The sequence below is a fragment of the Euleptes europaea genome, chromosome 12 (genome assembly GCF_029931775.1).
Source record: "Euleptes europaea isolate rEulEur1 chromosome 12, rEulEur1.hap1, whole genome shotgun sequence".
NCBI classification, from domain to species: domain Eukaryota; kingdom Metazoa; phylum Chordata; class Lepidosauria; order Squamata; family Sphaerodactylidae; genus Euleptes; species Euleptes europaea.
This window is the reverse complement of record NC_079323.1, coordinates 61623571-61767749: the sequence shown is the minus strand read 5'-3', so window position 1 is coordinate 61767749 and position 144179 is coordinate 61623571. Positions and strand designations below refer to the sequence as shown.

General features: G+C 41.2%; 1 protein-coding gene across 5 annotated transcripts; it reads left to right on the top strand.

Annotated features, from left to right (window-relative positions):
• Nucleotides 1-44655: 44655 nt before the first annotated feature.
• Nucleotides 44656-136526, top strand: ERG (ETS transcription factor ERG). 5 transcript variants are annotated; one of them, XM_056858542.1, is made up of 10 exons: nt 44656-44734; nt 104651-104868; nt 112544-112695; nt 116143-116346; nt 117041-117121; nt 120699-120770; nt 128520-128588; nt 131315-131371; nt 134796-134843; nt 135944-136526. In XM_056858542.1, the coding sequence occupies exons 1-10, from the start codon at nt 44696-44698 to the stop codon at nt 136462-136464; spliced, it is 1461 nt and encodes a 486-aa protein (XP_056714520.1). In that variant the 5' UTR covers nt 44656-44695; the 3' UTR covers nt 136465-136526. The 5 variants fall into 5 exon arrangements, with proteins under 5 accessions (XP_056714520.1, XP_056714523.1, XP_056714522.1 ...); XM_056858543.1 differs by lacking the exon at nt 44656-44734 and adding an exon at nt 81002-81137; XM_056858545.1 differs by lacking the exon at nt 117041-117121.
• Nucleotides 136527-144179: the final 7653 nt, after the last annotated feature.

The following is a 144179-nucleotide window of genomic DNA, read 5'->3' as shown; positions in this document are numbered from 1 at the left end:
AACCTCTGCTTAAAGACAGGGACTACACACACACACACACACACTCGAGGCAGCGCATTCCACCACTGAACCGCCCTCACTGTCAGAAAGTTCTTCCTAATGTTTAGGTGGAATCGCTTTTCTCTTAGTTTAAACCCATTACTATGTGTCCTAGTCTCTGGAGCAACAGAGAACAAGCTAGTTCCCTCATCAACATGGCATCCCTTCAAATAATTAAACATGGCTATCATGTCACCCATTAACCTTCTCTTCTCCAGACCAAACAATCCCAGCTCCTTAAGTCTCTCCTCAGAGGGCATAGATTCCAGACCTTTGACCATTGTGGTCGCTCTCCTCTGGGCACTCTCCAACTTGTCAACATCCTTCTTAAACTGTGGAGCCCAAAACTAGACACAGTATTCCAAGTGAGGTCTGACCAATGCAGAATACAGTGGTAGTATTACTTCCCTTGATCTAGACACAATACTCCTGTTGATGCAGCCCAGAATTGCATAGGCCTTCTTAGCCTCCATATCACACTGTTGACTCATATTCAGTTTGTGGTCCACTAAGACTCCCAGATCTCTTTCACATGTACTGTTGTCAAGCCAACTATCTCCCATCCTGTACCTGTGCCTCCATCTCATTAGAGCAAGAACTGCATCTCATTAGAGCAAGAACTGCAGTACTTACTATTTTTCAGTAAGAGGAAGAACAGTATCTGGTTATTGTAAACATAAGTGTTGTCTGTTAGAGAGTCATGACCTGTTTCTGCTATGAAACACTTCACACATGTGCTCATTGATCTGATGATGCCAACATCTGAGCAAGTATAATTGCAGGTAATATTTACGGTGGGTACGTGTACCTTTGGTTTTCTTTCTGGAGATACAGTAGTTTTTGTGGCATTCAGGAAGGGAGTGTTTTGCTTCTTTTATCTACTGCAGATTTTTTTTATACAGATAAATTAATTTTAGAGCAATTTTGTCAATCTTAAATGGATTCTAAATTTCAAAATGTTATTTATGAAGTAGACAAGGATGGTACATTTGATGTAGAATGTTCAGGGAATGTAATGCAGTATGCTTCTTAAAATGGACACTCCATCAGCAGGATTTCATAACTGCAATCGTTGATTTTAAAATAAAGCTGTGTTTCTCCACAAGATTTATTGCCATAGGCCCATCAATAACTCACTGTACTTTGTGGAATTTCTTATAGTTTGTAGCTACATAAGCAGGTAAATGGAAACGATATTTCTTAAATTAATCTTAATCTTTTTATGTGTGTGTAAAGTGCCGTAAAGTTGCAGCCAACTTATGGCAACCCAGTAGGGTTTTCAAGGCAAGAGACTAACAGAGGTGGTTTGCCATTGCCTTCCTCCACATAGTGACCCTGGTATTCCTTAGTGGTTTCCCATCGAAGTGCTAACCAGGGCCAATCCTGCTTAACAGCTGATATCTGATGAGATCAGGGTAGCCTGGGCTGTCCAGGTCAGGTCAATCTCTTTTATACCTATGGAGAAATGCATAGGTGTATATTCTATAGCTAGATTGAAATGAGCATGCAGATGGGACTTGAATGTGCTTCAGGATAAACATCTTCACTGTGGCGTGCTTTGAAACTAAGGCATCTCATACAATCAATTCCTCGAACATTATCTTGGGCTGTATGCATGTTTTGCACATTTGTATCAAGATCAGCTATTGAATTCAGTGGATTTATATATGGTGGAGGTGCGTGACTTAGTGCCTATAATCTTATAACTGTTCCTGTGTATTACATAAAAAGTAAATGTCTATGGAATCTAGCCTTATAATCTCCAGCATTGTTGCAAATAAATACGAAATTAACATTTTGAATAAAAACTCCATCCAGCAGATGTCCTTAGGTCTGATTTTAGTTCCCTGTTCTGAAAAACATTCAAATGCATGCCCAGTTATAAATATAGGTGTAACTGTTTTCATTGAATTGGAGCAAAGATGCACATGCTTGAATGGCAGAATATTCCAGTGATAACTGGCAAAGTGCAGTATTCTTTTTTATTTTCAGTACCTTATGTTTGTCTAAACGTGCTACTATATCTGTAGGGCCATTCTTATTTTAGCAACTATGTCATATTACATTTTTAAAAAACCCTTGTTATGAAACACGTCGTGTTGGTCAGTTACGAAGAAAAGTAAGGTAGCAATTGCCCTGCTTCACTGGTGGACAATATCCTCATTTCTTCCTGCTTTCTCTTCTTGATCTCAAATTAATGAAGTGAAAGCTAAAAGATAACAGAAATGGAAAGAACACATCCCGTTTGCTGAGGTGTGAGCAAACGGAGTAGTCTCTCAGTGATCTCCGTATAATAAAACCTTTGTCCAGCACACTCTCATAAAAAGGTGATTTATTTAGTTAGCTATGGGAACTGGGCATCAAATGCTGAGTTGTGTGGTCTGGCTCCCACAGTGTTACCAGGAGTAATGATTCTGCAGCAGAAACCTAGCTAACTAGTCTTGTGATGATGCATGAGGGTGAATGGAGTCCACCTACTTCTCTCACTCCTACTTCTGTTCTACAGGACTAAACTAGAATGAAAAATGATAAAAAATTTGTTTTGAGCACTAAAATAATCAGATGTGACTCAGAATGTTTGTAGTGAATAGAATGGTAAAGTTAAAAAAAGAGTGCCATTGTTACACAATCATTTTTCTGGCTATAATGGCATTTTAAACATTTACTAAAATAATATACTTGCTCAGAAATGTTTCTTGGAACACAAAGCTGAGACGAGGAAAATGGAACTTTGTAGGATTGGAACATCTCATTTTTAAAACAGACACAACTTGTGAAATCAGACCTTTGAAACCACTTTGAAAAGAATAATTTAAATAATTTCAACATTTGTTCAGAACAGGCTTTTCCAGTTTGGATATATGGTAGAAAGTTAACACACTGATTTGGAATGTATTTGGAATTCAGTGAATGATTCCATCCCCCTTGCTAAAAAAGACTGTCGATATTCATGAGATACTTTATAAAGACCTTGATATGAAACAAAAAAAGTTCATAGTGACTAGTCTAAACTCCGTGTTATTTTGAAACTGCAGAGATATTAGCCGTATGTTCTTACAAACATTGAAGAAATTGCATCATCATTGTCCATGTGGCCTGGAAGTTCTGTAGCTGCTGTCTCAGGGTGATGGTGAAATCCTAAGCAGAGTTACTCCAGTCTAAGCCTGTTGATTTCAATAAACATCTTGCTTTGCATAGGATTGCACTGTTGCTCACTGAGCTTATTCACTTGTCATGATTTCACTTTGGCATTTTCAGTGGCACTGTACTGATGAATAAGAGCTACCTGTTAACTACTGGTATGTTGTGTGTCACTAGTCTCAACAGCATTGCTGAACCAAAGGAAATGTGGTCACCTAGATTTATACTTGTGATTCCATCAATTAATCACTAAGCCATTTCAGTGGTCTGCTTGATGGTCTATCTTGATATCCTGTCTCCTTATGTATGTCAGATATTGTTTGAAATGTGTAACAATGGTTTGGATCCTGTGTATTACCCATGGTTTGGTAAAGAATTGATTCCAATAGGCAAGTGTTGGGGGAAACAAAGTATGCAGTTTTATTAAACAAAAAATACACCCTTTTACCCAAGCTAAGTAAACTTTTAACAAAAATACCCTTTTATCCAGGCTGAATATGGAGATGGGAAGTTGTCTCCTGGGAGGCAAGCAAGCCGCTTCTTCTCTGGCAGCCGTCCTGATGCTCCAGACGCCCTCCTGCTGGCTGGCTGGCTGGCCCATCTGAAGCCCTCCCCTTCTTTTAACAGAGTGAAAACTAACCGTTTCCCCCATCACCAGGTGCTCATCATTTACAGTGCTGTGTGCAAGTTAATGACCTGAGATTGCTCTCACATGGGGAAGGGCTGCATTGACCACCATCTACCTCCTCGTAGTACAATGGTCTTCCGCAGTTTCCACTACATTCCACCCCTTGGTGATCAATACACCCTTCATCCATGTGTTCCTGAGAGCAACTCAGGGTTCAACTATTTACAGTCATCTTGGGTTTTTCCTTAGTTTTGTCATATCCAGGCATATTGGAGAAGGAGCATTCGCCACTATGACCCAATACGTCGCTCCTGGTCCTTTACAAATTATTTCTCCTGGCTGATTTGGTTTATCTGGATATACAACCCAGACTTTCTGCCCTGGGATGTAGTCAACATCTGTGGAGTCTTGCTTTGGGTTCACCACTTCTTGTATAGCAGGCAGGCGTATTCGCTCACATAATAACTGGGCAATTCGTTGACCTGCCCCACAGGTTAGATCATATGGGCTGGTATTATGCAGAATAATACTTAATTCCTCTTGATCATCATGATTCACTACCCCACCTAGTATCTGAAGGCCTTTGAGGGCTAGGCTGGATTGTGGTGCAATCCGTCCATAAGTGTCAGAAGGGACTGTGACTCCAATTCCCAGGGGTACATTTGTTTGTCCTCCTGCAGGAATAGTCACCTCTTTTGGAGTTATCAAATCCATCCCCGCACTGTTGGGGGTGGTTCGAATAGGTAACACACCATATGGATGAACTTTCCAAACCTTCAGGTGTGGCACTGGGGTAGGTACTTTTAAACCCACCATCCTCTGGAGGGGTGTCTGGCCTGCTCCTAGAGGCCGACTATTTAACTCAAATTCTGCTAGTTCCCAAACAGTTCCCCATTTCTTTAGGGTGTGGTCAGGAGTTAGTTGTCGTATTTTTTGTTTTAATAGCCCATTCATCCTCTCTACTAACCCTGCTGCCCTTGGGTGATAGGGGATATGAAACACCCAATGGATGTCCCACTCACGAGCCCAATCTTGTACCTGTGCTCCTCGGAAGTGGCTAGCATTATCTGTCTGGATTGCCATGGGTACTCCATATCTTCTGATAAGAAGTTCCAGACCCCGGATGGTGTTCTGCTGGGTGGCTCTGGCACATGGATAAGTTAGGAGGTAACCTGAGCAGGTATCAACCATGGTTAGTAGATATTGCCATCTGCCATGCTGAGGTAGAGGACCAATATAATCTACTTGCCATATTTGCCCAGGTGCCTTGCCTCGGTGTAGCTGTCCCATTGGTACCTTTGAAAGAGGAACCTGCTTTAAAGCAGAACACAGGTCACATCTAGCAGTTGCCGTAGTAGCTGCATCTATAGAACAAGGAATACCTCGCTGCAATGCCCATTCCCTGGTAGCCTTGGCACCCAAATGCCCAGACTTTTCATGGGCCCATCGAGCAAGGATCAACAATTCATCTTCCTGGTTCTGCGTGGGTCCCACAGCTCGCACACGGGCCAACTGATCTACTGCTTGGTTGTACAATGCTTCAGGAGTGCCAGAAACATGTCCATCAACATGTCCTACATACACAGATATATATGATAGCACATTATCAAGACGTTGCCATAGCTCCTGTCCCCATAATGGGCGCTTATGGATGGTAAACCCTTCCCGTTTCCACTTGGGAAACCACGTGGTCAATCCTTTATATACTGCCCAGGAATCTGTGTAAACATATACAACATCTTCCTGCTGTTCTACAGCTTGTTTTATGGCCATTACCACAGCCATTAACTCTGCATATTGGCTGGATTTTCCTTTCCCAGCTCTGGTTAGCGTGAACTGTCGTTTGGGGTTTAGGGCAGCTGCACGCCAGATTCGTTCTCCCCCCTTATATTTAGCTGAACCATCAGTAAACCACACAGCCTCACAATCTACTTCCAGGTATGGGGGAGCTTCTTTTATAGGAGATGCTTCTAGAGTTGTAACATCTTCGGGTATTTCTGTATTCACTGGAGTGAGAGCCAATACCTGTTCCTGCAGGGCACTCACTCCCTGAGGGCCAGGATGAGCCCTCTCTGAAATATACCACTTCCATTTGATAATGGATGATTGCTGCGCCCTGCCATGACGAGGACTAGCTGACTCATCCTTCACCCAGTTCATAATGGCTATACTGGGTCTCATTACTACTAACTCATGGCCGGTGAGTCTTTCAGTCTCAACTAGAGCCCAGTAACATGCCAACAGCTGACGTTCAAATGGGGAGTAGTTTGCCGCAGCGTCTGGCAGCCTTCGCGACCAGAAACCTAAAGGCACACGTTTCCCTCCTTTCCCTTTTTGCCATAAGCTCCATACAGCTATGTCTTGGTTAGCGGAGACTTGTAGCTCAAAAGGGAGCCCTTTTACATAAGGACCTAGAGGCATTGCTGTTTCTATAGCAGCCTTTGCCTCTGATAGTGCAGTCTGTTGACGTTCCCCCCATTCAAACTGAGCTTTCTTCCTAGTCACTTGATAAATGGGGCGCAAGATCTGAGCCAGATGTGGTATGTGTTGCCTCCAGAAACCCATAAGACCTACGATGCGCTGGGCCTCATTCTTAGAGGTAGGGGGCTGCAAGGCTGCTATTACATGTAGCACTTTTTCCGGTATGTGTCTCACCGGTCCGGCCCAAACCACCCCTAAGAACTGTACCTGTTGAGCTGGGCCCTGTATCTTCTTTGGGTTGATTTCCCAACCTCGAGATCGCAAATGGTCCACTACAGTGGTCAGTCCTTGCTGCACCTCCTGTTCTGTAGGGCCTGAAATCATGATATCATCAATATAATGGGCTATGAACAAAACAGGACTCAGGACCACTTGACTCAAATCTCTTGCTATGAGTCCATGGCATAGGGTGGGACTATGCAAATACCCTTGTGGCAAAACTTGGAAGGTATATTGCTGTCCCTCCCATGTGAATGCAAATTGGTCCTGCGAGGCCTTATCAATGCTTATGCTGAAAAATGCATTGGCCAGATCAATCACAACATGCCACGCCCCAGCATTCTTTTCTATCTTTTCTAGTAATGTAACCATATCTGGTACTGCTACAGCCAAAGGTGGAGCCTGTTTGTTTAACCCACGATAGTCTACAGTCATTCTCCAGCTTCCATCTGGCTTTTTTACAGGCCACACGGGGGAATTAAAGGCAGACATTGCAGGCCTGAGGATTCCTACCTCCAAGAGTCCTTTTATAGTCTCTGAAATTTCCTTATGCCCACCTGGCAAGCGATATTGCTTTATGTTCACTAGCTGCTTCGGTGGGGGAATATGCAAAGGAGTCCACTTTGCTCTCCCCACTATGATGGAGCGAATGCCAAAAGCAAACCTGCCCACAGGGGTCCAGAATTCCTTTCCCTTAAGTCAATACCAATTATGTATTCTGGGACTCGAGAGACCAAAACTGTAGCCCAAAAGGGTGCAGATTTTCCCAGAGCAAGACGTACTCGCACTTGCTTTGTGCTTTCCTCCCCATCCCCATATGCATTAATGTGCACAATAGGTCCTACATGCTTGTCTGGGTTTCCATGTAAGAGAGTGGCCTCTGCCCCTGTATCCAATAAGGCCAGTACCCGCTGTATGTTGCCTTTAGACCAATATATTGTGAGGGGTATATGTGGGCGTGGGTCTCCAGGAACGGCTGTCTTTATTAGCCTTGTCACTGGAGCCTTGCCACACCCCTAATCTAATGGTATAGGTACCTCCCACCCCTTTGACATATTGGGTGCGGGTGAATACCAGAAGTCCTCCGCCTCCTCAGGTGGAGCAGTTGGTGTTACTCCTCTCACCTCGACTTCTTTGGTCTGCGGTACCTTCCCTTTCTGCTCCTGAGGAGCACATTTGCGTCGCCACAGCTGGAACAGGTCAGGTGTTGGAAGGCCATCAATCTTCTCCTTTTCCACTCCTTGCCTAAGGAGCTCAAGAAACATCTGTTTTCGGGTTATTTTTGGCCCTTTTGTTTTATCCTTGGACCTCTCTACTGCAGTTCGTGCTCTGGGCTTATTTTCCCTGGGAACATCCCCCAGCTGTCCCAGAAGGATTACCACATCCCCCACTGCTCGCCCTTGAGCAGGTCCCAGCAGGGCTAATAGAGCACCATGCAAACCGGGCGGGGCTCCCCTAATTAGCCGTGCTCTCATACCTGCTGTTAGGGGCATAGGGTCAGGACCTGGGAATCCCTGGATATATATCCCAGTCTGCATTGCCATCCCCCTAAGCTGTGCTGTTGCCTCAGCAATGGTGTTCCAGGGTGGCAGATGTTCTTCCCAGTCCATGGGGGCAGGGTACCGTTGTCTGATGCCCAGGCAAACCCAATCAAAGAGGGTCTGTGTTTGACCAGTAGCCCCCCTCAAATACCCATTAATGAGCACGTCATTGGATAACGCACCTAATTTCAATAGCTCCTGGGGGCTCATATGCACACCTGTATAGCCTTGGTCCCAAAGCCGTACCAACCAGTGGCTTAAATACTCCCCCGGCTGCTGCTTAGTATTTTTGGTGATTTCAGTCAGCTCCTGCTGGCTGAAATCCCTCACAGTGCGAGTAACCTGTGCTTGCCCTCCAGGTGGCCCTTTGGCCTTGTTGGTAACCAGAGGTCTTACTTTCACTTTCTCCTCGCTACTACCTTCCCCCTCAGTCCACTCTGCCTCACTGGAATCCCCTGAACCTGTGGAACTCCAGTCTTTAGGGATGTTGAGTGCTCTGATTTTGTAGGGGTCTTTCTTCTGCTGCCGGTTCCTTTTAATCTTCATGACACGAACAGCTATAGCCCCTGCCTGTTCCTCAGCAGCATTCCTGCCTTCTCTTGCCTTCTTCAAGGCTTCCTGCAGAATTAGTTGCTGTTCTTTTAAGGCATGTATTTCTGCAGCCTGCTCTTCCACCTGCTTCCAAGAAGCTTCCAACAACTCCCAGACCATTCTTAGTGCAGTAAGAAGTAACCAACCCACTTTGCCACATTCCTCTATACCTGCACCTTCCCTTATTCCTATTTTTTTTAAGCATTTACTTATTGCCCTGGGTGTGGGACCTCCTGCTTTTTCCAGCTCTGTATCCCATTTGGTAGGTGGGGTTATTGAGTTTAACATATGCGCAGCTGGAGCCCATGCACTGGTACACGACCATCCTGGGATGCAGCTTTGCACATTCCCTGCATTCCTTTGACCCCATATTGCCTCTGGAATCCTGCTCACAGCGCCAATTGTATTACCCATGGTTTGGTAAAGAATTGATTCCAATAGGCAAGTGTTGGGGGAAACAAAGTATGCAGTTTTATTAAACAAAAAATACACCCTTTTACCCAAGCTAAGTAAACTTTTAACAAAAATACCCTTTTATCCAGGCTGAATATGGAGATGGGAAGTTGTCTCCTGGGAGGCAAGCAAGCCGCTTCTTCTCTGGCAGCCGTCCTGATGCTCCAGACGCCCTCCTGCTGGCTGGCCCATCTGAAGCCCTCCCCTTCTTTTAACAGAGTGAAAACTAACCGTTTCCCCCATCACCAGGTGCTCATCATTTACAGTGCTGTGTGCAAGTTAATGACCTGAGATTGCTCTCACATGGGGAAGGGCTGCATTGACCACCATCTACCTCCTCGTAGTACAATGGTCTTCCGCAGTTTCCACTACAATCCTGTGAATCTGTTCCACTGCTGCAAGAGCCTTCTATGTCAGGGGAAAGCTCCTTCTTCTTGAGATGGCACCACTGCTAATGGAACAGATCTGCTGGGTCCAAACCAGTGGCCTCCTTTTAAGGTAGTTAAATATTGTTACCTTAGACTCAGCACTAAAAGAGCAGAAGAATTCAAAACATTGGCAACACACTATTAGTCTGAACGAAATGCATGTATGACAACAAGCCTTTTTTAGTTAAAATGGTTATTAAAAAATAATGCAACACTTTTCATTAATTGGTCCTACCATAACAATTGATTTTTTTTTAACAAAACGCTTACATTGTTATATCAGAAATGCTTTGAGATTAGCAAGATGATAATACTTAGTATTTTAGAGTTTTCATAATACTTATTATAATTTATCATAGTAATCCTTACAACAATTATATAGAGTAGGCCAGTATTATTATTCCAGTACTATGGACAGAATGGTGGGTGAGATTGGTAATAGCTTATCGCTAGGTGAGATCTGAATTACAGACTTCCCAGTCCACACTCTTAGTCATTTATTGAAATACATACAGCTTTAAATTATTTGCAGAAATAAAATTTGTTTCATAAACTGACAAAATTACTAGAATTTGTGGTTTACCACTGTAGTTCACAAAGAATGAAAATAATCTTAGATGATAATAATTGGATTTAGCAAAAACCATTACATTACTGATTCACAGTATATAGGTAGGAGAAACAGAAGAAAAATGTTGGGAAGAACCTTTCTTTTAAAAGTATATTTAAAAAGACATTCTTAACACACTTTCAACTATTTGATATATCCGTGGTCTGGACCTAGCTGAGTCAACTGATGCCCGTAGTAAGCTAGTATTTATATTTTGTCAGTAGTCCAAAATAATAACATATTAGATTTCTTATTATGATTGGCTCAAAATTCTAATTGTCCCAATGTGTGTTGGAATTAATTTAAATGTGTATATTTGGTTGCAGTGAAGTTAAGAAAACTGCGGTGGACGGGTTAGATTCCTAAGAGCGACCAGTGACAACTGACAGCATGTTGGAGAGAGAGTTGGATAAGAACAGAAGTTGGAGTTGGCAGTTGGGGAGTTGAGAGGGAAAAGGAGGATGTCTCACCAAGTGAAACTGTGGGGAAGAGCTGCATATAGTGGGCTGAAATTAGGAACCCAGTTGCAGGAATAGGACCTTAGTTCAAAAGTTCAATGAAAGCAAAATGTTACTTATACATTGTTTTTCAGTGTTACGCTAATGCCATAAATAAAAGTTAATTTCTTGATGGGCTGCATGGCGTGCGGAGTTGGTGGGGAAGAGGCTCAGTGGGGCCTCTTCCTAAGCGGAATCGCTCACGCCGCTAAACCAAAAAAAGCCGTTTCACAGCTTTTTTTTTGTTTAACTGGGGACTTTCGTCCCATAGGGAACAGCGAGGCTGCACCTGCTAAAAAGCAGGCGCAGCACCGCTGTTCCCGCCGCCGGCATAACTGGCTGAACGGGGATAGGAGGCCACCTAATCAGTGACCACCCCCCTGCGCCAGCTTGGCCTCTCTACGTTGTGGCCTGCGCCACGGAGAGGCCGTGCCAGTGGAGGGTGCTTGGGCGCCGGCAGAGCCACCCTCCCCGCCAGCATAAGTGTGTGTAATCACGCGATTACACGCACTTACGCTGGCGGCGAAGTCACGCCGCCTCCTAAGGACTTTCGGCCCATTTTTTCAGGAATGGGCTGTAAGGGAAAGAAACACATGCAATTTAATATCTCGGTCTATATTGATATGAGGAAAGGGTAGCAGCATGTGAATGGAATACTGTTTTAGTCCCAACCCAATAACTCTGTGGGAGTGAGGGACTATTGATGAAGGGGGCTGAGTTACCCTGTGTGTGAATGTATCTGTGAGTAAGAGAGAGGACCTGAGGTGTGAAATGGTCACAGCTCTCTCTATATTTTAAGAGAAACAAGGGCGGCCTGTCGCGATGCTGCACATCTGGGTGTAAACCGGAAGTGGCGTAATTGCGTTGTGCATAGCTGCGTGCGTGATCCCCGCCCCAGCTCTACACCAAAAACTTCCCACCGGAGGAGAGGAGGGACCTGGCAACCCTATGTCTATGTTGGATTTGAATTCAGCTTCATCTTTAGTTCCATATTGTTTGCTCTGTGGCACATTGCAAACCAGATCGTAACCAATGATTTATTAGTGTGTGTACATCCTTCCCCAATGCAGTAGTTACTTTCTAGTGAAGGAAGTCTAAGACTAATACAACTTGCATTCTATAAGTATGGTTATGTTCCTGGCTACTATCAAACATCTCCCCATTTCTTTTCTAAGGATTGCTAAAGTGTATGGAGTGTATGGAGAAAGAATTCTCATACTCTTCTTTATTGTTGCATTTATGGCTTGGCTTTGTGTCTGCTGGATAGGTATTCACTATTATAAAGTCAACGTCATTTCCTGTTTTTAGACTTTATTGTCAATGTGTTTTGTGCTATATGTATTTCAGATTTCTACTTCTGTTATGGAAGGAACTGTTGTGAGAGAGAGTATCATCTGAATACCCCATAGTAAATATAACTTTCATGCTATAAGCATACATATGAGTTAAGCCACTGATGCAAATCCCATCTCCTTAAATATGTTACTGGTTAAAATAAGTGAAGTCTCACAAAGCTACATTCTGTTATGAGTGTAATTTGACTTTTTTCCGGCTGGACTTCTTTCCACTATTATGAGGAAGATCTTGCATTGCATGAAATTATGAGCATTTGAAGATTTTTTTAAATGGTCAAGGCCTAAATTTCTTGTAAATGCCTTGTAAATAACAATTTTGATATGCCCATAGGCAAGAGCTGAAAGTTGCAATAGGCAGGCTCATGTTTTGTATCTCCTCCTTGCTGTCCCATTGCACGTGGAAGTATAATGTTTGAATGCTCTCTTCATCCACATCCTTCCATTGGTTTCAAGTGCTGTAATTTTACTCTAGAGTGGGTATTGACGGGTCAAAAAAAGAGGTTTGATCAGTTGACCAGTCAAATATTTGAAAGTAACGGTGAACCAAGAATAGAACACGTTAATGGAATGGCTCTCCTCCTATGGCCACCCAGGCACTCCTGCGAAGCCTGAGTGCTTCAGACAGCCTAACTGGAGGAAAATAAGGCTGTGCTGACAGGGACATGGAGATGCTGTTGGGGGGGCATTTATCAGGAGGCTGCACAGCTAAAAAGTGGCAGTGATCCAAGCTGGGAGAATCAGCCAGGAGCTCCAGTTTTGGGAGATGGAGCCCGGGATCAGAGGTGAACTCATGTATTTGCAGCATTGGCATGCCATCTTGATCACAGAGGACTGTCTTGCTAACACTAAATATACATGAACTTGGACATAGTGCAATCTAACAAGATGGCAGTCAGGCGGAATACTCATATGGTTAGATGTTTGCTTGTAGCCAGTGTCATGTTTCTGTTGAGCTAGAGGAAGAGTGGTGGAGATACACTTCCTGTAGCTATTTCCATATTTCTTTTCTGAATGCACAGAGATTTTGCTGTACTACCAGAGCTGTGGAGGTTCTTCACAAGAGAAAGGGAGTGGAAATTGTAAAGTTTGAGCTTCGGGTACTTAGTACATAGGTTGTGCTGGGTTTCAGAAATTATTGGATGAATCTCATGGAAACGTCTGCCAATTTCTTTATTTTAATAAAAGATTTGGAGTCCATAAAGCTAAAAAGTGTGGAATGCATACACCACGATAAGATCAATAGAAAATATGAAAGGGCAATCCTATAACTTCATCAACAGTTGTGGATTATATGGGGATACTTGTCTGGGGCAATTACTGTGTGCTGTTTTTATAGTATTTTTTCATGAGAGCAGATGTGAAGTGAAGTGTTTTCTTAGGATGTCTTTCCATAGAATGCATACACAGCATGTATTATTGATGGTTTTATGCAGCTGTGTTAAACTGAATATGATATTTTCTCTTTTGTAAAAATAGACACCCCCAACGCCCAATTACTATTGTGCCTCTTATTCAAAATGAAAATCAGTCCAAGAAAAAACACATTTGGGTAAATGACAAGAGAAACAGAACAGTACCAGGGTGAATTATTGCTCTCTGAAAAGTACTTCCATGAAAGGGAAGCATGGATGCTTACAGATGGAGGCTTTTTCATAAAGTGCAACTTATGGTTGAAAATAGAAGGATCATAATAAAGAGCTGCTTGCTTAGAGCAGCATGCTGTGCAGATACTGTTGTGTGTGGGGATCTCTCTGTTGAAGTGCTGATCAGCTGTATCATCTTTGTTGCAGGAAGATGGGAGAAAGTGACCATCAGTTTGCTCTTTCCCTAACAACTAATTGGTGCCTTACAGTGCAGTACTAAGCAGAGTTATACCCTTCTAAGCTCAGAGACTTCAATGGATTTAGAAGAGTATAACCCTGTTTAGAATTTCATGGTTAGGTCCTTATAGCAACAGCCATGTTATCATTCTAGTAGTACACAGTGCTTGCTTTTTTGTTTTAAAATGCCAGTACTCATGTAAGATTGCACTGATTTCTACTAATTAACTCCACAGGACTTTGGAGAGCACTGAAAATGGTGCCTGTATTCAGTGAGTACCATCACACACACAAAGCCCTGCTAAACCCCCCAAAAATATGACCCTGGGTTGGTGCATGTGGCTATTTCCCCTTTCATTTCTTATGCAGTACACTGTTACATGGTTGGGGCCAGTCTGGAAAGGATACTGCATGTGGTAGCATGCTTTGTGCACTGGTTGCCCTTGTTGAACTGTAGCAATTATCTGCACATTTTTACAATTTAAAAATAGGAAACAAATAGCCAATATGAATATACTTTAGATATTTTTTCATTGTTTGTGACATGAGTTTTCCAAGATCAGCTCTGAGAAAGAAAGAACAATAGACAAACAGAGATGTCGGGGGGGAAAACCTGGTAATTACCTTATTATTTTATCTGTTATACTACTTTCCCATAAGCTCAAAGTGGTTCAGTAATAAATGATATTAATAAAACCACAAAACAAGAAGTTGCAAACCCAAAAAACAAAAATCCAAAGAAAAGGAAGAGACCCATGCAGGAAAGTAATCATACAAATAACCTCTGAAAAATGAATGTTTTACATCATTTCTAGAAGCTAAGAAAATGCTTTCCAAACAGTTCCTGGAAAGAGATTCCATAGTTTATGCACCGTTATAGTAAATTATGTGCTTCTGACCTTCATTGTCCACACTTGGTAGCACTTGATGGTGCAATAAGTGTGTTGCTCGGATCTTGATTGGTGAAGAAATTAATACAGAAAGTGGCAGTCATTTGGGCAGTGAAAGGATTTAAAAGTTAAAATGAGCCCCTTTAATTGAACCTGGTGTTACGGGAATCTGCATTTTACAGGAAATTTGCTCATTCAAAATCCATATAAACAGCCTGTGACAAGGATTTTAGCAGCCTGTCTCTCATGACAGCCTGTCTCTCAGCCTCTCAGCTATTTTCACTTTTGGAAAGATACTTCAAAGATATAGAGCAGTGATGGCGAACCTTTTAGAGACCGAGTGCCCAAACTGCAACCCAAAACCCACTTATTTATCGCCGAGTGCCAATGCGGCAATTTAATCTGAATACTGAGGTTTTAGTTTAGAAAAAACAACACATACATTATTAACATCTTTTGCCTTAAAAGAAAAACACATTTTAAAAAAAAAATGAAGCACCCAATACAAATCTATCTCTAAAAATAACAAACATTTATTAGTTAACACTAAAGACATTGATATTCCCTTCTTGGGGAATTTGCATAAATAAGAGGCTTAAAGCACATGAAGCAGCCTTATACTGAACCAGACCCTTGGTCCACCCAAGTCAGAATTGTCTACTCTACTCAGACTGGCAGCGGCTCTCCAGGGTCTCAGGCAGGGGTCTTTCACCTCCTTGCCTAGTCCCTTTAGCCGGAGATGCTGGGATTGAACCTGGGACCTTCTGCATGCCAAGCAGATGCTCTACCACGGCCCCTCCCCAGGCAAGTTGCCAATAACTATAATACGGAGCTCCAATGTAACAAATGGTAAGGCCCCCCCACCCCCAGTGACCCCTGCTCCACGCCCAGAACATGGCTAACCCCCGCAGGACCTCCTGCACTTCTTGCTACTTCCAATACAATTCTCCCTGTACCTTCTGAACCCACCCCTCCCCCTTGCTCTGATATCAGCTCCCTATTTCCAGGACAGCAAGGAGGGGGACCAAAATCCAACCACTTCACCCGACCCCCTGCCCCAGGGGGCAGCTCCCACCCTAGCGACGCCTGCTCCCCACCCCAACCCCTCCCGCTGAAGCAGACCCTTCCCTCTCCCACCTGCAAACTCCACTGGCAAACGACACCTCCCCAAAAAAAATCCAGACTCTGCAAACGGAGGCTGATTCCCCCCCCACAAGCCATTTGAGCTTTACTACTGAAACTTGAGCCGCTGCTCTCCACTCGCCCACCAACCCGGCAGCTCTCGCGTGCGCGGCGGGCGGACGCCCTGGTGGGAGGGCTCGGGGAGACGCATGCACGCTCCACGGGGGCAGGCGACTCACGAGTAGGGAGCCGACTTCATCCTCCTTCCCCCCACCGCTCCTCCGTCCGCTGCCCCCAAGCAGCCAGCATGGTCCCTTTAACTGGAGAGGCTGGGCATTGAACCTGGGGCCTTCTGCATGCCGAGCAAACGCAAACGTTGCAACGGCCCCAGTTCTGCTGTCCCAGATTCCCCCCCCCGCTACCCAATTCTCCCTGTCCTCCCCGGCCGCCCAATCCTAGTTCCGTTGCACCAGCCCATGGAACCGGCCCCATCGCCGCTCCTTCTTCTCAGTCCTGGTGCCCTGTTCTCCGCCACCCAGCCTCCGCTTCCTCCACCGGCCTGGCCCCAAACTGGCACCGAGGCTCCCCCACCCCCCGCGGACCCGGCCTCCCTCGAAGCACTACCGGTTCAGTTGGGCCGGTTCTGCTCGCCGGGGCAGCACTCCACGAAGCTGCAGTAGAAGCCGGGGTTGGAGAGATAGCCGGTGAGCGCCCAGTTGAAAGTTCAGCCAAGCTGCTGCTGCCGGGCGTGGGAGGGCCTCTGGGGGCAGCAGGCAGACAGGCAGCTCCTGCCTCGGACTGCTGGGAACCACGAGGCACCCGGGAGGTGGGCGGGGCAAAGCCGGAAAGGCCAGCGACTTGGAGGAAGCTGAGAGGGAGGGGTGAGGAACAGCTGAGCCGCGGCGAGCCGGGCGTGCCGGCGGAAAGGGCGACGCGTGCCGGAAGTGGCACGCGTGCCATAGGTTCGCCAACACGGATATAGAGTGACTCTAATGAGATAGAGATACAGAATGACTTCCAAAGACAGAAACCAAATGTAGCTGACTTTCCTTTGTATAATAGTATGAACTGATAAGACTGTACTCTGATACTGATAATAGTAAACAATGATGTAATATAATACTTCCTGTAATGTAATGTTATGTTTATGTCTTTTTTAAAGTTAAGAAAGTCTTATAAAGGCAAGAAATGTATTGAATTAACTGTATTCTTAACACAATATGAATACTGAAAATGTTATATTTTAAGAATCATCATAAAGCCATAAACTGACTATCTAGTTTCAGTGTTTCATAGCCTGCTGAAGGCAGGAACTCCTTATAAGGAAATAGCTGCAGGTTTCTCAAAGGTAATGGGACAATCTCAAGAATCAGATCCTGCCAAAGTGACAAGGACAAGAAATGGATTCTGATCTTGACTAGTATAAAAGGAAGAGCTTCCCAGCCAGAAGCAGAGTTCCTAACAGGTTGATATCCATTGACTTGAAATGGCTCTCTCCATCCCTTACCCGGTCTGTAAAAGACTTGGGGCTTTGATTCTTGCATGAGTTAAGGCTCTCAGTCCTTCTATGGACTTTTATGTCTGATTTCTCTAAGTGGCTTGGAACATGCTAGGTACCTACAGACTTCTACAAACATTTACAAATCTACCTGTGAAACTGGAGAACTCCCAAAGGGGATTCTTAGCCAGACAGACAGCCCTAGCTAGGACTGGATGTTTGATATGAATGCCTGCAGACTACTCCATCTTATAAGATGGAGACTCTTAGAGACCATTAACCTTAGTATGGGTTCTAAGGGTTTGGATCTTTCCATATTTGGATATGGTAACACTGAGATCTCATTGATGCTAACAGCTATAAATGAGTTCTCACAAGATCTATCTTTGTACAGGCTTCCCAGTCCTCACAGACATGGAGATTGTAAAGCCTATAGCTCCCTTTACACAGGTCCTTCAAACAGTTGAAGAGACCAGGAGCTTATATTCAGAGCATGCGTCAGAGGTTTCTTTAACTGACAGAGGTAACTCTGAACATTCTCTGCACTCAGTTCTCACACAGAACTCTACATAGAATACATGGATTAAGATCCATAGAGCTTTAAGCTCTAACATTGAACTGAAGGTTCACACACGGAAGTCTCTAAGATTGGCACAGAGACATCAGAACAGAGTCTTACACTACACTCTTAAACATTTTACAGCTTTAAGCTTACACATAGCTTACACAACTGACTTCAGTTTAGCATAGCTTCAGCTTTGCACATACACATAGACTCCCTGATCCTAACATAGATCAGAGGCCTTTACATAGGCTAGTAACATATAGAGAGTTCTCTATGGTTTCATGACCTCAGTCCTAGCACGGACAGCTTTAAGGGCTCTTAACTTCAGCTCTGACCTGAATTCATGTAACCAGAGATTTCTCTTACCTTGGCATACACCAAAGACATTTAAATACTAAAACAACACATAAAGGACCAAAAAGGTTGAAACCTCCTCAACATGCATTGGGAACCTGACAGATCTCTCTAAGCTCTGCTGGGGAGGTTTACAAATGACATTAGGTAAAGTATGTCAGTATGTCTTAAATTCTAGGTATTCTGAAATAAGATGCTTTTAACTATTTTATATTTTATCCAATGCACTAACCATATTTTACATGATTTCTGTAACTGTTTTATTTCCTGAATGAAATAATATTACTCTCATATAGAGGCATAGAGATTGTTAAAGATAGCTTGCAACATGAATATGTTCAAGACTTATGTCTGAACTGATGTAACACATTTAAACCATTTACACGCATATATAACATTATGTAGAATAAATCACATATACGTTTATGGTCTATCTCATAAATTTATTGCCGCATTTCACAAGAAAGCTTACTCCGGTAAGAAGTAGTGATTCCTGCTTAGTAAGTGTCTACCTGCATAAGATAACATATTCCTTCTCAGGAAGGGGTTCATTCTAAGAGCATAGGCACTGAAACGCATGAACCTCAACACTGGAAACAAACTAGTAACTGGTGGAAGTAACTGGTAAGATATGGTCACACCTTTCAGTTCTGAATAGGTAGCATGCAGGTACAGTGTATTGCAGTAATCAAGAGTAAGACTTTCTGAAGAACAGCTATATGACCTGTCTTCCAAAATCAGGACTTGATCCGGGAGTACTCATAGGTTCTTACTCTATTTGAGCAGATCAAAAGACCTCCACCCTTTATTCTTGACAAATCCATCCTCTTGAGATCATAAATATTCTTTACAATATCACCTTTCATTTTGTCTGGTTTCACTTTCAGCCTGTTCTTCCTAATCCATTTGACCACAGCTTCTAGAGATAGCTGTTATTGGGTGGTTAGGGCCAAACTATACATGAAACTGGAGTTTCATTATTGGCTTGTAATTAGGCCCTAAAAAGCAGCCTAAGCAATTAAGTGGAAGCAATATGGATTAGGCCATGGCACCAGCAAAGAGAGTCCTTCCAGTTTGTTTCCCTGATGGGAAGTTTCCCACTAGACTGCTTCAGGAAGAATCTATGTTGTGCTTGTATTTTGATTATGTGGGGCCAAATCATACATCTGGAGTTCCAGTCATGGGATTTCAATGTCATGTGTAGCGTGGTACTTAGTCAATGAAATATAGTTTGGTGTCATCAGCATAATGGTGATAACCTATTCTAAATCTTCAGATGGTTCTACAAAGCAGCTTCATATAAAAGCTTATCAGCAAAAGTGTTCGCACTGAGCTGTGTGGTACTCCAGGCAATATGTTTCTGGCAGTTGATGAGGTATCTCAATGACAAGCCTCAGAGTTCTACAGGATAGAAACTAGAAAAACAACTGGAGGGTTGTTCTCCCCAGGTTATCTCCCTAGGTTTTCTACTAGTTATTTCTATTAGTTTTCTACTAGTTATCCAAAAGAATGCTGTAATCTGTTGTGCCAAGAACTGCAGAGAGGTCTAGTGATGCAGATCATCTACAAGGGCCATCTCCAGTGATGTCATAATTAGCCTTGAAGACAAATTCTACAGAGAAGGATGTTTCATCCAAGAATAACTAAATTTGCTATTGGGTTTTTGGAAAAGGGTTATCAGTGCCTCCTTGATCCATGTTGTGTTTGTCTTTAAAAAAATTTTTTTTTAATAATAAGGGTGTTTGTTTTTTGATTATTTAATCAATTCATTATTTAATGAATTATAAAATAAATATTTTAAATAATTGTGTTAAAGTGTGTGTAAAGTGCCGTTGAGTCGCAGTTGACTTATGGCTACCCCTTATGGGGTTTTCAAGGCAAGAGACTAACAGAGGTGGTTGGTCATTGCCTTCCTCTGCATAGCAACTCTGGTATCCCTTGGTGGTCTCCCATCCAAATACTAACTGACCCTGCTTAGCTTCCAAGATCTGACGAGATTGGGCTATACAGTGCTGCCTTTTCTCTCAATTATGTTAATTATTAAATATTGAATATTTAAAATATTTATTTTATAATCTATTAAATAATGTTATATACAATAGTTCCATAATACATTCGTGAAGGAAATACTTATTCAGGTTAATGATTCAGTGTCACAGAAATGAGTAGTACAGAACAGGTGTTCATGTTATCAGGCCCATCTTCGTGTCAAGCAATTCTTGACACTATCTAGGATTTGATTTGCCTCTCATGATAACAGAAACCATTGTTGCCAACAACATATATACTTCAAGGAAATCAACAGGATGTTTTATTTTGGGACTAGTCAATTGCCTTAACAAACTACTCATCAGTGTATCCTGTCCTGGGTGGTAAGGCATGTAGCATACATTGGCTTCAAGCCTTGACTACTGAAGCCTTGGCTGGATAAGAAAACACAATTAATGGCAAAACCCATCTAAATCTGATAAAAATTATTTTCTACCCTTTCTTCTTATCCCCTTCTAGTAAGTTTGTTTATTTGTTAAATTTATATCCTACATTTGTCCATCATAGAATGCAAGGTGGAGTTCATAAGGTTGCCATATAATTTCCTAATCAGGTACTATGTCCTGCACCTGCTTTTATTTAGGCATTTTCTGTATTTATTTACTTAATTTATTAATTAATTTATACCCTGCTTTTTCCCTCAGTGGGGACCCAAAGTGGCTTACATCATTCTCCTCTCCTCCATTTAATCCTCACAACAACCCTGTGAGGTAGGTTAGAATGAGAGGGGGGAAAGTTCCAGGGGGACCCAGGAAATTACAGGCCAATTAGCTTAACGTCGGTTCCAGGTAAACTGATGGAAAACATTATTAAATATAGAATTGTCAAGCATATCGAAGGGCAAGTCCTGCTGAGCAAAACCCAACATGGCTTCTGTAAAGATAGGTTCTATCTCACTAACCTTTTAGAGTTTTTTGAAACCGTCAATAAACATGTGTACAGGAATGAGCCTGTGGACACTGTGTATTTGGATTTCCAAAAGGCTTTTGACAAAGTCCCCAACCAAAGACTGCAAAGCAAACTTCATAGTCATGGAATAAGAGGACTTATGGATTGAGAGCTTGCTGAAAATAGGAAGCAGAGAGTAGGAAACAATGGTCAGTTCTCACATGGAGGGATGTGAGCAGTGGGGTCCCTCAGGGGTCTTTTGGGACCAGTGCTTTTCAACCTGTTCATCAGTGACCTGGAGTTGGAGGTGAATAGTGAGGTGGCCAAGTTTGCAGATGACACTAAATTATTTAGGGTGGTTAAAACAAAATCGGACTGCGCGAAGAGCTCCAAAAGGATCTCTACAAACTGGAAGAATGGGCATTAAAATGGCAAATGAGATTCAATGTGAGCAAGTGTAAAGAGATGCATATTGGGGCATAAAATCCGAACTTCACATATACACTAATGGGATCTGTGCTGGCAGCAACAGACCATTCAGTGATATCATAAGAACAGTCTCTTTAACTCCTGTGCTACCATTATAATTCTTGTGTAAATTTACAGAATAACAGCTCATTCCTGAGCCTTGCAGTGGCTGGGGACAGGGTGGCTAAGGTGCCATGTGGCGCCAACACTGAGGTTTCCCGGCTGCCACAAGGCTAAAAAAGGCCTTTTAAAAAACAAAAAATGAAAAATGTGGGGGGGCGGGGGGGAGCCGCACTGAAAACAGTGATGCTGCGCCAAGAAAAACCTGGTGCAGCAATGCTGTTGCTAGAGGGGGCATTCCTGGGCTGGAAGGGCTTATGAATCTGACTACACTCAGTGCCTCCACTGGGAACCCCCCCACCCCCACCCCAGCGCCACATTTCTCTTCTGGGCTTTAAGTCCCGGAGAGGCTGTGGTGTCAAAGGAGCACCATGCAGCTGAGTAGTTCTTCCTGTGTGATGATGTCAGGAAAGCACTGGACTGAATTACAACCTGTTTACTCAATAGTTATTATACAAGGTGCTAAAGAACTGATTGCAAAAGAAAAAAGAATTAACATAATGGTTCTTTTTTAGAGAAAGGGGAAGGAAAGCTCAGCATTCATCAGTGCTTCTGTTCCTATTTCATACCCTGTATTACAGAGGAGAATAGTGCAAATGCACTACAGGAAAGGTTCATAGAGTACATTGAGAAATATGTTTTTGCCCCCCCCCCCACTCAGCCTTGGTTTCTGTCCCAAGATTGCCAATTAAATTATCCCATAAATCCTCCATTATAGGTAGTAAAACCTAATTTTAGATTTCCTGCCCTCTGCAGTGTCTTGCTTGATTGCTACCAGTTGGCTAAAAGTGCAACCTGTTAAATGGACAATCGTAGATTTTTTTTTGTTTGACACATGTTTGATTTTTTTTGTTTGACCTCTTAATGCTGTGGATTTGTTTGTAGCTTTCACTGGTAAGTTTTAACTATGCACCTCTGAAACGTTTTGTATGTTTTCAGCAAACTATAGTTCTTATTTTAATAGAAAATATTTGGAAGAGAAAGTTATTCAAACTTGGATTGCTAGAATACATTTGCTAGTCATCCCAAGATATTTCAGGGCCCTTTTTTTAGTTTTAGAGCAGTAGACTAATAAAGCAACCCCCCTATAGTAATAATCACATCTAGCATGTTATTAATTTTTTTTGCTGGTTATCTAGGGCAGGCCTTCTTAAACTTTTTCCGCTCGTGACCCCTTTTCGGCCAAGATAGTTTTATGTGACCCTGAGTATATAGGTATATAAAATAGGTATACAAATCAAACATTTACTAAAATACAAAAATAAATGTATTTTAAAACAATTCTTTGGTATGCATATCATTTTACCATTTACTGTTGCCAAATTTTTCGTGCCCCCCACATTCAGTTACGCGACCCCATATGGGGGTTGCGACCCACAGTTTAATACGGGGACATGACCCACAGTTTAAGCTTTGATCTAGGGCACTACCCAGGACCTCACAAAATTCTTCTCCTTCATGCAGCTACTTCTCCTCCTTGTGGGCTTTTCTCCAGTAAGCCTTGTAAAAGAAATTGTATCTATATTGAAAAGTGTATTGCCCTGTTTCACTTGCAAAGTTACGGAACACTAGCCTGGAAACAGCGCCCTCTAGAGGGAGGTGCCCTGTTACAGGGGGAATGGGAAAAAGGATTTTTGGGCCGGACAAGAGGAAGAAAAGGAGGGAAGAGGACTCCAAGGTGGAGTCTCAGCTAGAGGGGAAGCTGGGTTTTTTCCCTCCTGATGTTGTGGGGAATCAAGAGAAGAATCTCCAGAGAAGAAACATCTGGGGACAGTAGTATTGTGAACATAGGACACATCAGCTTTGCTTAACTTACTCTCTTTCTACTTGGCCTTCTCTCAGGCAGCCTCTCCATCAGTTGCCTCAGCCATCAACTGCCTACAGGAGCCCTCCAGGGCCGAAACTAACAAACATGCAAAGCAGAATCTTGTCGAAGGCTTTCATGGTCAGAGTTCATCGGTTCTCGCAGGTTATCCGGGCTGTGTGACCGTGGTCTTGGTATTTTCTTTCCTGACGTTTCGCCAGCAGCTGTGGCCGGCATCTTCAGAGGAGTAACACTGAAGGACACACTTGATGCTGAGAGACACTGTCCTTCAGTGTTGCTCCTCTGAAGATGCCTGCCACAGCTGCTGGCGAAACGTCAGGAAAGAAGACCATGGTGTCTGTCTGTCTGTCTGTCTGTCTCTCCCTCCCTCCCTCCCTCCCTCCCTCCCTCCCTCCCTCCATCCATCCATCCATCCATCCAAGGTTTTATTATTATATTACAAAGGTGAGTCAATGATTACACAATGGAACTAAAACAAGGCATACCAAGATTAATGATTCATGAGATCAAAAGGGAAGAAAGACAATGAAACATTCCATCTTAAAGTCAGCATCCTTAGAGCAAACACTGGCTGTCTGTTACATAGAATGATTGGATTACCCGAAGCTAATCCCTTTAAGGTTGTTACACTGAGGTCATTAGGTCACTATACAGTCAGTAGACTTTGGCCAGGAGCATTTCCATAGACCCAGAATTTATTATAATCAATGTTTCAATATGGCAAGAATCAGGGTTCTGTGGAACCAATATTAAAATGGCGAGGGTGTGCCCTGCCACCAATTAATTAAGTTTCAAAAATTCCCTACAGGCATCTACAATCCTGTGGTCACTAACCTGGCCCTTTTACTGCCAAAAGGGTTACACTCCCATTCACATGTGTCCAGCAATGTAAGATGGGCAGAAATTGGATTGTGGCCATATGAGTTAGGGAAAAAAAAGTATTTATGTATGTATATTTGCAGGAGTATTGAGAACTTTGCAAAAATTACTGTCAGTTCAAACTCGCCTTGTTCAAAATGCTCAGTTTCCGTGGAGGAAAGTCTCTCTTTTTACTGCATTAATGAGTTGTTTTCAAACAGAATTGTATGCAGTTTTTGAATCTGCACCGTGCCTGCATTCTGCATGACATCCGTGAAGCTGCTGATTATGAATGCTTGATTACTATGCACTGATAATCAGGAGATGACTCTCTTAATAGCAGCTAAGTTAAGTTACAATTGCTGCTTTTCCACCTGCACAGATGGTGGTGTTTCTCTTCTTTCTTTGCATGTATGTGTTGTGCAATTTTTGTGGGTAAGAAAGCATCTGTCAATTTCATTTCAGGTTCCTAGGCAGGGAGCTATTTTCCTCTAAACTAATACACCAGAAGTGCTTACCCATTGTATTAAATATTAAATTAAGTAAGGCTTTCTTAGCCCATGGAGGTCTGCTCTTTTGGAAAATATAGACCTCCCCCTCAAAGAAAGAGGAAACTTACCATACTGTGGGGAACTTGTTCCTAATGCAGAGACAAGGTGTTTTGTGAGATGATTTTTTTTTGTGGGCAGAAAATGGTTTTGGGGAGGTGATAGATGTGGCAAAGAGTTGCGAGAACACACATGCCCAAATGATTTCTGGTCTGGAAAGCTTGCCTGCCTTTCCGGTTAACCACTAGATCAGGGAGACACCTCACATTTGTAAATCACTCGTTATGAAATGTAAATGTTTCAAACCATGGACAGGGAGCCAAGGTAGATGGAGGGAGGCTGTGGGAAATTACTCTGAGAGGGATATCTACAGTCAGCTGATATGTCCAATTGAGAACATGTGCACACTGTTCAAATACAAATGGTTTCTCAGAAATTTGACTGTGCTGATTGCAATTTGCAGAGCCATTGCAAACCAAAGCGTCTCAGTGGTTGAGACTCTGTGATGCGTGGACATAATGGTAAACTTTGAGATCCACATATCAGAACTGGGACCTTTCCACAATGAAAGGATAGAGGGATATAGGGAACAATATGGTTTACTATAAGAAAAGTATATCACAATCAATCAATCTATATATCTATCTATATCTATATCTATCTATCTATCTATCTATCTATCTATCTATCTATCTATCTATCTATCTATCTATCTATCTAATCACAAAATCACACAAGGTTGGAAGAGACCGCAAGGGCCATCCAGTCCAACTCCCTAATATGCAGTATTCCACAATCAAAGCTCTCCTGACAGATGGCCATCCAACCTCTGCTTAAAGACCTTCAAAGACAGGGACTCCACCCACCCCCAAGGCAGCGCATTCCACCGTCGAACCGCCCTCACCGTCAGAAAGTTCTTCCTAATGTTTAGGTGGAATCGTTTTTCTCTTAGTTTAAATCCATTACTCCGTGTCCTAGTCTCTGAAGCAACCTCCCCTGTTAATAATTCACCATCCTCTCCACCAGTGACCCCATCGTTACCTTGATCTTCCTTTTGCTATGGACATAACCAAAAAACCCCTTTTTGTTGTTTTTAACTTCCCTGGCAAGCCGGAGCTCATTCGGCACTTTAGCTTTCCTGTCTTTTTCCCTGCATACGTTGGCTACTTGTTTGATTAGCAAGAAGTGGTGGAGAATAATCTGAATTCTTATGGTTTTTCAGAAGCAATTATCAGTTTTTGCTACAGATTGGCTATATAGAATTAGAACATAAGAAGTGCTCTACTGGATCAGCCCAGTGGTCCATCTAGTCTAGCATCCTGTTTCACAATGACCACCTGCTGCCCTGGAGGGCCAATAAACAGGTCACAGAGGCAAAGACCTTCCTCAGTACTGCCTCCCAGCACTGGTATTCAGAGATTTAGTCCCTGTGGATATGGACATTCTCTTTACTTTCCATTGCTAGTAAGTAGCCATCACTACATCCTCTGGTGGTGATTCCTCAATTTAATTGCTTGTTCAGTGAAGAAATACTTTTTGAATTTCCTGAACTGATTACCAATCAACTTAATGCCCACACGTTCTACCATTGTAGGAGAGGGAGGGAAAGTTCTATCTACTTTTAGTAGTTCATGATTAATTTTATAAACCATTATCATGGCCTTTAGTTGTCTTTTCTAAACTGGACAGTCCACAACTATTTAACTTTTTCTTATACAAAAGGTTCTGCAACCCCTTTATTGTCTTGGTCACCCTCTTCTTGCAATTCTGCAGTATCTCTTTTGAGATTCAGTTATCAGAACTGCACTTAGAATTACTTCTGAAACCTACCCTCCTAGGAGGACTGGAACCACTACAAAATGATGCCTCCCAATCCCAGCCCAGAAAGGCGTTCCAGAAGGATACCATGATTGATGGTATAGAAAGCTGACGAGAGGTTCAGGAGAATTGACAGTCACATTCCCTCTGTCCATTTCCCAGTGCAGGTCATCAACCAGGGTGACCAAAGCTGTTTCAGTCTGTAACCAGGTCTAAAACCAGATTGGAAAGGATTTAAGCAATTTGCTTCGTCCAGGAAAGTCTAATAGTTCAGCCTTATAACTGGGATAAGGCAACAAATCTAGAGGAATAAATAATACAGCGAAATTGCAACATCAGATCATAAATAGCGTTGCCAGTCCTAGCTGGCATCCTGGCAGGAGAAATTGGAGGGTGGGGACAAGCATAAACTGGAAGTGATGTCAGCACATGATGATGTTACTCTAGGATTCATTAAAAGCTCTATGGTTAAACTATAGAGTTTTGGATGAAACCTAGAGTCATGCCAATGTGATGGTAACACTTCTGGTTTTGTGCTGGAAGTGATGCACATTGCCATGATGTCGAGTACCCCCCCCCCATTTCCCCCATTGCCCTGTTGAGCAGCATTGGGGAACTGGGGTCCAGGTCTTCCTAAGGTGCTGGAAGTAAAATTGCTGCTGGGAAAATTGGGCCCTCTGTGCTGCATGGAATCACCTCAAGTCTGTTTTGTATAACATGGTTTACTACATAGTAATTGGGTCTGCTATTGTTGCATGAAAATATTCTGTCTCTAAGGTGCTTTAAAAAGTGAAGGAGCTTTTATAAGTTTTAGTACTGCTGGCTCTTTATTACAAATAGATTAGTGGGATTTCCCCCCAAAAGGCACTTATGAGACACAAGAGTCTATATTACTAAGTGTTACATATTCATTTATTTATATAATGCTACACTTCCACCTAGAATGCAGATACATAGGTACGTCATGTTCATTTTTAAAGGTCAAAACAGATTTCCTGTGGGATCTGATTCACTGAAAATTAAAGAACTACAAAGTCAAAAATGAGGGAGTATACACTATACACTGATAATTAAACTCTTTGTGGGAACCTAACAGAGTTAACTTGCATCACTGTCAAACAGTTATTCCTTTAACAAACCTCAAGTTATATGACTTATATATTCTGTAAGTACATGATCCAGCTTGAGCAAACTTTTTTGCATTCCACTGATTTCAGTGGGGATCTCATAAATGCAGCAATTTTTTGTTTTGGTTTGATTGTGCCTGTATTGTGTCATGTCCCCCGCTCTATTTAATGAAATTAATTGCAAGTTCCACTCAGCTTCACTGAGGATGATTTGATATTTGTAAATAATAATGATTTGAGGCGGAAATATTTAGGTCAACTTTTACTTTATAAATTTTATCTCTCTTTGCAAAGCTTAACTTAATGGTTGCTGTTTGGCACAGATAAAAGAATCACATTATTAGTGGCTAAATTTTTGAGGGCAGTAATTAAATGTAAAAAGGGTTAATTTTGGGGATTATATTAGTGTGAGGCTGCTTGTGGACTTCCGGCTTTTTAAGCAATATCATTTAAGTCAGTAAGTAACAAATGCCATTGATTCAAAATCTTATGTATTTTCTCCTTAAATAGGGTAAAACATTTGAAATGCATAATTGCCTTGTTTGCAAAGCCCCCTTTCTATCAAAGTAAACCCCGGTTCTTGCAGGTTATCCAGGCTGTGTAACCGTGGTCTTGGTATTTTCTTTCCTGACGTTTCGCCAGCAGCTCTGGCAAGCATCTTCAGAGGAGTAACACTGAAGGACAGTGTCTACTGAGACACTGTCCTTCAGTGTTACTCCTCTGAAGATGCCTGCCACAGCTGCTGGCGAAATGTCAGGAAAGAAAATACCAAGGCCACGGTTACACAGCCCGAATAACCTACAAGAACCAATGAACTCTTGACTGTGAAAGCCTTCGACAATGTAAACCCCCTCATATAATCACCTTAATGATCTGCTTGTAATTCAAAGTGAACAGTATTTTTGCATGTGTGCATTGGCAGTATTCAGCATGATTGGTTGGGTAGCTGCTGTTACACATGTTCAGGATTATTAGCTTGCTTGGACTGTGTATGCTCCATCATGGGCAGATTGTATATAATTTAAAATTACATTCGAGTTTATTACTTTTTTTGTGCCTATGCAGTTGGTAGCATTCATCAGGCTGCTATATGTTCATAACATTCTGGATTGAGCTAAAGTTCCTAGCATGTGACCATGTAAATCCAGCTAATATAAATGAATTACCATGCTTGGCTTTGGGAGTTGGACAAGGAAGCAAGCTAGAGGCTAGACAAGAGCTGGACAAGGAGGATAGACAAGGGAGTTGGACAAGGAGGATAGAACACTAAAGTGATAAGCCGTGTGGGTTCCTCCATCCCCTAGCCCAGCTGGAATGAGACATTAAAGTAAGCAACCTTTTTTGGAAGTTAAATTTTTTCTGTCAGGTACATTGAGAAAATGATGAGGAAGAGGAGGGGGCAGCCACAGAAAGGCTCCGTGAGGATACAATTGACCAAGTGTTTGTGATCCAGAAATGGGCAAGCCTAGAGTGGAACATTAGAGTGACAAGCCATGCAGCCGCCAGTACAACTGAAGCACATCTTTTTATTTTATTATTTTTTTTACATGAAGATGAGAGATGGGGGAAGTAGTATGAATGTACATGTGGAAAGCATTTGTGATCAAATTTCAGAAGATCTAAAAATTGAACAACTTTTCTAGTGTGGTGTTTTCAATTCAATTGTGATGTACACATAAGATGATCAAGCACCCTAGACTTAGCTGGTACATTCTCAGGATCATTGAACCTTCAAAGATCTCATAACTGCAGGCTGGACTTGGGTACTCTTTGTATTGGTGAACTTTTTAAATAAAACCAATCCGAATGTATCTCAACAAAGATGGACTTGCCCAATGAAAGCTATTGGTATTCTTTGCAATATGACTATTGGTAAAAAGGGCTTTGCAGATGCTTTAATTTAAGCACATGTTTAAAACTAATGATTACAGCATTGTAATATAATGAACTTGATCCTGTACCTATTAAACTATTGATTCATCTAGTGCAGTAATAACTGCTGACTTGCAAGTGGTCTTTCCATGCCCTATTCAATCATGTAGATAGTGATGATGATAGGAACTGAACCTTGAACAAAGCATTTCCTCTGTCACAGTATTACTGGCTGTCCAAAGGAAGCTGCTAACCTGATTAAAGGAACAAAAAACCACATGCTGCTGTTGTTGAGTTGACTTCATACCAATGTAAAAAGAATTCACATGCCATAAAGGTGCCTATCATTTTAAAGTAGATGTGGAGAGTGTGTGTTGCAAAACTTTAATACAAACATTTCCAGCTGCCCTTAGGAAATACATTTGCAGTTATGAAAATAATTATCCTAAAGCTTTTGTTAGATTTTAGAGATCCTTAGTTTATGGAAGAAACTACGGCAGTCTTCGGGCACTGGCAAGCAGAAGTAGGGAGAGGCCAAAATTATGCATTCAATCGGTGCAAAGCTATTTATAGAAATAATTAAGATGTACTTGACATAAAATCAGAAAACACTGTGAAGGCAAGAAATCAGTTTATTTATTGGCAATGACATATTCAGCAGACATAGTTTAGGTGTGGGCATACCATATTTCAGATTTCTGTGATACATATTAACATTTTCATTAATAAGGCTGGTTTAAAATGGCAATGGAAAAACCAGCCTTTGCGATAAACTCCTTACCAGAATTTTTGTAATAAAATGAATACTTATTGAAAATGGCTTTCCTTTTAAAATGTCTGATGTTTGTACAGCTGTTATTTTTTCCCTTTTAAAGTTCATACATTTTAAACAGAGGTGCCAACATAAAAAAATGAATAGAACTAAGGAATTTATGCCAAAGAATAACATGGATGAAAAGCATAAAGTAGTATAAATAAAAAAAGATTCCAAGAATGTCAGGACTAGTGCCTTTCTACAAATATTACATGTATGCTTCACAAAATGATAGCAGTTGAAAAAAATCATTTTTATTTTTAAAAAATTGTGGTGCTTCAGTGGCTTAGAGAAGAAGGTTGATATCTTTATTCATTTAATTAATGAATATGAAACAATAGATCACAATAGTCCATTCTTGTTGTGTGATCTTTTTGAGTAAGCTGCTATTTTTTAACTTCTCTGCAACTCTAGGGAAGTTGAAGGAAGGAGTGACCTCCTCCAATAGAGAAAGGGAATCAAAGAATTGTCTATTTCCAAATCCTGATGGATCACTTATTGTCCGGGAACCAGCCTGCTCCCGGACACTCCCAGGAGTGTCCTGATTCCAGACACCCTGCTCTCGGATACTCGCTCTGCTGATACCCTGAAGAAGGCCAGCTTACTAGTTGTGGAGTCATTGGAGAGAGAGAGAGAGAGAGAGAGAGAGAGAGAGAGAGAGAGAGAGAGAGAGAGAGAGAGAGAGAGAGAGAGAGAGAGAGAGACAGGTCACCAGGAGAACAAGGCAGCAGATTTGACACTATGACCAGGACAGGCTGCTCCTGGCTCAGTACCACTGCTGAGTTTGAAAGCTTGACTAGTGGCGCAAAGCCTGGCAATGCAGTTGCCAGTGAGTCAGGAGCATCGGGAGGTGGGGAGAAGGTCGAGGGAGAGCTCCAAGATGGAGAGGAACCTCTTGCCAAATCACAGATTAAAGAATCACCTGCAGTCAGCATGGAGGAAAAGGCTGAAGGAAAACACCTACCGTCTAAAGAATGGCTAGGGCAGGATAGAGCCAGGGGCAAGGGTAGGTGGGTGGCTGAAAGAGGCTTGGTGATTGGCTGAGAGAAAGGTATGGAGAAGGAGTCTAGAATAAGGGGGGGAATAAAAGAAGGACCTTGCAGTCAGCCCGGGAAGGATACTCGGGCAGGGCTCAGAGGCACTGCTGAAAGAGAGCATGTGCCAGAGATGGTCTAGGGGAAGAGGGAGGAGCAAGGTGGTTTCATCCCCTTCCCTTCCCATTTCTGAGGATTGAGAAGGGGGGAAATCACGTTAGGGAGGCAACATCTGAGAGAGCTGAACATGTGCCCGGAGAGGAGAGCGCTTACACCTATCAATCAGGATGCCCTTCTTGCCTCTGAGTAGAAGGAAACTTACATCAAGGCCAGTGTTCCAATCTCATTGGAATAGCCATAGAAAAATTATGCTACTGAACTGAAAGGGAAGGGTAGCAAACACGTTTGATTTGATACAGCAGATTTGAGTTATGCATGTGTGAGGGTCCTCCCTTGCTGGCACTGCCCCCTTTTCCTCTGCCATTATATCCCTCCTCTTTGAGGCTCCCCAAGCCTCAGAACAAGGGCAAAGCGGATAGGAACAAGGGTTACAGCACCCAAGTCAGACCTTCCCCAGGAAGTTGCTCCTTTAGCTAAGGCAAGCATTTCCTCTTTCCTCCTTGACCTGATATTGGAGCCTCCTTAAATACATTCTCCTAATCCTTCCGTTAGTACAGCCCCACTTCCCTGGCCTCACCACCTGTGCTACCACCTGTGCTAGGGACTGGAGTACTACCCCTTTAAATTGTGTTCCCCAATCTTACGGGCCATCTTCCTTCCCTTTCTGGGGCCCTCCCTGTAGGAACCTCTGCCAAAGTATTGCCTACCAGCCTCCTTGGCTGTCCCAGCTGGGCTATTGTTGGTGGTAGTGAGGGCTGGTGAACTAACACCTGGCCTCTGTTGAAGTTTTTCTTCCTCCTGCTGCCCTGAACCTGCTGTGTCGCCGGGTGATGACCTCATCACCGTCTCCGGGTGATGACAGCCCTGCAGCTTCTGAGAGCGACATTGGGGCTTGCTTTTGCTGGGGAGCCTGGGGTGCTCTGCAGCATTTGCACAGCATCTTCCTCCCTGGCTGGGATCTTTACTGGGTGAGTGGGGAGGGAGGGCTCATGCAGTGCCAAACCTGGTGGCAGTGGTGTCCTACTCATCTGTAAGGCCACTGAGTGTGGTGTGGAAGCCACAGGGAGGGAGGGAGAGGCCGGACTAGGTGCTGTTGACCTCAGACTATACGGGCTTACACACACACACACACACACACACACACACACACACACACAAATGTTATTCTCCAAAGGTTTTGTGGTTTTCCACAAGGAATGTACAAACTTCTGTACCCTGTCCTTGGTATCTTGTTCATATGTATATGTATCCTGTAACAGGATAAGCACTGGAGACTAATCATTATCCAAAACTTCCGCACAGTGCTCAGATAGACAGTCATACCCCTGAAATATGGAAACCAGTCATTGCAGATAAATGTGTCAGATGTGACTCAAAGATCTCCTTTCCTCTCTCCTTCTTTAAATTTCATTCTAACCACATTTGTAAGTGGCTAGAATTGAAGAGATGTTGCCTGGGGAATTCCAGATCTGCCTTGAGAAACTCAGAGATCCAGAAATAACTGTATTGCATTCCACACTGATGCATTATCCAAGTTATACAACTTTGCATAATAATGTGGTCTTTAAGGGAAAAAAAACAGAAGAGGCATCAGAGTCTAATAGTAACCTTTACAGGTTGCTGCCTAAAGTTCCTATAGTAGAAAAAACTATTTCAGTATAATTTCCTCCCATAAGATGTGAGGGTTAGAGTTTAAATAGGCCAACAGATTTATCTAGCTTGCTGTTTGGAAATGTGATTTCCCCACACACATCCACATTCTAGACATGGATTTAGAGAGCATCTGCTACACAGATGTATCCCCCCAGTAAAATTCTAGGAATAAAGCAGGAGTGGAAAAAGTTCCTGCATGACTGCATTCATTCATACACATAGTTGGGAAGAGAATAAAGTATTGATAAACAATACTTAATCATTCATAGAAGACAGAACTGAAGATTTCTGTAGGAGAATCCCAGGGATCACTTTTTACAGATATTGGAATATTCTTTATCTTATCTTTAAGGTAGTTCCATACTTATACTGCTGTTTATTTAGATTGGTGAAATGTAGTTAGAAGACTGAATGGGTAGAAATCAGAATAGCCGCTGTACTGGGAATAATCATTCCAATAGAGAAAAAATAATTCACAGGAGTTTCTTTCAGTGCTCCCCCTCAGAAGGGGGAATAATTTTTCCTGAAGTTTTGCTCCCCCACTCCAGGCCTTCACCTGTCTAAGACTCAGGACTGCCAGTCTCCAGATGGTGCCTGGAGATCTCCCAGAATTACAGTGCATTCGGGGGAGACTTCTCTGGGGGGGTGGCATGAATCCTATGCCAGTGTCGGTGCCACTTGTACCATGCAAACTGGCACGGATGCTGGTGTGGGGCCACTTACAGTGCGCAGCCTCCCACCAGCATTCTCCTGGTGCAATCCCCTGTGCCGGTGTCCCGAAATGCGTTCCTAGGATGTTCTGGAGGGCGAAGCTGATGTTAGGCAGCTTCCTAACCCCTTTCATGCTGGGAACACCCCCTAATACAACGGTGTTGCTGTGGCACCATTTTTGGTGGTGCAGCATCGCTGTTTGCAATGGGGCCTTTCCCCCCACTTTTGGTTTTAAAATAAAAACAAAAACCCCTATCTTCCCACTGTGGGGGCCGCGAAACCTCATTGGAGGCACCACAGCAGTGCTGCGCCCACTCCATCTCCGGCCACTGTGGCTCTCAGGAATGGGCTGTAACAACTGATATCTAGATCTGTTCCTCTGGAGAAAATGGCTGCTTTGGACAGTGGAGTCTATGGCATTACATAGGTCCCTTTCCTCCCCAAACCGTGCCTTCCCCAGGCGTCACTCTTGAAATCTCCAGGAATTTTCCAGTCCAGAGTTGGAAGCCCTGCAAGGTCTCATGGACAGCCTTCACACATGGTCTGTCCATTCACAATTGCTAAGCCCTCCAAAAGTGTTACACAGTACTTGTAACTTTGGGTAACAAGCATGCACACACAGGCGGGGAACGTGCAAAACTCTTGGGGGGAATCTCATCTGTCCACCCAGCTGCAGGGCCACCTCCTCCATCTGTCTGGCTCATTCAGGTGCTGCGGTGGCAAGCGGACTATGGTGGCTCCTGCTCCCCTCCCCCATCCACTTCTAGGGCAGCCACCTTCACTTTCCTGCCTTCCATGAAGGCGGGGGCCAGCAACTCCTGCTCCTCCTCCTCCTTTGCTTCTTTCCCCCTGCCCAGCTAACTCATGTTCAATTAACTGTGAAACAACACTGAGTCTGATGAAATTTTACCTTACTGTCTTAAGGGTTAAGGGTTTGCCTGCAATATTCTCACTGCACATCTAATATAGATCCATATTAGAAAGGGGGGGAAGCAAGCCAGAAGAGATAAGTTATCACTCTCAAGTCTAACCAGGTCCAAGATTCTATCCCAGTGGAACACCTAGCTCATCATATAAGATACACAGTTTTCTAAAGGTTACTGAATAATAAATTTGCAGCAAAACCTCCTGGAAAGTATTTGTTTAGGGTGTTGATTGCTGAAAAATCTGCCTAAGCTTGAGGCCTGAAAACTTGCAAAACATATCAGTCAAGGCTCTGGATGGAATGTTAATTCTCAAAAAATGTTTTATATCCTCCAAAGAAAAAATGGAAAACAGTAGTTTTCCGAGCACAGAGATTTTCTGCCATAAACACTATAACTTCTGGATCATCATAATTTGTTATATTGTGAAAAAAAAGAGAGCTAAATTTGACCATAGGGAGTCTTTGTCCAATGGGGAGATTTAGACATGAGTGGAGATTATAAAATTTTGCCAAAGATACTGTATATAGAACAAGATCATTGCCACTCTCACACACATGTGTGCACACACTTCTATCCTACTGAAATACAATGGGCAACTTGCTGGAATTTCCAACAAGTGTGCAAGTGTGTATGCGAACAGGAGATGCATATCCCTCCTGGAGACTAGCATTGAGGATTGATTTGTAATGGTAAGGATTGTTGCTTTCATTCCTTTTTTCTTTTTTCCCGTCTGAAGATATTGGTGCAAGTGCCAAAGATCTTTTCCACGTCTCCCTGTGACCTCACTGTCAGTACAGCAATAGACCTTCTTCTTCCCCACCATGGTGGCCAGATGACATGCTCAGAAAGTGGAATAGGTAGGTGAAGGAGGTCTCTGTCTTCTTCCAGGGAATATTTTAGTCAGCAGAACTAAAAATGGATAGAGATGTTCTCTTGATGCCTGTTTCTAATTGCTCAGCTGAAGTTTCCAACAACTCTGCTTTTCCCTCTTACTGAGACTCTGAAGATTTCTGGCAGCTCAGAGTAAAAGAGATGTTCAACCATTCGAAGATTTCCCTTCAGTCAGCCAGTCCCCCAGTTCCACAGCGGGCTGCCTCGTTTTCATGCGGTTCACTCCATTTGGACATGGTCACTAGAGTCCAAAGTCCAGGGTTGATATTGTACTGCTGGCAAGTCTGTCAGTTTTGGGGAGAGGGGCTCTTAGTGGGTGTATTCTTCCCCCACTTTTTTCCCCTAAAAGAGCAGTTGTTTATCTGGAGGCCTGCCTTTTAAAACATTTTTGTGTTTAAGAGAGGTATTATTCCATGTGAAGATCCCAGATTGAGATTTATATGCCAAGTTGTAACAACCTAGCAGTGATATCTGCTAAATTAAGAAAGCCAATCTCACCCACTGATTTAACAAGATGATATACAGCATAACTGAGCTCCACTGTGTTTGTAGTGGCAAAATGAATCAGAAAAGAGTGCTGGTTTTAGTGGCACCTTAGGTACAAACCACAGAGCAGTTGAGTTAAAGGGCTTTCATTCACTTTAGTAGAGTCTCTTTAAGGCATTACATCTACATTCAAATATAGTTTATATCCTTTAACATATCACATATAGCAGCTGTGATTGTAATGAACTCTGTATCAGGGAAATATGTTGAGGGCAAAAGTTACACATGTGGTACAGAGAACCAGTGTGGTGTAGTGGTTAAGAGTGGTGGTTTGGAGCGGTGGACTCTGATCTGGAGAACCGGGTTTGATTCCCCACTCCTCCACATGAGCGGCAGAGGCTAATCTGGTGAATTGGATTTGTTTCCTCACTCCTACCCACGAAGCCAGCTGGGTGACCTTGGGCAAGTTAAAGCTCTGTTAGAGCTCTCTCAGCCCCACCTACCTCACAGGATGTCCGTTGTGGGAAGGGGAAGGGAAGGTGTTTGTAAGCCGGTTTGAGTCTCCCTTAAGTGGTAGAGAAAGTTGGCATATAAAAACCAACTCTTCTTCTTCTCTTCTAGTTATTTTTGGAGTGTAAGCACTGTATCTGCAAGTAGGAGGTTCAGGATTTGAGTGGTTCCCAATATAACCCTCCTCACTCAACTACTGAGCATAGTAGTAAATTAAACAGTGAAAAGCTTAAAATAATTGGGACTAACCAAGTCAGAGCAATTCGACGTAAAGCTGTTGATTTGGTAAAAATCGAACTGAAAAAATACCGAATAAATGCCAATTTGGTACATTTCTGGTTTGGGTTTACCGAATCAACAAAATCCGGGAGGTTGGCAAAGCCAAATTTGCCATTCTCGAATATCCGGCTTTTTTAGCAATGACTTTCCGCAGGCAGAGGTCCCAAATTTTTAGGGTAGCTAGAAGGGACTCTCCTTGCAAGAACCCCTATGTTTGGTAAAGTTTGGGTCATGGGGCCCAGAGTTATGGGGTCTAGAAGGGGTCACCTCCATCTTCCTCCATTTAAAAGCAATGAGTGGCTGTAGGCAGATTCTTTAGAGCCATCTATGCTTCACAATGGAGCAGCCGAGCTTTAAATGGGGGGAGGGATTTGCCTGGCTCCTACATAGAGATACAATGTATCTTTAATGGAGGAAGCTATTTCCTGTGTTTTTGCAAGGAGAAAGCGCTCCTTTGTGCAACCTAACTTGCCTGGACAGCTGAACAATGGGGAGGGAGGGGGGAATTTAACTCCCAGATAGTGGCTAGCCCTGAGAGAAGAGTGTTCTTTGGCCAGTCACAGAAGCTGGATTCTTTTCTGTGTTTTGGCCAAAGGCTATACTACCTGGTCTGGCTGTTGCTCACAGAGAGAGTTTGTTCTGGCGCAAAAATCTTGGCTTTTGTTACTGCTGCCTCATCCTGAGTGGACCTGGTAGATTACTGCGTGCTTCCATAGGATTATTTCCTGCCTTCTACCTGGAGAAGAGAAGACATCTAACAGTTTGAGACTTTATCATTTTGAATAACTGAACGATATTTTGCAATTATTTTTAACGCAGAAAATGTTTTATAATATATCGCAAATGACCAATAATTTTTTGTTGTTTACAACTGAGTTTATTTTATAATGTTGAATTGTTTTTATAAATATAACGTTTTACCCCTCCCTTTTTTCCCCTGTACCCCTCCAACTATATAAATAAAAATCTTATATAAAAAAAGAGACCCTATCATTTTATTTCATTTGGGGCTTTCCCCCACTAAACGTGGCTGCATGCAAGCAAGGGGAGGGGTTTCTGGGACTGAATTAACATTGGTTTCAACACTTTGTAGTTGTTATTGCTCATAACTGCTTAAATTCCTGTTTAATTCCTTTTTTATTCCTCTTTAAAAGTGTTAAAGGTTGGTTTGTTTTGTTTAAGTGTTACCTGTTTCTTTCTCTCTGTGTGTGTGGGGAGTCATTTTACGTGGTTGCTGGTGGGATTGTGTATCCTTATTGCATGCCTGGTTGTTGTTGTTGTTGAGTTTGGCACTGTGCCTCAGATTGGCTTGGTTGGCACCACATCTGGGCTGGCAGCAGTGCCCCCAGACTTCCAGCTACCTGGCATCATGTGGCTAGACATGGGTTTTGTGGGGAGTGTGCTGCCAGAGCGTGCCCCCTGACCCAGTCTTTACCAAACAAGGAAGTTCTTGCAAGGAGAGTCCCTTCAAGCTACACTGAAAATTTGGGACCTCATAAATGCCCTTTTCAGAGCTGTGGAAAGCCGTGAATGGGTTTAAATGAGTTTAAATGGCCGAATTATTTGGGAATGCCGAATTTAAAGCCGAATTCCCACCTATACCTGGTATAGGGGAATTTGGCATTCGGGTTTTCCTGAATAAAAAAAGGCCATTTAAACCTGAACCTGAACCAGGATTTTTTTTCAGCAGCCCTAGTTAGATACTATTAGCCATAATTGCCAGATGTTCAGAGATAGTATATCTCTAAGCATGCAGACACTGAGCATAAATTACAGACATAGCCATTCCCATTTTGCCTTGTTTGCAAACTGTAAGAGTTATTTGGCTGTTCACTGTTGAAAAGAGAATGCTTGACAAGATGGAACTTAGTCTAATTCATCCGGAAAACTATGGCATCTTTTTTTTTTTGAAGGCAGAAATGGGCTAGAATATTTAAATAAATAAAAAAATCTTACTTTTAATTGATGTGACACCCATCTGTGCTAGGAGGTGTTAATGACTCTTTCCTTTCCTTAATGAAGGTCACATCATTGCAGAGAGGTGGTGGAGAAGCCTCAAAAGTATACTGCTGGCGCTGTCTCAGTTGAGCTCTTCATCTATTCCCAATAATAGCCCTTGTGTGTGAACTAGTAGGCCGAAGAGCTCATTTAATCAGCATAGAGTATATCTTTCAGGATGCTGCGTGCTTTAATATCCAAGAATCTAAATTGCATTTCAGCATGGTTGGAAAATGGTCAGTAAAGTCAGTAAAAGTCAGTTTTTTCATCTTGGTCGGTAATTTGTCAGGTTTTTAAAAATTGGTTAATAAAGTCAGTAAATTGGTTAATAAAGTCTGTTACTGCAATTCATGTTTTTTTGTTTTTGTTTTTGTTACTGCATTTTGGGGGAACATGACAACTTCCCAGCGAGATGACAGATTTTTTTCAGCTCAATCCAAGGTGAGACATTATTTTTCTCGTAAACATAAGGATGAGTGCAGGAATCAACTGGTTTCATCTCAGCTACATCTGTCAGAGGTTCATCCTGATGCCCCGGAGGAAACTAGTTGTCGTAGCCATGCTGCAGCTAAAATTTGCAAAGGAACTATTCCACTTTACAGTGTCACAGAGCAGAACTTATCTGGTTATTGAAAACTATTTCATCTTAGGACAAGCCTATCCCCAGAAATCTTCAATGTTTAGCTCCAGTACAGTGAGTCAAAGAAGGAACCCACAAGGATATAATGAAAGTAGCAGCACTCCCAATGGATATTCTACTGAACTTGATTGCGAATGAATGGAAACTTCCTAGACTCGAAGATGAAACTGCCAGTGAAACTTGCCGCATAAATAAGTACTGGAATCAGTTGTTTGAAAAGACAAAATCGTCTGGAGATCCAAAATACCCTCTGGTTACCAAGGTGGTGAAAGCAGCATTATTGTTATTGCTTGGTAGTGTGGACATAGAACGAGGGTTTTCAAAATTTGGACACTTTTTGACCAATGACAGGGCCAGCATGTCTGAATGTCCCCCTGCTGGTCAAAGAAACTTGATATCATGTATACGAAAACAAGATATACCATGTTAATACCACACAGGAGTTTTTACAGATGATAGGAGCAACTCATGTTCATGACAAGCAATATTGTGATGAACAGTGTGCCATTAAAGAGAAGGAGCAAACAGAAAAAGAAAAGAATGAAAGGGAAAAGGCAGAGGAGTTAGGAAGGTTTAAGAAGATAGTGAAAAGGATAGTATACAAGAGAAGGAAGCAAAACTCATAAAGCTGAGACAAGAACAGAACAAGAAGAGGGTGATTGCTCAAACGTTGCTGGCCAAGGAAAAAATGCACACGGGTACAATGCGGAAAACTGTTGAGAAATGAAAGAGTTCATTAATCACTTCTTTTTTCAGAAAAAAACAAAGATAAAGTAAAAGTAAAAACAAGTCTTACCTTACAGTAATTATGTTTTGTTCTCATAATGATTATTTTATGTATTTTTAATATGTTTGCTATTTTATTATCTGCAGTATGCTATATTTTTTAAAAGGGAATCCTTTTTTGCCTCAATTGTTTTAGTATAATAATGAAAATTGTCCTATCTTCATTAAAAAAGTCAATAAAAAATGTGTGACGACTGGCTATGGGGATGGTGAAGGCCTAATAATTATATATTTTTAAATGAAGTCCAGTTTTACTTTTAAAATTCTAATTTATCAATAGGCTAAAATTAAATTTGTTAGTAATTTATCAGTATTTGATCAGGGTTTTTTTGGTATTTTTTCCAGTAAAGTCAGTAATTTTGACCCTTTGACTAGTTTCCACCCCTGTTTCAGGAACTTCATTGTGTTTCATATGATTAAAGACAACATTATTTTGCTTTTTACCATTACAGAATTGCTAGGAATATCTCTATGATGACACACACAAAACTCTCTAAATATTTACAAAATAAAGTACTTGGACCTAATAATAGTATTTATCATTTATCTACTACAATGTTTAGACATAGTAATGACAGAAATAAGCAAGGATGCAGAATCTCTTTAAGATTTTCTTTGTCACGTTTTCCCCAATGTCTGTAAAAACATTCCATATGATGACTGAGAAAATGAAATAAAAACCAGTTAAAAGTTTGTCTAGCTCCTGTTTCAGATCATGCTTTGGCAGCCTCAGTCATGTTTGCCATTTTCCAATTCATAGAGTTCTAATATTTTAATGTATGACATTCATGGAGTGAAAAAAATCATTCTACAAAATACAGTGGATAGTGTTGTTTAAATACAGAAAAGATTTTGTAGCTATAAAACTATTTTGGTTAATTTGCAGACCAGTCAATATTTATTGCAAAAGCAAGATGATAACTTGTTTTTGTACCCAAACGTGTGACACCAATGGACTGTAACTGGGAGTTTTGCATGAGTAATGGTTGTTGATCTAGTTCTTAAAATGTGAGGTTTTCCATTGATTTTATTCAAGTATAGAAATAGCTTTTATAAAGTATAGAAATAGTTTTAGAAAATTCATTAAGTGAATAGCCTTTTAAGAGTCATCAAACTACTGTGCCGATGCAATCCATTCCATTTTTATTAATAAATAGCGATTGGCAAACTTCCATTGTCTTGGTATTTGAGCTTTCTTCATGAGCACTAAGACAGCCAGTGTGGTATAGTGGTTGAGAGTGTTGGACTAGTTTCTGGGAAACTTGGGTTTGAATCTCCACTCATGCCATGGAAGCGAGCCGGGTGACCTTGGGCCAGTCACACTCTCTGAGCTTAACTTACCTCACAGGGTTGTTGTGAGGATAAAATGGAACAGAGGAAAATGGCGTAAGCTGCCTAGAGTCCTCCTTGTGGAGAAAGGTGGTGTTTTTCTGGTGCAAGTGCTCACGCCAGCATCCAGGGAGGCATTCCTGGGGGAGGAGCTGCCTTGAGGCAGTTTCCAAAGCCCTTTTGCCCTGGGAACGCACCATTTTGCTGGCGTAGTTACACCTGCAAAACAGCTGGCGTAGCCCCATGAAATGCAATGTGCCTTCCCCCAAGGTCAACTAACTCCCCCACCCTTCAAAAAAAGACTGCCAGTGTAGAAGATTCTTGCCAACTGAAGGTTGGGTGATCTGTTCATAAAATTCAGAACAATTTATGACTGGAGAGTTAAAATACAGGACTTTTGTGTATGCAGAAAGCTTTGGATACCTGATTAGTGACTGCTCCTGCCCAGAAGCTCATTTCACATCCTTGAAATAGGGAGAAAATCCTGGGACAGTTGGTTTTGATCTGTAATTTAAGCAAGCAATATGAGCTGAACAAACTCATATACCAAATCAGGCAATGAGAAATTTTAGCAACAAGATCAACGACAAGGAGTTCAACCAACATGGCAGTTCTTCTGCTCAAGCCCTGCTAAACACAGTGGGAGCTGCATGATGGTATCAGACAGTTCAGTGTGCTTCCTAAACAGGCTGGCAGTAGAATTCTTGGCATCCTCACTTCCATGCCTAGCTCAAGGTATTTCTATTAGCTGGAGTGGGGGGTGGGTCAATGATGGTTTGCTTCATGGCTCAGGATAAAGTTTCACTGAGATACAGATACTGTGAGTAAACTATGTACTTCTCATCTCCCTCCTTTCACGTTCCATCCTTTTACCTTCTCAGCTTACTATCTGTATTAGTAATCCAACAGCTCTTTCTTGCTGTACAGAGAACCAACATTCTGCTTCCCCTTCAGTTATCTCATTATTCTTTGAAAATCTCCCCATTATCACTGGTCCAAACACCTTAGCTGTATGTTTTGCACTCCTAATAGTACATCTTTAGCAGTTTGGGAGGAAATTCACTAACAGGTTTTTGTGTTTATTTTTTACAGCTGGGCGAATAGTGTTTGTTGGATACTTTATTTCAGCTACAATAAGGTGTTAAAGGTTTTATTTTACCATTACAATCCATAGTAATGTAGCCACTTTTACAGGGCACTGTGGGGTAACAAATATTGGAGTTAAAATTAAAGCACCTAAGGACCTGCCTAGAGCTTTTGGTGTAGAGATGTATGGCTGCTATTGACCCACATCTCCTTTTTGTATCTATTGTGTATGCTGTGAGACTCCAGTTCACCATTTGTTTGTTGCAGGGACATATGCTTGTGCTAGCCATCATGGAGGAAATGTGGGTTGGCAGTGTCCTTTAAACACACTTCTTTGATTTTCATGCAGTTGGACTCTTCTGATTGTGTCTTTACCAATGACTGCATGAAGAGCTCTTGTCATGCTGGCATTATTATTTTATAGAAGTTGTTTTTAAGTAGTACAGCATCTAGTGAAACAGTAGGCACTTTATAAATGACTGAAATTCAGGAGTGAAATAGGAGGGCCGGTGTTGCATGTTTGACTACAACCAATGAAGCCTTGGTTTTAAATCCCTAATCAGCCATAAAGCTCACTGGGTGTCCTTGTGCCAGTTTTCCTCTTTCAGCCTAACCTCACAGGCTTTTTGTAAGGATAAATGGTGGAGGAGAAAATCTTCTATGCCACACTGAGCTCTTTGGAGGATTAGTAGAGATTATCCAAAATACAAATTTTTCATATCCTTTAAAAATATTTTATTAAGATTTTTGCAGATAAAGACAACAAATATAAAAACAAATATGGAATGATTAAGAGAGTTCCCTCCACCCAAAAATCTTTTACCTCTCAGTTTACCAGCTTCACATGTTATAATGCAGGCTTGCCAAATTTCCTTAGTTGCTTAAAGCACTAGTACTTATAGTATGGATTGGCTTATTAGCTTCAGATGAGACCTATGGAGAATAGAGTATTGTTATTGATCTAATCGGTCAATATGGTGTTTCAGAAGGGTGGAGCAATTTACAGTGCATTCCTGACCTTTAAGGGCGAAAGCCCTTAGGAGGCCAGGAAGGCGCTGCACCGGCATTGGGCCCCTCCATGCAGGTGTCCAGGATACGTATGCCACCGTAAGTGGCCCCAACACCGGCGGGGAGGGCTGGATGCCGGTCAGCGGTTGCCACCACAGCAGCGCCTCCCCGGGACACTGGCAGGGCCTTCCACCAGCGTCCCACCGGTGTAAAGACCCGCACCAGCATCCCGGGGGCGTCCCGGTGTCCTGGGAGGCATTCCGGGGCATTCTGGGGGGAAGATCTGCCGTTAGGCAGCCTCCTGTCCCCGTACGTCCCAGGTACGGCTGCGGCGAGAGGAGTGAGGCTGTGCCAGATTTTTGCTGTGGTGAAAAAGCCCTATTTGACAAAAAAAAGCCTCTAAAAGGCTTTTTCTGGATCTTCGGCAGCCATGGAACAGCGTGGTGGCACCTCCATTTCGTCATCCCCAGCCACCGCCAGGTCAGGAGTGGGCTGTTAGTTAGGAAATGTTTACAAAATGTCATTTAAAAAAATACTGTACTCATATTATTCTGTTTCCTTGAGTCTACAGTTGCCTTTTGGGCTGATCTTCTGGTACATATGTTGGCTGTTGAAGGACATGATTCAAATTGTCCCAGATCCAGCAGTTTATATCAAGGTAAATTTCATGTTTCTATTCATAGCTAATGATTTCATTACATACAATTATACTAATCAATCAATCAATCATCATTTATTGTGGTCAAAAGACCAATTCAGCACAGACTTTAAAACTCTAGAAAAGTATACTAATCCAATCCAAAGACAGTTCAGCTTCACACAGGTTGTGGAGAGCGAAGGAGGGAAGAAGCTGCAGAGCTTTTTCCTCCTTTAGTTGTGGTTCCACCTGTATCTTTAGTGGCTCAGGGAGCTCTTTGTCTTGGAACATGAAGCACACTATGGACATGTGGTAGAAAGAGAGAGATCAGGAAAGGAAACTAGTGGTCTGCGCTTTAACTCCAGTGGTACTTGGAAAAAGGACAAACAATGTGAGCCAGCTCTCCTCAAATCCACCCCTACTCCCCATTCCTCAGCTATTTCATTGCTTTAGCCATGCTTTCAGCCACATGGGAAAAAAAGACAGAAGTTAGGGGACTGGCTTTTAAAAATAAATAAGTATGTTCTTGTCTTTTCAACTGTTCGATGACATTAAGACATTTTTGGAGTTGTTTCAGATGCCTGTTATTTGTTCACTAAACCTCAAGCAACTTTATTTTTTCTTGTTGATATTTTTGAATAGATTTTAAGTGGGGAACTTTGGCAGAGTCCAGTAGCTGGATTATTGAATAGTCACAGAGTTAAAATGAGCAGCAGATCAATTTTAGTGACAAGCATTTTGGATTGGCAGGGTGTGTGTTTTATGTGTCATGGAAGTGTACTGTTTTATTTTATTACTGAGAATGTGCATTTGGGTGTCATTTTGGAGAGGTGTCATAAGTTATGGGTAATATTCCACAACAGACAACTGTTCTGTACTGTTGATTCACTGACTAATTTAAAACTATCACAGTACAATTCTTTAATTGGCCCATTTGTCTCTAAAAATAAACTCCATTAAATGTATATGTGGCCATGTGAACTGGTCTTGGATGTACTCTTATATTCAGTTTCATTGTACATGTGGGGGAAAGCTCAATTTCAGAACCATAAGCAGGAAATTTAGAAGCTTATTTATTTTAGTTTATTTATTTTAAACAAATGTAACACCATAAAGATAAAAACACTAAAAACACCATAAACAACAGATCAAATAGTATCAAGCAGAAAATACTATATATGTATGCTAACTTTACTTGGATACTATATACTGATTAAATTTTTAGTGAAAATTCAAAAGAATAGTCTTGAACACCATTCCTTCTGCTGACCCAGTTTATGCATATAATTTTTTTTTGATAAAAAGAAACTGTAAAGAATGGTTTCTTTGTTTTATAACTCTCAGGATTTCTGAGCAAACCCAATTTTTTTTGCCAACGGCCAGATGGAAAACAGTGCTAATGATGTGTTCAAAGAGCAGCATGTTACTTTAATATTTTCTGTGAATATGATAGGAGTCGGTTTATAGATTTTAACAATTCCTATTAAACATCTGCCCTTACCTGGATAGCCCAGGCTAACCTGGTCTTGTTAGATCTCAGAAGCTAAGCAGGCTCGACCCTGGCAAGTATTTGGATGGAAGATCTCCAAGGAATACTAGGGTTGTGGTGTGGAGGCAGGCAATGGGAAACCACCACTGGACATCTCTCATTTTGAAAACTCCACCAGGGGTCGCCATAAGTCAGATGCTATTTGACGGCAAAAAAATAAACATCTAGGGCTGCTGAACATCTCTGTATCCCATCTCCTGGCCTCCTCCACTGTTGGTAGTGGACTGGAGGAGTTGCTGAATCATCCCTAGGATGTAATACTGCTGTGCGCTACCAGGGTTATTGACTCTCTGGCCGTTTATGCATGGGAGGTTGTGCCTTGGATTTGCTGCTCTCTGGATGCACATTTCCCCCATCCGAATTCTCAAAACTCAACCCAATATAAACTGGTTTGGAAGGCATTCATGGCTGCTTGGCATGAACTGAACAAACCGAGTGATTGGCTCACAGCTGATGGGTGCCCTTATCCATTTAAAAGTTCATTAAACTAGTATGTGAAACTACCTGCTGAAATAATACAGTGTTTTGTCTCATGTGAAAAGAACTGTGAATACTGATTAGTTTTAATTTTGAGCATCCATAGATTGGGTAGAATAGTCATTTAAGTATGCTTTAGCCAGATGTTTGGTAGAAATGCTACAGTGTATCACAGACTGGTCAGATTCAAAGCAGATAGTAAGAAACACATGTACAGTCTTACAAATAAAAAAGGGAAGAAGGTACACAGACAAACAGAAATGCAGACAGAGACAACGTGTCTTTCCTGAGGACCAGCAAAATCATGGGAGCGTTCTCTTCCACATGTGCATTGGTTTGTGTAGATTGTGTTAGCCAGATGTTTGGATGAATCCTATATCAAGAACTGTGAAGCCAAATTCCTTCTGGCAAAATCAAATTCCAGTGTTGAAATTAAAGTCTTATCATACTAGTGTGAAAAGAATTTCAAAAACCTTTCTCATTGTAATAATTAAGAATCACACTGTTTTCTCATTCTCACAGTGCAAATTAATTTTCTTATTACCAATTCATTTTGCACTTCCTAGGAAAGTAAGTCTCTTATCATTTACTTACAGTCGTTGTAAGTGCTTACAGTAAAATATCTTAGGGTAAGCAGAGGCACACATTTCTACATAAATTAAAATTTTGATATAATAAATCGATAAATTCATTTCTAAATTAATCTAATAAAATGCAGACACGGAGAGATACAAGCCTATATTGGACCTCCTTAATAGTGATGATAAAAATTAGTTTGGAGTTGATAATCAGAGTAAGTCAACATCTCTGTAATACTTGCCAGCAAAAAAAAAAAAAATCCTGATTAAATTTGTAAATACATCATATTATGCATATGTAAACAGAAGTGTTCTAGTAGACAAATTATCTCAGTTATATTTTACATTTCTGATTCTGCAATTTCTGAGCAAAGTTTGATATTTGCATGATTTCACAAAGGGTAAAAGCAGTTGCCACAGTTTGTCCATAAATATGTGTTGCAAGACAAATGTTACAGTCAGAAATTAGAAAATAAGAGCTGTACCACATGTTCATGTTCTTATTGATGTGTGTGGTTGGAGGGATTGTGTACCCCAAACATATGTCAGCATAAGGTGGCCCACTTTGTAATCCAAGCCCAAATGCACATTCAAATAATCTGAGGGAAAGAAAGAAACCCCTTTTGCCACCTCTTACTGCTAAGAGTTTCAGGATTAGGTTTTACACCCAGTTCTTAACACCCAGTTGAAGTAATGCCCCACATTGGGACAGTGATCCAGTGCATAACTAGAATTGCCAGGTCCCTCTTCGCCACCGGCGGGAGATTTTTGGGGCAGAGCCTAAGGAGGGAGGGGTTTGGGGAGGGGAAGGACTTAAATGCCATAGAGTTCAATGGCCAAAGCGGCCATTTTTCTCCAGGTGATCTGATCTCTATCGGCTGCAGATCAGTTGTATTAGCAGGAGATCTCCTGCTACTACCTGGCAGTTGGCAACCCTATGCATAAGCAATATTTTACAACGTGGTGAGGTACATTAAAAAGAATACTAATAACTAGGGTTGCCAACTGCCAGGTAGTAGCAGGAGATCTCCTGATAATACAACTGATCTCCAGCCGATAGAAATCAGATCACCTGGAGAAAAATGGCTGCTTTGGCATTTGAACTCTATGGCATTGAAGTCCCTCCCCTCCCCAAACCCTGTCCTCCTCAGGCTCCTTCCCAAAAAACCTCCTGCCGGTGGCGAAGAGGGACCTGGCAACCCTACTAATAACCTGGATAGAGTAAAAACATTAATAAAGCAGAACAATATCAATAAGTAAACTCAAGCAAACAAAATAATGTTAACTATTTCAGTATAGTACCCAATAGTAGAAAGCCCAGTAAAAGGTGTTGGGGGTTTTCTGCCTTGGCCCCTGCCTGGTGGAATAGCCTCCCAAATGAGATAAGGGCCCTGTGGGACCTGAGGGAATTCTGCAGGGCCTGCAAGATGGAGCTATTCCACCAGGCTTACGGTTGTGGACAGCTACAGTTTTTTTCAATCAATGCTGGCCTCCCTGTTTCCCCACCACCACCTTTAACACCTTTATTAGCTTGATTATTAGATGGGGGGGGTACCTTGCTCAATGACTTGCTTTTCGTTGGCTCCTGCATCCCGATTACCCCACCAAGGAGCACCATTTTTATACATTATATATTGATACTGATTTTAGATACTTAGGGCTGTTTTAAGTTTATTTCATACAAATGGTTTTAATGTATTTTAATGTATTTGTGGAATCTAATTTGTTCTGTTTGCGTAAGCTGCTCTGAGCTTTGCTTTGCTGGGGAGAGTGAGATATAAGAATGATAAATACATAAATAAATTATGCATACACACACATTGTGCAACATATTCCATTCAAGAAAAGGAGGCAAAAAAAGTCAAAAAGAACAAGAGGATAAAGTAAAGGCTATAGCTATCCATCTGTGCAGTTTTGGGCAAGAGACTTGGCACTTAAGGCAGGTGTCCAGGTGTCCGGGCAGCAAGTACTTAAAGCATTTCTGGCTGCGATGGATAGTTTGGATCCTTTCCAGTCTGGTTTCAGACCTGTTATTGGACTGGTGATGACAGATGTACAAAGGGAGTGGGATTCTGTTGATTCTCCTGGACCTCTCAGTGACTTTCAGTCTCATTGATTATTGTATCTTTCTGGTCTGCCTTCCTGGCTTGGACTGGGAAGCACTGTTTTTCAGTGGAGGGTAGATTTCAGAAGGTGAAAAAACAAAATGAAGAAACAAAATGAAATCTCCAGGCAAGTAAAGGGTGTGGTTGGGGTAGTTTTGGGCTGATCAGTGACATGTGATCTCATCAGACTATTCCAAAATGGTCGTAATTACTTTATTAGGGTTGTAGGAGAATGCAAATATGCATATAGTTGTTGTTTTGGCAGAATTCTAACATGTTAGGGTTGTTTTGAGGCTCATTACTGTGAGGCTCGAGTAAGAGTCTAATAGACCAATACTGTGTGATGCTTAGCTTTTTTCTCCCAAAATGGCCATTTCCCTCAGTAAGTATGATGAGTTAGGTGTGGCCCCATTACTCTGCTGGCCTTTCTGTCTATGTTGTGGTGAATGGTCAAAACTTGTTCTGGGACAAGGCCAATCAGGGGATCCTGAGGTCTGGTTCCACCCCACAGACACACACCCAGGAAGACCTAGCCCTCCAGAGCCCTTGAACCCCAAACCAATACGAGCACAAGGTAAACATTACATAGAATACAACACTAGCATAGATGGATTGAAACAGCATTAGGCATTGGCAAGCATGGAGGCAGAATCCTGACATCAGGTGACCCAAATGCCGGCTGATGTACCCTGCACCCTGCTGGGCGCAGCCTGAGATGGCAGTATCCTGGACCCATTTGGATGGCAGCCACTGTGTGGTCCCTGCCACGTGGAAGGAGGCCAACCTTACAGCCCCTGACTGGGCATGTCTAAATACAACCCTCCCCCCAAACCCCTTATTGGGGTCTCCAGCCTGGGAAAAGGGGGCTCGCAGGCCAGCTTTTTCCCCATACAGGATCTGGCCCCATGCCAAAACCACCACAAGAGGAGGCCGGAAAGGGGGTGCCCATCCGGATGACTCCTGCCAAAGCCTAATGCTGTAACCATACCCTGAGTCCATGCCGGACGTCCTGCAACCAAACGTCCATGCCCCACAAGGACAGGTGCACACCAATAAGCAGGAGCCGCTGCTTTAGTGCCCATGAAAAGACAGGGAGAAGAGAGCTGGTCTGCATCTATCAAAATGGAGGGTAACAGAGAAATGTCTGCTCTTTTAAATTTCTCAGGGTTCAATGAACAACAAAACAGGGGCTTCTCAGCAACAATATTTGAAGCATTTTTAAAGATATAATTATCAAGCAGATGCTCAATAATGCTCTGTCACATAGCAATATAGTAGTCTCCAATGTCTTCTCTTTCGTTTTAGTTCTCATGTAGAAAATATATGGGTGACTGCATATGTGCAGTCTTCAGAAACTCATGCAGTAGCTAATCTTTTGGTATCAGAACTTAGTTCTAGCCATTTGCCTGTTTTGCAAATGGGGGATAATATGTAGTTCTACAGTGGGTACCAAATTGTTTAAAAGTACAACTTTTCAAAATAAATGTTAATAAGGTATTCCTTAGTAGATCTTTTTTGCATCTGGCTCTCTCTACTCTTTTAAGTGGCACGAATAGTGACATCATACAAATATGCTAGTATCTCATTATGATGAGAGATAGTAAACAGAATTATAGTTATGATTGTTTTGAAAGATTACTGAAAAGAATATTGATCAACTATTTGATTATGATATTTTTAGCATAGACATAAAAATTCAGATGTAAATATAAATAATGAAAAATAATTGGTTCTTCCTCAGAACCAACATGGTAGAGTGTTGAAGCATGATCTGGGAGACCCAGGTTCGAATCCTGACTCTGCCATGGAAGCTTGCCAGGTGACCGGATCATAGACTTTCAGACTAACCTACCGAACTGGGTGGTTGCGGGGATAAAATGGAGGAGAAGGAGAACTGTGCAAGTTGCTTTGGGTCCCCACTGGACAGAAAGGTAGGGTATAAATGAAGTAAAAAAAAAAAAAAAGAATGATTTGGGGATATGACCTGGGTATTGCAACCAAAATATGAACCAGGGTAAATTTTCAGTTCTGTTCAGTATAATTAAGCCTTCAGAATTTCAGTATTAGACTTTCCACCAAAAGGAATGTTCTACCCAGGTAATGTGGTCATCATCTGAGGTCCTTCTTCATATTCCACCACTTTAGACAGGTGCCCATGCAAGAGCGAGGGACTTAACAGCACAATCCGTAGCTGCAGGAGCTGTGCCGCAGCTGGGGACAATGCATCCGCGGCACAGCTGAACCGCCTCCTAAGCGACTTGCTGAGCTGTGGCCAGCTCCATGATGGGGTTTTCTTAACACAGTTCTCACCAGGAATGCTGGGGCTTGTACTTTTGGTTTCATAAGGGTTGTCTTGATACGTTATATCACTGAGAACACTCTCAGGTATTTGTGGAGAAAATGTAAAACAATTTAAAATACGTACATAACCCATTTCCTCCACAAATACCTGAGAGTGTTCTCGGTGATATAATGAATCAAGACAACATGCGTTAAAGAAGAGAAAGGAAGAGAACATGGAGTAGCGGAAGCTTGACATTTCTTGTATTATCAAGTTCTTCCCTGAGAGGTTTGCCCACAGATACAGAGTAAAGACAGCTGATACCATAAGCTGAGATAATAAAAGGGCCAATTTTATTTTACACTGCTCAGAGGGGATCTACAGCATACCCAGGCCAAAACCCAATTCTAAGCCTAATTGCAGTGTGAGCAATGAGTGAGATGAAGAAGAGTCAGGCCTCCTCTGCTTGTGCATCCCTGAACTTAAAGGGGAGCCCACCTGTGACTCACAGGTGGGCTCACCTTTCCTGCCCCTCAGCTGTTTCATCCCTGAGCCTATGGGAGTGCTGCTTCAGCATCCAAGGACCTTTCAAAGGGGGGTGGAACGTGGGAGGGAAGCACAGCGTCACTGTACTAGTTCAGGTCTGCCATTGGAGTTCAGGTCTGCCACGGTAAAAGAGCAGAGAGTTTGAAGCTTTGCCTGGTAGCGCTGCAGAGTGGCTTAGCTCTGCCTCTGGGAGAGGATAGAGTACTCAGTCCTGTCTCTGGCGATGAGCAGTCCTTATAGCATTTAGTCCACTGGTTCCCAACCGGGGGTCCATGACCCCAGGGGTCCGTGAGAACTAAATTAAGGTCCCCGAAGCAAATTTATAAATTCATAATAAATTAATCTTTTCAATTAAAAGTTTTCTATTATAAAAACATATTCAAATGTTATTCTAAGTTTAATGTTTCACTAACCGTTAGGATTAAAGTTTATTTTCAAATTCTCGGAATTTTTATTTTGACCCTTGGGGTCCCTGCACCGAACAAAAAAGTCCTAGTGGTCCCTGGTCAAAAAAATGTTGGGAACCACTGATTTAGTCTGACTCTTGGGAAAGGGAAGGCTGGGGTGGGTGGAATCCTGTGTGTGTGAAAGGATCCAGCCTCGGGTTGCCAGCTCTGGATTGGGAAATACCTGGAGATTTGGGGAGTGGAGCCTGAGGAGGGCAGGTTTTGGGAAAAGGCAGGGACTTCAGTGGGATCAAATGCCACGGAGTCCACCTTCCAAAGCAGCCATTTTCTCCAGGTGAGCGGATCTCTGTCACCTGGAGATCAGTTGTAACCCCAGGAGATCGTTGGCCACCGCCTGGAGGTTGGCAACCCTAACCCAACCTAATGACTGGCCAGTGAAAGCTTATTTGTACTTGAAAGCATTCAAGATAATTTAAACCACACTCTGAAGCCATAACTCGCTCAAACTTCTATGCCTCAGCCAGGTTTCTCCTTTGCCTGTCTGAAGACCTGTGCTGCTGATCTGTTCTTTAGAAACAACCTGCAAATAAATACATAAAGCTGCTGCCTCAGTGACCTCTGGGTTCTAATTGTTGCCATAAAACTTACCTCACAGCAGCAAAACCAAAGCATTTACACTTACTACCCTAACTGAGGGGAAGGTTTACAGTTTGAAGCAAACCTGGTCCCCCAAAATCATACGCTGCTGTGTGGGGCCCCTCAGTTGGTAGAAAAGGCCTGTCACATGACCCTGGCTCCAGGTTTTGAGCCATCTCATGGGTATATCTCATGTTCCTCCTTGCCAAGCCTTCTTTAGTGCTTGAGTGAGGTGTCACGTCTTATCCCCCTACCCGTGAGGTAGATGGGTCAAGGAGAAGGTCATCCCTCAAAGGGTTCCTGTTCCAAGGTCCATAAAGGCCCCGAGGCCCCAGACTTGTGGTCTGAGAAGTCCCCTTTTATCCTGCAAAATGCTGCCCTGGGGTTCTCAGCTATGCTGTACTGTGTACCACTCAAGCAACATTTCCCCACACTGCTACCACCACGGGGCGGGGGGGGGATCAGTTCACTGCTTGGTCTACCCATGGATGGGAGGCTGTTTCAGTCTGAAGGAAGCCAGGTGGACTAGAAGCTACCAAAGTCCCTAGGGAGGCTTCCCCTCAGTACTTATTCATCCTCTACATGGCTGTTCATGCTCTTTCCTTCTCCCATGCTGCCTTCTCTGGTTGCTGGAACACGAAAGTGTGGGTGGAGCAGAGGCTGGTCCCCATATGACCTTCCTTGGGCCACCCTTTACACTGTGCATAAGGCATGCAGGGTCAGTTCAGCTGGCTCTCACCTTCCCACCAAGCCGTGGCCAAACCCGGCCACTTCTCCCAGCTTTGTCTGAATGGGGGTTGTTGGAACAGCTGTTTAAACTAATAATTTTTTCCGGGTGCTGATATTCCCTATCAAGAACAGGGTTAGGAGAACTATCTACTTAGACATTTCCTTCTTATGCTCTTGTGCCTTTTTTAATGCCTGCACGCTCTGGCATGTAAATCGGAATGGGTTTGCTGCCACTTTGATAAGCTGAAAGACAGCGCAAAAAGGAAGCAGATACTCTGTGAAACTATGAACACATAAATTTTAGATGCATTGTTTATGCATTGGCTGTTAGTCACAATCATAGTCCTGTATTTGTTTGGAATTAAGTACTGTTTTTCAAAAATCAGAAAAATCCTATTTTGGAATTTCTGGCTTAATTCTAGTTTGTCCAGGTACTTGGATTTGAGCCAATGTAATAAATGATATTAAGTCAGTTTTAACTCAAGGACTGTGGCTTAGTTGTGTTGTGCATCAGGCCATATAATGGCAAGACTGTTGGTTTGAGTGCTTTTGGCTCTGGAAACACAGAAAGATTGTTCTGTAGCCAAAAGTGTGACTGACTTGGCTGGGCAACGAGTTTCCTCTGTCGTTGTCTTTTTTAAAAAATCACAACAACAACATATGGTTGTGGTTTAAAATCATTATTTTATTTGAGAGGCAAGAACTTTTCAGAAAGTATCAGAATAGTTGCATGGACAGGAGATTAGGATATGATATTTACATGCTTCCATCTAAGAAAGATAAACCCTCTATGTTCTGTGTCAGGTAAAGAAAACTGTATTCAAGACAGAAAATTGTTCATAGAAATAACTAGATAAAACAGGAATATGAAAGAAATCTGTTGTGGAATACATAGAGTATGTAAATCGATCACCATGTCATCTAATGCAATGATATCCTATTGCAACTAGTGCCTTTAGATTTGGGATTAGAACTACTTATTGATAACATTTTATTACTGTGGATGTGCTCCAGACACCATACAACCAATCATATGTACGAATGTACTGAAATAATATAATATTTTAGGATCATTGCATTGTCATTTTTAATTAATTGCTATTTAAATTGAATTAATGAAAGTGAAGGTAAATATTGCTAATCTTTTAATATCACTGGAACATATTAAATTACAGTACAAGATCTGTAAAAAAGCCTTTCTACATCATTCTTCATTAATATTTTTCTTTTGTTTTCATTTTGCAGTGGCTTTAAAATATTTTTATAAGAAAGAATCTGGGCTTTGTTAAGTTAACGTGCATAATTTATTGCCAGTTTGATTTCACTTCCAGAAAGATTAAAAAGGAACATTGGCAAGTGTTAAAACCTTCAAATCAGTGCAAATATGAGTGTGATTCCCTTCATTAATCGTATATTTTGACACTTAATGAGCATCTGTAGCAACACTGGAAATGTGCTGAACAAATTTAAAGATCATAGTAATTCTCTGGCATTTCACAACCTTCCAAAATGTGGTCGATGTAAATATTTATTAAGCCTAGAGTAATAATGATGTAATTTGTCCTATAAACATCTTTAGAACCCCCAGTGAAACATATTAATCTTAGTACTAGCATTTATAAACAAGTTCCTCTCAAACTTGTGTTTAGAAACATCTTCAAAATCTGGCACTTATATTTCTTAGGAATTTTGAATAAAGTATTCAAAGAGGCTTGAATAACCATTAAAAAGTTGATTATTTTAATGGGTAGGTACTGAACTTCATTACATTTATCAATGTTGATGAAAAGGTTCATGATGTTCCTTGCAGTCTTACTAACTCCTTTTAAGGCAGGAGAAATAAACAGTGCAGTGAAGATGGACAGGGTGAGGAAACTCCTTTAAGCAATGGGCAGAAGATGGTGTGTTGTAATAAACAAGAGTTTTGCCACTGCTACAGTCCCAGGAATTAGTTGATGATGTGTAATAGTTGTTTGTTGGCTTGTGCAGGTATAACCCACTATGATTTCAATATTGGCAAGAAGTATGGGTAAGTTCAGTTTTGTTTGGCCTTTATTCCTACAGAAGTCTATTCGGAAGTTCCAGTTGTGCACATGAATCTTAGAATCATAGGGTTGGAAGGGACCACCAGGGTCATTTAGTCCAACCCTCTGCACAATGCAGGAAATTCACAACTACCTCACCCCCCCACACACACACACAGTGCCCAGAAGATGGCCAAGATGCCCTCCCTCTCATAAACTGCCTAAGTTAATAGAATCAGCATTGCTGACAGATGTCCATCTAGCCTCTGCTTAAAAACCTCCAGGGAAGGAGAGCTGACCACCTCCCGAGGAAGCCTGTTCCACTGAGGAAAGTTACTACCTTTCTGGATCAGGGGAATGCTGTAGGCATAGTTTATCTAGATTTCAGTAAGGCTTTTGATAAGGTTCCCCATAATATTCTTGTTGACAAATTGGGAAAATGTGATTTAGATCCTGTTACTGTTAGGTGGATCTGTAATTGATTGACAGATCGCACCCAAAGAGTTCCTCAGTGACTAGTGGAGTGCCTCAGGGATCTGTCCTGGGCCCTGTGTTGTTCAATATCTTTATAAATTATTTGGATGAAGGGATAGAGGGGATGCTTATTTGCAGATGATACTAAATTGGGAGGGGTAGCAAATACAGTAGAAGACAGAGCCAGGATACAGGATGATCTTGACAGGCTGGAGAATTGGGCTAAAACCAATAAAATGCATTTCAGCAGAGATAAATGTAAAGTTCTGCATTTAGGTAGGAAAAAATCAAATGCACAGTTATAGGATGGGGGAGACTTGTCTTAGCAGTAATGCTGAGTTTGTGACCTTAGGCAGATGATGAGAGGGAGGGCATCTTTGCCGTCTTCTGGTCACTAGGGGTGTGTGTGGGGGGGAGGTAGTTGTGAATTTCCTGCATTGTGCAGGGGGTTGGACTTGGTGACCCTGGTGGTCCCTTCCAACTCCATGATTCTATGATTCTATGATTCTATCCATCCAACACAGGAGTCTGTCCTGTAAGAGAATGAGTTGAAGTATAGTTGGCAAGCTACTCTGCTTAGAACAACAAAGTGCCCTGTCTGGAGGGGAGCCTGCCAAAAGAAAAAGCTTACAACCCAGTGCAGAGTGGAAAACTTGGGTCCTCTCCCCCAGCAGCACTCCCCATGCACCAATCCACCTTCTGTGCTGAGGGGCCATGAGCTCCTGGCCATGAACAAGGGGAATGGGGAAGCAGGTTTGGGAACAAGGGCCATGCTTACCTGTCGATGTGCGGCTGCCCCTTTGGGTCCTGGCTCCGGAGATGGGATAGTGGTTAGGGTTCTGAAAGGGGAGAGGTCAGCCACAGAGTATGGACTTTTCTCTCCCCTTTGGCTGTTGGTACAAAGTACTTGGCCGGTAGTGCTGAGTGCCCTTTCTGTGCTTTTCCCACCACCAAAGGGTCTCGCCACTTACTCTAAGTTCACCTGGCAGGGAGCTCTGAGACAGAGTCCCGTGCAGCATGCCTCCTCGTGAGCTGTGTGGCATCCTTGAGAAATCTGTGGGAGGTATGAATATATGTCTGCTGTGTGAAAAAGAAACATAATTAATTTATAAACGACATAGTGATAATTGGCACATAAAATTATGTCCCTGCTCAGCAACTGGCCTCACAAAATTGGAGCGCTGTCTAGAAGGAAAAAGTGTAAATGCAGAAATTCACAGGGCAGTGAAGTTAAATTGATTTAAACCTATGAGGGGTTCCTCCAACTTTATTTAGTTTCCCCTTGCTTCCTCTGTAATTGCCATTGTTGCTCTAATTAATTTATAATCTTAATCCCAGTTGGCCAGTCTACAGGTACTGAGTGCAGTGATAGGTGCTTGATATTCTTCTTTGCAACAATGCCATCTTCACAAAGTTGACAAATACACATCCTTTTATTTTGCATAAGTGTTTCTTTTAATGAGGTAGTGCTTTGCAGCTTATTAAAATCAAAAACATGTGATACACCCTAGGCAAAATAGACCCAGTAACAGAACAGATTTTTGAAGAGGATGAGTCATACCACAGGCTACCATTATAACAGAAAAAACAACAAGAATTCTAATATAGCTGTCTGCCCAAATATATTAATTTAAATCAAGTGGATTTATGATATTATAGCTATGAGGCACAATGTCCTATTGGCAAGCATCTTCAAAAAACCCTTTTTGGAAAGTTCAAATAATTTTGTACAGAAGATTTTGATGGCATATGTATTTGAGATTTCTCCCCAGGGAACAGCTTTTTATCATTTAGGTGGCCTTTCCTAGGGTTAGGCCCACAAGTGAGTATAAGTGGTTTAAGTAACGACATTGTTCTCTCTTACTGGAAATCTAGAATGTTAGTTTTACTTTGCAGAGAGTTAAAACGGTCCGTGTTTTTAAAATGTTGTCATAAACAAAACAACCCTCTGAAAAAATATTTCCTGAACCACCTTAATCCCACCTTGTTTTCATCTCTGTTCCTCATTTTACGGCTTTGCATTTTACTGCCTCTCCCCAGCCTTTCTGCGAAATCCCTGATTTCTCCATCCACCCCTTCCTGCCCATTGATGAGCTTTGCAGAGATATGGCAGTGACACTGAAGGATAGCCAAGAAAGATCTCATACATTTCTGTGCCATTTCTTGTTCCTCCTTAGTGAAGCCTGCCACACATTTACAAAAGAATAATGGGGGCGGAGGAAGGCATGGGAAATTGCAGGCCTATTATCTTAACAAGTTTGTCTTCCCCTTTCTGTTGCCATCTTTTGCTAGTGGGTGAAGAGTTTTCTGTTTCATTTGACATTCCCTCCATGATCTCTATTTTTATGTTTTTGTATTTATTTTAGCTCTGGTTTTAAATGTTTCAATTATGTGTTTGGGTTTTTTTTTTTAGTTTTAATGGTTTTAAAATATGATTTTATTACATATATTTTAATTTGCTAGCTACCTTGGTAACCCTAGTGAGGACAGAAAGGTGGGGTAGAAATTTTGTAACATAAAAAAAGTCCATCCTGGGTAAATTGGTGGAAAACATTATTAAAACATTCAGAATGTTTAAGCAAAAACCAACGTGGGTACTTTAAGGGGAAACGTGCCTCATAAACAATTTATTCATAGATGGTTTGAAGTCAAATTAGGTTTGCCAGCTATAGTTTTGGGAATTCCTGAATATTTGGGGGTGGTGCCTAGTTGAGGACAGAGCTTGGGGAAGGAAGGGAGCTCAGCAGGCAGGTGATGCCATACAGTCTGAAGTTGCCACTTTCTCCAGGGAAATTGTTATACTCTGGAAATCAATTGTAATCCCAAAAGAACTCCAAGCCCCACCTTAAGGTTGGATGCTGTAGTCAAGAGCAAAGAGTGAGGTAGTCGGGTTTGTGGAGGACACCAGATTATTCAATAGGGTTGCCAGGTCCCTCTTCGCCACCAGTGGGAGGCTTTTTGGGAGGAGCCTGAGGAGGGTGGGGTTTGGGGAGGGGAGGGACTTCAGTGCCATAGAGTTCAATTGCCAAAGCAGCCATTTTTCTCCAGGTGATCTGATTTCTATCGGTTTGAGATCAGTTGTATTAGCAGGAGATCTCCTGCTACTACCTGGCAGTTGGCAACCCTTGTTATTAGGATTCTTTTTAATGTACCTCACCACGTTGTAAAATATTGCTTATGCATAGGGTTGCCAACTGCCAGGTAGTAGCAGGAGATCTTCTGCTAATTCAACTGATCTCCAGCCGATAGAGATCAGATCACCTGGAGAAAAATGGCCGCTTTGGCCATTGAACTCTATGGCATTTAAGTCCTGTGTGTGTGTGTGTGTGTGTGTATGTGAAGTGCCTTCAAGTCGCAGCTGACTTATGGCGACCCCTTTTTGGGGTTTTCATGGCAAGAGATTAACAGAGGTGGTTTGCCAGTGCCTTCCTCTGCACAGCAACCCTGGCCTTCCTTGGTGGTCTCCCATCCAAATACTAACCAGGGCTGACCCTGCTTAGCTTCTGAGATCTGACGAGATCAGGCTAGCCTGGGCCTTCCCCTCCCCAAACCCCTCCCTCCTTAGGCTCCGCCCCAAAAATCTCCCGCCGTTGGCGAAGAGGGACCTGGCAATTCTAGTTATGCACTGGATCACTGTCCCAATGTGGGGCATTACTTCAACTGGGTGTTAAGAACTGGGTGTAAAACCTAATCCTGAAACTCTTAGCAGTAAGAGGTGGCAAAAGGGGTTTCTTTCTTTCCCTCAGATTATTTGAATGGGCATTTGGGCTTGGATTACAAAGTGGGCCACCTTATGCTGACATATGTTTGGGGTACACAATCCCTCCAACCACACACATCAATAAGAACGTTAACATGTGGTACAGCTCTTATTTTCTAATATCTGACTGTAACGTTTGTCTTGCAACAAATATTTATGGACAAACTGTGGCAACTGCTTTTAGCCTTTGTGAAATCATGCAAATATCAAACTTTGCTCAGAAATTGCGGAATCAGAAAAGTAAAATATAACTGAGATAATTTGTCTGCTAGAACAGTTCTGTTTACATATGCATAATATGATGTATTTACAAATTTAATCAGATTTTTTTTTTTTGCTGGCAAGTATTACAGAGATGTTGACTTACTCTGATTATCAACTCCAAACTAATTTTATCATCACTATTAAGGAGGTCCAATATAGGCTTGTATCTCTCCATTTCTGCATTTTATTAGATTAATTTAGAAATGAATTTAACAATTTATTATATCAAAATTTTAATTTATGTAGAAATGTGTGCCTCTGCTTACCCTAAGATATTTTACTGTAAGCACTTACAACGACTGTAAGCAAATGATAAGAGACTTACTTTCCTAGGAAGTGCAAAATGAATTGGTAATAAGAAAATTAATTTGCACTGTGAGAATGAGAAAACAGTGTGATTCTTCTTGGAATTTGATTTTGCCAGAAGGAATTTGGCTTCACAGTTCTTGATATAGGATTCATCCAAACATCTGGCTAACACAATCCACACGAATCAATGCACATGTGGAAGAGAATGCTCCCACAATTTTGCTGGTCCTCAGGAAAGACACGTTGTCTCTGTCTGCATTTCTGCTTGTCTGTGTACCTTCTTCCCTTTTTTATTTGTAAGACTGTACATGTGTTTCTTACTATCTGCTTTGAATCTGACCAGCCTGTGATACACTGTAGCATTTCTACCAAACATCTGGCTAAAGCATACGTAAATGACTCTATTTTACCCAAACTATGGATGCTCAAAATTAAAACTAATCAGTATTCACAGTTCTTTTCACATGAGACAAAACACTGCATTATTTCAGCAGGTTGTTTCACATACTAGTTTAATGAACTTTTAAATGGATAAGGGCACCCATCAGCTGTGAGCCAATCACTCGGTTTGTTCAGTTCATGCCAAGCAGCCATGAATGCCTTCCAAACCAGTTTATATTGGGTTTTCCCAAAATTGTGCATGCACAAGGACGCTGCTGGTTCAAACTGATCAACCGCCATTAGCATCACAAAGGACTACTTAGCTGAATATCAAATGGTAGGATTTTACTGAAAGAAAACATTTATTGCTGACTGATTTGTAGAATTTTTGAGGGGTTTTTAAAGTGTGCCGTGGCGTTCCTGCATGCCGCAGCGCACGCACCTGCACCCGGCGGCACACCCAACCTAGCGTGACCGGGCTGCAACCTTCCCACCTTCCCACCACCCCCAGTCGCCTAATCGGCTCCCGTGCTGATGCTCCCTCTTGCCGCTCAACAGCTGAAGGCGGCGAGAGGGAGGGGGGAAGAAGAAGAAGCCAGCCACTCCCGGTGGCAGAGAATCCACACAGGAGCCGATTAGGCGACTAGGGGTGGGTGGGAAGGCGGGAAGGTTGAAGCCCGGTCATGGGGGGTTGCGCGTGCCGCCGGGTGTGTGTGTGTGGGGGGGAGGCTTTTCTCTCTTTTCTTTGTCTTTTTCTGTCACTCTCTCTCCTTTCTCTCCCTCTCTTTCTCCCTCTTTTTCTGTCTCTTTCTTTCTCTGTCTCCCTCTGTCCTTTTCTTTCTTTCTCTCTGTCCTTTTCTTTCTTTCTCCCCCCTCCATTTATTTCTCCCTTTCTTTCTTTCTTTCTTTCTTTCTTTCTTTCTTTCTTTCTTTCTTTCTTTCTTTCTTTCTTTCTTTCTTTCTTTCTTTCTTTCTTTCTTTCTTTCTTTCTTTCTTTCTTTTCCAGTAGTAAAAAGGCATTATAAACACACGTATCGTTTGCAATAGACAAGCTATTGCTTGTCAGTGCAGAGATTCATAGATAAAAATTTTGCCAAATATTCGGCAACTGCTTCAGTCACGTAGGGGCACTTATCGGCTAATAAGAGTTGGGTGGTCCTCTTCACTGGGCCAGGGAAATTCATAGTAATTGGGTCTATGAAGCGATTTCTTAGACTAGAAAAGAAGGGGCAGAGCAGTAAAATGTGAGTTAAAGAGTCAGGTTCAAGGAGACATCAAGGAGAGCCTGAGGAGAGCGGGGTTTGGGGAGGGGAGAAACTTCATTGCCATAGAGTCCAATTGCCAAAGCGGCCATTTTCTCCAGGTGAGCTGATCTCTATCGGCTGGAGATCAGTTGTAATAGCAGGAGCTCTCCAACTAGTACCTGGAGGTTGGCAACTCTATTATGTGGTGAAAACCCAAGCAGACAGCAGACAGCTCAAAAACAGTCTCTCCAGATTGGGTAAATGAGACATATGCGTGGTTGGTAAAAATTGATAGATCTATTATTCATGAGAACTAAGAGAATTTCTTGCTTCAGAGGAACCATACCTCTGAATGTTTCTGGGAGGCAAATAGTACTGGAAGGCTATTTTCTTTAAGCCTAGATAGTGGGCTTCGCATATACATTGTGCTAGCTGTTTTTGGAAACAAGTTGGTAGACTAGGTGCAGTTTTGGATTGATTAAGCAAGGCTTTTCGTGTGGTCTTGAAAAATCATAGAATTTACACAAACAGCTGATGTTGTGAAGTGCCCTACTTTGCATAGCTGTGTCTAAATTAGTTTGTTTGCATAGCCTTTGTAGTATTGCTTTGTTTGCTGTAAAGATCTGATCTTTATTTTGTTTATGAATTAAAATATTTATACCCTGCCTTTCCTGTTTAAGCCTCCTTTGAGGTGAACTTCAGAGTGCTCCCAGAAATGATCACCTGTACAACTAGCTGTGCCATTGTTATTGCTCAGAGTGAGGCAAATTCATATGCTTATTTGAGATCTCTTTAGAAATGTCAAATTTCCAGAAATCTTTTTTTTTTTTTTTAGCTTGGATCCTATGATATTGTGCTTGTGCTTCTTTCTGGTCACTGCAGAGCTTTTCCCCTCTGCCACTAGCACGTCTGCATGCACATGATTAGCGTTTTTGAAGGGGCCCTTATGCTTAGAGAAGTGTTAGTGGCAGAGGAAGTGAGTGCCACGGCAAGGGAAAGTCTCTGCAGTGGCTAGAGAGAAGTGTGACTGGAACAGTGTTATAAGATCCAAGGCCAAGTTTCTGTATTTCAGAAAAAATGGTAATTTGGGAGGGAGGATATTGGAATATATGCAATACTTATGTTCCTGTAAAAGCTGGATTTGCACTACTGCTTTAACAACATGAAATGCATCATATATAACTTAGCATATACAATGACACCATTTGACATATTTTTAGAATTTAAAAGCCTTGGTTTGCTATGATCAAAATTGAAAATACACACATCCCTTGAGAGAGAGAAACTTGCAAACTGCTGCACATCTATTCTACCTTAGTACACATCTCTTAATTTTTGCCATCTGATAGAAGGGAGGGGAATTGCAATTAGCAAGCAATTTGTATAGCAAAGAAAAGAAAGTATACTATTTGGACAGAAACAGTTTCATATGGTCATAATAGGACTAGTAGCATATGGATATCAAGGTAAACTTTGTCTCTTTAATAGTTTATTACCAAATACATTATAGCATATTAATTTAGCCAAAATTATTTATATTTAAACAATAAACATATGATAGAAAATGTGTTATGTGTGTCAACAGTATCGATAGGAATTATTATCTAATGCTGTTGATTATCTTGAATGAAAATGTTCGTGCTACACATTTTGAGTTAGTACTTTCTGGTTATGAAAAGCATTTCAACCATTCCAAAAGAGCCTCTCTAAACCTCTTCTCACGGGAAGGGAATTACCCCCATTTTCCCCTTTCCCCTGGCATTTATATGCCTAATAGGAATTGTCATTATTTAAAAGTGTAGATAGCTTTCCATTAACCAATTCAGACTATGCACTGTGTAAGTAAAACCTTGTCTTAAGAAACATTTCACTCCAAATAAGAAAATGCTTCATAAGAAGGCTTTCAGTGCTCTCTAAATTGAAGGGGGGGGGGCAAATCATGGGGGGGAAAGAAAACTTCCTCCCTAATTTTCTGGGTTTTTTTCCAGACCTTCATATTTCTAGATCTCCTTAAGCTAAACACTTGAACTTGCACCTTGACCTATAATTGACAGCAATCCTAAACAAGCCTACTCAGAATCCTGCTTAGGTCTATTCAAGGCCAGAGTGCCAGGGGAGATCTCCAGCTCTCCCCCCCCCTCCTCAGGCTCCTGGTGCTGTTCCATGAACCAGCAGGAGCAAAATGGGGGGGGGGGGCATCAGCCTTTGCAAGCTCAGAAGATATATCACCACATCACCACTAATTTGAGTGAGATCAGTGGAAAGTGTGTCTTCAGCATAGTCTATTGCTGAAGCATAGTCTATTACTTCCATCTTCTAGCTCTAGAACAGGAATTTAGCAACATCTCACGGCTGTATCTCCTGAAAATTCAGAAACCACAGAACTCTTACTTCTTGGCAATTGACCATAACCATTTAGCAAATTTTAATGCAGTTATGTGGGCTTAAGTCAAACACTACATTCCATGTTTTTCCCCTCCTGGAGAGACTTGGAGAGAAGGCAAACTTTGCTCTGGCTAGCTGGATTACATTTCTAATATTGGGAGAAATGTGTTTGTTTAGTAAGAGGCTGGCTTTAGTATAGAGTGTAAAAATATAGTTCTTAATGTCCAGTCTCAAGCTGTTGCCTTGATGGATTGGTTCATAGTAGAGGGTGTAAGGAATCCAGCAACAGTTAAAGGACAGGGTTGCTTTCCTCATTCACAGACCCCCTGCTGAATCCTTGGTCTAGATGCTGTCGTTAATACTGCTGGCTGGTACTGTCACCTAGGACTAGTTGCACAGAGCTCTTGCACTAACTGAGCTGTGCTGCCCTTTAATGTTTAAAATGATGGTGCTTTAGGGGGTTCTGCCTCAGTTGCCTAGTATAGGAGGGTATTTTAACTATAGCAATACAGCCTTCCCTGTACACCATGGCAGTTTAAGGCACAAGCTGTAATTTGGCTACAAGAATGTATAAAACAATGTATATAAAAATAATGCCTCACAAAAAAGCAATATCATGATAGAGACCGCACATACTAGATGTTGTTCTGGGAATGAAAAGTAAACCTGACTTCTCTTGCTCACCTCTTCAGTTAAGGTGTTACTCACTTTATACACAGATGTGATGCTCACTACTTTTTATTGTGGAAAATCAAGCTACTTGAACTCTAAATCTCCTTACTCATTACATTCTGGGAAGAAGGCTCAATCTGGTGTGACAATGGCTAAGTCACGCATTGCATAGTTTGGGTCCAAGATACTTAATCTGTGTCCCATGTAACAGTTACACAAGAATTGCAGATTCTCCTCAGTTCCCACATGCATGGTGCCCAATACAACCATGACACACAAGGGGCCTCAGCCTCCCCCAATGCACTGTGCTCTTTCCAGTGTTCCTGGGGCTGTGCTGTTTGCACAGGGCTGTTTCAGGTGAGGAAAATAGTGCAGGGGGAAGGCTGAACCCCCTTCTCTATGCATGCTATAGTTATAATTTGAATTAGGTGCTACATTTGCAGGAATTGACGAGAACCCACAACTCAAATGTGAATGTTACACAGCGTGGGGACCCCACAGGGCGAATGCCCCATTCTTCCCATAGAAATACGGGAACACAGTGTCTCTCTGGCCACCTGAACACATACATGTAGACCCTTTCTATGTTTTTTTCAAGGATGTATCAGGTGGATGGACATTTATCACATGAAGATAAACAGTTTGGTTATTGGGTTGGATTCAGCAATCCATTGTTGGTATGCACTGACAGGTACGGATCTTCCCCTATCCCCCCTCCCCCAGCAGTCCTTTCTGACTCCAAGAGAGTGCGTTCTTGGCATCACCAGACCCATGCACAGTAATAGTCCTAGTGGCTGCAGTGAGAAGGCAGAAGGCAATGAAATAATTTTCCTGCTTGTTCTGTCAGTACCGCTGTGTCTATGTATGAGAATGATTTCACCCTCTTCCCTCTCCTTGCTGCAGCGCCCCAGCTCCCCAACTCTCATGGCTATTACTCCATGAACCTAGGAATCAACTATCTGCATTGCTGCATTTATTTCCACAGGGAGAGGGAGAGGAGCACAGGAACCCAAAACAAAGTCCAATGTGAGAGATCTCCCCAGAATGTAATGACTGAATAGACCCTAAGAAGCACGTACTGGCCTCTGTGCCAGCATACAGTTCTTTGTTTTTAGAGTCAGTGCAGTGCCACAGATTTGGCTGGGGCAGCAGCCATAGTACATATTTTTAAATTCTTGTATACCAGCACACAGGTTTGTAGGGTGAAGCCACTTACTGTCTTTGAATAATATTATCAGCTGTTTGTCTTCGTTCCCATTTCATAACTGTTTTGCTATTAGTTGCTGAGGTAGAAAATAACATACAGAAAATGGACTACAGCATCAACACAATGCAAACTACAGCATCTCCTTGGTGTTGCTCTGTCATGTAATGCAGTGGAAGTATGATATAATACATGGAATTAGGTTCAGAGCACTTATGAAAAAATTAATATCTTGAAACTGGCTATACTGGAGAAATCCAGTATATCTTCTGTTTAGCAGATGGCTGCTATAAAGAGTTTTCAGCTGACTGGTGATGCAGTAGGACACACTGGGTCCTACTTTCTAAGTGCAGAGAACTGCTCTAGCTGTGTTGTGCAAGCCATTGTAGATATGCATATATTTGGAAGCCTGTCTATGAAATAGACTGAGATAGTTCATACGTCATTGAGAGAGGGTGAAAGACTGGAAATAAATAATGAAGGATGACTAAAAGACATGCACAAGCCTAACTTTGAAGAAGAGGAGAAAGTTTCATGCTAGAAAAAGACATTAGAGTCCAATGTGTGTACAGTACAGGTACCATAAGGACATTCACATTGTGGTTGTGGGGCTATGGAACAGCTTGCATTCGTGGTTCTTTGCCTGCCATAGTTGACAATGTGAACCAGCTGCACTGGATTGCAGACATTGTGGGAAATAATTAGGATACTGACTAGATGTGGTGTTTGAAGATGCTGTTTCACATTACTGAAAAGTAATTATTTTATAAAGCTAGCTCAGTGTGCCGCTATGCTGGAGTGGAGTAGGCAGTGTACAAGTATGTTGCTTGGAATGTGATCCTTGTAATAGGCTGTATCTGAGCCAGCACTCATGCCATTGCATAAAAATGTATTCATATGCCAGAATTTGGGCTGAAAACTTCATGGTGGCAGTGTACTCATTGTTTATATGCTTTACAACTTCTTAGTGAGCCAGTGCTGAATGGAGTGCTGATCATGACAAATTAAACTGGACCTTGTAATATTAGACCAAAATGGCCTACTTTTATTTGAGTCAAATAAGTAGATTATGCTATGGCTTCATTTTCTATCAAGATCACTGGGTAAAAATGCCATGAAATACAAGGCCAATTTAGGGTCTACTGTTCAAAGCAGCCAAAAATGGTTGTAATTCTTCAACTTCAGAACAAGTTATTGTGGAAGAAAAGATTTTTTTTCCTATTTGTGCTTGAAAGGAATATTGTTGGGCATGTTTGCATTATATAATAGCCACAGCATGTGGGAAAAAAGAAGGGGGGAAAAAGTCTTGGTGGCCAAAGGGTGACAGCTCTGAGTTGTTAAGAATGATCTGGATTAGTCCCAGCCTTTCTGGTTTGCTAAATTCAAATATTTCACATCTGTTTCATGTTTGTAGTCACTATGAAGCACAGTCAGTATACCATCCCAATATTAGACGGTTGTCTACTTCTAGAAAGAATTTAGCTGATGTCTAAATAAGTATAATTATTCCCATACTCCAGATTTTCAGATCAAAATTGCTTCTGCACACTTACTTGAGAGTAAGCCCCAATTAACTTAGTGGTAGTTGTGTATGAATGTATGCAGGCTTGAGCTGCATACATGTGTGTGGAAAAGGCAAAACTATCATTTAAAAATGCCTTGATTCAGGAAAAATATTGATCATGATTTTTCATCCACCTTGCAATTAAGAAGAAGAAGAAGAGTTGGTTTTTATATGCTGACTTTCTCTACCACTTAAGGAAGAATCAAATTGGCTTACAATCACCTTCCCTCCCCCCCCCCAACAAACACCTTGTGAGGTAGGTGGAGTTGAGAGAATGTAACTAGCCCAAGGTCACCCAGCTGGCTTCATGTGTAGGAGTGGGGAAACAAATCCAGTTCACCAGATTAGCCTCCGCCACTCATGTGGAGGAGTGGGGAATCAAACCCTGTTCTCCAGATCAGACTCCACCACTCCAAACCACCACTCTTAACCACTACACCACGCTGGTTTAAAGCTTAAATTATTTTAGTATTATGCGGTATACTCTACTTTGGTTTTACCCATGATATAAAACTGCCAATAAACTCGGAATATAAGTACTTACTGTATAGGAACAATAGAGTTAAAGAGCAGGAACGCACATATTGTTCCCCAAATCATCATAAGTGAGTTAGAGCACAATCCTAATGTGGAGGCACTTAATTTGGGCCTTGGGATGATGCAGATGTGCCACCTTTTGAATGGCTTACTGCCAAGCGCAGCCAACTGAAAATGCCCCTTCCCAAGAAAATCCCGTGAAACTCTCCATAGAGTTCCACCGGGCTACGCCAACCTTTTTGCAAGCGTAACTTGGCGCCCACAAAAAGGGGTGTCCCCAGGCTGAAAGGGCTTGTCAGCTCTGCCCATGGGAACTCCCCATTTGACACCAGCATAGCCTCTGCATGAGGAAAACGCTGCTGGTGATGCTGCACTGGTGCCTGAGGCTCACTCTGCCGCACAGCTCCCCAGAGCTGGCGTGAATGCTCCAGTGCCGACGTTGGTGCCACCTTAGCTAGCATAAGTGGCACTAATGCTGTTGTTGGGGGTCATGCCAGCTCCAAACCCCTTTCGCCCCGTTAGAATTTGGCTACCCATCTAGTGTCCAATACTTAAGCGTATAGTGAAGAGAATCTGTCCAGATTGGGTGAGTGGGCAGCAACATAGCAAATAAAGTTCAGTGTTAAGTGTAAAGGTAATTCACATTGGTTAAAAAAAAAAATCCTAACTCCAGATATGTGCTGATGGGTCCTGCATGTTCTGAGACCAAGACTGAAAGAGATCTTGGGATTATAGTGGATAGCTCAATAAAAATGTCCACTCAGTATGCAACAGTGGTGCACACTCTATGTTGGGGGTTATTAGGTAAGGGATTGAGAATAAAATGGCAAATATTGTAATGCTCTTGTATAGAGCCATGGTGTGGCCCCATTTGGAATACTTTGTACAGTTCTGGAAGCGGCATCTCAAAAAAGATATTGCACAGCTGGAAAAATACAGAAAAGGGCAACCAAGATGATCAAGCACCTTTCCTATGAGGAAAGTCTAGAGAGTCTAGAATTGTTTCGTTTGGAAGGAAGACAGCTAAGGGGAGACCTCATAAAGGCTTAAAAAATGATACATGGGGGGGGGAGAAAGTGGGAGCTTCTCCCTCTCCCATAATACTAGAACTCAGGGGCACCCAATGAATTGATGGACAGACAAAAGGAAACACATCTTTACTCATTCAGTGAGTAATTAAATTGTGGAATTTACTGCCAGTGGAGGTAGCGATGGCCACACATATAGATGGCTTTAAAAGGGAGTTAGATAGATTTATGGAGGATAGTCCATCAGTGACTACTACCCACAGTTATTAAGGGGAACCTCCATATTCCGAAGCAGTAAAGCTCTGAAACCCAGTCCTAAGAGGCAACATCAGGGAAAAGCCTTGGCCTTTGTGCCTTGTTTGTGGCCCTGAAGGGCAACTGGTTGGCCACTGTGTGAAAGAGGATATTGGACTAGATGAACCACTGGTTTGAGCTAGCAGGGCTTTACTTATGTTCTTATGCTGACTCTCAGAAATGAAGCCAGCCAATGTCTAGAAGTGCTCTGTGAGAAGGAGAAATCATATCTGCTGACTGTTCAAGTATTCAGCTTAACTAAAGCTTTTACTTTAGAAGAACACTGAGCACCATCTAGTGATTAAAATGCATATTTGCACTTATGCTCATAGAACAAAATCATAGTTAATACAATTTCCATCTTAAACTACATGCAATCTACTTTCTTCCATTATATGATTTGAAGAGAATGTGTATTTGTTATAATTCACAGGAGTAGCATTGTAAAATGTTAGCTACCTGAATGTAAGAGAGAATTATTGCTACTTTACCTGAAAAAAAAATATAGAAGAATATAGATTAAACCAGATTTTTTTAATTATTGATGCTGCCTCGTTTTCACATATATGTAAACTTTAGAGAGGAAATGTTAGACAGTGTTAACGTTTAATTATATGTGAACTGCCTTGGATATTCATTGAAAGGAAAAGTACTTTAAAACATCTCTGTCTATCTAAAAATGAAATAATGCAGTTTTACAAAGTGGTGGGTTGCCAACTCTGTAGCAAAACTAAGATTGCCAACACTGGCTTGGGACATGCCTGGAGATTTGGGGCACCGCCTGAGGAATGCAGAGTTTGGGGAGGGGAGGGAGCTCAGTGAATACAGCGTTGCCAACAACCTAGAGAAAAAAATGCCCTGCCCCTTTAATAGAGGCTTAATGTGTGGAAGAGTGACAAGAGTCACGCTTCCACACATTATGCTTAACTGTGTGCAGATATAGAGGTCAGTGACACAGTATAGAGTCACAGAGACAGACAGGAAAAGACAGTCATGCTAGGAAAAGTTGAGGGCAGCAGGAAAAGAAGAAGACCCAACAAGAGATGGATTGACTCAATAAAGGAAGCCACAGCCTTCAATTTGCAAGATCTGAGCAAGGCTGTCAAAGATAGGACATTTTGGAGGACTTTCATTCATAGGGTCGCCATGAGTTGGAAGCGACTTGACGGCACTTAACACACACACAATGTGTGAAAATGGGCAGGTGAAACTTTTCACCTGATAAGTAGCATCCCATTAAGCCTCTATTAAGGGAGCAAGACAAATGATCTCTGTAGTATGAGATGAATTGTTATTCCAGGAGAACTACAGGCCCCACCTTAAGATTGGTAACCTAATTTATTTCCCTACCCTTTGTGGTATTTTCACAGATATGTAGAGGTATAGCAGGACAACTTTCAGAGACAGAGTAGGATTTTCCTTTGTGGAAGTATCTTAGTGGGTAAAGCAGAAAGGAGTTGTCTTGGGTAATGAAATGTAACAGCTCAGTTTTTCTTCATGGCCTCTGTGCGGTCCACATACAGATTTGTGCCTGAGTAGAATCCAGAACAGTATTCTGTGGTTGTGGTGTAACCCCTGCAGGAGAGGCCAAGTATGATCCAAAGATCTTGCTAAAATGTGAAACCCAATCTTTAGCTGATATAAGAGCTTCTAATGGTCTAGACTTACAATTTAAACCATTTGAGACAAGTTCCTAGAAGTGTGATTCATTTTTCCCCAAGTCTGCTAGATCTAATTCTTTCCATAAAAATCTGGTGTGATCTCTTTTCTTCTGTTTGATTAATTGCTTATAGTAAGACCTTAGATTCAAAAGATACTTCATCTGTGCCCCATTTTTACTATGCCTTACTTGTCTCATTGTATAATTTTTTCTTTTTTTAGCGTCTTACACTCCAAATAAAACCATTCATTATTAACATAGGATATAGATGTAATTGGCCTATTATTAATAAGCCAGGGTTTAAGAGAGTTGTTGATACCTTCAAAGATTTTGATAATATCATTGCCTGGTTTGAAAAGAGCTATCCTCTGAACCTCCATCTCTGGATTCGCAAATGTTTGAGTAAGTTTGATGTTTAGTTGGTCCGACCATCTGAGTCTCCTTAAGTGCAGAAAAGTGTCATCAGCAACAATGGTTCCCAATCTGGACATTTAGGTATACACGAAAAAACCCTGAATAATAGCAAGGAAAGGTGTTTGAAATAACAGCAACTATATTAATTACAAACATGTTGGTAATATGAGGGGTACAATTTATGGAAATAGGCTGCCAAAGGGGTATGCTAGTGAAAAAAGGTTGGCAATCACTGATCTACAAGGTCCGGGACTGGTTTCAGTAAAATATCGTCATTGATGTTAATTAGTAGGCTCAGTGGACAATGGTCGCTTAAAAAACAATCAACGACCTCAAACTTGACCACATAATTTAGTAGTCCAGGTGAAACAGCTATATAATCTATTGTGCTAGCCCAATAAGTTGATAGATAAATGAAGGTACCACCAGTTACATCTAGATTAGTACCGAGTAGCATATGAAGATTACTCTGTGAGACCAGATCCAAAAATGTAAGGCCAGACTTATTAAAAACCTTATCCTTAGATGATCGATCCAAAAGAGAAGGATGGGTGGCAATTTGAGCATTCATACCTGCTCTTGCATCTATTACACCCGATCCTATTCTCGCATTAAAATCACCACCTACAATAAATTGAGAGTTAGTATATCGAAAAGCAAAGATTTCGTGACAACAACCAATAAATCCCAGAGGTTCCCTTTTTCTTGAGATGTAGAACACTTAGAAGGAATATGCACATTTATACATATAAGGTTTCCAAAATGAAAAACTTTGATTAAATCAATGACTTGTATTTCTACGTTCAAATTGACTTATATAAAAACCATCAAACCTCCACTTTCCTGTCCCTTTGAGTGGGTTTTAATCGCAGGCACTGAAAAAGTCCTGTACCCCTGTATAAAAGGAGGGTCATGATCCTGAATCCATGTTTCCTCAAGAAACAGTATATCATGGTTATGCAAAAAAATCCAAAAATGATAGAGCTTATTCCTCCACCACCACCACCCCCCACAAGGTTCCAAGACAGAAGCTTTCATTGTCAGGTCTCATTGAATACCCTCAGGATCCAAAAATATACAACCATTTTTAAGAGGTACAGCAGGCACAGTTTGATCACTCTGCGTGTACTCTACAGTGCTACAAGGTAAGTTAAGATCAAGATCTTTCTTGTGAATTTACAAGATCTATTTTCTCATTTCCTATGATTTGTTGTAGCTAAAGTGGGAGACCGCGACGAGAGTAACTTAGGTGTGCAGGTCAAGAAGGATTTATTCCATAGGAAGTCAGCTGATACTTGTGTTGATAAGTAATTTTTATTAATGCTCAAGATCTTGAGGATTAAGTGATCCAGTCTGGTAGTAAACTTTACTTGTTCTGTAGGTGGGAGACTTGAAAAGGAATTTAACAGATCCTCCTCAATTGTATTTTCAAATGAAAGATGTTCTGAGTCCAGATCGAGGCAAGCAGGTGAATGAATCAACTGTATCAGATTTTGCTGAGGATCATCAGACAATTGTCTCATAGAGAGTCTGTCAGCCTCTTTCGATAACTTTGAATCCCAGGGCTTTATCATCAAAGGAATTTGAATTAAATTATTAAAAACTCGAGCTGGAAAAATCCCTTGTTGCATAACTTGTCATTTAGTCTTCCAGGGGAGCATCTGACCTCTATATTTGCACACAGTTAAGCACACTTTACAAGGCTGAAGCAATAGTTGGTATTGTGGTCTCCCATCTACTGGCTGATGCTTGTCCTTTTTAATCTCTCTCTCTCTTGTATATTAGATGTCGGTTTACATGCAGCCTTTCCCTTAGCACTTGAACTGAAGCCAAGTTGTTTTAATAATGACTGAGCCAATTGATGAATTTTGGCTTCTATATGATTTACAGCCCATTCCTGAAAATCCGGCCGAAATTCCATAGGAGGAGGCGCGACCTCGCCGGCAGCGTAAATGCGTGTAATCACGTGGTTACACACATTCACGCTGGGAGGGAGGCCAGTCCTGGCGGCGGCCAAGTGCTATGGGACTGTGCCTCTCCCCTCCGCTGGCGCGGCCTCTCCGTGGCGCCGGCAACAATGTGGAGAGGCTGCACCGGTGCAGGGGGGCATTCTGGGGGTGGGCCGGGGGGAGAAGCCTGCTGCTAGTCGTCTTCCTATCCCCTTTCGGCCACTTGCACCGGCGGCCGGAACAGTGTTGCTGCGTCTGCTATCTCACTGTTTTCAATGGAGCGAGAAACCCCAGTTAAACAAAAAAAGCCGCAAAAAAGCTTTTTTTTTGGTTTTGTTTAACGGTGTAGGCGAAATGGCTTAGGAAGAGGCGCAGCGGCACCTCTTCCCCACCGTTTCCCTACGCCATCATTTCAGGAATGGGCTGTTAGTCTTTCAAAATTACAATCCACTGTTTTAGCTGTCAGGTGGGAGAGCTCATTTATTTATTTATTTTTAAATCAGCAACTCTGAGGTTATCTTTAACTACTATACAACAGCTTTCCAGACTGTCTCAATTTGTATAACAAGCATGGTCTAAATAAAAGGAGAGTAAGGGTTTGGATTTCATAGTTAGCCAACTGCCCTTGGGAACATTAGTAACACCTTATGCCTGAGTAGAACCAGTAAGCAAACATTTTAGAGCTCCAGAAACAGAACTGGTACATAGCCAGTCATATCATCATGTTTCTGAAAGCAACCAAATCACGCTACCAAACTATTTTAAAGGCAAAACTGTATAGCAGCAGCACCTTGGGACCTGAACTGTTAAGGTAATAAGCTTTTTAAAAGAACATATTCATTCAGATCAAATATTCAGAGTCTCTACTGAGACACTAATGCTACTGCATATGCCCTTTTTAACATGTATCCTTAGAACTGCAACCAATTTGGGCTCCAGGATTTCAGTATCTGCCCTGGTAAGATGGCTCCAAGGCTGAATCAACCTGACATATAAAGCTACAGGTTTGGACACACTAGTGGGGGTTACGTCTCATTCCCTTAGAGCAGTGGTTCCCAACCTTTTTTTGACCAGGGACCACTAGGGCTTTTTTGTTCGGTGCAGGGACCCCAAGGTTCAAAATAAAAATTCCGGGAATTTGAAAATAAACTTTAATCATAACTGTTAGTTGAACATTAAACTTAGAATTATATTTGAATATATGTATTTTATAATAGAGAACTTTTAATTGAAAATATTAATTTATTATAGGTTTATAACTTTGTTTCGCAGACCTTAATTTAGTTCTCGCGGACCCCTGGGGGTCCATGGACCCCTGGTTGGGAACCAGTGCCTTAGAGGGATGGCTACTTCTACTGCATACAGGACTTTCCCTTCCTTAGAGGTGGTCTGCCCAGACAGCTACATGGAAGTTGGTGCCTACTTTCATCTGGCATTATCACACTGACAAGGAGGAGAGTCCTCCAGCAAAACCTGACAGGTTACAGTTCAAGTGGCCTGACTTGGGGTACACTGCTTTTGTATGTCCCATTGGATCTGACTGTCCCACCATGGACCATTGGAGAAAGGAAAGTTTGTTCACTTGCTGTAAAGATCCTTTCTTTGTGGCCCTAGGGTGGGGTAGTCAGTCCCTCCCTACTGTCAGAGACCCAGAGGGAGAGTCTTGAAGCATGGACTCCTGTTCCTCTACTGTTTCTTTTTAATTGTTGGCGGTGGGAGTTTGTATGTTTATAGTTTTGGGAGTTACACAGCTTCTGGACTGGTCTGGGAGAATGAGAGAGAAGTCCATTCCAATAGCAGTTGACAAAAGATTAAAGATCCTGCCTGCCTCTTCACATTGGTTGTGACTACCTCACCCTAGGACCACTGAGAAAGAAACTTCACAATAAGTGAAATGATTTTCCATTTTGTTTGTCTTATGTGTTGCCATTTCACTTCTGTTTGGTTGTGCTACAAAAGACTAAAATGGCTTCCCTTTTGAGGTCAGCCATTCACGTACTGCCACTAACAGGTTGTTCTTTGTGGAGTAAATTAACTATCTTCAATTAAAAAGAGGAAGTCTTATAGAAATGTTTGGAGAAACCTTAATATAATTATCACTCAGGGTTGATAATTGTTTCCTTGACAGATTACATGAAAGGCTCAGTGGAATGTCTGATTTTATTTTAGATGAGAGACAAACTTCATAAACAAGATATTGTTTCTAAGCTTTCAAAGTACGTGCAATTTTTTGGCAAACAACAATAACAAAAAACGAATACCACCAACACCCGAATATATTTTTCCAAAGACTTCAAATTCTCTTTAAAAAAAATATGCTTTCTAGAAACTAAACAGTGCCTAGGTGTCTCCACATCCTTGGGAAATTACTTGGATTTAAGCATGAGATTTGCTTTTTAGAATACCCCTAATTGCTGTTACATGTGATACTTTGAAGGCATACATCCCATGACTACATAATATCTTTACAATGATAATATGTACTATTTTAAAGTTAATGCATAATTTATACTGTTTCAAATAATATGCACATTTATGAAATGCAAATTCACGTTTAATTCCCAAAGGAAGAAAAAATGTTGCATTGTGAACCACAGATATGTAGTAGCAGTTCATTCCCAAAGCAGAGCCAGAAACTAGATTGGAATAGGCCAGAAGATTTTGTATTACCAGGAAAGAATGGTGTTGGAATAACATTGCTGGGTCTAGTGTTCTCCCCCCCGCCCCCATGGCAGGTAGGTTTGAGGACTATAGCTAGAGGAAATTATTTGTATCTGAAGATAACTATTAACAGAGCAATTCTGGTTGGGGGGGAGGGATAATTAAGAAGCGCCCAGGGACGGTGCAAGCATGCTGCCTCCTGAGCAGCTTGCAGCGGCCCAGTAGGTATAATAAAATACATCCCTGCAAGCCCTGTGAAACTGTTCCATAGCGTTTCATGGGGCTACATGATGATTTTTGCAGGAACAAGTTCATGCCTGCCAAAGGAGGTGTTCCAATGGCAAAAGGACTTAGGGAGCTAACTAAAGACAGCCCCGACCCCGGGAATTCCCCTTTGGTGCTGGCGTGAGCCCTTGTTGCAGTGATACACTGCCGCTGCTCCCTGGTTGCAGAGATACGCTGCGCTGCTCCCTGGTGCCAGCTTAAGTGGCCCTGCGCTGATGTGAGTGTCATTTTAGCTAGTGCAAGTGACACTAACACAGGCACAGGGGTCATGCCAACTCCTAAGGACATTTGCGTCCGCCCCCCCCCCCGATCGCTCTGTAAAAGAGAAGCCAGAATATCATTTCCTAGGATAGAAAGAGAGAGAAATTGGTTAAAACAGATAATGATTACAACTCCATGCTAGATTAGAGATGTAAAATGTAAAATATTGGTGGGTGGCTGAAATTTTGGGGGAAATTGAGGTATGTTCAGTATTTCCCTATCAACGTAAACTTTTCTTATTGTTTTATCAACATAAAATGCATTATTTATAACTTAGTTGGCATTTAAAATTGTAATGTTTAGTATATTTGTGAAATTTAAAAATATAAATGCCTGAGTTTTTTGCCAGCAAAATTGTGAATATACACCATATTTGAGAGAGAAAGCTGCAAACTTCTGTGCCCTATGCTAGCTAGACCTATGTACTTTATTTTTTGACATCTGAGAGCTAGGAAAAAATAAAGAAAAGAAAGTATGTTATTTGGCAGAGACACTTTAATAAAAGTCAAAACAGAGCTAGTAGCATATTTGTATATCAAATTAAACTTTATAACATTAAAAAGCATATGGTTGTGCCTAGGGTTGCCAACTTCCAGGTACTAGCTGGAGATCTCCTGCTATTACAACTGATCTCCAGCTGATAGAGATCAGCTCACCTGGATAAAATGGCATTGAAGTCCCTCCCCTCCCCAAACCTCACCCTCCTCAGGCTCCTCCCCCAAAACCTCCCACCTGTGGTGAAGAGGGACCTGGCAACCCTAGCTGTGCCACTGAATATCACTGTCCTAGACCTTAGTATAATGGTAGCATTCTGGTTGTGGTGGATCTGAGTGACTTTATCGTGTCTTATGAGATTGCTAAAGTAAGCTGCAATGCAAACTTTACACTTACACAAATCTTACTGATTTCAGAGGAATTTAAGCATGGATCACTGTTTTGCTGGATTGCAGTTAAAGTGACAATACTCAATGTCATATTTTGGACAGGAAAACCACCAGCAACTCTCCAGTCAAGGTCTTTTGACAATGTTTCAAGTAATATGTTAACGAAAGATAATTTTGGAAACATACATAGCATTTGTTATTTTTGCTTGCAATATGGTTTATTTTAATTCTAACGGTTTGTAAGAGAGATCCATTTGTTGACTATCTATTGTGTTTTATAAATTGCATGCCCAAGGGTCAAGTATTTTAGGACAGAGCTAAGGTTAATTCTACAACAAAACATCCCTAAAACTCCAGAGATGATGTTGTTAAGCATTATACCGGACCACATTATAACACAACGGACTTTTTTACTCTATGCCACCACAGCTGCGAGAATGGTATACGCAGCTAAATGGAAAATGTCTGAAATACCGGACAGAACTGATTGGATTCATAAAATGTTTGAACTAGCAGAAATGGCAAAATTCACTGAGTTAATAAATCAAAAAGATAATGATGAATTGGTTAAGGAGTGGGAGGCGTGGATTGTTTATTGCAAAAATGAACTTAATGTGCAAAATGTTAAAGGTTACAACTTAGACTAGGTTAATTTTCTTGTTTCTATTTTTCTTTCTTTTTTAATAACTGTAGAAGGTTTTACAAAAAAATTTTTTTATAAAGAAGTAGAAAATAATTGCTATGAGGATTACGAAGATAAGTTAGAGATAGAAGAAGGAAGAGGGGAAGTCAAAGCAGGGGAACATAATTTTTATACATATGTTACTCTTAATTGAGAATTAGAAAAGATTGAAAGGTAATGTTAATTGATTGTATCGAATGTATGAAAAAACAATTAAAAAATGTATATATAAAAAAAGTATTTTAGGACAGAAATGCCCTTAGCATTTGGCCCCTCAGCTGACCAGGCAGGTTGAGCAAAGCATTAGAGAATGATTCTGAAAATGAAAGTTTGAAAATGTCTTTAAGTGTCAACTCTGTGATAACTTAAAAATTGGCATTACTATTTCTGTACCAGCCAAATACATAAAGGGTGAGATCCAAGGATTCCATTCCATTAGCAGAAGGAGCCTTCTATTGGACAAAATCTTCCTTTATTGGAGCGAGAGAAGAACCAGCATGAAGCTGTACCTCCAGGAGGTCAGTATGGTAACACCTTGGAGATGAAAGATCCATTGCTGTTATTGCACCCCTGACCTGGATGGCCCAGGCTAGCCTGATCTCATCAGATCTCAGAAGCTAAGCAGGGTCAGCCCTGGTTAGTATTTGGATGGGAGACCACCAAGGAATACCAGGGTTGCTGTGCAGAGGAAGGCACTGGCAAACCACCTCTGTTAGTCTCTTGCCACGAAAACCCCAAAAGGGGTCGCCATAAGTCGGCTGTGACTTGAAGGCACTTTACACACACAGTACAACAAAACCAAGCTGTCTAGCTACACTGCAGAATTACTCACTACAGATCTATGAAGCAAGTGCTGTTTTCCCTGTATAACACACTCTGTCTCTCTCCCTCAGCACATGCTCACACTTGCTTGATGGTCAAAAGAACATAGTTCAGATCAGTTCTGTTTATTTACAGTCATTTGACCAGCAAATATCAGTACAAAATTTACAATTTTAAAACCCCAACTGAGGACCTCCACATCTTACTGGCTACATAACAGAACTTTGCCACTGAATAAGAGATAAAAGCATCTTTATCTTCTAATAAAAATTTAACAATAAAATCATCCAAGTGGCTAACATTTCTAAAATTTCTAGACAACACAGGTAAAATCAGCTTATTTCTAACCTCCCAATAAAATTCACAGTGAAATAAAATATGTATAATTGACAACTGAATTAAAATTACAGGGGCATAATCTACAGGTATATGCTGAAATCTCCTACTGAGCATAGCTGACGGAAAGGTATTAAATCAGGCTCTTGAAAAGGCCCATAAGAACATAAGAAAAGCCATTCTGGATCAGACCAAGACCCATCAAGTCCAGCAGTCTGTTCACACAGGGGGCAACCAGGGGCCTCTAGGAAGCCCAGAAACAAGACGAGTGCAGCAGCACCATCCTGCCTGTGTTCCACAGCACCTAATATAATAGGCATGCTCTTCTAATACTGGACAGAATAGGTATGCATCATGACTAGTAGCCATTTTGACTAGTAGCCATGAATAGCCGTATCCTCCATGAATGTGCCCACTTCCCTCTTAAAGGTCCTGTACTGAGCCTCAGGGTATTGCTAATAAGCACATTCAAACAGTTCTGGGAGATTAGAAACCAATTACTCTAGGCATTGTCAATGGAAATTTTCTCTGTTGTAGACGTGCTGCCTTTCATTGATGTCAATAAGGTTGCAACAATTTACTCCCAATCTAACTTTGGCCCTAAATCTGTAATTCCCTGGGGAGCCCAATATCAGTTTTGGCCCGGTTCATACAACATCTGTATCCTGCTTCAGTGTGGCGGACCATATTTACTGCACATCATATCACACCTGCCGACACTGTCATAGCCAATTGACATTAAAAAAAAATCATGTAGCTGCATATCGGCAAGAAAAACAACATTGTTTTAGGACCTCTTATCTCTTAGCTCCCAAATATCCTGTTTCTTCAAACTGCAGTAGCCAGGACCAATAGAAACCTCTTCCTGTCACTGGCTGACTTCATTTCCCAGAGTTAGCACAATCTCATCCGCTCTAAATAACTTCATAAAAACTTCTTTCTGGTCAGAGTGAAGCAATAATTATTATTGACAATTATTAGCAATCAATAAACTAGATCCCATTATGGCGAGCACTATTAAGGTAAGAAAGGGAATATATTTTTAATAGACTCTTTTAAAAAAATAATACTCGTTGATTTCCTTTCTGAACAGCAATAACTAGAACTGGGCAACACCCCCACAGCCACAATAGAGGACAAGAAGATTTCCTTTGTACTGCCTAGTGAATTTCCTTTTTCCTATTCCAACTGTCCACAAGGCTTAAAAACTTGAAACTCAGAAAAAAATTGAGTGTTTTTTTAAATTCAGTGTTCGGTGCTGTGGATTATACTTGCATTTTTGAGGGAAGACTTTTTTGAGGGAAGACATTTCTGAATATTCGTGTTAACATCATTTAAACAATTTTGGATATGTATCTGGATTAGAATCTGGACAGCCGTAAGGGGGGAAAGTAATTATTGGGAATTTAAATGACACAATTTTGGATACTTTTGAACTTTTCCTTTCTTTACATTACTACAAGTGCATATGCATAGGAAGAAGGGAAAACTAGTTCTGATTTTACTGTCATTCAGATATTGTTGATTTAGTTGTATTGGTATTGTTTCTAATATACAAGAAATGTGATAAATGTTCATGTTGGTAATAATTCAGTTGATGCCTTAGGGTATATGTTTAAGAAACATCAAATGTAATTTAAAAATCTCCTAAATTTGGGATCCATTTCTGAGTCTCTTAAAAAAAACTCATGTAATAGCTTTGCTGAGTATTAGAGTATTTTGTTGTTCAGTTAGATTGATCCTTGTGTAGTGTGCATTTTAATAACTAGTAGTTACATTTGTTGCAATAAACTGTGATTAACTGCTAAAGTAACAAGACCTGTGTAATTTAAAATCTGATGAAAATGAAACAGGATTTATATGAATGGGGGATTTTTTATCATCACTTAACGGATTGAATTCATGCAAACTATTAAACTATTTCTCAGGGAACTGGGATATTTATATTATAATAACGGCAACAAAACTAGAACACTTGACTGTGATCCTAAGAACACTTCACTGGGACTAAACCCCATTGAATAAAATGTGTCTTACGTCTGAGTAGACAATGCATAGAATTGCACTTCAGATTGTTTAAGCCAGTTTGTTTCTTCTTTAAGCTTCACTTCATTTTCTGAGATAACAGAACAGTCTATCAAAGCTTTTGTATTGCCAAATATGGAAAAATCTCACCCAATGAAATTTTAATTGCATGACTTGGAAGATCTTTTTTCTTTTATAATCAGTGATGTTTTCATAATTCTGTCCACCGAGATCAAAATCCAACTTTGTTTTGCATGGCAATCCCTGTATCTATTAGTAGCTCTAATTTTTTGGGGGTGGGGGTTTAGACCACTTGTGCAGGGTTGCACTTAAAATTGATGATAAACATTCACACTTTAGTCCTTTGGCCCTTTACTAACCTGCACAGCAGAGTTCGTAACTACTACTAACAGAACAATGTTAGCTTATGCTTTTGTCAGTAAAAAACTACATTCTAGGTTAGATTCTTGTTTGTGAACAAACTGTAGGTGTTTGGCACCTGTTTGTAAGTTATTCATTCTTCAGACCAATTTTATTGACAGTTGGAAATTGCAGATAAATCTATAGGAATGTGTGATAAGGCAATTTAGCCTTATTAAAATCAAAGAGGGCTAAAACGGCTTTTATTAAACTGTTTTGATTTTATTAGAGTGATGACAGCAATGTACAGGCACTGAATACATTTCTAGATAATCAGTACTTTACAAAGTACAGTAAGACAGATCCTCAGTTTATATGCTTTGGACCTGACCATTTTTTTTAATGATTGCTGTCTGCAGGAGAAGAATAAAATCCCAATCAATTGCCCTTAAAAATACAATTTACTCTGGTTTTAGTGGTTATGCTGTTAATACTGGAATGCTATAATGCAATAATAAATAGGTTCATTGATTTTTTATAAAAGTTCTGAGACAATTCCCAAATGAGTTACAAGTTGCAGCCTTGGGGCATGGCAGACATAGAGTTGGCTCCTGCCTAGATTTCCACAGATATGAAGGTGTGTGTGTAATTTTTCTCTGATTTCTCCCTCCCATGGGAGCCCAAAATGCTGCCATGCTTCTCCTGGAAGATGGGAAATCCCTAGGAACAGCTTTGGGAGAATCAGAGGTTTCCCCTGGGGGGAGCAGAAAAATTGCCCCCCTCCTTGTGCATGCAGAAATCTAGGCAGGGTCCAAGCCATAGCCACAGACTGAAGAAGCGTCATCTGTGTTTTACCATCATATCCCTGAAAAATATATAGCACCAGTTGCTTTGGAAGGGGCTGCAAACTTCCTCTTATCAGATGATTATAAAATAGTAGTAGTTTAATAAAAAGAAATAGAATCACTCCGATTTCTTCAGTGGATTGCTGCATTTAGCATAACCTATTAATTATCCTCATCTACTTTATAACATCAAAAGGGTATTATTATTGTCAGGGATATGATCCTTTCCAGTCTAATTTAAAATGTTATTTCTAAACTACAGCAGTTCGGTCTGCATATCAGCTGGGAATGTTTTTTTGCCTTTTTGCTGTCCTAACACAAATTCCAACCAAGAGGTGAATATATACTATCTAGTCAATAAAAAACCAACACTTACGTACTCTTTGTAATCCCTATAAAATTAACGGAAAACAATAGATTTTCCATTCCACTGACATAAACATTCAGTATTGCTACTTGATTAGTATAATGTAAGCTATTTTACTGCTTCCCCGCCCTACCTTCTGTTTTATTTTTTTCTGCATCTGACTCTGTTACTTTGCTTCTTTTGCTCCTGGCAGTTACAGTTTTGTGATAAAAGTCTGTTTAGTACTTCATATACTGCAAATTGGTTATGGATTACACTTATGGATAGGTGGCTCAACGTAATCTGCCTCAGACAAATATCTAGTCACTTTTTAATTGCTAATTTCCTTTTTTTGTGGTTGGATTGGATGTTCTGCAATCTAAGATAAAACGCCTGCATGTCTGTAAAGGGAATATTTGAGGATTGAAAGGTACCTAGAGTTATATAGTTGATTTCTGCATAACTGCTAAAGGTATTGTTAAATTAATGCAATTTAATTTGTAAAATCAGTAAAATAACACACTGATTTTAGTCATATTATTTTATAGAAAATGTATCTTCATAAAAATCAACAACCCTGTCTATATTTCTCTGGCTGCAGTGAATTGCATTAAGAAAGGCAGATGACATTGCATTTTGAGACCTGAAAAAATATTATATCTAGAGATGTGTGATTACAATACAGGGCAGAGTTCAACATTATCAATTATTTCTCTTCCCTTATTTGTAGTGCTACTACGTATACACCTGACATTATAAAAAATGTTATTTAGGATCTTCTATATACTTGGTAGCCTCATGGTACTGTTATTTCTTTACTATATATACATCTGCATAAAAACCAATTTATACACTTTCTCCTTTCTTTCTTTTTATAATTTCTTTCCCCTTTAGTTTACCAATCCACTTACACATATATTTAACTTTAACAAGGCAGTCACAATAACATCCATGGGTACAACTCAGAAATAGCTGGATTTTTCTCCCATGGAAATATAAGGATGCACAGCTAAGCAGGCAAGGCTTCCTTTCCCTTGTCTTGTAAAATGTTGGCCACATCAGAGCTGGTGGGAGTTTGCTCTTCAAATGAGTAAAATTGCTTTCATTTCTTTTAGATGGTCTGTTTGCTTTGACGTTATGCAAATGTTTGTTATCGTCCTGAATTCTAAGGATCAGGCCATTACTATTTCCTCTTTAGAGGCCACAAGCATAAATCTTCAAATGATGTATGTAGCAGGAACGCATAAGGTTCAAATAACTATTAAAATGAAGTCCTAGCTTATTGCTGATTACACCTGTGATTAATTTGTCCAGATTCTGGGCTTTTCAATTAAATGAGATTCTCCAAGCAAAGAAAAGATAATAAAAAATGTCTAGTGATTAATTTAGTTTTAAAAAGAAATAACACTGTCTTTATGCATAATATTTTCCCAAGAGGTCTAAGAGATTTCATCAGGCCTATGATAGCAAGTTGACAAGATTAAACTTTCTAAAAATACACGTGAAGGCTCTTAAAATGCTAGAAGAAACCTTTTTTTCTAGATGATTGTTTGTAATATAAATAAATGTCATTAGTCAATTATAACAAATCACTGTACCATGTTAAAGTGATCCTTGTTTATAGAAAATTTGATAAGTGGAAAGAAAACAAGGGAGGGAGGGGAATCACACAGCTATGTCATATTTAAACTTATTGAAATAGTTATCTCATGTTTAGGATCTGAGGATATTTTGGTTTGGGAAAGAACCATCACAGCTTGGGAAATTCTACAGATGACTGCTACTTTTCTGCATTTTATACCAGCATAGGTAGTTGGTATCCTAAGCTCTCCCAGTAGCAAATCCAAAAGCACCATTATAGCAGTAGAGAAAGAGGCAACAATAATAATGGCAGCAATTCTCATAGGATACTTAGCAGCTGTGTCGCCACATACATTGCTCTAATGCACTGTGCGCTGGTCTCCCTCCAAAATCAATTAAGAAACTCCAGTTAGTGTGTAATGCCACCGCTCTGCTATTATTGTGATTTAGATGAAAGGAATGCATATCACTTCGATTCTGCAGTCACTTCACTGGCTTCCCATCAGTTACCAGGCTCAGTTTAAAGTATTGGCTATCGCATACAAAAGCCCTTCACGGCCTTGGGCCCTCATCTGCATGACCATCTCTCCCCTATGCTCTGCCGTGTAAGCTTCGCTCATCTGAGCAAGGTCTTCTGCAGGTGCCAACCTGCAAATGGGCAAAATCAACAACTGCCCATACACGGGCCTTCACCATTGTGGCCCCTACTTTGTGGAAGGGCAGGCCTGAGGAGGTCAGGGAGGTTCCCACTATCCTGGCTTTCCACAAACTATGTAAAACTGAATTATTCAAGAGGGCTTTTCTACACAGGCAATAGGGTTGCACTGTACAAATGCTTCACAAAGTTACTTGGAGCAATTATTAAAGACTGTTGTTTGTACTACTGTGTATAGTTTGCTGTAAATTGGATTCTAGTATGTAATTTTGCATAATTTAATGTGTCATGTTAACACTTGTGCTTTGTCTCAGTACTCATTTTTAAATTTCTGGTTGGTTCCACAACCCAAATATTACTTCATTGTTTATTTAATATCTTATCCTGTTGATTGTATTGACTCACTCTGTGTAATCCGCCTTGAGCGCCATGAGAAAGGCAGACTATAAACAATATAAATAAAATAAAACAAAATATCACATGTTTCTCTCAGTGTCCTTATAGTAGCCATGTGTTGAAGACATTAACCAATCTACAGTGATTATCTAAATGTCGTAATAAGGTCACTTGCTTATTACATAACTCCGACACACCCCACAGCTTGGAATCACTTACAGCTCAACTAATGTCATAGCTCAGTGATGAAGAGGGAAGCATCCTATGCAAGAAGCAAATGTGTTTGAGTTTTCCTGGCAGTGTCTGAGTTCTGGCAGCCCAAATAACTAGGGCTGTCGATTTGGTTCGTCCCGAACTGAAAATCAGCTGAATTTCCCCTGATTCGGCTGTTTTTCGGTTCAAGACGAACCGAACTCAAAAAAGGCGGGAAATGGGGGAGCTGAATTCGCCGACTTCGGGGGTTCGGCAAATAAATTCAGCAGATTCAGGGTTCCCCCCCGCGCGCCTTCAAGGGGCTCCCCTGAAGCCGAGTGGGGGGCCTTTTAAACAGATCTGAGCCTCCCGGCCGTGAGGCACAAATCTGTTTAAAGAGCCCCCCGTGCGCCTTCAGGGTGCTTCCCTGAAGCCGGGCGGGGGGCCCTTTAAACAGATATGAGCCTCCCAGCTGGGAGGCACAAATCTGATTAAAGAGCCCCCCGCGCGCCTTCAGGGTGCTTCCCTGAAGCCGGGCGGGGGGCCCTTTAAACAGATATGTGCCTCCCGGCTGGGAGGCACAAATCTCCTCCATGCCCGCCCGCACGCTTCAGGGGGCTTCCCTGAAGCCGGGCAGGGGGCCCTTTAAACAGATGTGAGCCTCCCGGCCGGGAGACACAGATCTGTTTCCCCCCCCTGCGCACGCCTTCAGGAGGCTTCGCTGAAGGCGCCGGGGGGGGGGAGATCTGCGGGAAGGCGGGCGGTGGGTTGTCAAGCCCCTCTGCGCTGTCTGCTCAGTCAGCGCAGAGGGGTTTAAAGACCCCCGCCCCTCTTCCTGGGACTCCTGGGAAGAGGAGGGGGGTCTTTAAACCCCTCTGCGCTGCCTGCATAGACAGCGCAGAGGGGCTTGACAACCCACCGCCCACCTTCCCGGAACTCCCAGGAAGAGGAGGGGGGTCTTTAAACCCCTCTTCTCAGACAGGGCAGAGGGGCTTGACAACCCACCGCCCGCCTTCCCGGGACTCCTGGGAAGAGGAGGGGGGTCTTTAAACCCTCTGTGCTGCCTGCGCAGACAGCACAGAGGGGCTTGACAACCCACCGCCCGCCTTCCCAGGACTCCCGGGAAGAGGAGGGGGGTCTTTAAACCCTCTGTGCTGCCTGCGCAGACAGCACAGAGGGGCTTGACAACCCACCGCCCCCCTTTCCGGGACTCCCGGGAAGAGGGGCGGGGGTCTTTAAACCCCTCTGCCCCCCCTGCCTTCACAGGGCTTCCAGGAAGGCACGCGGGGGGCCCTTTAAACAGACCTGCGCCAAAGGCGCAGATCTGTTTAAAGAGCCCCCCCCCCACGCGCCTTCATGGAAGCCCCGTGAAGGCCCACGGGGGGCCCAAATTTTCTCCCAAACTCTGGATCTCGCCCGAATTTCGGGGATCCGAAGCGGGGGAGTTCGGATTTCGGCACGGCCCAAATTTAAAAGGGCCAAATTTTGCCGAAGCCAAACATTCCCAATTTTTTTTCAACAGCCCTACAAATAACAGCAGTCTCCAAAGCCACTATTTCCCCCCCAAAAAAACACAAAGGCCACACAAAGGAGCAAGGCTGCTGTTCCAACTGAAACAGCTCCATAGCCCTGTGGCTTAATGGAAGCCTGCATGTAGAAAACAGGGGCAGGATTTACACACTAGGAAGTGCAGAAGCTGGGTCCAAGTCCCCCTCCCTTTGTCCTGTGCAGCATGAGACTGACAGGTTCTCCTTAGTGCCGCCGTGTGGGGTGCCCAACTTGGATAGGGACTGGGCATGTGTGAAAAAGCATTTCCCCAGTAGTCCCCCTCTTGGACCACTTCAGGTCATGAAAATGGCGCAGGGGGGATGATGAAGGCTTACTGCCGTTCTGATCCAAACTGCATCATACATTTGGGAACTGAAGTGAACACAGAACTCACATGTGATTGTTACACAGGACACTGGGTGGGTGTCCATCGCTCTTATTAAGTCACTCTTTATGGACAAGGATTCCATGCAGGCAGTGCTAATGACATTACACTTGCCTGTTTTGGTTTCTGTGTGAAGGAACAAGTTTGTTTTGTAAGCAAGAGGAAAGGAATCACTTGGATAAGGAACAGCACAACAATAGCCCATTCCCCTGTAGCTCATGCCACAGGTCTTAATCAGCTTGCTAAGTGTTCTTGTCCCAGTTCTCTCATGTCCTGTTTTGTGTTGGGTTCCATCCAATATGTATCCTGTCCTCTAATATAGCTGGGTGGGTGGAGGATAAATTCTCTGTTTATTCCTTATGGGAGTGTTTTTACCCACTTACAAGAGATACTTTGTAGTCATAATTTTATGTTGCTTGGGAATGTGGCAGATATAACCCTAGAAGAGAATAGTATGCCAGTGGCCACTTCTCCAGTCCCCACACACATCATACACTGCAACTCCTGCCCTTCTTACCCTTGCATCAACATAATTATGTGTACCTCTTACATAGACTCGAGAAAATTACACTATTATGATTGCATATATTTTTTCATCCTGTTTTTGTATTCTTTGTTGTTTATCATGCAAAGTATGGTGGATAATGCAAGCCTTTCAAACAGAAACCATATGCAGTGTATTGTATTTACTCTCTACATTACAAGAAAGCAGGAACATCTGAGGAATAGGGGTGTGCAAAAAAAAATTGGACCCAAACAATGTTAGGATTCCTGAATATTCTCGAATATCCCCATACTGGTATGAAGTTTTTTGGGTTTTTTTTTTTTCAGAAATCTGAAAAAATTCAGCTCCATTATACCCTATGGGGAATCTTTCTGAAGCTCTAGGGAGCAGTCTGTTTTTAAGGTATAGGCACCACATTTTCAGCATAGCTTCTGGTGACCCTCCTTACAGGAACCACCATGTTTGGTAAAGATGGGTTCAGGGGGTCCAATTTTATGGGGACCCAAAGAAGGTCCCTCCATTCATCCTCCATTGGGAACAATGGAGGAAAAGTGGGGGGGGGGCATAAAATTGGACTCCCTGACCCAATCTTTACCAAACTTGGTGGTTATTGTAAGGAGAGTTACCAGCAGCTCTGCTGAAAATTTGGTGCTTCTACTTTAAAAAATAGCCCCCAAAGCCCCAGAAAGTTTCCCCATCAGCTATAATGGAGAAGAAGGGAGGGGGATTTAAAGTACCTTTAAAGTACCTTTTAAAACAAGAAAGTAGAAAGCCCTTTTAAAAGGGAAAAAAACACTCCAGAATTTATTGCCCAGCAGTTTCATTTGGTGCTTGCAAATTCTAGTCCACTTTTTCTACCTTACACATCATTTTATAAATCTCTGTAGGGTGCCCCTTAGCCATCGTTTCTCTAAACTAAAAAGCCCCAAACTCCTTAGCCTTCCCATGTAGGGAAGGGGCTCCAACTCTTTTATCGCTGTTGTTATCCTTTTCTACACCTTTACCAGAGCTACAATATTTTTTGAGATATAGTGATCAGAATTGTACATGCTATTTCAAATGAAAAAACGAAATGGAGCATTGTGATACTGACAGCTTTGAATCCCTAGCGTAGAATTGCACTTTTTTTTATTGCTGTCACACACTGAGCCTGCATTTTCATAGAGTTATCTACCATGACCACATGTCTTTCCTTGTAAGTGGCTGCCAGTTCATACCGCACCAACATATATTTAGTTAGGATTTTTGCTCCAGTGTACAACAATTCATATTTACTTTGAACCTCATTTGCCTTACGTCATTTGGAAAGATCCTTTTGTGAGAGATCTTCACAATTTGCTCTGGTCCTCACCTTCCTCAGTATTTTGGTGTCATCCACAGACTTGGTTATCTTGCTGGTCACTCTCGATTTCAGATGTTTTATGAACAGATTAAAAAGCACCAGTCCCAATACCAATTCCTCTGGAACTCCTCACCTTGCTTCTCTCCAACGCAGGGAGAGACCTTTTACTCCTATATTTTAAACAGTTTCTATGAGAGAGCCTGTCCTCTTTGTCCTCAACCATAATTTTTACTCAATAACCTTTGGTTAAGGATTTTATCAAAAGCTTTTTCAAAGTCAAAGTATATAATGTCTACCAGGTCTTTGTGCTTACTGTGTGTGTAGAGTGCCTTCAAGTCACAGCCGACTTACGGCGGCCCCTTTTTGGGGTTTTCATGGCAAGAGACTAACAGAGGTGGTTTGCCAGGGCCTTCCTCTGCAAAGCAACCCTGGTATTCCTTGGTGGTCTCCCATCGAAATACTAACCAGGGCTGACCCTGCTTAGCTTCTGAGATCTGACGAGATCAGGCTAGCCTGGGCTTACTAACACTGTCAAAAACCTCCAAAACCTTGGTGGGGCAGGACTTCGCTTCCTGGAAGCTATGTTGATTCTTCTGCAAAAGGACTTGATCCTCTGTGTGTTTAATCATTCTATCTTTAATTACAGTTTCTGCCAATTTTTCCAGATCACATATTAGGCTACCTACCTGAAGAAACAGTGTTAAAACAAACTTGATCATTGAGACTAGTTTTTGAAAAATGCAACTTGAACTAATTTTAAAATGTAAACATATGCAAAAAATGAATTTGAAAATTATCCTGAGGGAAAGATAATAATTGTAAGGGGTCAGATTTGTTTTGAAAAACAGCATAGACAGGGTAGAATGCAGGCCAAAACATCCTTCTCTTGTAGACCAACTGCAAATTTGGGTGTAGTTAAGCATGTTTTTGTTGTGGTTGTTGTCAAGTGGCAACTAACCCATGGCAACCCCATAGGGTTTTCAAGGCAAGAGACATGCAGAGGTGATTTGCCATTTCCTGCCTTTGTGTAGCAACCCTTGTATATGGTCTGCCATCCAATGGCTGCCCAGGGACGACCCTGCTTAGCTTCCAAGATCGGTCTAGCCGGGGCTGTCCAGGTCAGGGCAAGTACTATACATCTATAGCTTAATGGCAGTTCTGTCATAAATGGGGGAAAATGTAGCATACATACATGAGAGGAAAAAGAAAGCTAGAGGAAAGTATTTACAGAGGACTACATTCTAGCTGCATCAGCAAACAATTGCTTAGGATGGGATGTGTCTACTGCTTTACCTTGTGCAATTGTGTAAGTTAGCATGATAGGCAGCCCATTCCTGAGGGTGGTGGTTAGGCGGCGACTGGAAGCGGCACAGCTGCACTGCCTCCAAAGCATTATCCACCCCCCCATTAAGCCAAAAAGCTGCCCTTACTTGCGAGCCCCGTGGAACCACTCCATGGCGTTCCACTGGGCTACACCTCCTAAAAAGGTGGCGTAACTCTCTGTAAGGTCAAAGGGGCATTCCCAGGCTGAAAGGGGTTAGGCAGCTGCCTAAAGGCAGCTCCACCCCCGAGACTGCCCCCAGGATGCCTGCATGGGGAACTGTATCAGGTGAATGTTGGCAAGAGTCCGCACTGGTGCCCAAGCCCCACACAGCAGCATGGTGTCCCGGGGCCGGCGTGAATGACCCCGCGCCAGCGTAAGTGCCCCTTATCCCAGGATAAATGGACATGTATGCCAGCGCGGGGTCACGCCAGCTGCTAAGGAGTTTCCCCACCCCCTTGGGAATGCACATATAATCTTGATCTTTAAAAGGCATCTGAAGACAGTTTTATTCCTGATGACATTTGATTAATTCGTCTGCTTACTGTCAGCTTTAAATTATTGATTTTAATTAGTGGTTTTAATGTATTTTATTGCATTTTATTATTATTTACATTGTAAACCACCTTGAGTTCCTATAAGGTAGAAAGGGGGCTAATAAATGCTTTAGATAAATAAATACACTAGTTATTACATTTCCTCAGCTAACGTAAAAATTTACAGACAGGTAAAATATAAATGTAAGTAGAATATTTAAGTAAAGGGGGCAGGAAGAAGGGTGAAAGATGATTAAATGACTCTTCAGTCTGTTTTCTCTCTCTAAACAATGCTGTTACTGAAATGGTAGATGAAAGCATCCCATCCTGATTTTTATTATTGTACAGAAAGCAAACAAAACCTTGGCATTTAAACAATGCTAAAAAGCATTGTTTCAGATAGGCATTTGTAATTCTTGGAAACTGAAAAACATTTTTTTACAAATATGTTTATTACTTTAATAAACAGTAAATATGCTATAACAACATTCACGGTTATGATAAACCCGTAGACAGATACTTCCTGCCACCATTTCCCATTGTGATAGTTTACCAGATCAGGGACTACCAATACAGGAAGTGCTTTCAATTGGAATTTCCTGTCCACTAATATTTAATTAATTAAGAAGAACCTTTTACTATTCAGTATAAAGCCCTCTACTCACTTTTTTGATTTGTTAGGGAAACATGGGAATTTGGTTGTTGATTCTTAAGGAGTATCTCCTTGAACAATGCACAGGCACCTTTTTGAGGGTCAATGTGTTATAGTGGCTATAGTGTTAGACTAGAATCTGAGAAACCCAGGTTCAAATCCCCACTGTGCCATGTAAGCTTTCTCAGTTACCTTGGACCAGTCACACACTCTCAGCCTAACCTACCTCACAGGGTTGTTGTGAGAATAAGATGGAGGAGAAGACAATAATGTAAGCTGCTTTGGGTTCCAAATTGGGGAGAAGGGCAGGAAATAAATGAAGTAAATACATTTTTAAAAAAGGATTTGTGTTATTCAGATATATTTATTAAACGCTTATTGATTCTGTAATTCAGTTCAGTATGGATAGGAACAATGAATGTGTTTCATTACTTTGGAAGTTGGAAATAAAAGGTGAAAGCCTGATTCTGTACAAGTGAATGGATTGTTGTTTACCCTGCTCATACCTACAGCATGTACTATACAGCAAGATAGCCAGCTAGAGTGTATCTAAATGGGAGAACAAAAACATTGCCAAGATAACATTGTAGAAGGTTATTCCTTTTTACTATTCAGATACTCATTTTCTTTTTGTCATTAATAATAAGAGGTGCTCTGAATGATGGCTTAGTCAGTATGGTATAGTGGATAGTGACTTGGATGCATAGGATCGGCTGATCCCATTCATCCCAATAGGGAAAAGGGGGGGACCCATATCTCTGGACCCCCTGATCCCATCTTTACAAAACTTGGGGTTTTTTCCAAGAAGCCTCATCTGAAGCTACGCTGAAAGTTTGGGGACTGCACCCCCAAAAATGCACCCCCTGCAGCCACGGAAAGGAACAAATGTGCACCCACACACACACACGGGGATTTCTCCCTCACACAAACAGATACTCTCTTTCTCTCCCCGGGCCATGCAGCAGCTCACGTGCTCAATCGCGACTGATTGGCCAGAAGAAGACCCTGCTTGGCCACCGATTGGCCGCGGGAGAATGCTGCTTACTAACTGACGGTTATGCTGCTGTGCCAAACCCCGAATTTGCCGAATTTATTTGCCGAACACCCCGAACTTGCTGAATTCGGCTCCCCGGTTTCCAGCCTTTCCACCGAATCGGAGGAAATTCGGCTGTTTTTTTGTTTGGGCCAAACCGAATCGACAGCCCTACAGCTCAGGGCAAAACTAGACAAGGTGCAGGAAGATCTATTATTTGATCTTCACAGCTGTTTTAAGGTAATTTGAACCTGTGGAAATCCCTGATTCAAATTACATCAGAGGCATGGTTTTACTGATCAAACTATCAGTGCAATCCTAAACAGAGTTACACCCTTCTAAGCCCATTGATTTAAATGCACTTAGGTAGATGCCACTCTGGAGAGGATGGGGCTATGAGATTCCTATGACTCTGAATGACTATTAATAATTTAATATATTTTCTCTGTAATTATCCTTAGTACCTTGTTGTTCATAACTGTAGTCAGAGTATTCAGATGTGATTGTGTAGTCTGCAGAGGAGTTGTGGGGGGAGTCCTAAATGTTGTTTATATAGTTTGGATATAACTTGTCAGGTGAAGGTTAATTGCACTCCAGTTAAAGCAGTTTTCTGCACAGATGGGTTATCAGGGCTGAACACTCATTACAAGATTAATCTCATTTCCGACAAGACTTCCCTTTCCTTCAACTGATTTTGCTCAGGCATTGGACCTGTCATCAGCCGTTAAAAAAAGGGTGGATTACCTTCTGGGATATTTAATGCTTGTATGCCATGAAACAATAAAAAATGTGTGTCATATCACCAAAGAACATCTTTAAGAGACAGCACATTTTGTAGCATTATGAAGGTCGAGATTCATAAACAACTGAAACAATTGCATGGCTTTGAATGAACCCTCTTAATGAACACAAACTTAAGCAGATTTATCTCAAGACCTCCTTTGAAATGTCAGCACTGTCAGAACAGAAGCAGACTACGGTTTCAATTTTAAGACTACATTTTACTGTCATGTCCTGAAATCTTTTCAAAGGATAGTTTAGTAACAACTCTTGTCTAGTTCAACTGGGGAAAAATGAAAATTTGACATTCTGTTAAAAAAAAATTGTCCAAAGCAATTTTCTAAAGTATGGAGTATAAGGATCTAATGCGCCGAATGCTGTTTCTGCACAGGCATAATTACAAACGTATGTTGTTTGTAGTGGAGCAGCTTTTGAGAATCTTACGCTAAAGTAAAATACACAAAAAAGGAGGTCTCCGTATTTACATATCTGCTTCTGGAGCTTTGATTTCAGTCTGGGCAGGTGACTTCTTTTGCTCTACAAATACTGAATGCAAATTAGAGGCAATACTCACCACATAAGGTAATGACTAAAGTAGTTCAAAATACAAGGGGGGGTGTGTGCCTGCAAGTGCTATAATCAAATTCGCAGGTGGACAGGGTATAATCCTTCACTGTGCATTTGTCATTGTTCTGTTCAAATGACTGGTTGCTCTACAAAACAATGCAGGCCGACAATGCAGAAAGAATATAAGTAAATTTCTGAACAGCTTCCAAAGTTTAACCCCACAGGCATATTTTCTTCAATATAAAACTTTTTCACTTCTGATATGCATTTTTATGTGTTTTTTGAAACAGATATAACTCTTGAAAGTGAAGCAGTTATAATCCAAATCCTAATAACTCTTTTCCTCTTCTTTTAGTGTATCTACTCTAGAGTAACTGGATGATTTTAATGTCCTTGAAACAATGTAAAAAAGTATACTAATGCAACTCTCCATAATTATATGTAGGTAACAGATCATGAACAAAGGGGGGGAAACTGCAAAATCTTTAGGATCATTTCTATTCTATACACTCCGCAAAAGATTCATGTTCTAGCCACAACCATTAACGTAATTGTATGGTAGCAGTGGCAAAAGGAAACATTTCTTGACATAATTTTATTGGACTGGGTGAATCAAAATATATATCCATGAGTCATATCTATGCGTCAATGGATCGCCTACTCATACAAATAATAAGCCACCCTGACCCAAGAAGTGTATAAATAAGTAATCTGGGAATATTTTGGCAAAATTAGCCTACTGCAGTACATGAGATCACGCCTTGAAACAAACACACACAGAAAACCCAACAACAACTGTCTATAGAATTCTAGATTTATTTTGGGAGTTCTGATATAACAAAAATAACACAACTTGGCAAAGGTGATGACTGTTCTGTTCCTTCCACGTAACTTCTGTAAATTCCAAAACCAGAAAACAAATATTAATACCAATCAACGGGCTAGCTTTTGTTTCCACAGAACTTCCTGTCCTGGCCTGTAGTCAGCATCAAACTTTGCAGCTACAAGAAGCCTTTCCATGGTTTTAAGAAGGTTTAATCTCACCAAGAGAACACGGAGAATAAGAGAAAAGGTTCACGCAATATCTCTGGAAGCTTGTTTTTGTATGTATTGTCAGGATAAGGGAAGTAAACATGGCAGGCACAGCAAGCTTCTGAAAACAGGCTGCAGTTTTTTAATCAATAGAAGTCAGCAGCTACTTGTCTAGCTGTGTGCTTCATCCTTGGTTCATGACATCTACAGAGGAGGAATAATTAGTCTAGGAGGTGGTGAATGTCTCCTTGAGAAAGGAGACATAATGGCTGTTCTTGAGAAAAATCATCACTAGACCCTAGATATTGCCTGGTGGCCAACTTCTCTTTCTTGGACAAGATGCTGAAGTGGATGGTCACTGTACAGCTCTAGACTCTCCTGGATAGAACCGGTTACTTAGACCCATTTCAATATTGTTTATTTCTCCTTTCCCATTAAATCCAATAAAGCAGTGGCCGTTCTGAACAAATGTTTTGATTTGGTAATGGGTAGAATGCTGACTAATAAACTAGAGATTTATTGACAAGACAGTGATGCTCATAAGTGATCTATTAGTGGTATTTGTCCTATTCTAAATGGGGTTGCACTTCTCCTTAAGGATCAGTTGGGCACTTAGGGGGAACTCCATAGCTGGATACTCAAGTAACATACCTTGCATGAAGTACTTTTCACCACCTTTGTCTGGTATGTGCTAGCTACAGATCCTCCTGGTTGGAAATGGACACTTTTACCCATTCTCTGGTAACTTTCAGGGTTGATTATTATAATTCATTGCATGTGGGTTTACCTTTGAAGGTAGCTGAGGAACATCAGGTAATCCAGAGTTTGGCAGCTAGATTGGTAGCAACTGGTGATGGTTCTATCGAGCATGTTCCCTATTTTTGAAAGAATGTCACTGGCTCCTAGTCTGTTTCCAAGCACAATTCAAGTTGCTAACATTAACAAATAAATTCCGAAATTATCTGACACTGATATGTCTTGAGAATCACTTGCTCCCATATGAATCTTCCTGTCTATTAAGATCTTTATCAGAACCTGTTATTTGGGTGACTCCAGCTTCTGAAGTTAGGCTGGTGGTCTTTGTGTGGCTGTGCTCTCATTGTGGAACTCCCTCTGTGCTCAGATTCTCTTGGTGCCATTCAGAAGTGATGTGAGTTTCATGCACTTAATACAGGCTGTCTGTATTCAATATTAAGTGAGAAGCAATCCTAAGCAGTAACTCAAGCTAAAACTGTTCCAGACAGTGACAATTTCTTTTAACATCAGCAGGATGATGTTAAATTTAAAATAATATTATATAGTATAAAGACCATTCCCTTAGGTACCATGGAGGCCACACTGCCACTGACAGATAATTTGGATCAAATCCTTTATGTATGAATACCGAGCCAATGAAGTTTTAGTTGCAGTAGTTTTCAAAATGAATTGAAATAACCAGTGGTTCTGCCAAGGATTTGCATTAGGACTGGTTCCATTTAACGATCTTGAGTCAGTAAAGTAGCCAAGTCCATGGATAAAGCCCTGTTATGTGTGATGATGAAACCTGGATTGCAGAGAGCTCCAAAAGGATCTCTTTAAACTGGGTGCATTTGGAATACTTTGTATGGTTTGGTTCACCCATCTCAAGAAATAGAGCTGGAAAAGCAGACCAAGAAGTCTGAGCATCATATATATGGGGAAAGGCACACCTTTTTAGTCTAGAATAAAAGGTGATATAAAATCATGAATGGTGTTGAGAGAGTAGATGAAAAGAAATCTTTCTACTTCTCATTGTACTGAAACAGAGTTACCCAATGATGTTGACTAGCTCTAGATTCAGTATAGACAAAACACAAGTGTTTCCTCATAACCACTAGCCTTACTTAGATTACTTTACAAGATTATTATGCATGGTGTCTATCGGTGACATTAACCTGGATAGTTCAATGGAACCTCCATGCTCAGAGGCGTTATACCTCAGAATTCCATTTGCCTGGAATCAAACAAAAGAAGAAAACAGTTGGCTTCCCTGTCTTGGTTCTGGGTTACCTACAATCATCTAGGTAGCTACTATTGAAAACAGGATGCTGGACCAGAAGGACACTTATCGTGATCTAGCAGTGTTCTTTGTATGGGGATACAGACTAAAACATCAGCCCTTAGAGGCTAAACATTTTTAGTAAACATTTGAAAGGAAGCAAAACAAAGTTGACAGAGATCCAGCCAACTCAGAGTTCACCAGTGTGGCACCCATGGGTGCTATGGTACCCACTGACACCTTTTGTGGTGCCTGCCATGTGTTTATAGAAAGTGGGTGGAGCCAGGCAGGGTTTTTGTTCAGCAGGGCTCCTAATTGGCCATTGGAGACCTGATTGGCTGTACAAATTAAAAAACAACAACATTGCTTTGGCAGCATCGGCCACCACAGCACGAGAATCTTCACCAAATATGTTTTGCCCGAAAGACTGAAGAGTTACTATTAGAGTTAAACTGGCCAAGAAAATCAGGGCGAAGCAAATCATGAAAGGTGGTAAAGCTGGATGGAGCCGAATATGCGCATTATTATTTCTTAATTTTGTATTTTTTAATTATTCTGGTTCTGTACATTTTAACCTGTTGTTATATTGTTATTCTGTTTTAGATTGTAATAGCCTAATACAATAAACTTGACTTCTTGCTTGACTTATTCGAGTTAAGCTTCACCTTACTTCCTTACATTTCAGGGTCCCCTGAACTAACTTATTGAATAAAAAGCTGTGGTCTGTGTAGCAGGGAATGAATGACTCAAATGTTACACTTGGCTATATTTGAAGTCTGATATTTTTCAAGTCGCAGGTTAATGAATACTTTAAAGGAACTTTTTAAAGTGGAACTTACAAAATAGAGATGGAACAATTGTTTTCTCTGCTGTCCAATAATTAATTTAAGACAAACTTGTTTTTCACAAGTTTTATTTGTTTTCAACGTTTCTGAGGTTTTATTAAAAAAATCCTACCAGAATTATTTTGTTTGTCTCTCAGCTCTTTTTTATTGAATATAAATGCTACTTCATTCATACAGTATTAGTATTTCATTCATTTTTTGCAGAATACAGGAACATCAGACAAGTTAAACAGACACTTGTTCAATGTAGTGCTGACTTTCTTGGACACTTGATACATTTTTTGTTGTTACTGTAATCTAAGGAGAATATCCCCTCCCTGGTACTGTTCCATATGTGGAATCCCCTTTTTGCTTTCATTTCCACACCTCACATTGATTTCAGAGCTGTTTTGACCTTTTCTAATTATCTTGGAACCTGTGATGTATTTGGTCTAATGACAACATATCATTGAAGTAATAGTAAATATAAAATACAAATGCATAAAATAGATTAGTGGTATGTCTAATACTAATTTTCTTTTACTGTTAATTTGCTCTGTTATTCATAATAGTCATCAGCATGGTCATCCCATACACGTGGGGGAGGGTGGATCCGTGGGGGCCAGGAACAGCACAGCCACGCTGCCTCCTCAGAGGCTTCCTGGCTGCCACGGAGGAAAAAAAATCCTTTTTTAAAAGTAAAAAAAAGGGAAAGGGGAAAATGCCCCATAGCAAACAGTGAGGCTGCGCTACCGAAAATGGTGGCACAGCCACACTGCCCCTCAAGGGGGTGTTTCCGGAGTGAAAGGGGCTAGGAAGCTGACTAACATCAGCTCCACCCCTTGGAATGCCCTGGGAACTCCCCACAATGTCAGTGTGGCCTGCTGCTTCCAGAATTTAGGTCCCAGTGCGGCTGCTGCAGCAGCAGAGTCCTGCGCCCCACCGGGGGGGGGGGTGGCACAGGTGTGTGTACCACCCAGGATGTCGTAAGTGCCCATTATCCTGGGTTAAACAGGCACGCAGGCATGGTATCACACCAGCTCCTATGGAGGTGTCCCCCGCCCCAAGAATGTGCTCTAAATATCCTTTGGGTGCAATTAAGATAAGGGCTACCTAAGTCTTTTGGAAGAGAATGAGACTTGCTGACTTATGGTGCATAGAGAAAAAGTTAAAGGGCTGGGACTCTTTTGTCAGTCTGCAATTTACATGATATAGACCGGATTTTTCACAGGTATTTTCACAGATTTGTGAAAGCCTTAACTTAAAGAGCATCTCTTTCACTCCAAAATCCAGTTACCTTGAATCTAAATTTCATTTTTAATTAAGCGTACTTGCTTGTGATGCACTATTTGACATGATCTAGTTCACCATATCTATTTTGCATTTAAATTTCTTCTACATTAACTGCATTTATGACATAAGTACAATCACCCAGAAAGTTATGTTGGCTTCTGGTAGTACAACAACCTTCCAAAGCTTTCCTGGAAGTTCAAAACCTCTAGTGAACTTCAGTTGGGCTTCTGGGTAAGGTTAAAACCTCAAAGCCTTTGAAATAATTGGCAGTCTGCCTGCAGCATATTTACAGTTACACAACTCTTCCCATTTAATTTTTAAAGTTCCTTCTTCCTTTTTTCTTCAAGTTCCTGGGCCAGACCAAAACAACAAGTTCTTTATATTTGGTGTGGCACATTGTTCTGTGGAAGTGGGTTGCCTGAAGTTCACACTTTGTTTTCCTGCTAGTTTACTGGGAAATTGGCGGCAATGCAAAAGACATAGGGATAGTTTATAGGAAACAGGTATATTTAGGGAAGCAATAAAATAGCAACTGCTTGCATACTTCCCAAATGTATGTTTTAATGCATATTTAATGGAGTAGCCTGCAAAAAAATTCTAAATTCCCCAATCTCAGTATTTTTAAAACACATTTTGTTCAACTTCCTTTTTAGTTTCCATTTATTATATTTACTTTGCATTTATTATTTTTATACATAACCAGTTTGTTTGTGCTGTATTTTACATCCAGATTATTTTAAAAGATGTAGAATTTTTGATGGTATTATGATGATTAATTAATTTCTTCATTATTACTTTGCTCTGAGCTGTTTGGAAAAGGAGTCATCTTAACATTTTGTTTGACTACTCTGATAGACCTATGGCAGTAGTAGAGCCAGCATCCATCAATCATAAATCCCAGGCTAAGCTCCATTCAATATGCTCAGAAGAAATACATGACAAAGTTCTCTTGGGACTGTATTGCTTCAGAATGCAGGTGGGACAACGTATTTGAATGTTCCTCTGGACTAAAAAAAAAGAAAAGAAACTCCCTGTCCATAGAAAACAAAGAAGAAGGCTAGCTTCCACAGAAATGAAGCGTTTGATGTGTGGTAGCCATTCAAGTCCACACTTGTAATCTGAAGTTATACAGTCTAGGAGGGGTGTCTCATATACTTTTTCCTCTCCTAAAATAGCCCACATATGATTCCCTATATTGATTTAGAGAGTTACAATAGAGCAACATGATGATGCACTGCTGATAAATATTTGATATGAGCCTACCAATCCTAGTGTAGATGTATCACCTATGTTCTGAGAAATTACTGTTAGGCTCAATAGACCTGTTTGCCCTTTCCAATTTAGTATACAGATGGATAAAATATTATGCTGTTACAAATATAGGAGTATGTCTGCCATGTCCCTATCTAGTTATTCCTTTCACTCAGGCAGAAAATGCTCAAGTAATTTGCTGAGAGGAAGGGCTGGATTGGGTTATAGTTGTTGTGCATAGACCTGCTGATCCCTATAAAGACCTGGTACAGTTTGTGCACATATTGTCATGTACAGAAACTAATGGAAAAGGGGTAAACAATAATGAGACTTAATGATCTGCTTATTTCCCTGTTCACTATTTCCCTGTACTGTTAGGTTGCCAGTCTCTTGGTGGAGGCAGGGGATCCTCCTCCCCCACTCAGAGCAGATAGCAGGAGAAAAAATCAAATGAAAATGGCCATTAAACCTATGGCATGTCATCAATTCTGGGATGTCACACTTCTCTTAGGAATAGCTGGTAACTTTGATTTTACCATAGGCATGACATAGTTTCCAGGGCTTCCTGGATGTGATGACATGGCATCTCAGGGCTATTTTGTTCACTGAAGTTTTTAAAATTATTATGTTGAAAAACACAAGTTTTTAATTGAGTGTAAGATGCAGGAATTTTATTAGGTTAGAGGTAAATTGAGGATATATTGTTACTGGCTGTTTTTAATTATGTATTGTATTGTAAGCTGTCCTGAGCCAATGAGGAAAGGCTGGGTATAAATGTTTTCATTAATAAATACAAAATCAGATTTTTATAATCACTAAGGAATATTATATATCTGTATAGAAAATATTTTCTGTGGTTGGATATAAATGACCAAGACAGCCAAGATTGATTTTTTAATTAAAAGAATAATAAGAATAATACCAAAAAATGGTTCAAATGTACCATAAAAGACTATTTTGATTCATAGATCTGTTTTGCAGGGGAGAACCCTAAAAATGATATTGCAATGTATCAGAACTGCTTAAAGTTCCATATTATATAGGATAGGTTGAAAAACCACTCATTGATGTGGTCAATGAGTGGGCAATAAGAAGACACACACAACTTTGAAAAGACAGCATACTGATTTCTGGAACTGCTGTTTGTCATATCAAGATCAGTATTCTGGGGGGCCCTGGTGGGGGGAGCTAAGTCCGGGTGCAGATTCATGTCCAGACATGCTACCTTTGGGCAGGAATAGCATCTCTAGGTACATGGTCTTGTTATGCCTTTTCTGATGTTGACCTTGTATTTTCTCATTTTATTTTGACACAAGTCTGAGCTAGTGGAAAATCAACCTTCAAATACTCCTTTACATTCTCAGTTTAGGTATCTCTTGTCTGTGTCTTTACTGAGTTAATCACTTCTATGTAACAATTTAAGTAGGTTTTTTTCCAAAAGGACAATAAAATTCATATGACTGTAGGTGAAGACAAACATCTGTCTTTCATGATTTTCTTCACAAAAGTTTTGTTGTTCATCAGTGCTGTCATGACTATACTATGTGGCATTTTGTACCATTCAGTTTATTTGAAAGAGAATACATTCCAGATGTGTGCTACAATTCTTGATATAGGTGCCTTCAAGTATGCTGGTTGTTTTCACCATGATGGTGGTTTTGTTTGTTTTGCATTTCTCACATCTGTAATTCAAATGTAGAATATATAGTGGATTTTAAAATGGCTGTCACCCACTTTCTGCTTTGCATGAAAAATATCCATAAATGACATATTCCAGATTAAAAGGGGTGTCATTGGGTGTCATTGGCAGAATTAACACTTCATTGCTAGTGGTAAGAGAGCTGGTGGAAAGTTAGAGGAAGGATCTAGATGCCCAAGGTTAAGTGCTCAAATTACTAAGGATGGTCAGGGCCATCCTAATCAGTTACACCTTTCTAAACCTATTGACTTCAATAGACTTAAAAGGGTGTAAATCTGGTTAGGATGGCAAGATGATTAATTCACAGACTTGTCCACACACCTAATTCTGGAGCTTTGACATTTGAACAACATATCCACAATGGCTTCTGCTGCAGTGAATGCATACATATTCTTCAGTTTGCTTGAAATCTAATGCTGCTCATCAATGGAGGGCTTTTATAAGCTGTTGAATGGCTTAGTACTTAAGGAATGCATGTGAAAGGCAGAGATAGGAACAAACAGCAGCCAATCACTCTGAGTCCTTCACAGGCAAAGAACCAGATATGCATTTTCCATATCAGAGAGCCTTGTTTCTAGCATCTGTTGCTGTTTAATTAACTTGTTTTAACACCTTTAGTCAAATGGTTTTAAAAATAATATTTCCTAAATACATTCCAAGTGTATGAAAGCCCAGCTTTTTCAAATGGAGTAAATTGTGTAACTTAAAACAATTTGCACATAGCATTTAATATGCATACTTTTAGGGCCTATTTCTCGTTTTCATTTTGAGGGGTGCTTATTACTGATACGATTACAAAAGTATTGAAGCATGGTCAGTCACACCATCCCAAGGAGTATAAGGTGTCCAGAGTACTTGTTAGCAAGCCCAAAAGTTAGGATTTGTGGGTGAGAGACTCACCACTGAGAGATTAACCTGGATTGCTCCCATTAAAAAGAAATACAAGCATCCCTGAAGCAGCAGTTACAAATGTTTCAGACTCTTCCTCTCTTTCTTCCGTCAGGAAAGGGCATGACCTTATTCTTCTAGGCAGGGAGGAAAGCACACTTCCCATTATTCAGCAAAATAATTTCTTATTATGTTGTAGGGTATATTAATGACATACTACATATCCGAGACCGCTAGTTAAAGAGGTGTTACATGAATGTGAGTGAGAACCTTACATACAGCTAGAGCTAGAGCTGATGTTGCTACTGCTGCTGAAGAAATTATGCCTTTGTTAGGTTTTAAAGTTTGTTCTCACCTGTGTACATCTTATCATTGTTTGGAAGAATGCCTAAATAAAGTATATGCTCAGTGCAATTTGTCTTTCTGATTGTAATCTTTTTCCTTCTCTTCTCTGACTTTCAGGAAGCATTATCAGTTGTGAGTGAAGATCAGTCTTTGTTTGAGTGTGCATACGGAACTCCCCACCTTGCTAAGACCGAGATGACAGCCTCCTCTTCCAGTGAATATGGGCAAACATCAAAGATGAGTCCCCGTGTCCCCCAGCAGGACTGGTTGTCACAACCTCCAGCCAGAGTCACCATTAAGATGGAATGCAATCCAAGTCAAGTTAATGGCTCAAGGTAAGGATCTCCAGGATCAGAGGAGCATGCCGAATAGATTAGGTGCTGTGGAACACAGGCAGGATGGTGCTGCTGCAGTCGTCTTGTTTGTGGGCTTCCTAGAGGCACCTGGTTGGCCACTGTGTGAACAGACTGGACTTGATGGGCCTTGGTTTGATCCAGCATGGCTTTTCTTATGTTCTTAAGTAACTTAAGGACCGGGAATGAAGTCTCTTTGGGGTTATTTGGATAAGATGTTTTCTCTGATGATTCTCTCCAATCAGGGATGGGGAGTGAGCTGCAAGTTTGCATGTTTCCTCCCTTGAGAACAGGTGAATAGTCAAACTGGAAGATGCAGTGGTTATTTAAACATGACATTTCTCATAACCTTGGAAGGTTAGATACTGACTGAAGACACCTGATACCATTTCTTCCCGGGAGTGAGAGGAAGTAATGCCCCCCCCCAAATATCCTTTGTATCGTTTTGTAATGGTGCATTTGTGCAGTCCAAATAACCATAGTGTCTGTGCTTCTAGCAAATAACAGCAAGTCTGTATTGATCTACAGTGGACTGTCGTCACAGCTGCCTTGTGGCAACCCCAGCAAGGGTCTTTCAAGTCAAGTGAGAAGCAGAAGTGGTCTGCCATTGCTTTTCCCTGCAGAGTTTTCCTTGGGAGGTCTCCCTTCCGTGACCTGACTTTGCTTAGCTTCTGAGATCTGACGAGACTGGGCTATACCATGCCACCTTCCATCCGCTATATAATTAAGCAAGACAAATTCAACTGATTTCTTCAGATTCCTCAAATGCGACAGACATCAATTTAATTATTGAATCCCAAAAGGATTCTGCTCTGTTGCAATACCACCACATGTGTACTAGCATTTGGATGTTCACAAAACCAGCAACAATCTCCACTATTTCCAAAGATTCTAGCAATTTGAACTGGTGAGAGGTGCCACTGATGCACCATCTTACCAATGTTCTCTATAACCACAGTAGAAACTGAGAAAAAGGAACTGCAGATAAATATGTAAGACCAAATTCTTGAATCTATGCCATAGCCTAATGACGTCCTCAATTTCTTAACATAACTAGGGGTCAAATTACTAGTATTTTCCAATAAATAATAGATTGCCATCGTATTTTGATTTTGCAGTAGATAAATTTCAAACTTCTTCATCTCAGTTATGTAACTTCTGATTTATTGTTTTTTTCATTGTTATTGTATCCTATATGGTGGTAAATAAAAAAACAAGAAAAAGCTTTAATAGTAATGTATGCTGTATTCAACATCCATATGCTGCTATTATTTGAATGCATTTAGAATCATTGCAAATAATTACAATTTCTTAATTCAGTCTTGGTACTCACATCTGACTGAGGTCACTAGAATCTATAGAAACAGTGGCGATTATTGCTGGTTTTGTGAACAGCCAAACGTTATTTCTACTGGGGTGTGAGGAAAAGTGGTACAAAGGCTTTCATATTCACAGAACAGGAAGAAATGTACCTTTATTCACATAATATAATTTACACAATGAAATTGAAACATTACTTTTTCACATTTAATATAATTGTTTAGAAGGCTGCATAAAGAATTTCTGCATTCTCCAGAGTTCAGAAGTTTAGCATTATTCATGCATACACTAGTATGGTACTGCCTTAGATGTCTGAAGTTGAGGAAGGTAGAGGGGCAGGTAGCATAAATCATTTCCAGGTTTTTCTTTCTGTTATCTTCAGGTCATGCCAAACAATGGCTTCTATATACATGTGGAGGGTTACCAGGTCCCTCCTCAAAACTGGCAGGAGGTTTAGGGAGGCAGAATTGGGGGCAGTGATTAGCATCATCTACGCTATGACATCACTTCCAGTTTATGTGGATGTGCCAGCATCGCACTGGGGATATGCTCTAGCACTCGCAAAAAAACTCTATGGTTTCCATATGGTAACCGGGCAATTGGGAACCCTATACATGTGCAAGGTTAACATTCAGGACCTTGATTTGATGGTAGGCTTCTACTTATGTAGGAGCTGTGTGAGTTATTGTCTAGTCCCAGCATGGTAGCATAAGGTGGCAATAAGGTGGGAAGAAGCTCAAACAAGGCTGGTAGTCCAAGCAGTGGTTCGTAGCATCCATTTGGATAGAATTATTAACTCCTAGTGCAGTCTGGACCTATTAAGATAGTAGAAGATCTTCATGGGACCAAGTTCTTAGTAAAATGTAATCTTAAATCCCACAGCTAGCCTTGCTTCATATTATTTTGGCTATTTTGGTTCACATTAGGAACCTTGAATAGATGATACCTCTATTAAGTAAAACTTGCAGAAATTCCACCAAAAACATGTAATAGATTTCCATACAATAATTCATTTCAGATTATGATCAACATGCTGTTTTAGCAACCTCCAATGACATTCAATTCCTACCCACAAAGGCAGGCATAGGGTAGCTATGGTTTCCAGTGTACACTTATTTTATGAAACCACAAGAACACTATACTTACAAGTTATTGAAATGAAATGCAACATGAGAAATATAATCCACTGTCATTATAATAGAATTTCTATAAAATAATGAAGAGCAAAATAAGAGAATATAGATTTAGAAAGCTGTGGGCCAACTGAGAAACTATTGTGGTTTGCTGCTTGGTATCAGTATTTCAGAATTCTCCCAACAATAATTAAATTGTAAATTAGGTATACAAGGAACATCATTTTGTAACTGGGAGTTAGGGTTCCCATTCCCTTCACTCTTTCTTCACTTTAACCTCACACATAAGAAATATTGAAGTTTCTGCTCTCATGGAGAAAGAATCAAGTGTAGTAAAAGTTAAACCAGCTGTTTCCCTGCACTGCAAAAACAAAGAGCAGTGCTGGTAACATTTATAGCTTGTTTGGCCTCTAGTGGGGCAGATGCTGACTGCTTTCATTTTCTGTGATGGCCTTAAGGCTCAGAGCAGCTGGAGAGTGCAAGGGAGCCAATGAAATGGAGGGTGAGTAGACTGTGTTCACAAAGCTGTGTTGCATTATTAAAATGCATAACCCTATGCCTTTGCATCTTAATATAACTTTCTTTGTATTATTTGAAGTGACTGTTGCTAGTCTATGGCATTTGCTTGTCATTTTGATGTATGATGGTATTTCAAACCATCTATAGAAAAAGATCCACAGACAAAGAAGACAGAATTCAAAGGTGTTAGGCTGACCTTATGCGTTTTGGTATCCTACCCAACATACAAAGTTGGTTGCTTCACACTAGATATGAGTTCCTCAGTTACCTTGCTGGGCTGAAACCATGCGCCCAGTCTTATAACCATGGCATTCAGGTTGCCCATGCTGGGGTCATAATCTGATTACCCTATCCTGTATGCCCCTTGGTGAATCTAAATAGCCTTGGTTAGTAATAAAAAATTATATCTAGGGTGATGGTATCTTAGAAGGCTTCTGATGCAGGCTGAGGTTCTGCAACCACAACTTCTCAACTGGCTTTTATAATTCATCCACTTATACTCTCTCCCAGCCTAGACACCTAGATGACTCCCCCACTTCAATGCAAAAATTCCTTCACCTGTTCCCTTGTTGGGTCATTCATCCCAGTCAGGTAACTCCAAGTAACTTCTCACCCTACAAAATTTAAAGTTCATTTATGTAAAAAGATATTTATATACCACCATGAATGCACATGGGACTTTATATAGAAAATGGCTCTTGTGTCCTGAAAAACTTTCAATGCACAATTGACCATGTCAATAGAACAGACCAAAACTTAGTAAAACTGCAGTCAGATCCGAAGAAGAAAAAATTAAGAGCCTTTTATGGGTCAAGAACTCTCAGAGGTTGGACTTCCGGTAGAGAGCTGATCCTAGCGCCACGCTAGGACCCTAAAGTGCTACAATCAATGTTTTACGTTAGATAGGAACTGTTTTATTTCAGATACAGTTAAATGTCTACTATTTTTATCTCAAATCTATATATCATTGTTTTATTGGCATATGCCGTGTTAACAAATCTGATTCTGAAACTGATGGTGTACTTAATAGCTACAAGAGGTATAGGTTCTTTACAATTCAAAGATTTTTTATATAAACTGAGTAATAAAAATTTACAAAAAGATCTAAAGAAGTGATTAGCATCTTTTTCCTTTTGAATAATTCAGAATAATTTTTATTGACAAGAACACTTCAGACTACATGGCCTTCAATTATGTATCATCAATACTACCAAATGGAACACACTTACGTAAGCTTTACCTTAATATAGAAGTGTTACAAGGATGTAAATAAAACTTTGCCCTACAATAAAAATGTGCTGAAGTTGTCAGTTCAGTTTGTGCATATATTTCCATTTAAATTTTTAAAAAGCCAAACTAATTTTTGGTATACCTTTCCTTACTATCAGTGTAGCTGCAAACTTACAAATTTAACTGGTATGAAAAGTGATTTTTTAAAAAAATGACAGCTTCAACAGGTTATCATATTTAACCTAATCTATTTTTGGATGTATACTGAGAGAAGGCCCTGACCTCAATGGCCCAGTCTAGCCTGATCCCTTCAGATCTCAGAAGCTATGCAGGGTCAGCCCTGGTTAGTACTTGGATAGGAGACCACCAAGGAAGTCCAGGGTTGCTATGCAGAGGCAGGCAATGACAAACCACCTCTGTAAGTCTCTTGTCTTGAAAACCCCATGAGGGGTTGTCATAAGTGCAACTTGATGGCTTTTTCCTGCACCACTGAGAAAAGTTCAGAATTTTAAGATGCAGTAGTGAGATCCTGTGATGTTGTAGGATAGCACCAGGTCCATGTTCCCAGTACTGATGATTAGGGGTGTGCATTTGGGTAAAGCCAAACCCAACCTCCCCCCCCAAATTCCTTATCAGTATTTTTTGGTGTTTTTTTAATACTGGAAAAAATGGCTGCAATTTAAGGAAGCCGAAAAGCAGATCCCAAATAATGCCATTTTTTTGGGGTGGGGGGTCATTATTCAGGACAGCATTGGCCCTGTCGCCATTTTAAAAATGGGAGGAATCCCCTCTCCCCCTCCCTCCCTCCCTCCCTCTCCCCCTTACTACCTTCTGGTGCCACTGCCTCCTCCACAGTCTATGCAGACTTTGCAGTTGGTGATGCAGAATTGAATGCTCAGCCAAGCTGGGCTCAGCCAAGCTGAACCCAGTGTTCAGTTCACAGTGCCACCTCCGAACTCCATGTGGGTCTGGGAGGTGGCAGGCAGCATAGAGCTGAATATTCAGCTCTGTGCTGCCTGCCGCATTTGAGTCCCATGTGGAGTTTGCAGGCTGCTGGAATTTTTTTAGTTCAGGTTTAATAAACCTGGATTTAGAAAAAATCTGGAAAAAGCTGATACAGAGATTTGGCTTTTTTGGTTTTTCTGAAAATTTTTGGGTCTATTAAACTTGAACCCAAAAAATACCGGCAAAAAATGATGCACAGCCCTACTGATTATTAAAAAATGCATACCTTTTCTTGTAATAAATGGTTCCTATTTCCTGAGTGGGGGAAGAAGCACTGAGTGAACAATACAAGAAGCTGGGGTCGGGGTGGAGTAAAGGAAAGAGAGGGGGAGAAGGCAGAACTGGTGGTGTGTTTTGTGTTGGATTTTTTTTATAAAGTTTTGTCTTCAAAACCCTGTAATGTAAAGCTATTTCTATTGTCTAACAAAAGCAAGAGTCCTTTCTCTTAAGAGTATTCTTCTGTTACTGTCAGGAGCAGGCCATGAGGATGGTATGTGGTAGTGCGATTGTGCTGCTTCCAGGTGCTGTTGTGCTATTCTGTCCAAGGCCAGTCTATGCCCCCTGTTCAGTCTTCATAGATTCCCATACTGTGGGAATAGCCAAGTACTCCTTCCTGCTTCCGGGAGGGGGGTTGCCTGGGTTACCAGTTATCTCCTTTTGCTTTTCCATATATGCCAAGTACCTTGCCTTTGCCCCTTACTAGTGTCCTTTTGAATATGGCTTCTGAAACCTGTAGATTCTAACCAATAAAACTGCTTTCGTGGACTTGCCGTCTGCTGGAATCTGTTTATGGGTTTGCCGCAGGGCTAGAGCTTACAGTTACCTTCTAGCTTCTGAATCATCAACCATTTTTTTGTCTTTAAAATACCATATATGTAGACAACTATATTAAATATCTAACTATTTCTGGCAGGAGAAATGCACTGCCATTAAAATTATATTAGGGGATTTCCTGTGGAATCTTTAAAGCTGTCTTCAGTACATTCAAAGAAAGTTGCCTAGCTTAAAACCCTCTCCAGATTTTTATGGCAGACTTATAGTATCTAGCAAAGTGTACTATGAAAGATTTTAAATTTTACCCCACTGTACATTTGACATTGTGGGACATGGTTTCAATAAAACTCAGTTTGTACTATAAGTCATGCATAATAAGTGATAATGTCCAGACGTAATGGAGGCCATAAGTAATGGAGGCCATATCCATCCACAGTTAAGAGATGAGTAATGAATATCTTTTTACAATGAAAAGGTTTTGTATATGTCTATCATTATGATTATTATGCTTATATTATTGCTCTTTGAATTGGAAAAGGCATGTACAATGTATGGATGAAGCTGATAAATTTTATGGCTTCTAGTGTAAGTATGTGGCTTAAAAAACATATTCCATCATTCTCAGAATTTGAATGATTGACATGTTTTATTGCTACAGATCTATCTCTCCATCTCATTTTCTTCAAAGGAGTTCAGACATACATGGTTCTATCCTCCTGTACTCAATAACTCGTTGAGGTAATTAGGATGAAAGAAAGCGACTGACCCAAGATCAGCTAATGAGCTTCATGGCTGAGTGGGGATTTGATCCTGGGTCTAGTCTGACATTCAGACTACTACACTACACTGGCTCACAGTGTTATAATTAATCACTGTGTGATATCTGAATCAATCCTTGGTGTTTTGAAGCATAATACCAAAGGCCCCTTTGAACTACTCTCACACTTTGGGCCTGCCTACCTGAATGTTGTTAACGGAAAGGGGAAGACCACTATAATTAAAATCAATATGGAGTGTGATTTAAGTTGTTAATTGGTCAGAAAACAACTGCCTTGCAGATTTAGGACATCACCCCCTATTTTCAAAGGTGGAGAGAGCCAGTCTGTCTGTGCCCATTAAGTTTTCCATAGAGGTTGAGATGAATGCCTGAGCATTGCCATAGTGCAATGAGATCCAGGTCATGCCAGAAGTGATGGCATGGTGTCAGCACAAAGCCAAAAAGTTAAGTCTCCACCCCCCAATCTCCTACCAGTTGCCAGCCATTGGGTTTGCAACTCTATACGCAGTCAGATCCTCCAATATTTCAGAAGTCATGGGTACCTTTAAAGACTAACAAAATTTTATTCTGACATAAGACTGAAGATGAGGGCTCTTATCCACAAAAAAATATTCCGGAATATCATGTTGTTCATTTTTAAGGTGCCACAAGACTCCTAATTATATTTGCTACAACAGATTGACAAAGCTGTCCATCTGGAATCCAGTATTTCTGAACACAGTTGACAACCTGGCATGTATTCTTAGAACCAGCAACAAGACCGGAAACAGGTTTATGTGAAAGACTGAGATTTTGAAATGAGCGCCAGGCAAAAAATCCTCTTCCAAAATTAATTCTGTTTACTGAAATGTTTTGAGTTATGGCCTGTTATCCAGGAAAATTTAAATTCTTTCCTTAGGAATTCCCCTGACAACTGCAGTGTGGCAAAAGGAGGAAAGATGGCCAGCAACACAGAAAATGCTGGAATAAACTATGGAAGCTATATGGAAGAAAAACATATCCCACCACCAAACATGACCACCAATGAACGTAGAGTTATCGTACCAGCAGGTGATATATTTCTGTTTGTAAATAGATATTTAATAAGATCTGCCTCATCACTAAATATGAGCATAAACCATCAAGTTAAGCACTGATTTAATAGGAGTCTCAAGTACAAATTTATTTCTCTTCCATTTAAAACAATGGTATTCAAAGTTTTTACAACCATGTCTTTTTGGTACACTTTTCCTATAAAGCCTCCAAATGTACATGCATGGTGGTGGTGGAAAGTTGCCATCAAGTCGCAGCCAACTTATGGCAACCCCATAGGGTTTTCAAGGCAAGAGACGTACAAAATATTAATTGATATATGCACCTACCCATGCTGAAAATAAATGATGGTGAAGTGAAAGTAGATAAGTTTGAGTGCTGCATTGGCTAGGGCGTTAGGAATTGTATTTATTTGAATGGATAGGTCTTCTTTCTCCCAAAGTAAGGCTCAAGGCAACTTGAAACTGAATTTATTAGTCAAAGACAAGCACTATAGGCAACTTGAGCTATGGATGCTGGAAGCTAGTTCTGTGCAGAGTTTCTTCCCCCCCACCCCAGGGAGGCAAGCCACCCATCATAAAAATATTTTCATGCCAAATAACACAGCAAAGCACTTATCAAGAAAAGGATGAGAGATTGTGGGTCCCATGGATTGACTGCCTTAAAGTGACAGTCACCATATTAAAGGAGGCTTGCATTTTCATCCATTTGTGCTCATCCCTAGAGATTACAGTTTCTCAAAAGAAGGCCTTCCGTTTCAGTTCTGTGTTAGTACAACCCTCAGCTGAAACCACCACACACACACACACACACACACACAGAGAGAGAGAGAGAGAGAGAGAGAGAGAGAGAGAGAGAGAGAGAGAGAGAGAGAGAGAGAGAGAGAGAGAGAGAGAGAGAGAGAGAGAGAGAGAGAGAGATGTGCCCTGACCTGGATACCCCAGGCTAGCCTGATCACGTCAGGTCTCAGCAACTAAACAGGGTTGACCCTGGCAAGTATTTGTATGGGAGATCTCCAAGGAATACCAGGGTTGTGACATGGAGGCAGGCAATGGCAAACCACCTCTGAACCTCTCTTGCCTTGAAAACCCCACTGGGGGTTGCCATATGTCAGATAAAACAAGTAATAAGTCTTAACATTGGATACCTGTAGCATATTAGCCTCATGCATATCCATTTCTGAGAACTGTGAAAATACCATATAAACTTCTTAAAAATCTGAAAGACAAATAAAGACTAATAAAGCTCACTTCAGCTGCATAATATTTACCATATAATTTGCTAACTTAGTTTGGGAATCTGCACAGGAAGAATTTCTATATATTTCTTAACAGTATTTATAACAATTTTGGTAAACACATGAAGCAGCCTTATATTGAGTCTGTCAAAGTCAGTAGTGTCTATTCTGATTGGCAGCGGCTCTTCAGGGGTTCAGGCAGATGTGTTTGGAGATGCCAGGGATTGAATACTGGAACCTTCTGCATACAAAGCAGATGCTTTGACCATTGAGACATTGCCCCTCCCTATGATGCAGGGAAGTGTGTTTTCAACATGCAATATGCATACATAACAACAGCTGCATATATGCAACCAGTTATTATTGGTTTTATTCCACCTACAGTATTAATTCCTGACCTAGAACATCAAATAATCGTCACTACTTTGGTTGATCGCTGTTGATATATTACCTAGGGTAATCCTCTTATTGGTTCTTGTGGGTTATCCGGGCTGTGTAACCGTGGTCTTGGTATTTTCTTTCCTGACGTTTCGCCAGCAGCTGTGGCAGGCATCTTCAGAGGAGTAATACTGAAGGACACCTTCAGTGTTACTCCTCTGAAGATGCCTGCCACAGCTGCTGGCGCAACGTCAGGAAAGAAAATACCAAGACCACGGTTACACAGCCCAGATAACCCACAAGAACCAATGAACTCTGACCGTGAAAGCCTTCGACAATATTTTAATCATCTTATTATTCATCAAATGGAATAATTAATTCCTCTAATTTATGCACAGTTCTGGAATTGTAAACACACTACCCTTGGTTAAGAAAAATGAAATCAGTAATATTCCTTTATCATTGTTTTGCATTAGTGGTCATCCACGTGAGGCTTATTATTACCAGGAAAGAAGCATTTGCTTTTATTCCCAGTGTTCCAAAATTATTGAATATAAAATTTTGCTGGTCAACGACTGTAATAAATTGAAAATGAATTGAATTGAATACTGAATATAAAACATTTTTGTTTCTGTTGTGTTGCTGCTGTATTGCTTAATGTTCCTACAGTTACATAGTAGCAAACATCTGCAAGAACACTATTTGTGGCTAAAACTGCAAGCTGTAATTCTGTCAGTTATTTGTCAAGCTACAGACTTGTTGCATAATGTTGCACATGTCTTCAGACTATGCTTTTCTAAGCTAAAGCAAAACTACTTTACTGAATGATAACATATTCACAAACAGCCCTATTGGCCTCTAAAGCAATAGGGGGTGAGTGGATTTACCATTGTTACCTTTTTGCAGTGTTCAAACTATAAGTGATCATAAATAGCTTTCTCCCGTCCACATCTCTCTTAAGAAATGTATTTGGAAATGAATGCAATAGTTCTTCTGAGAGCAAGAGGTCTGTATACAAAAACAGCTGTTTGCCAAGCTGCACAAGAAATAATTGGAAAAAGCTCTGCTGCCAGATGTTTTCACTTATTTAGAGCAATTTTAGCATGCAGGATGATGTGGCAAAAGAAAAGTGGAGGGGAAAAGCAAGATTTTTAATTCCTGGCTAAGCTAGTACACAGGGCTTGGTTTCTATATTAAAATTTCTCACCTGAATAGAAAGATAACAAATTTGCGCACACAGAAAGATAACAAAGGTACTACTCTTTCTGTAAAGGTAGTCTGCAAGTAAACTGGCATCATCAAAAGGACGCATCCAGATGCCCGTGCTCCCAGTTGTTGTACATGTCAGTGCTCGGCCAGGCAAGCACCAAGTGCCACTGCACAAAGCAAAGGCCTTCTCTGACTCTGGATCAGTTTGGTCCATCAGTGTATCTTATTTTAAAAGCTGATGGGAATGGACTTTATTCTTATGCTATTAAACTGAAAAATGTACTTGAAAAATAGAGGCACTTTGCTGGAATAATCTTTGTTGGCTTGTCATGTACGCTTTTGAACGACTATTAAAAAATAATGCACTGCTCAAGAGATAAATCCAGACAGGTATGAACAAAATACAGATTACTTCATAGGTATGAGGTGAATTGGTAACCACATTCCTTCTTTAGTAGCAAGAATCACACAGGCAAAGACAATGGGTTAATTTAGTAGCAAGAATCACACAGGCAAAGACAATGGGTTAATTTAGGATTAATTCATGTAGCAGAATAATTAATACTATTCAGTGTTGTTTTAGCACGTTTGCTAGGAAAAAGCTACTTCTCCATGGTAAAACTTTCTCCTTTTTCAAACAGATCCCACATTATGGAGTACAGACCATGTACGCCAGTGGTTGGAATGGGCTATCAAAGAATATGGCCTCCCAGACGTGGATATTTTGTTGTTCCAAAATATTGATGGGAAGGAATTGTGTAAGATGACCAAAGATGACTTCCAGAGGCTCACACCAAGTTATAATGCAGACATTCTTCTCTCACACCTACACTACCTCAGAGAAAGTAAGAACTTACTATTTTTTTAAAGGTTGTGTCCACTATATTTCCCCCCTGTAATACTTCTACTGCTATGCTTGTTATTATGAACTTTGTTATTCACAAAGATCAAAAATAGTGTGTATACCATCTACATAAAATTTGTAGTAATGTTTTTTCTGGTCACATGATTTTTCCTGTTTTCCATTACTGAAAAGATAATTCCAAATGACATGATAGACATATTGATTTATAAAGAGATGCCAGGCATGATTACATATATGTGTTCAGACTCCCATTGAAACGGGATCTGTAGACTTTCAGGTATAGAGCCTGCTAAGTACAAGTAAACTGAAATTTGTAGGCAGCATTTGAAAATAAGAAGGGGGGGAGTAAATTGGTTGATCAAAGCATATAGAAAATGTTGCAGATCACAATAATAAACAAGTAAAAAAACAAATTCTATTTTTAAAAATCAGGAAAGGCAACACCAAAATGACATTGTCTTTTTCTTAGCCTTACTAATTTTCAGGATATTTCCCTCTAATATTCTGCATTAAATTAACTCCCTGTTTGCAGAGGTATCATAAACCCATCCCCACACAGAGCAGAATGATGTTAGAATTGCCTCTAAACAAAGCTCTTAGGATAAATTCACATGCTTATTAAGATAATTTTGGATATCTTATTTTTAAATTTGGTGTTGCTTTTTGTTTTGTAGCTCCTCTTCCACATTTGACTTCAGATGATGTTGATAAGGCCTTACAAAACTCTCCACGGTTAATGCATGCTAGAAATACAGGTAATGCTGTCACTGCTCCCCTTTCTATAGGCCATACTTTTTATGTGCTAACTATAAATTAAGAAAGGAGACAGAGCTTAAGTGTTTAATAATGCTATACTAATTAAGGGAAATTTTCAGACACACACTCCCTACACAAGTGAAGGCCATTCAGCGCAACATGTAGCTGCAATTAAATCCATGTGGGCAGTCACCTAGAAAGAAAGATTGACCCCTGGGAAGAGAATGTTCACTTCTTATGCTTCCCCTATATATTTGCACACACAGGCACAAAAACATATCCATAAAACTTCACCTCCATTGCTTCTCATCCTTTCTCCCCTTCTATGAACACCCACCCACACAGCATAAAAAACACTTCTTGTGTGCCATGGAAAAGGATTCAAGCTTAGCCTTCTCCCTAATATTGCCCTCAACAGAAAGCATTATGCATGTTGAAATCAATGCACATAGAGGAGAGGTCACGTGCTGCTTTTTCAGATGTACCTAATTATATGGCTAGAACCTATACACATATACTCTCTGCACACAGGCTCCAGAATCATGAGCCAGCAGTCATGTGTAGGTGAGGTGCAGGGACAGCGCACTCCATCTCCGTATACATTGACCAACATGCATAATGCCTTTTTCAGTTATTACAGTCCTGATGCTGCATATAAGGGGAGATGGCACTTCCCATGATCTCCCTACTACATGAATAAGGGGATGTATATATTTTCCAGCTTTGATACATATGATTAGATAGTCAGGGTTTTTTAGGGTACTTCTTTGCATGTACCATGCACACCTGAGAGGAACATGGGTAATGCAATCTCCTCTTATGTATAGTTTGACCATCAAAATTGTAACAACAGAAAAGGACTAATGTTGTCTGTAGTGGGCCACTGAGAGAGGCTACCTCTGGGACAGAGATGTGAAATAAAGCTAAGCCAAAAGGAGTCTCTTCTGCTCATTTGCCTTCTTAGCCTGTTTACAAGAAAAGCATGACTTAAATGTAGAGATTGACTTGAATGTATCTAATTGTCCAGTGGCTTCTTAATCCTGTTGATTTGTCATAGCAGTTCTAGTACAACTTGAGCTGCTAGAGCTACTTTAGCATTTGTGTTTGACAAGGGTGCGGAACTGTCTAGGTCTAGCTCAGTGCCAAGGAAATCTTCCTGAATCTCACAGGTTGCCTTAAAAGGTTGCGACAGGGGATTTTTACCTACTCCTGCCATGTTTGTGCCATTGTGATAGGAACCAGGATCAAACACCATCCTAATGGGTTGGTGCTAGGAGTACATTCACCTGAGAAGCAGAAGCAGTGAGAGAAGGAAGCTCAAGAGACTCATGCTGATCTCCCTAAGCAAGGTGCATTTTCTGTCCATGTAAGGGAAAGCTCATATCTCACCTTCCTGCCATTGTATAAAATCAGAACCATGGGGTAAGGAAGCAGAAGACCCTTACCCCTCCCGTTTCTACTTCTCTTTCTCACCCAGAGGCCTTTTATATTACTTCGTGGGTTGGTGTTACATACTGAGACAAAGCTCCTGCCAGGGAAGACTCTGCTGCCACATTCATTCAAACCGATTCATCCACAGCAATTCAGAGGATTCAATCATCAGATTTTTAAAAAGAAACATTTTGTTGGTTTTTCAGTATCTACAAATCATTTTGGTCAAATTTGAACTGTAGATAAGGAAACTACAATACATTTCTTGAATTTGTGCATCAAAAGATAATATAGATTTATAAAAACATCATCTCTTTAATTTGATTAAATGAAACTTTAGGATATCTTATTATCATGCCTGAGGGTTTTCATGACTTACAGTGACCAGAAATAACAGTATATAAGAAACAGAAAAATTAATCTTAACTCTGGGCACCTTTTTAGAAACTCACCTAGATTTTCTCTTGGGTAAATCAATGATGAGTTTTATACACATTTGTTTAGTGCAATGTTAAATAACTTGAGCTCATACATTCCAAAAGTCCCCTCACAAACTATCACACTCATTCTCACTATATTTTCATGCATCTTAAGACTAAATATGTCAAGAACAAACCTCAATTTTTCATGGTGTGAATGAGCCTGAAATTCTCCTTCCTTCTTCTACTTAATTCATAGTGGGTAGCCGTGTTAGTCTGTTTGTAGTAGTCAAAAAGGGCCAGAGTCCAGTAGCACCTTAAAGACTAACAAAAATATTTTCTGTTAGGGTATGAGCTTTCGTGAGCCACAGCTCACTTCTTCAGATACAGCTAGAATGTGAATCCCTTGGTCTTTAAGTAGAGGAACAGTATGTAAATGTGAATAGCAGGCTTGATTGGATTAGGTGTGATATGCAAAAGAGTCTGTGATGTCCAGGGGAGAGATGGGTGTGGAGAAATTTCACACCTAATCCAATCAAGCCTGCTATTCACATTTACATACTGTTCCTCTACTTAAAGACCAAGGGATTCACATTCTAGCTGTATCTGAAGAAGTGAGCTGTGGCTCACGAAAGCTCATACCCTAACAGAAAATATTTTTGTTAGTCTTTAAGGTGCTACTGGACTCTTGCCCTTTTTGACTTCTTCTACTTGAATGCCATACTATGATTAAAGCCTAGCTTGTTAAGGAAGTGTCTGATATAACCAGAATGTGTTGTGTTGTCTGGATTTTGGCATCTGAATCATTTGGTGTTTGTTTCTTGTACAACTTGAATTCTAAATAATTCCTGGTTTAGAATTCTGGATTGTGGACAAGAAAACACCAGTTTGTCAAAGTGTCTGAATTTGCACATCACAAATGAGTGTGGTTAGATCAAAGACTAGCTAAAGTTCCCACTATCTTTGCTGTGTGCAAGGAAGTGGAAGAAAAGAGTCAGCAAATTAACACAAGGATCACAGCGTTTTTCAGGCCACAAGCAACTTGTAGTATGTTTGTGATGTTTGAATGTAACCTAAGCTAGACTTTTATAAGTAACGGGGACCAAGCTTTGAGTGGAATCCAAAGAACCATGTGGCTAATGACTTCAGCCTAGTATTTCAACTGTATAGACTTTATTTTTTTCTTTATTAATTTTCACTATGTTCATACACACCCAAGTATATGTGTGAAGTAACAGTAAGGCTACTGTCTGGCCTGCATATTACAGAACTTGTATTTCCCTGAATGGATGTTGAAAAAGGTTAAGCTTGAGTTCAGACTTTACAGAAAGAAAAATAAGTTGAAAAATAGGTATTGTAAGGCCTTGGCCTTATTGTATGGCTCACCCAGCTGCCTCAATTTGTCCCAGAATAGCAAGCCTAGGGTGAACCACCACACAGCACATGGAGAGCTATGCAGGGTGGGGAAAATAATTGGTGTACCTGATGCCCCTGGCAGACCTAATATGAAATCTGTAGAAAAGTTAGTACAACTATTCCTAATTGGATGTGATTTTCTTCTACTTTGCTTGAATTTCTGCCAATTTATTAATCTGGAATAACTGACAGGGAGATCATACTCTCTATCGTAGTCCAACTCCAATTTACGTATTGATAAGCTTTGCTTCAGGAAATAATAGCCAATGCAAAATTATCTTTATTGCTATTGTTGTCTTCTTGTCTTCAGGAGGTGCAGCTTTTATTTTCCCAAATACTTCAGTTTACCCTGAAGCAACACAAAGAATTACAACCAGGCCAGGTATGCAGGATGAAGGACTTTTTGTGTGCTTGCTTGCTTGCTTGCTTGCTTGCTTCAGTCTGGTTCACTGGTCTCCTCCCTATCTTGCTCTCTCTAAGCACAGAACATTAATTCTGAATATGTAACATATATATTAAATTAGAACCTGCCTCAACTATATTACCAATTCCATACATATACTGCCGAGTCTGGACTGCGCAAAAAGTCTCACCAAATTCTGACCTATTTTTTTTCCATCTGAAAGTGAGATTTTGTTATGATTATGAAAGTATTTGGCATTGTAAAAATTTCAAAACAGTTGGGGTTTTGTTTTACTGTTTAAAATTAAAAATTAATATTTGGCACACAATTTTTTGAAAATAAGAGTCAAGGAATATTTAAATTTTGATGACACGTGATATATATTTGATTATATATTTTCATCTTTTTGCTCTGCAAAAAGTATAGCTATTTCATATTGCCAGAAATAAATAAAAGATTATTTATTTGTTTTTCATTATTCATGAAAACTATTTTATTCAAACATAGTCTATATGAGGTTCTGCATATTTCCTGTACTACAATCCTACATTAGTATCATCCATGGATATATCTAGGGATATGCACTCAGACATATCTAGTCTGAATATATACCCAAAAAATACTGCCTGGTGTTTTTGGGTATACATACTTGGGATATTGTGTGTGTGTTAAGTGCCGTCAAGTCGCCTCCAACTCATGGCGAATCTGGGAATCGGTGTCCTCCCAAACATCCTTTTGTTAACAACCTTGCTCAGGTCTTGCAAATTGAGGGGTGTGGCTTCCTTTATAGACTAACAACCCATTTCTGAGGGGAGGTAGATCCATGGCAACCGGGAGCCGCACAGCTGTGCCTCCTCCTCAGAGGCTTCCCAGCCGCTGCAGAGAAAATAAAATAATTTTTAAAAATATAAAAAGGGGGAAAGGGGGGAAATGCCCCAGTGCAAAAAGCGAGGCTGCGCCAAAAAAAGTGGTGCAGCCACGTTGCAGCTCAAGGGGGCATTTCCTGAGGTTAAAGGGGTTTGGAAGCTAACATCAGCTCCGCCCCCGGCCATGAGGCACAGATCTTTTCCACCCACCCCCTTTTAAACACCCCCTGTTCCACCTCCCCTTTAAACAGATCTGTGCCTCCCAGCTGGGAGGTGCAGATCTGTTTAAAGGGCCCCCCGCGCAGAGAGCGCAGAGGGGCTTGACAACCCCCTGCCTGCCTTCCCAGGAGTCCCGGGAAGAGGGGGGGGGTCTTTAAACCCCTCTGTTCTGCCTGCGCAGACAGCGTGGAGGGGCTTGACAACCCACCGCCCACCTTCCCGGGACTCCCGGGAAGAGGGGCGGGGAGGTCTTTAAACCCCTCTGCTCTGCCTGCGCAGGCAGAGCAGAGGGGCTTGTCAACCCATCCCCCCTCTTCCCAGGAGTCCCAGAAAGAGGGGGGTCTTTAAACCCCTCTGCTCTGCCTGCGCAGGCAGAGCAGAGGGGCTTGTCAACCCATCCCCCCTCTTCCCAGGACTCCCTGTTAGGTGTAGATCTGTTTAAAGGGCCCCCTGCGCACCTTCAGGGAAGCCCCCTGAAGGCCTGCGGGGGGGGGTGAATTTTCCCCCGAACTCCTGATCTCGCCCGCATTTCGAGGATCCGAAGCGGGGCAGTTCGGACTTCGGCACGGCCCAAATTTAAAAGGGCCGAATTTTGCCGAAGCCGAACTGTACCGAATTTTTTTTTCAACAGCCCTATCAATTCCAACCTGTTCTTGTTGGGGACTGAAGATATAGAAGGAGATTGTTGGCCAAATTTCAAACAAGGATTTTTTGAAATTACATTTGCAATGTAAATGTCAGTTCAGCTCTACAATTTAAAAAATGGAATAGACAGAGGCTCTAAATATCTGCCTTTTGCATATTTGCACAAGTTTGCGGCATAGGAGTGGAGATGAAGTCATCATTGTATCCTTTATGACAATTGCATGCTTCCATTTATGAGAGTGACCAAGGTATGCATGCAAAAACAGAATTTAGGAACTCTTTAGGATAAAAAGATTTCAGCCAAGTTGGATAAATAAAAGTTGGAAAACAAAGTTATAGCTAAAAAAAAAAATATTTTCCAGAGTAGCAATTACATGGGCCAGTGTAGAAATGCAACTATTATGGTGTGTGTTTTACCATTGGGAATGTTGCTTATCTTAGTAAGTGTCACACTTGGAGCAATTTGGCCTTTAAGAGTTTTTTTAGTTGCCATCATACATGTGTGTTTGTATGGATGTTAAGTCCCTTCAAGTTGCCTCCGACTTATGGCAACCCTGTGTATTAATGACCTCCAAAACATCCTGTCATTAACAGCCTTGCTCAGTTCTTATAAACTGAGGGCCTCGGCTCCCTTTTCTGAATCAATCCATCTCATGTTGGGCCTTCCCTTTTCCCTGTTGCTTTCAACGTTTCCTTGCATTGTTGTTTTTTCCAGTGAGTCTTGGCTTCTCATAATGGGATCTAAGTATGAAAGCCTCAGTTCAGTCATTTTAGCTTCTAGGGACAGCTCAGGCTTGATTTGATCTAGAACCCACTTATTTGTTGGTTTGTTTTTTGGTGCTCCATGGTATCCATAAAACTCCTCCAACACCAGATTTCAAATGAATCAACTTTGTCAGTTTTCTTCATTGCCCAACTTTCACACCCATACATGTGTGTGTGTGTGTGTGTGTGTGTGTGTAAAGTGCCGTCAAGTCACAGCCAACTTATGACAACCCCTTTTGGGGTTTTCATGGCAAGAGACTAACAGAGGTGGTTTGCCAGTGCCTTCCTCTGTCACCCATACATAGCAATGGGGAATACCACAGTATGAATTATTTTAATCTTGGTCACCAAGGACACATCCTAATACTTAAGGAACTTTTCTACCTCCTTTGTGGATGCCATTTCCATTCCCAATCTCAATCTCCTTCTTATTTCTTGGTTGCAGTCTCCCTTTTGGTTGATGATGGAGCCACGGAATAGAAAATCTTGAACAATTTCAATTTCAAATCTTGAACAATTTTGTCATCCTTAAAGTTGTGTAAATCCTCAGTAGTCAATGTTCAGCTGTAATCCTGCTTTTGAACTTTCTGCATCAGTAGTCATTTCAGGTCTTCACTATTTTCTGCCAGTAATATTCTGTCCTAATAGTAGCCTCTTGTCCAGAGTATAGGTTGTGCGTCAAAACAATCAAAACAATTCCTTTTAAAATCAACCATAGCTTTTCATGATCCACACAGTCAAAACCTTTGCTGTATGATACACAAGCTGATTTTCTTCTGAAATTCTCTTGTATGCTCCAGTAACCAACGTAAATTTGCAATATGATCTCTAGTGCCTCTTTCTTTTCTGAAACTAATTTCAAACTCTGGCATTTCTCATTCCATATAGATAGATAGTTTATTTAAAACAGTCATAGACCAGAATATAAATAAGAACACAATTATTCCATAAGTAAAATAGCTTACATACTACCAATATATATCTTGTTAAAATACAGATTTACATAAAGCATCTTTATACACCACTCTGCCCTTTCTTAATTTTAAGAACCAGCCAACCAAATTTGGCAACTTTACAGGTAATCTGCTGCTGCTTATCTGATAGCAGGATTGAAAGAAGAGACCTTCTATTTTTATGAGGGTAACATGCAATTATAGGCACAATCAGGGATTCTCTGATCTGCCTATATATTCTACACTCAAAGAGGATATGTTCTAAAGTCTCTACAGAACCATCACCGCACTCACATAAACAACTTCCATATGGCACGCCTCTATATCTTCCCTCAAGAACATCTGTGGGTAACATGTTATATCTTAACAAGGTAAAAATCCTCCTATATTCCTGGTTATCCAGTAGCTTAATATATGGCATCATGACCACCCTATTCAACCCACTTATATCATAAAGAGGGTTCCTTAGCCTATTCATATCGTGCTGTCTTTCGGCATCCAATATACGGAGTTTAACAATTTCTCTTGCCTGTGTGTGTGTGTAAAGTGCCGTCAAGTCGCAGCCGACTTATGGCGACCCCTTTTTGGGGTTTTCAAGGCAAGAGACTAACAGAGGTGGTTTGCCAGTGCCTTCCTCTGTATAGCAGCCCTGGACTTCCTTGGTGGTCTCCCATCCAAATACTAACCAGGGCTGACCCTGCTTAGCTTCTGAGATCTGACGAGATCAGGCTAGCCTGGGCCATCCAGGTCAGGGCTCTCTTGCCTGAGCATAGTCATTTGTTTTGTAAAGTTGTTTCGACAGGCCATAGTAGCTCAGTTTTTGCTCAATCATCTTACTCCAAGGGGACACAAAGGTATCTGCCAGGGTGAGTGAAACAAGGCGCCCAGGGAAGTAAATCAGCTTAAGCCAGTAAAAAATGGCAGCAATCCAAACTCTAGCCTCGACCGTAACCGTTCCAACCTCCAGTCAAATGGCAGCATTTGACACTCCAGTAGATATTTGAAGAATATTTCTTAAAAATTTAGATTGAGTTTTTTCAAGCAACATCTTATTTGCCATTATACAGAGTGGGGCTCCATATAATAATTGAGCCAAGGATTACATCTTATTTTAATAGAGGTGTTTTCATGTAGGTCTCTAGTCAAAAATAACAGTCGCCTATTGGTTGCTTCCAATTTTCCCCATAGGATGATTCTAGACACAGAATCAAAAGCTGACTTAAGATCAATAAATGCTGTATATAGGGAGACCGTTGATTTAGAGGAGTATTTAGCTATTAAATGCTCCATAATCATACAATGGTCCAAACATGAGCGACCCTCCCTAAATCCGGCTTGTTCTTCTGCAAGGCAATTTTCCTGTTCTAACCAATCTCTAAATTTCCATTGCAGATGTCTTGCATACAACTTACTAATTATGTTTAATAGACTAATAGGTCTATAATTAGCTGGGTTTTCTTTGCAACCTTTCTTATAAATAGGGACAATTATTGCTAGGCCCCAATCAGGAGGGATCCTACCTGTTCTATCAACTGCAGTGAATAGTGCGGCCAGGAGGGGTGTCCACCATTCCAGATTCCTTTTAATTAGGTCTGCAGAGATTAAGTCACTTCCTGGAGCTTTACCGTTCTTTAGTGTACCTATAAGATTCCTCACCTCTGCATACTGCACATTTCTCATTCCATATATGATGACAGCCTTTATTTTAAGTTTTTGGGATTCACTATTTGTTTGGGAAATTAATGTGATGGCTCAGTAAGTTGCTGCAGTCTTTGACGTCTCCTTTTTCAGAATTAAAATGTAGATTGAGCATTTCCAGCCTGTGGGCCATTCCAGCCTGTGGGCCAGTCTTTTGTTTCCATACTTATTGGCGTAATCATGGTAAGATTAAGAGGGAATCTGTTTCTGTGAATTGCAATAGCTGTATTGATATCCCATCTACTCCTGGTGATTTGTTTCTCCCAGTTGCTTTGAGTGCAGCTTTCACTTCACTTTCTAAAATTGCAGGTTCTTCTTCAAAACATTATTTCAAAGAATCTGTCATCCTTTCATCTCTTCTGTATAGTTCACTGTACAATACAATGTATAGTGTATTGTTACCATTTTTTCCTTATTTTGTCCTGTCCAGTTAATGTATTTCCATGTTGATCTTTCAGGATGTCTAACTGTGCTTTAAATTTCCTCTTGATTTTTTAGGTCTTGTGGAACAGATCTCTTGTTCTTCCTTTTTTGTTGTTCTCTTCTACTTCATAGAATCAAAGAGTTGGAAGGGACCACCAGGGTCATCTAGTCCAACCAATGCAGGAAATTCACAACTACTTCTTTACACTCGATATTATAATAGAATCATAGAGTTGGAAAGGGCCATACAGGCCATCTAGTCCAACCCCCTACTCAATGCAGGATCAGCCTAAAGCATCCCTGACAAGTGTCGGTCCAGCTGCTGCTTGAAGACTGCCAGTGAGGGAGGGACTTACCACTTCCCTAGGCAGCCGATTCCACTGCTGAGCTACTCTTACTGTAAATTCTCTCCCCTAATATCCAGATGGTACCTTTCCGCCCATAATTTATACCCATTATTGGAAATTCTGACCTCTGCTGCCTACAGAAACAGCTCCCTGCCCTCCTCTAAGTGACAGTCTTTCAAATACTGGCCCTGCGTGCCATCTGCCTCAATGCCTTCTGGTTTGTGCTGTAGTGCTCAGGGGAGGCACATTAGGGAAGTCAACCTGTTGTCCGTTTGACCAGTCTTTCCACCTCTATGCATAGCCTCATGGCTTCTGTTAATGAAATCCTCCCCTTCCTTGATCTCATGGAGGGTAGTGATCCTTTCCTCCAGGCTCCAAACCTCTTTTAAGAGCCCTATCAGCTTACACTGTTGACAAGTGAAGTCCCATCTGGTCCTCAGGGAGGAAAACAAACAGGTGACTGGGAGTGGACCTTGAGCATTCATCATCACTTTCTGAGTGGATTCCTTCACCTAGAATTTATTTCATGTTTTGATGTAACCCGAAACTTACAAGCCTGTCCTAACACCTACCAAAGCCAAAAGTGTAGCACATATAGAATGTAAAAACCTGTTGGCTTCTAACAGGGCCCCCAGGCCCAATCTTCAGTCTAAGAGCCACAAGCCAAGAGCCCTTTGTCTCACAAGGAGGAGCCATAGAGTTCAAAGGCTCAACAGCAACCTCAAAGGGTGGGGCAATCAACCCCAGGCAAACAAACCATCCTCAATCACCAGCAATCTGCAACAAACCAGATGAAACAAACAGAAACCTTTTTCCATCAGGCTATAAACACCCATTAACTCTTAAACACTGCCCTCCCTCACTGTCCTCTCATAGTTCTCTTTGTCTTTGTGTGTTAGCTGCTGGAACACTGTATTTAGACTTCCAGTTCTATTTGTGTCACTTATTACTATTGCTTCTTTGGGAATTTTAAGTGTTTCAACAGTCATCCATTTACATTTGTTTTGGCTAACTTTGCTCATTCTTCCTTGATAATATTTCTGCTTTCAACCCATAGTTCTTCTGGTTCATGTTCACTTGAACTTGTAGTGGTTAAGAGTGGTGGACTCTAATCTGGAGAACCGGGTTTGATACCCCTGATCCTCCACTTGAGTGGCGGACTCTAATCTGGTGAACTGGGTTGGTTTCCCCACTCCTACACATGAAGCCAGCTGGGTGACCTTGGGCTAGTCACAGTTCTCTGAACTCTCTCTGCCTCTTTTACCTCACAAGGTGTCTGTTGTGGGGAGAGGAAGGGAAGGAGTTTGTAAGTCAGTTTGATTCTCCTTAAAAGGTAGAGAAAGTCAGCATATAAAAACCAACTCTTCTTCTACTTCATAATGCAGATCTGTTCTTTACATCTTTAGACTCTTCAGGGATGTTGTTTAGGTTGTATTTTGGCACTGTGAATGTTTTGGGGTTTTTCTTCAGCTTTGTTCTAATTTTCAGTATCAACAATTAATGGTCTATACCACAATCATCTCCTGGTCTTGTTTTAGCAGAGAGAATAGAGGTTCTCCATCTTCTGCTTCTGATTATGTAATCATTTTGATTTCTGTATTGGTCGTCCAGTGATGTCCACATTCATAATTGTCTGTTCAGTTGGCTGAAACGTGTTTTTTATTGATCAACTTGTTGTCTTCACAGAATTCTATAAGTCGCTCTCCTGCTTCATTCATGCTCCTAGCCCAAATTTTCCAACAATATTTGATTCTACTTTGATTCCCACTTTTGCATACATATATATTTGAGGTGATTTTTTTTTCTGTACAGATATACCATATGAACCAGCCCGGAGGTCAGCCTGGACGAGCCATAGTCATCCTGCCTCTCAGTCAAAAGGTAAAGTAACTTGTACCATGACTGATGTAGAAGAATTTGGCTTTGGCAAACCCATAGTATCCAATTTAAAACAATACATAAAGGGTTTCAAAATATACGATATATATTGACAAGTCTGATTAGATAATGGGCCACATATATCAGATATTTGGATCTTGGAGTTAGCACAGCTGTGGTGATAAGGCTCAGTTCAAACATAATAAATCAGACTTGTTCATGATGAGCACAAACCTACTTACTTGTTGTACTACAATGGTAGAGAAAGTATATCAGCCTCCACATGTCATTTGTGTACACATAAATTCTTCAATCTGAGGCTATATCATTGGTGGCCTAGCCAATCCTAGCCACGCTGTTACAAACCTGTCTGAAACTGTTTCCAGTAACAGCTACATTTAAGAAGACTAGGACGTAAATATTGAATTCAGGAACAGGATTGTTTTTTCTTTTCATTCACCTAGCTCCCAGCTCACTAGCAGTTCACTCATTCCAGCAAGACAAAACCACTTACCTCAGTTTCCACTGACTGGGAGGAATAGAAGATGGGTTCCCTAATACCCACGAAGGACCCTGTCATTGTTCTTCACCAGCATGCTTAGTTGTTCGCAATGTCTATTACTAAAACAGTCATTGAAGACCTGCCCTTCAACAAAGGGAAACTTTTCCACACATCAGCAAACAAGATATTAGAGAAAGTGGACTGCTTGAATTCCCAGGGTTTCTCAGGCCTCATCCTCACTTTATTGAACTTTCCTCCATTCATCTCCAGACTCCAAAAAGTAGAAGAAATAGCAGCTATTAAATAAGGATCAATACTGCCCTAGGTACAAACACTGTGGGCAAGACCAATACTTTATCAGAGAAAAGCAGCTGCATTTCATTCACAGTCCTCTATCATTCACCCCCTACAGTGGAACTAGATGAAACCATACTATACACATGTCCGAACAACATGGGAATCCATCATTACAGCCTTTTGGGTTCTCACCATCATTTGGATGGGAAATGCTATTGAGTGTGACATTGTGCCTCCATCACAATATTTCACAGCTTCATCATTAACACCCTGTATCTTCAGGAAGAGGTCCTGCAAGATGGATCTTTCCAGGAGATCTGAAAAACTGTGACATGGTCAGCTGCCTCTCCTTTCATATCCCAGTATGCTGTTAACACCTGAACCTAACAGGATGCCTTTGGTCAGCCTTTATGTAATGCTATTTTCTCTTGGCTGCAATTTTCTAATGCCTCATATGTAGGACTGCATAAGGACTACAAAGAAGTAAAACAGATTGCTTACTTGTAGTTGGTGTTCTTCAAGTGATTATTCATGAACTTACACAACCTGTTCTACTTTGCTGCTGCTATTTTTTTTCCCATCACTGGAGCTGCTACAAGGAGCGGTCTATGGGACAGTACTTGCCTCTTCCCTCAGGGCATTTACAGAGCACCAAAATTCTCCTATGGAGAAGGGAAATTGAGGGCAAATCGCAGCTTGTTAAGGCACCCATATTTGGATGTCATTAGATTAGAGTTAATTGGTACGTCATGTGAGGGAGAGGTGGTTAGTAGTTTTGTTTTAATATTTTAATTGGCCTAAGGATATTCCCCTTCATTTATTTAAAGCAGGGATGGGGAACCTCAGGCCCGGGGGCCGTATGCAGCCCCCGAATACATTTTTTGTGGCCCTCAGGAGCTCCGGGGCCCTGCCGCGGAGGCGGGGCGCAGGGCGGCCCTCCCCAAGGATGTTCCTGGGGCTGCGGCTTACAGGGGCGCTGCGGCGCCCTTTGGACCTCCTCTCGCCGACTGTCGGCTGTTGGTCGGCGAGAGGAGAGGGGAGGGATGCTTCCCCCAAGGCTGCCCCCTACAGCTGCAGCGTGCAGGAACGCTGCGGCACATTGTAAGCCCCTCTCACTGCCTGTCGGCTGTTGAGCAGCGAGGGGGGGAGAAAGAGGCCGGCGGCTCCCAACGGCGGAGCATGCATGCGGGAGCCGATTGGGCTTCGGGGGGTTATTTTGTGGACTCTGGGGGGAGAGGGTATGGAGACTGGGGCCCGGTTGCACAGGGTTCTGTGCGCTGCCGTGTATGGGGGGGTGGGGAGGCTGGGGCTTGTCACCCGGGGCCGGCGGGTGTGGGTGTGTGGGGGGAAGGCTTTTCTCTCTTTTCTTCCTCTTTTTCTGTCACTCTTTCTCCTCTCCCTTTTTCTGTCTCTTTCTATGTCTCCCTCCGTCCTTTTCTTTCTTTCCCTCCATCATTTTCTTTCTTTCTCCCCCTCTCTCCATTTCTTTCTCCCTCCCTCTTTTTCCCTCCCTCCCTTTTCCTCTTTCTCTGTTTTCCTTCCTCCATTCCTCTCTTGCCGATCGTCTGTGGGCTGCACCCCCCCGGCACCTCATTTGCTTGGGCCCACCACTAGCTGCCCTCCCACATGGAAGGGGGGAGTGGGGTGCCCTGCAGGCCGTCTCTGTGTGGCCTCCCCTGGGGTTGCCAACATCCATTTGGTGGCTGGAGACCTGGCAACCCTAGCCTCTCCCCCACACACACATCGGGAGATCTACACCTGGTATGGCCCCTGAATGATGTCATAAATGTGCAAATGGCCCTTGGCAGGAAAAAGGTTCCCCACCCCTGATTTAAAGGGTGAATTTATCACTTGCTAATGCAAATAAGTTGTAATAAGTAATTTCAACTGCCTTCACTTTTTCTAAATATATTCATTTTTGTTTTTCTAGCTGCCCAAGCATCATCTTCAACCTTACCCAAAACAGAAGATCAACGTCCTCAATTAGGTGAGTCTGCAATTAATGTCATTCTGTTGTGTCCATTATGAGCAACTAGAAATTCTCATTAATTTTTCAGTAATTTGCGCAGATTTGGTCTATTAGCAGAGGAGTTGTCACAAATTTCAGTGATCCCTGGATTACTCTCCTGCATCAAAAAAATTATTTTACATAATCAGTATGATTTGGTTTCACAAAGAAGGAAGATATGCCATTCAACTATCAGCTGGAGCCAAAGTTTCAGGGCAAGGAAGAATGAAACACGAAGACTGATGCAACCCCATAATATACATCAACATGTGTGAGCTGTGTTCCCTTGTTGGAACTTGTATGCCCCCTTCAGAGTCGCTGAACCTTTGTTGTAGTAGCAAAGATGAACAGAGATATAGAGCACTTGTCTTGGGCTACCCATTGAATGTTGCTATTGTAACTGTTCCAGCAGAGAGGCAGCACTAAAGAGGATAAGATCGTCACTAAGATTATCAATGTTCCAGTCCTTTGCTACCATATCCTCTGCTCCATCAATTTCTCCACCTTATATCATCATAACTATAATGGCACAGCAGTTGCACTGATAACATTATGACATCACTGTGAAAGCATAATTTCATCTGCCATCTTGTATTTACAAATATGTGTGTATGCATGATGACATTTGATTAGTTCTTCTGCCTACCAGCAGTTTTAAATTATTAATTTTAACTAGTGGTTGTTAAGTTTTTAATGTATTTTATCATTATTTACATTGTAAGCTACCTTTAGTTCCTACAAGGTACAAAGGCAGCTAATAAACTTTTCAAATAAAATAAAATATACATGACTATAAAAAGCATACACACAGTGGGGAACCCACAAAGACTTAGGGCACCTCATTTCCCCCTGTATCCACTCCCCCATAATTTATTTTCTCTTCCTTGGCAGCCTCCATAGCCTCTCCCCTTTTTCTGTCTCCTTCTGTTCCTGCCACCCACCAGCCAAACCTATCTTTATGTGCTCCACTGTCTTCAGCTTTTCCTCCTTTTCTCCCTCTGGCAATCTCTCCCTGGAAAAAAGTCTGGCCTAGTTGTGTAGTAGATGCCGCTGTGCCAGGGCCAGTTGCATGGTGGCTGGTGCTGTGCCTGGATAGTGAGTCTCCCCAGCAGTCCTCCTACATTGAGGTGTCCAGGGACACCCTAAGTACGGGCCTCGTAGACTTCTCCATAGGGCTGTTGAAAAAAAAAATTCGGTATAGTTCAGATTTGGCCGAATTCGGCCCATCTGGATTCAGGATATGCCGAAATCCGAACTCCCCCGCTTCGGGTCTGTGCAATTCGGCGCGAATTCAAAGTTCGGGGAAAAAATTGGGCCGAATAAAGCCATTAAAAACACAATTGCGCCTTTCCGCGGCTCTGGGGGGCATTTTGGGGGGTAGAGGTCCCAAACTTTCAGCGGAGCTTCAAAGGACCCTTCTTGCCAGACCCCCCAAGTTTTGTAAAGATTGGGTCAGGGGGGGCTGAGATATGGGCCCCGAAAGGGGTCCCCCACCCTTAATGTGCATCTCTGAGCAGAGCTTGCCACCCATGCACAAAGCTCCCAGCCCCGAAAAACAGCTGAGCTGCGGGGAGCAAGGGCGGGGCAGGTGCGAAGAAGTTTGCAAAGCAACACAACTGCAAAGCAACACAACTGCAAAGCAACACGTTTGTAACCATGCAAAGCAACACCTGACACGGGAGTTTGCAAACCATGGAAAGGGACAGAGGCAGCTAGCTATGCATAATGAGCAGGAGGGGGTGGAATTTCCCCTTTTGCATCAGACTCGAGTCGGGACCAGGCAAATGCATCCTTTAAGACACCATTTGAAAACCAGTTTTGAGCAAGCATCAAAATAGAGACTCGAGGGGGCACACACACCCCAGGCAGAACGGGTGAAAGCCCCCTTTGGCTCCCACCCACCCACAGAAACTGCTCCCTCCCTACACACACACAGACTCTGCTTCCCCCCCACACACACACACACAGGAGAAAAATTATAGATTAAAGCCCCCAAAGGGGTCTTACTGTGGATGTCTTCTGTTCCATCAGGAGGGACTGGGAGGAATGGGTAATCCAATACGATTCTATTTAAGCACGGGAGGTTTTGCCTTGGATTTGCCGCTCTGGAGATGCATACAGGATCGGGTGATCCATTCATCCCAATAGGGAAAAGGGGGAAGCCCATATCTCGGGACCCCCTGACACAATGTTTACAAAACTTGGGGGGTCTCTTAAGAAGGCTCGTCTGAAGCTATGCTGAATGTTGGGGGTTGCACCCCCCAAAATGCGCCCCCTGCAGCCATGGAAATAGAAAAGGGGGGAGCCCATATTTCTGCCCCCACTGAACCCATCTTTACAAAACTTGGGGGATCTCTTAAGAAGGCTTGTCTGAAGCTATGCTGAAAGTTTGGGGGCTGCACCCCCCAAAAAGCACCCCCTGCAGCCACGGAAATGGAAAAGGGGTGGAGCCCATATCTCGGGACCCCCTAACCCAATGTTTACAAAACTTGAGGGGTCTCTTAAGAAGGCTCGTCTGAAGCTCTGCTGAAAGTTTGGGGTCTCTACCCCCAAAAATGCGCTCCCTGCAGCCATGGAAAGGAGCGAATGTGCGCACACACCCCCACGAGGATTTCTCTCTCTTTCTCTCCCCGGCCGGGCCGCGCAGCAGCTGATTCCTCCAGTACTCAATCCTGACTGATTGGCCAGAAGAAGACCCAGCTTGGCCACTGATTGGCCGGGGGAGAATGCTGCTTACTGATGGTTATGCTGCTGCGCCCCGAATTTGCCGTATTTATTCGTGAACTCTCGAACTCGCTGAATTCGGCTCCCCCGTTTTCCCGCCATTTTTGAGTTCGGTTCATCCCGAACTAAAAACCGCCGAATCAGGGGAAATTCAGCTGTTTTTCGGTTCGGGCCGAACCAAATCGACAGCCCTACTTCTCCAGGAGCAGCGCTGAATGCACCTTGCTCACCTAAGGGCACGTCCACCACGCCCCAAGCCATGCCAACCCAGGCGGTGTCACTGCACTTACTTCCAGGCAGCTCCTCAACACCCTTGTCTTTGTCAGCCTGGCAGGCTGCACCCTGCCCTCTGACAGGCGAATCCTTGGTGGCCCCATGCCCTATGGGCTTGTCTCTCCCAGCAGCAACAGCAAGGGGTGGAAAGGGTGAGGCACTTCCTCCAAGGCTGACAGAGAGGAAGTGTCAGGAAACTGCCAGTAGCCCACAGTCAAAATGGAACAAGAGGGCAAGAGTACCTCACAAGAAGCTCCATTGGGCATCAGGTGAACAGGTTCCCTTCGTGTGTGTTTGCTGAACTAATTTACAATATTCTAATCTTACACATATTAGTGTATAACCTGTGTTTTAATGTTAAAATCTTAATGTTCATACATCATTTGGGCTATCTCTCTTTTTGTAGACCCCTATCAAATACTTGGGCCAACCAGCAGCCGTCTTGCAAATCCAGGTATGAAGGAGTATTTCTACTTTTAGATTTTTATCTACAAATGTCACATGGAACTGCTGATGAGAGTATAGTGCTGACTCAAGACCAGAGTGATGGAATTAGATATTCTTGGATTCTCCTGAAGTCTGTCTCACAATATTTAATCTCTATTATTTAACCAAATGCAAACAGAAGTAGTAACAGTTATCTATGAAAATAATGGAACACTACCCTACCCCCACCATGCTATATCCCAAACAATTTTTGAAACTCTCCTCAGTTCCAAAAGAAATTTGCCACATGGAATAGTGGCAGCTTTTATAAAAAAGCAAACTATAATTCCCTTAAACTCATGAAATTAATAGCATGGCTCTATGATGCTACACTTGATTACCCTTGATTAGTTAAAATGTTATTGTTGTCCTGTGTACATTTAATAGGTTATATGTCCCATTGAACTCAATGGGCTTACTTCAAAGTAATCATATATAGAATCAAGGTATTCTATTTCTTACCCACTATATTTCCATGTTATTGAAATTGTTAGAGAATTAAGGTAAATAATGTTTATACAATTCATGGGATCATTCCTACAATACTTCACTAATCTGTTTCTCATGTTGTTTGTGAAATACAGAGAATTCCAGTTTCTATCATTTAACATTTTTGTTTCCTCTCCCAATCAACCTATCTATGCCCTGTAAATCATGACTGAATGTATTGTTTTGCCTATTTTGGAAGGCTGCATTCCAATTAATTTTTAATAAAACATGCTTAACAGTTTGGGGGTTAAAGTGGTGATGGTGAGATTTAGGCAACCTCTTGTCAAAGATATAAAGAACATAGCCTTTACTTCCATAATATTATTCTTTGTTCCAAAATACTGTTGTGAAATTAGTTAGTAAATTCTTCAATAAGAATCAAAACCTAGAAAAAGAAGTTGGTGAAAATTTTATCCATTTCCAATGAGACAGTAACAGTGTGCTGACCTACAGGACATGGATTGGGGTAGACAAACACTCCTTCAGATTTTCCAAATAGGGGTCTGGTATTGCTAGCCATTTAAAGCTGTATGCCATTAGCTATTTCTCTTTTCTTCCTTTCTTTTCTTATGCCCACAGGGAGTGGGCAGATACAGCTATGGCAGTTCCTGTTGGAGCTTCTGTCAGATAGTTCCAACTCAAATTGTATCACCTGGGAAGGCACCAATGGAGAGTTCAAGATGACTGACCCTGATGAAGTTGCTCGGCGCTGGGGAGAAAGGAAAAGCAAACCCAACATGAACTATGATAAGCTCAGCCGTGCTCTCCGCTACTATTATGATAAAAATATTATGACTAAAGTCCATGGTAAGCGCTATGCCTACAAGTTTGACTTCCATGGAATTGCTCAAGCCCTCCAGCCACATCCTCCAGAATCATCCATGTACAAATATCCCTCAGACCTGCCCTACATGAGTTCCTATCACGCACACCCCCAGAAAATGAACTATGTTGCTCCCCATGCTCCTGCTTTGCCTGTCACTTCCTCCAACTTTTTTGCTGGACCCACTCCATACTGGAATTCACCAACTGGAAGTATCTACCCTAATACTAGACTTCCAGCCACGCACATGCCTTCTCACCTTGGCACTTACTACTAAAGGAAGAAAAATATTTTAAAAGGACAATTCTCCATGGAATACAACGAATTGTATTGGAGAACATTTTTAAAAGTGCCTACAAGACATAACAAGGTTGACTAGGAACAAAAGATGTCAGTCTTTCTTTTTTAAAAATAAGGATTACTGGACAGTATTAAAGATGCTACTATGTAAAGAATGTTGACATTGAATCCACAGATCAGACACGATGAAATACTGTTCTAGATAAAAGTATGTAATGATAAAGTGGGGAATGGAAAAAAATTATAAGCTTTTGTATCAAGTTTGATATGCTAATGCAAACTGGATTCTACTACAGCAATATAAGGGCAATTCTATTATGTCCTAAGATACATTATGTGAACATATAATTCTTTTTAAAAAAACCTATTTTTTAACAAAAATGCAAAACAGTGTCATAAATATTTGTCTAGAGTGGGACCTGATATTTTTAATGCAACAGTTTTATTTGGGATGAATTTAATACATTCCACTAAGAGGAAGGGATCGGCTATTTCAAACTGTGAAGACAATGCTAACTTTAAGATTTCTTGACAGTGTTAAAGAGCTCTGAGCCAACCATTGGGACTGAGAATGTGCTGAAGGGCAAGTGTGTGACTGTAGGCTGGGGGGCCAACCCAAGAGAAAGTTCTCCTAAGTAAGCCCTGCTGGAATGAAGGGGGACTGTGCAAGAGCGCTACTGTAGCCCTGTGTCCGATACGTGAAGTAGAAAGTGGTGAGAGGAGGACAAAGGTGATAAGAGTAAAGGAGACATTTGCTCTGGAAATGTGGGAAACTGAAAACTGGACAGTTTTTGAACTTTGAAGAATTACTTGTTTGGACTTGAGAACTATTGTGTTCAGTATTATGCCATTTCCAGTGTTATCAAAGACTTGATTTTTTTAAAGTCCAAAAAGAGGAAGGTAGTAGTATCAGAGTATGCATTTCTTTATAAAAATGTAAAACTGGAATTGTCTTATATTTAAAAGTAACATTTAGGACCTCATCTTAAGGGAATTTGTTTTCTACTGGTTGAAGGTAAGAGACAGTCCCCAGTTGCCAAAGTCTGAAATCATATAGTTATTTTTGTTAGGCAGTGCCCGTTTTTTTCTTTTCTGAGTCGCGAACGCTGTGCGTTTGTCAGAATGAAATATACAAGTCAACGTAATTTTTTTCTTTTTATATAATAATTATATAACTTATGCATTTATACACTACGAGTTGATCTCGGCCAACCAAAGACACAGAAAGGGACAATCAGAATATTGTGGCCTTGAATTTTAACTCTGTATGCTTCATGTTTACATTATGAACTTAACTAGTACTTAGAAAGCAGAATGTATGTAATAAAATAAGCTTGGCCTAGCATGGCAATTTCAATTGACACTGTAGTCTGCATTTTCATCTCTTGTGACACTAATGCTAACCACATTGTGTTCCAGAAGTGTAATTTCTTTTTAAACATTGTCTTCACAAGTGTTTATGACAGGTCTAATTATTCTGTGGCTACTGAACATTCCATTAGAAGGTAGACCTGGAGGAGACAGAGAAGGTATGACTATCAGCAATGACACATCTCCTCCTTCCTTGGTTAACATCTAGTGAAACGAAATGTGTGACATGATGTCATTACTTCCTGAGTTTCCCCACACCTGTGTCAGTTCATTGACTGTGACTTGCAAGGGCAGGTTAACTCTCAACATGATGATGCCTTGCTAGACAATAGCAGGGGAGAACGGAGTGACAAATGCAAGCCTGATACTTTTGACAGCTGCCATGCATGTTGTTTATGTCTTCTTCCACTCTAAAGAACCACAACTAAATGAATTTTAAATCTATATTCGACACAACTCAGTATCCGTTTCCATGCTTCCTAGTTTCACTAACCTATCTTCCCATCTTTCACCACTCTGTTCTTATTCTCAGATAATATCTCTCTCTTAAAAAAAATGTCTAGGTCATTTTCTTGGTAAAATAACCCAAGTAAGAATGCAGCCTGATGATTTAAAACTTAAAGCACAAAGCAAATGACCCAAAATCTTTTAATTAATTGTGCTTTCCTTTGCTTTGAATCTAATATTAGCAATATTCAGTAACTCTCAAACTATCCACAATTATACACTGCACTATTATGTAAACAGAAAACAGAAAACAGAACCTTTATTGGCATTAACATTAACAAAGCAAACATGCAAAGCAGCTAGACATGGATCCAAAAAGAATAAATACACAGTTCATCGGCAAATATTATAATAAACAATTAAATGAGGGTTCCCCTCCTTCTTTCTCCCTCCTTTAGGACCTTGGCCAGGAACTCGGCTACTTGAGTGGTAACTTCAAAGCTTTTGTCATCCAATAAATGGGCTATGTTTCCAGTAGTCATTGCAATAGTAAATTGAGGAAGGGAGCTAATTAAGCTGCATCGAAGCTGTGTGAAAAGTGGACAGTACAAGAGAATGTGTTGTATTGTGTCAGGTTCTTTGCATTGACACCTACAACATCTTGCTTCACGTGGTATTCCCTTGTATCTACCACTAACAACAGCTGAAGGGAATATATTAAATCTGGCCAACAAAAATGCTCTACGGTGAGAGGGTATAGTTAAGTTAAAAAAATACTGGGCCATAGAATTTGTTTGATAAGAAAGGCCTAAAAAACGAGGGGAGCAGATACCTTCAGCACCGGCTTTTATTATTTGGGAATCACTGTCCCATATCCTTTTTTGGATTGTCCTAAAAATATATAATTCACTGGAATTGGACAAGGAATCAAGATCAATCCCGAGTGATCTGATCCTATTTAAGATAAGCCGAGACCATCTAGAAACAGTTGAGTCAGTATGTAAAGCTGCCAATAAACTATTTGGGGGGGATCGAAAATGAGAGCGTAACCAGTATTTGATTGTAGTGATCCAAGCACCAGATTCTATCGTGTGCAGTCCCAGCTCAGCGCACAGAGAGAAATAACAAACAGAGTTTGTGACGCCAAGGATGCGTCTCAAAAAAACTGCCCTGAGACGCTCCACTTCTTTATTAAAACCCTGGATCCAAACTGGGATTCCATACAAAAGTTGCGGGATCACAGTGTCTTGGAAAATCTGTAAGGCGGCCGGAACAAAATGGTTACCCTTCTTATAGTAAAAACGAGTTATTGCAGCCATCTTATTTTTTGCCAAGGTTAGGGACTGATTACGGTGTGCAATCCATTTTAAATTATAATGAAAAGAGACCCCCAAATATTTAAACGTTTTCACTTGTTCGATTTCTCTTCCCTCAATTTTCCAAACTGATTGCTTCCAAGTCTTAGAAAAGATCAGGATCTTGGTCTTATCAAAATTAATAGATAGAGAATTCCGTTTACAGAATAGGTTAAAAGAAGCTAATAAACGTTTAAGACCCATCTTTGAAAGGGATAGGACTGCTGCGTCATCCGCATATAACAGAATAGGGACTTTCTCAGAGCTTAGCTTAGGTGCATGACCATCAGTATTAGCTAAAAAAGCAGGGAGATCTGAAATAAATAAATTAAATAAGGATGGTGCCAGTACACAGCCTTGCTTTACGCCCTTTGTCACCGGGATTTTTTGGGTTAAAAGGCTCCCCTCATCGAATCTAACTTGACAGGTATTGGATGTATGGAGGTTACGTAATAAAAACAAAAGGCGTTGGTCAAGGCCCATATGGCATAGTTTCTCCCATAAAATCTGTCTATTGACTGTGTCAAACGCTCTTTGAAGGTCGATAAAAGCAACATATAACTTTCCTCTAGGGAACTTAAGATATTTTTCTGCCAAAAATGCAAGAACTGTGCAATGATCTGTTGTAGAATGGTTAGGTAAAAATCCAATTTGCTCTTTCCCTGGGAGATTATGAAGGGCCATCCATTCAGATAATTTCTTGAGGAGATGCTTGGCAATATTATGTATTAGTTATTAAAGAAATTCAGTTATTCTTATTCTGAGCAAGCAGCAACCTCTATCAACATGTTTTATTGTCACTTGCAGGGTCATCATGAGAGCTCATATTGAAATAAATGTTGTTAGTCTTTAAGGTGCCAGTGGACTTTTGTTTTATTTTACAACCCTTCTAAGCTCATTACCTCAATTGGCTTAGAAGGCTATAACTGTGTTTTGGATGGCACTGGGAATGAAGTATACCTGTGAAATCCCAGGCAATTAAGCCTTGATGTGATACTGTCTGCTTTGCTCAGCTGGTAATTCTAATATTTATTGTTACCATTTCAGATTTTTGAGTTTTTCACATATACATTTCATGTTCTTCTTAGAATGTTATGCTTTGCACTTTTGCTAAAGAATAAATAAGGATTAACTGGCTCTTCCCCAAGCAAAGTCTATAAAGGAATGTAACCCTGATACTCAATCAAAATATATCTTTGCCAAAACCAAAAACAATTTAGGTGCCTTATATTGCCAAACATTTAGGCTGAACTCCAACTAGATTTAAACAGTGTTTTACAGCCCATTCCTGAGGTTGGGGGCCAAATGGGCACAGGAAGTGGTGTGACCCCTACACTGGTGTCCATGACACTTACGTCATCTAAACTGGCACAGACAGTGGCGTTGGGGCACTTATGCCGGCCCCCCTGGACTGCTGTGGCAGCGCGGCCCTCGGATGCCAGCTCAGCCTCCCGCCGGCATCCTCCTGGTCCAAGTCCTCATGCCGGCATCTCGAGAAGTGTCCCCACCAACAAAAACAACTACATTTTAAACTTCAAGTTCTAATCCTTTGGAACCTGGGTTCTGAATAAGAAGCAATCTTTATCTGTTCTTAGCTATGATCACAGAATAGAATGAGGCTTACTTCCAAGTAAACATGTATAAGATTGAGCTATGAGTTGCATTATCTTTTTACTTTTCTTAGGGTATAAATTTTGCATTTCAAATGTTTGTAGATGTGTGTGTATAATATACGTTTTTCATTTTTGGAGGAGGAGCTGCAAACTGCAAAAATTATCTTGCTTTGGCTACCCACAGCCTCTGCTTGACTCATTATCCTCTGTTCATATAGTATATGAGAACTTCTCAGTGAGACCTATGCCTTTTCAAGGCTCATTAGTGGCCAGAACTCCATTTTAATGCTAGCACTAAAGGCTCCAGCCCTGAAGGAATCACTGCCACCTCCTCTCCCATTAATCCAGTTTATCCCAGTCATGCTATTGGATTTCTGCCCTACCTTGAAATTTGGCAAGTGGTGGATGGGACCTTGCTGACAAGAAGCAGTGGTTGCACAGTAAAGGTAAGAGAATCCCAATTCCAATGAGAGGGAATAGAGGGAAGAAACAGGGAAAGATGCAGATAATCATGGGGATGGTCCAAGGGGATTCCAGTGCCAGACATCATAATGTTCTGTAGTGTAGTAATGCCTACTTCACCAAATTACTGTATAAGATATCTATTAACTAACTATTGACTATTTTCGTAGTGATTGACTGGTACTTTACTACCCATCACATTGATTTTGATAACACTTTCTCACAAATTTGCTGTTGTAGAAAATTTTGAAATCATTAGTAATAGGAAGTATAACTAAGCAGGTGTCCTAAGCAGGAATTTTGGCCTCAGTTTTGATGAAGGCTAACATTAGTGAAATGTATCTGTCCTCTAAATCTGAAGGCAAATTATTTACCCAAACTATTTTCTATGCATTAGCTGCCCTCTCATATCCATTCTTTTTACTTATTAACGTTATAAAGTGATTATTATTTACCATATTTTCTGAGGCAATATCATCACTGACTGCAATTGAAAGACTGGTTCATTGGACAGAAATTACTATAAGTTATCCAAGTGGAATTTTGTATATGGTTTTGAAATTATCCATATATTTGGATCTATATTTAAAAAGTCACTAATTAAAATAATCTCTTTAAAAAGGTAGATTGAATTGTTTGTTTTGCACTTCACAGAGCTGAGTAGTTTACAGTCTATGGATTGCTGAGGCAAAAGACATTTGGCAAAATGTAGAATTCTACTCAAATCTTTTAGAATCTTTTGTTGGGACGGGAGGTAAATGAAAAAAACCTAGTGTCATTAAATATGTCTGTTTTCCTTATTTTCAGTTATTTTCAGTTACTAGTATTAAATTCCTGCATCAAGATTTTCTAAGGGCTACTTCTCATTTGAAGGTATAAAGGACATCCTAGACCACAACGTTCAAAAACTAGCCAGTGAACATTTTAACTTTCCAGGACATTCAGTTGCTGACTTAAGAGCAGCAGTTCTCTTACAAGGGGATTTCAAAGGGAGAGTAGAGAGACTGCTGAATTACAGCTAATAATGAAGCTCAAGACAATGCATTCTCCTGGAATGAATAGAGACCTGAGAATCCTGTCTCATTATCAATGCTGATCTCTCCATGCCTACTACACCTGTGCATATCACACCTGATCCAATCATGCCTGCTAATGTCATTTACCTGGTATTGACAATTACATGCTATTGCCATTGTGTGTGTGAATTCACTCTTCTCTACTTAAGGACAGATGGATTCACATTCTAGCTGTATCTGAAGAAGTGAGCTGTGGCTCATGAAAGCTTATACCCTGCCAGAAATTTTGTTAATCTTTAAGGTTCTACTGGACTCTTGCTTTTTCCTTGACTGCAGTTTGACACACTCTATGTTCATTAAGATTACATGAAAATTGGGTTCATTGAACCACATTCTCCGAACCAAGGTGAAATATTTGCTGGCCCTCAAAACATGATCTATTTCTGATGTGTATCTCAACCATACAAAAATTGCCAGCCTCTTTTCTTGAGTCATAATGAATTCATACAATCATTTTCAAAAAGAAATAGACATCCAGTTGCATGTTAAATCCTAGCAACATTCATTCATTCATTCATTCATTCATTCATTCACCTTTAATAGGCATAAAAAGGTAAAGGTAAAGGTCCCCTGTGCAAGCACCGGGTCATTCCTGACCCATGGGGTGATGTCACATCCTGACATTTACTAGGCAGACTTTGTTGACGGGGTGGTTTGCCAGTGCCTTCCCCATATATAATATATATAATATAATAGGCATAGTTAATATTTATTCCAGCATGAGTTTTCATGAGTCAGAGCTCACTTCTTCAGTTGCTATGAAGAGGAAATCATGTTCCACATTATTATAGAGAAAATTACAGAAGGAAAGGGGGGAGTTGGGGCAGAGAGAGGCTTGGTATGAATCCCATCATAAATCAGGTGTGATTATGTAGGGCATTGGAATGAATTAGATTGTTATGTGTAATGAATGACAAGAGAAGTCAGACGATGAGAGAGGTTTCTAGCCTCGCTCGCATGGGGTACAAATAAATTAAAGTGTAATCAAGTAAGCTGGACAGTGAAGAAATCTGATAGGAAGAAAATAGATTCCTTTGAAATGTGTTGGAGGAGAGGGTTACGGATTCCGTGGACTGCCAAAAAAACAAATCAGTGGGTTATAGATCAAATCAAGCCTGAACTGACCCTAGAAGCTAAAATTACTAAACTGAGGCTATCGTATTTTGGTCACGTCTTGAGCCGACAAGAGTCACTGGAAAAGACCGTCATGATAGGAAAAGGTGAGGGCAGCAGGAAAAGAGGAAGACCCAACAAGAGATGGATTGACTCAATAAAGGAAGCCACAGCCTTCAATTTGCAAGATCTGAGCAAGGCTGTCAAAGATAGGACATTTTGGAGGACTTTCATTCATAGGGTCGCCATGAGTCG

Coding starts and splice junctions, on each gene's coding strand:
- ERG (XM_056858542.1), top strand. CDS start 44,696: ATGATTCAAATTGTCCCAGATCCAGCAGTTTATATCAAG. Junction 44,735..104,650: donor ATCCAGCAGTTTATATCAAG/GTAAATTTCATG, acceptor TCTGACTTTCAG/GAAGCATTATCAGTTGTGAG. Junction 117,122..120,698: donor AATGCATGCTAGAAATACAG/GTAATGCTGTCA, acceptor TCTTGTCTTCAG/GAGGTGCAGCTTTTATTTTC.